This window comes from Polyodon spathula, chromosome 30 (genome assembly GCF_017654505.1).
Source record: "Polyodon spathula isolate WHYD16114869_AA chromosome 30, ASM1765450v1, whole genome shotgun sequence".
In the NCBI taxonomy this organism is placed as follows: Eukaryota; Metazoa; Chordata; class Actinopteri; order Acipenseriformes; family Polyodontidae; genus Polyodon; species Polyodon spathula.
The window spans coordinates 1,073,923-1,184,650 of NC_054563.1; the positions used below are offsets into that span (position 1 = coordinate 1,073,923).

The 110,728-nt window shown below is 42.9% G+C and overlaps 3 protein-coding genes across 7 annotated transcripts; 2 read left to right on the forward strand and 1 right to left on the reverse strand.

The window, feature by feature from the left end:
• The first annotated feature begins 2,172 nt into the window (after positions 1-2,172).
• cdk8 (cyclin-dependent kinase 8) lies at positions 2,173-51,362 on the forward strand. Its single transcript, XM_041232776.1, has 13 exons — positions 2,173-2,673; positions 19,815-19,890; positions 21,571-21,681; positions 22,374-22,514; positions 31,114-31,171; positions 33,417-33,548; positions 35,261-35,404; positions 39,650-39,719; positions 43,936-44,008; positions 46,151-46,248; positions 49,132-49,210; positions 49,759-49,917; positions 50,297-51,362. Exons 1-13 carry the CDS (start codon positions 2,546-2,548, stop codon positions 50,420-50,422), a joined length of 1,395 nt encoding a protein of 464 aa, XP_041088710.1. The 5' UTR covers positions 2,173-2,545; the 3' UTR covers positions 50,423-51,362.
• A 2,104-nt stretch (positions 51,363-53,466) lies between these two features.
• Positions 53,467-81,665, forward strand: wasf3b (WASP family member 3b). Of its 4 annotated transcripts, none has more exons than XM_041233231.1 (9): positions 53,467-53,730; positions 61,743-61,901; positions 68,230-68,364; positions 70,346-70,499; positions 70,672-70,789; positions 71,983-72,176; positions 76,579-76,911; positions 78,265-78,587; positions 79,499-81,665. In XM_041233231.1, the coding sequence occupies exons 2-9, from the start codon at positions 61,769-61,771 to the stop codon at positions 79,654-79,656; spliced, it is 1,548 nt and encodes a 515-aa protein (XP_041089165.1). In that variant the 5' UTR covers positions 53,467-53,730; positions 61,743-61,768; the 3' UTR covers positions 79,657-81,665. The 4 variants fall into 4 exon arrangements, with proteins under 4 accessions (XP_041089165.1, XP_041089168.1, XP_041089164.1 ...); XM_041233234.1 differs by lacking the exons at positions 53,467-53,730; positions 71,983-72,176 and adding exons at positions 54,870-55,006; positions 75,354-75,505; XM_041233230.1 differs by lacking the exon at positions 53,467-53,730 and adding an exon at positions 54,873-55,006.
• Positions 81,666-86,345: 4,680 nt separating this feature from the next.
• gpr12 (G protein-coupled receptor 12) lies at positions 86,346-90,853 on the reverse strand. 2 transcript variants are annotated; one of them, XM_041233237.1, is made up of 2 exons: positions 90,562-90,853; positions 86,346-89,793 (listed from the first exon to the last, which is right to left on the reverse strand). In XM_041233237.1, the coding sequence occupies exon 2, from the start codon at positions 89,779-89,781 to the stop codon at positions 88,792-88,794; it is 990 nt and encodes a 329-aa protein (XP_041089171.1). In that variant the 5' UTR covers positions 89,782-89,793; positions 90,562-90,853; the 3' UTR covers positions 86,346-88,791. The 2 variants fall into 2 exon arrangements, with proteins under 2 accessions (XP_041089171.1, XP_041089172.1); XM_041233238.1 differs by lacking the exon at positions 90,562-90,853 and adding an exon at positions 90,473-90,561.
• Between the last annotated feature and the right edge of the window lie 19,875 nt (positions 90,854-110,728).

Sequence of the window (110,728 nt, forward strand, 5' to 3'; positions counted from 1 at the left end):
GGGCATGTGGCTTTCTTCTTTCTGTTTGCACTTTGTTGAAGGAGTTTGGAATCCTGCACACATGTTAATTATATAACATGTTCTAATTTATTTACAGTGCTAGTGTACTCTTTTTTTATGACTGTTTCGAGATCCCCTATGTGAAACAATACCCATGACTGTCCAGCAGGGGGCAGCAGCACAGCAGAACAATGCATGGTATTTGGATGCACAAAGAACAAAGGGGTTTGTTGCATGTGGTGATCACATTGCTTTCTACCAATTCCTCCTCGCAACAACAACAACACATTGTAACATTTAAAGCAGGCTCGGTGAGAATCACCTGTGTGATTGAATTGGATTCTCTGTGGCCTCCCCTCTCAATCTGTGAGCACCTGTCTGTCACCCACACAAGAGCTGCAATAGAGAAGTGCCAAAGATCCTCTAATTGACCAAGAAGTGACCCTCCGTACTGTGTTACACACAGCTGGAGTTCGCAGGCCGTTTCACTGCAGAAGAACAAGCATGTTAATGTTGTACAGGTGATCGTATATTCAGAATGCTGAACTGCAGAGTAGATCACTTCCATATGCATTTCTGAGAGCTCATGCTTACCAATGCCTGGTGTGATTTCCACTGTTACATGGTTTTAATAGCCGCGCCTCCAATTGGAATCGCACACCTCAATGGAGCCCACAGGGTTTGTAACATTGCTGCACCCTATTGTGGATTGCACCGCGCCTCCAGCTCTGTCTAGCAAGCCCTGCTCTTTAACCCTAACTGAATGAGCTCACAATATTGCACTGTGCTGCTTGTATTGCAGACTGCCTTTCATACCGTAGAGGCCTTTCATACCGCAGCCCAATGTGCAAATGTGAAAATGTGACTGCGCGCCACTTCTTTTTTCAATCGCAACGTGGTATTTTAGATAATGTTTATATCCTTTAATACAATATGCTAATCCCTATTACCCCCCCCCCCCCCCCCCCCACACACACACACACACACACACTTGTCATTAAGAGTCCCAACAAGAATTGGAGATGCAATTTGAAAGCATTTCCACGAGTAATTCCCTCAGCCCTAGCTGCCGTGCACTTCCATTCACGATGTGCGGTTTAGCAAGAAGCATGCAAGCTATACAGAGCTGCACAAACCCATTGATCGACTGTGCACATTGAGCGCTCCACGGGTGAAGGATATTGCTGTTGACTGGATTAATTTACCACACCAAGTGATCCAAGTGAAGAAATAGCTGCTGGGAACTGTCTGCATTGCTTTTCTCCACAGTCTAAGAAAAGAAGCAGTCATCACAAATAGGCACTCGTTTTGCTTTGAATGGTAAATGAGCCCGATCAACACCAGTGACCCTGCTTTGACTGTCAGCACCTGATATCTGTGCAGAGCTCTCTCTCTCTCTCTCTCTCTCTCTCTCTATATATATATATATATATATATCTATATATATATATATATATATATATATATATATATATATATATATATATATATATATATATATATATAAATGCATCATGCATCATAATGGGTTAAATGACACCCTCTATTTGCATGCTTTCCAGCAGCTTATCTGCTGCTCTTTCCAAGTGCTTTTCACCTCAGCAATGTCTTGAGGACCTACACAGTAAGCAGCTGGCTGGTTAATGACATTACAAGAAGGACCAGCGGTGGATATCATTCCACTCTCCAGGAGAATCCATCAAGGGATAGCAATGTTCTATACACACCACAGGAAGTAAGACACGCAAACGCCTTGAAACCTAACAGGAACAACTGTCATTTCTTAAATAGAAAATAGGGGGAGTTGAATTCGATTCTCTCTATAGTACTGAATAGACAGGGAACTGTACCCATGTCAAGCCTTCCCCTACTGGTCCGGGTGAATGGGGTTTTTAAGCAGTTACACATACTGTAATTATTTTTGTTTGTGTGTGGAATTCACTCAACAACAACAACAACAATAATAATAATAATAATAATAATAATAATAATACTATATATAGTAGCCTTGAGCCAAACAATTCCTATAACGTGTGCAATGTGACCCAGGATGTGCGGGGTTAACATACAGGTGGAGCTACCCTGTCCACTTTGTGCAGCTTGTGTGTGTGCGTGTGCGTGTGCGTGTGCGTTTAAATGAAATCCCTGATCGCCGACGCTTTGCGACATTGCCGTTTGTGGATGCACAACTCTCGTGTGATGCCGGCAGCCAGACAGCCAGTGAAGTCGCAGGGACATTAGCATCAGAAGCAGTGACACCGATCGACAGACAGACAGACACAGAGAGAGAGATCCAGGAAAGCAGCAAGCAATATATTTCACGGATCGCGAGCAGCAGCCGAATAAAGACGGGGCGGTGGGATCCGAGTCTGACGCGCTCTGCCAATGCTGCTGTCTCTGCTCCTGCTCGGCATCTTGTGCTAGGCGCGCCGTTGCTAGCGGAGTTTACAACTAGATTTAATCTGTGTTCTGTTCTGTTGTGTTTTGTCTCTCGGCGGTGCCTGCTGCTTCTCAGGCGGTGAGGGTGGTCAAAGAATTGCAGAAAATGGACTATGACTTCAAAGTAAGGCTGACGAGTGAGAGGGAGAGAGTGGAGGACCTGTTTGAATACGAGGGCTGCAAAGTTGGAAGAGGCACGTATGGTCATGTCTACAAAGCCAAGAGGAAAGACGGGTGAGTTTTTCACGATCAGGCCCAGAAGAGGCGCGGCGATGCTGCTAGCATTCGGTGATCTTACCGATTTATGTTATTATATTACTATTTTTTTTGTTTTTTTTCTGCTGCGCGGGTGACGATTCCGATTTAATACGAAGAAGGCTTGCATTTGCAAGGTGCATCTCGCTATGCAACTGTGACAACCCGGCAGCAGCTACAACAAAACCACCCTCAAGTTGTCACAATCTAAAAATCTTTTGTAACACTCGCTTACACAACGTCAGGCATTGTTAGCTGCTGATCCGGGTCGGCACGTTGCTATGTACTAAGTTGCATGGCTGTGTTCCTCATTCTATCATCTCTTCCCTGTAACTATGTACTGCTGTAACAAAACTCATGCTGTTTACTGAAAACAATCCAGGGACGTGCTGGAAATGAAGAGGAAGTTTAAATGTATTGTAATAGTACAGGTAAGTGCCTGTGGTATGCAGAGCACAGGGAGCACAGGAACCCCAAAAAGCAGGTTCCTTCTTAGCTTTGGTGGTACAGCACAGAGGGCAGCGTTGTCAGAAGGTACTGCGCTGTAGATTTAGTGTCTTGGTAGTCTGTGTTGTATAATGTCTGACCCCCCCCCCTTTTTTCTTTTTTTAGTACTGCATCCCTTTAGTAAGCCATTAAGACTCCCGTTGCATAGCGGTGTGATCCGTTCCTGGTTTTACTATGAGTGAAATGAAGCACACCTGAGCTTGTATTAAATCAAAACCTGGAGTGGGAGAAACTGCAATGCAATGTGTCTTCTTTCCATCCCAGGACTAGCTTTCCAGCAGTTTGTGGAGTAGAGAAAGAGCAAGCCAGACATCAACACACACACACACACACACACACAGCAATAAACAATACATAACACGTGTAGTGACCATGACTGCTACAGAAACTACTGATTATAGAGAGTCAAGGTTGGCGTACTGGTTGCAGATCCATGCAGTAACAACAAGAAAATCCATAGTACTTTAACTACAGAGACATGCATAATGCATGGAATACAGTTTAAAAAAAAAAAAAAAAAAAAAAAAAAGAAAGCATTTTCCAGGGATGGAAATAAGACGCCCATTGCATAGCAGTTTGATCCATTCCTGGTTTTACACCGGAGCTTGTTGCAGTACCTCTATGCTGTGGCTGATCAAGCCTGTATTAAAACCCGGACTGGGTGAAAGTGCTATGCAGTAGTCTTATTTCCATCTGTGGCTCATCAAGTCTCTGTTCTGCACTGTTGCACTGTTAGGAGTAGATTTAAATACTTCCTACTTATGCATAACAGCTTAGGATTCAATGTTTTTGTAACATAGTTTAAGCTGAAGCATTTGAATTTAAATGCATTATCATACTTGCCTGGGCATGAAATAATGTAAATCCAGGAATGGCTTATGTCTTCCCTTCATGTCAAGGGAGCAGTAAGTCTTTAGAAAAAAAAAAAAAAAAAAAAATGGAAGGGCAAGAATTGATGTCCTGTCATTACTGCAGTCAGTTTAGAGGGGGGAGGAAGACTATATTTAACCGTTGGATATAGAGGGGTTTTCATCACTGTCTGAAGGCTAACCATGCAGGTAACAGCATGTCATTCGTACTGAAGTTGATTCATGTCATTTGAAGTCTGAAAACGGGGAAAGAGAAGTGATGTTACTTTGTGTTGCACACCATGCTGGGGCGGGTTCTCTTGTACAGCATTTCCACTGCCCTGCATTGATTTTCCTTTTAAAGGTGCACAGAAACATCGTCTTGAGCCCGGAATTAAAAAGAGTAAAACGTTTCCATCCAGTGGCACGCGGTGTCCTGCTTGGATCTTCTTTTGCAAATCAATACTGGAAACAAGGGGATTGTATTCCAGGTACTGTAGACATTGCAGGGTTCGAAACTCTGTTACTCTGCACCCAGTCCTGGGTTTCAGAACACCCCTTGATCTGTCTTGAATTGAGCTGGCAGCCAGCCCCTGCTTAATCAGCGGATTAATGCAGCCTAATGCAGCGGATGAATGATTTATTTTTGGCCCTCATTGTTCCTGGTTCCAGACCCAGGACTAGTGTGAGTTGGTAAGCCAGGATAGCGTTCACTAACCTCCCATGCCCTCTCCCCCTCTTTGGAGTCCTTTGCTTAATCGGCTTGTATTGAGCTAGTTCCCTTCGAGGATGGGACTAGCACTCCTATTTTTTGTTAAGCATCTTTGCAGTACCATATGCTTGTCCATGCTGATGACATCAGCCCTGTGCAGGGATGGAAATAAGACTCCCATTGCTTTGCAGTTTGAGCCATTCCTGGTTTTACTATGAGTTTAACAAGACACACCTGAGCTTGGTACTACCTGTACACTGTATCTAATCAAGCATGAATTAAAAACTGGAATGGGTGGATTCTTACTGTATTTCCATCCCTGATTACATAGAATACCCTTTCTAATGTTGAACTGATTTCAGAGGTCTACTGCTTGTGCCCTCCTCAGAAATGAAGCACCGCTAAGGAAGAACGTGTTTTAACCCTTTATTCTCTTGTAGAGAGTGCTTTGTGTTTTGCTGGGGTGAGTTCCAAACATGTGCAAAAGCGCTTACTAGTAAAACTGTCCAATAATACATACTACATTAGAAAATACTTTATATACATTGTATATTTAAAACACATATTTTATTTGTGCATTACATTATTCTAATGGGCCCGTAAACGTGGCAATATTAAAAGAAATGTGAAAATAGAGTTTCAGACAGACTCCCAGACATATTCTGATGCGCTCAATAATATGTGTTAATGAATGGCCAAGCATCATGGTTCAACAGAATTGGATAAGTAGTCTTTAAGATATATGTAGATGTATTTGAAATACAGACAGACCTCTTCCAAATACCCCCAGATTATTCTACAGTACAATCAATGAGTATTGCTGAAGGAGTTCTGTACTGTAGGAAGTTGCATCACAATGGACAGGAGGTAGATAAACAGTATGCAGAACTTGAAAGCGTCACTTCTGTACATGCAATACATGGAGTACTGGATCTCATTTCGGGGCCATGATTTGTAACCCGTGTGTTTGCCACACAGAAAGCGGTTTGTGAAGTGGTGCCATTCTTAAAGCAGGGAAGTAGAGAGGCGAGGCGCTCACAGGGTAAGATCACACAGGCTGCTGCTTGTAGAGTTCTCAAACAGACAAGCTGGATAGCAGACTGGAGCCTCTTTCCACCAGGAGGAAGTGACCTGCAGTAGTGTCTGAACCATAGATACTGCACTGTGGGGGGCATGTGAGCAGTGAGCTTTAGGGCCAAAGCTGCCTGGAAAGCAAACCTTGTGCTCCTCGATGCTTATGACAGCATAGGCTTTAAGGTTGTTCTTCTGTATAGCAGTTTTTGCAAACGTTGTTTAAAGTGCTGTTGGGAAACCTTTTCTAAAGCCACCGTGGGGATGCTGCATGGTGGTTTTCAGTTCCAGTTAATATGTAACTTCATTTCATTGGGTGCACTTGACTGTATTGAAGAAATGATCTCTTTTTAATAAGTCATGTTCCATGGCTTTTGAAGAGTGAAGGTATTGTCTGTGTTTTTAATTTAGTTTAATGAAATAACCTAATGCAATCGTTTCTGTTCCATGTCACTGGAATGAATGATTCAAGGCTTGTGAACGGTGGTAGTACAGGACAGAGTTTGATTAAGGTCCTCGTTCGGAATGTGGACCGCTCATAATCATGTCTGTTTCTATTTGGTTCAGTCTGTCTGTCCCCCTGTCCATCCATCAGTCTGTCTCTCACACTTACCTTTGCCTTTCATTTTTAAGTCCTGGCCTCTGACTGCACTTGCGGGATGACTAGTTAAAGTACTTTTTAACTGCATTTATGCAGAGAAAGCGTGTTTGTGAAGCTAGGATGAGATTCCTTGTCTCAGTAACATGCCTGTTCCAGCAGGGTCACTGTGAATAAATAGAGACTGTACTGAGCTCAACCACTACCCTGCTGACTAGATACCGCCTCCTGAGGGGGCAGAAAAGCGGGCAACTACAGTCCCGTCTCCTTCAGGTACTTCACACGCCTGGGTCTGGATTCTTATAGTAATGTTGCACCTGGAGATCAGCGAAGGCTGCAATGTTGGCAGTTCCTAGAAGTCTACAATCAGGATCAGCGAGGGACTTTAGTTGCTCTGCTCCCTGCCTTTGGAACTCCTTCCCAGCTCGGATCAGGAACGCTGGCACAGTCTGGTCTTTTAAATTAAGTTTTAAAAGCATATCTGTTTTGAGCCTGCTTATTCTTGAGCTGGATTGATTTGGCCAATAGTTTAAAAAAAAAAAAAATTATTATTGTAAAGCGTCCTGGGATGCTGTGCATGAAGAGCTCTTTATAAAAGCCAGCTGTGTTAGAGCTGTATAGTAAACGTTGAAATGAAAAGGTAATGTTGATAAACATGCACTCGCATACTGTTTAGTGCTTCATACCCATACAAAGCTGTCTGTAATTGGAGGAAATACTCAAGCTGTCCTGAAGTTGTGCTGGATCAGTGACAGGCAGTGTCAACAGAAGAGCAGTTTGATTCTCACTCGGTGCTTCTAGGAAATGTATAAAGGACAGTTGACACCTCGTGTTTACGAGAGAGGTAGGAACAGGCCCTTGCAAACCTGCGCATAAAGGTCACGTCCATGAAATGTCAGGACCTAGCAGCGATTACGGCTGTTTAAAAATACCAAAACACACTGTCATGTTTATTAGGTGCTCTGTGACTAACATAAAAGCCTAGGCAAAAGTCTACTCCCTCCCTTATTTAGTGCGGTTCATCTGTTTTGGGCTGAATTCAATGAAGTAATAATAATTAAAATATTCGTTGTGCAAAGACCAACAAAAGATAATAAAAACAGACTTGCTTTAGACACATGAACCTTTTTATATGCATTCAATTCAAATGTTGATGTGACTCATATTGTTGCCTTTGCATGCAAACCGAACTTCACTTAACCATTAAGCCCCATTGAGAAATGTATTTGTATCTCTAGAATACATGTCTACATCTCAGCTTCTCAGTTGAGTATTTTGATGATGGGCGTCATTATTTTGGCCGTCTTCCTTCATTAGTTTGTATGCCAATAGGGGTGAGGTCCACAGTGTGCAGACTGTGTAGCACTGAGCTGTGTACCTGCCAACAGAGCCCCCAATGTCGGCCCTCTGGCAGATCTCTTGAACATCGTGGCCAATGATGACTTGCAACTAAATATAGCGTGCCCAATCGTTTTGCCCACAATGTCTCTCCCCAATTTAGAATGTCCAATCCTTTTTTCCCCCCTCACTGTAGCAGCTCCCCACGCAGCTGCTCAGGAGTACTGAAGGTTCAGTGGCGTCCAACGACCCCACGACCGAGCCAGCTTGCTCTTCTACTCCCAGGAGAGCAGATGCCAGTGAGCTACCGGCCCCTGGAGGACGAAGGCCAGCTCTGTAGGTGTCCGCTCTGAGCTCACTGGGCACTTGACCGGTAGGGTCCACTGTAGCGCAATGAGGAGAAACGTTTCCTGTTGTTTTGTCTCCCTAACCTGCGGGGAGCGCCAGAACCAATGAGATGCTCCCTCTGGAATCCCCAGTGCTATGCAGTTTTAATATTACGAACCTAAGAACTTTAATCCACCAATCAGGAAGCTCCATTGCAGGGCACTGCCACACCTTACTTGACCATGGAATGGGCATGAAAACAAAACACTGAAATAGTAAATAGAGATTTTTGTGTTTTCTAACAACGCAAAAACCCTTGTTATGAGGCGTGGCCTTGCTAGTTGATCTTGGCTCTGGTTTTTTCATATCTGAGGTTGCTTTTAGCTGTAGGGTCGACTCATTGCTGACTGACATCTGTGCCTGCTAAGTTGCAGCTGAGTTTTGTTTTATGCTTTATGATTATGTGTGTGTGTGTTTGTTTATGTTAAATGTACTCCCTGTATTTATTGTGTTTTATGTTTGCTGTGGGGGTGCGAGCTTCTCGTCAAGTCATCATTGTAAATGAGTTTGTTCTTGATTGACTCCTCTGGATAAATAAAGGTTTTGATTGATTTTTCACTTTGTGCAAATTGGCCACTTCATAGGTTTGCAACAGAGCGGGCAATTTGCCTGCAAGCTGCCCTTAGTGGAAAATGCAGGCCCTTGTGTGTACAGAGGGCACTCCCCAGAAGCTCTTACCTTCTCATATGTGCTCTGCTACCAGCTAACAATGCCCAGCTCTGATCATTGGCTAACAATGCATGCATTGTGTATGAGCAGCTCAATGAGTCCAGTGAGGGACTGCCCTCCTGTGCTGGGTACGGCATGTGTTTTTGTCCAGTCGCTGTGATCTGTGCATGTTTGTGCAATCAGTACGCGTATTTGATGCCCCTGCTGCTTCTCTGAGCTCTCTTAAAGGGTTCAGTTGAGGTAGCTGTCGGGTGACTAATGAGATCTTTGATTTTTATTATGAATGAATATTCAGGACAGACATGTAATCACACAGAGAAACAAAGGGGATTGGAGTATAATCGCATCATTGAAACACCAGTCAGCCACTCTGTAAAATGAATGTGGTTCAGATTCCGGAGGCCATCAAAAAATGTAATTATATCTCATGCGTAGATCATTTCAGGATCTCAAGAACACAGAAGTCATTACTTCAGTTTTCCTGAGATCTTTTCTCTCAGGATTTCGACGGTACAAGTCGTTTTGTCGAGATCACAAGATAAGTTTTGTGTTTTTTCGAGATCCTGGGATAAACAAACTCGACATGGAGAAGAGTATTTTTTCCCCGATGGGTTGAAGGCGCTGCTGTAGAGCAGTGTCTCGCTGTTTGGTGTTTTGCACTACGGCGTGCACAATGTGTTGTGTTAATCCACATGTGCTACGGAAGCTCGTTTAGTCGTGGAAACGCTTTTGCCTCAAGGGAACAATGCAAACTCCTGTAGAGGAGCAGACCGTTAAACTGGCAGGACGGACGCTGCGCTCAGCTCCACTCTGTGTGTTTCTGTGTTCTGGAGTTCTTCACCAAGGCTAAAGGACGCTGTAGAGCTCATGGGTAACCCTTGAGCCTTTTTGAATTTCTTTGTGAAACTACACTTCTGTATTGTGGAACTCAGACACCCGTTAGAGCCAGTGGATTTCAAATGATTTTATTTTAACAGCTCGCAATTAAATGGATTAATTTGTCCAGCAGCTTTTATTTTATAATTGGGTTGAGTTTGTGCTTGAGTTGAGCTGCTTATGCCTTTTCCTGTCTCTTTTATATTTGTGTGTGAAGTCTGTCACGGTTCTGTACAGTGTAAATGCCTCCGCCGGCTCTACCACTGTTGATTGGGAGGTGGGAGGTGGGGGGGGGGGGTTGCTAAGTACAGTAAAAGGCTCATGAAGTGATTGGTAGGTTGATGGTTCCCTGTTTTTTGCTCCAGTGTAAAGTGTGCTGAAATAAGGACTGTTTAGATGAACAATGTTAAACAGTGCTTTGATACTGTTCACAAACTAATAAGCTCTCTCTAAAACAGATAAAAAGATTTCACGAACCCCAGACTTCATTTTAAATCTTCAAAATGGACTTTAATAAAAACAGTCCTTGGTTATTGTGAGTAGGGCCCAGCGTTTCAAAACCATTTACAGTGCAAACGACTCTGTAATACATTGGTACTTTATTGTTTCTTAATTTTGTAACTTCAGTCTTTTTGTTTTTTGTTGTCCCACTTTGAAGCAAAAAGAAGGACTCCTTGGTATGAATAGAACAAGTGTGTAGCAACGAATTCTAATAACCGTTGCGATGCCATTTGAATCTTCACTAGTCCTCCCCTGACAGGCTGCCCCAAAGGGTTTTCATGGGTCCAGCTCTTGCTGATGCCTGTGGCTGTTCTTTTGGATCTACTTACCAGGGTAGCGGAATGGACAAAATCTTCAGGGCACAGACTGCGGACCTCCCAGAACCAAGTCATTCTACATTTATAATTATCCAAAATTATAGGCTAGGGTTAGTATTTCTGTTTCATTTTAAATCGGATTGTGATTTTAGCTGTGTAACAAATAGCTAAGAAGGGGGTGTCCGGCTGAGGCTGATGCTGACATGAGTGTTCCTGTCGGCTTCCAAGAAAGTACAGCTAGAAGAATTTTTTTTTTGGTTTGTTTTTGTTTTAAGTCAGTTGTCCGAGCTAATCTATTCCTAATGTCAGTCTGCCGGAGCGGAGTACTTGACTTTACAATGGGCTCTGATCATGCCATGCTTTCAGGGTGCTGTTGTGATGAGATTCCTATTTGCGTGTAAACCATGCCTAGCCTAATTGACTGGAAGTAAATATCCTTGGATTTTACAATGGCTGAGGGGCTCAGGTCTTGACAGTAAATTGAGTCTTGGTAGCTGCCTATTGCATGTTTTCCAGCAGTAAAGTATTTATTAGCTCCATATAAAAATGCAAGTTATTTATATGCAGGCAAGGTTAATAATTAGGAGGAATGCCCAGTGTTCCATATAGCAGCAGGTATGGGGCAATGCAGTGTTTAAGAGTTGCTCTGTGGCACCGTGTTTCTAAAGAGGCTGCCAATAAGAGGTCTGGTATTGTACTCTATTGCAGTGTTACGCGTTTCGTTATTTTGTGTTACTGTCCAACAAAATATTTGTACATTTTAATGAATACAGTAATGAATGTAGTGAACTGGTGCATAGCAGTTTGATCCATCCCTGGTTTTACTAGGAGTTTAATAAGACACACCTGAGCTTTATTAGATATACACGCCATGGCTAATAAAGCTTGTAGAAAAACCTGGAGTGGATCAAACTGCTATGCAATAGGAGTCTTATTTCCATCCATGTGGAGATGAAGATTATGGTGGCACCATTATTTTTTATTTAATCCAGAACACAGTTATCCATTATTACAAAATGATTAGGCTCATACATCTATCAATACGCAGAGGGTATGTTTTTAGGGTTTGGGGTTGCTTGTGTTAAAACAATATGGAACTGTGCTTGTTTTATTCCCTCACCATTATGAAGGTGTGTACAGATGTTCAGATCAATCAAACAGGCTGTTCAAGTTCTAGGAAAAGCAAGCGTTTTGCTGATGGAAGAAGCCCTATAAAAACAGTCTGATCTGGGAGCCTGCGCTCGTAACTGGTTAAAATACTGTACATAACGGAGGTGATCCGGGATCTGTAGCTAACGCCGCTGACTTTCCTGATTGAGGAGCCGGATCAGGGAATATGAAAGGTCTTCTGTCTGCAGGCTTTGCTGGCATCGTGAAAGAATGTCAAGCACTCTACAGTTAAAGCCTTTCTATTAAAACAGGCTTTGTGAATGTTTAGTGTCTCCAGGAGGATACTGGAACGCCTCCTCTCTTGCTTGATGAGATGGATGTCACACGCGTGTTTTTGTATGGTGTATACAATCCATTGCATGCTTCTTGAGATGACATTTCATATTAGAGAAAGTAAGGAAATCGAGTGCTGTTTAATATTCTGTTAAATGCCCTCAATGGCCATGTTTTGCATGCACATGTTGTGAGTGCTCTCTGTTACTGGACAGTCTGGGTGCTGGGTGCTGTGTACTGTGTGTACTGGATACAAACTGCTGTGGAAGTCCTAAGGCCATACTTCCATTCCCAAATCATGACCAGTTTGATTGACCCCAGGAATCCCTAGCAGTGAAAAGCTCACTAGATAAACCATGGGTGGCATGGGTCTCCCATCATTGCCATGTTATTACAGTACTATTCTGAACTTCATTAATGTCTTTCTTCATCTGCTTACTTACTGAAGCTGTCACGCTTGAGACTTTATACTGGAGCTGTTCTTTAATCTTCTAATGAAGATACTGTTAGTCTTCTTCTCTTTAGTATTTATGACATATATTGCAGGGACAATGCAATATCTTTATTTATTTATTTTTTTTGATTTTGTGAAGTTGGATTTGTTTTTGATATAATCTTGTCAGATCTATGTATTTTCCCCCTTTTGTGCAATACATCTTCAGGGAGTTGGCCTATGCCTCATACTTTAGATTTTGCAGGAACTCATGATTTGGGTCTGGGGTCAGTGTGCCCTCATGCTGTACAGAGTGGGTGCCCTGTGTGCATAGTACTGGATTCTGAAATAAAGTGAGTAATTCAGCCTGGCATAGTACCAGCAGAAACCTTTTAAATAGAACGGTTTTGAAAGAAGGCTCTGTGAAATATATTCTTTGGATTCTGGTTATTGGTTAATGCAGGTAGTCCAGCAGGAAAGGGACCTTGCATCAGACAAATGACAATTTACATTTTAGTAACATAATCTCCTACAGCGCATTGCAAATAAACCCCCCCATTACTCCCTTCTAACCCCCCGGCTCCATGAGGAGTAAATCCGAGGGATCTTGTTTGCGGAGGTGCTTCAGCCAGCAAATACACTCATCCTGCACATGATGCCCACGCACACGCAAGGCCCCCCAGCGCTAGGGGTCTGTCTGTTAACAAAGGCATGCTTGAGATGATGTATGAATCGCATGCTCTTGTGAAACTCGGAATTTGACGTCCATCACCTCTTCCCTGGTTGAAACCCTAGAATTGAATCCTGCTCACCACAGGTCTATTAAAGACTGCTTGATAGGATGGAAGATTGAGAGGAGAGGAGTGGATGGCTGTTACATTAGCTTTACAGCAGCTGTCGAAGTACACCGCTTATGCAGCCATTACTGAGCTGTGTCGTTGCATCAAGCTGAGAAGTAAGGGAACACGTTTCATTTCTGCAGGCTTGTTTAGCAAACATCAGTGGGGCTGCCTGTGTTGCACGTGAATATATTCAATGATCGATCAATGATTTGAAGAATTGCAGATGCAGGGCGCAGGGTAGCTGGGCTTGTGTGTGAAATGATTGGTGTGATTATAGTCCTTGCTTCAGCACACTCTGCTGGTAATTCGAGGACATGATTGGGATGTCATTATGTTTTCAGTAGTCTGTTTATAACCATATGCAATGGGGTGTTTTACGCGCTGAAAGGAGTGGAGAGTTCTTGCTCACGATCACCGTGCAGCACTGCGCGAGCGTTTGTTTACCGTTCAGCAGGTGCCACTTTTAAAACAAACTAGAGGCTCCTGTAATTCCTGATACTTGAAACTGAAAACGCATCTGAATCCGGCAGATTGAGAGGCCTGGGTTCAGGGGCGAGTATCGCACGCAGGAAAGACAAGTGGAGTTTGCCACAGAGGGCCTCTTCACAAACCAAACTGATTTCAGTTCGTACACGGAAACCGCTGCCAGCTATTTATTTTCCTAGCTGTTCTCAGAATAATAATGATGATGATGATAATTCTTCAAAGAGACAGGCTGCTCTTACAGAGATACTGTACTCTTCTAAGCACTGAGGACTGGAGAAAAAGCTGTTTTAGTTTAGTTGTGATCCTTAGGGTACTACTGTAGTATGGTGCAGTGCGGTACTCTGAAATAAACAATGGAAAAAACCCAAACCGCAGGCGTTTTCCATCTGTAAAATAATGACATAAACTGTTGTAGTGGTTTTTTTTATTTTTTATTTCTGTTCATTTAGTTTTTTTTAACCATTTGATTTCCACATTTTCTCTCCTTTCGTCTGCTGGTTTGCATGCTTGTATATGAAGTAGTTTTTCCAAGAAGATAGAAATGCATACGGTACAATGCAAAGTAAGATGCTGGGGAGAGGACGTGGCACAGAGTTCCTAGAGAATTGACCCACACCCTCAAAGAACACTGCATTGCAGACTCGGGGATAGTCGCCTCTGTACCTTTGTATTTTGTTATAGTTGGATGTGTTGGTTGTCTGTTAATGTATTACAAAAAAAATGAAAATAAATAACCTGCTTTCTTCTGGATTTGCTTGACAAACATACAAGTGAAATCAGAGATGAAAATGAGACCATCCTGTTGCATTGCTGTTAAGAGCTGGATTAGAGCTTGATTAACACGCCCAGCTGTGTCTTACTAAACTTGTAGTAAATCCAGGAATGGAGTTTTCTTGCCATCTCTGGAAATGCAGGGGTGGAATAAGAACATCTGGTGTCTCAAGCAATACCAAGCTGTGTTCTGAGAAGTAGTCATCCTGTACTTGAGCTGTTGGCTAATTGAATTTCCTAATAACACTTGAGAGATCAACCAGTGTAGTGTGCGGTTCTGAAATGTGGCGTTTCTAAACCACCTCTGTCCATCTTCCTATCAGAAATCCTGCAGTTGGCACTGCAGAGCATCGTGCTGGTGACAGTGATATTCCTTGTATTAAAAGGCAGTGGATAAGTAGGTCTTTGTGATGCACGCTTTAGCTTGGAGCACTGCAACTGTAATCAATCACTAGTCAATGGATAATGAGAGCAGTATGTCTTGTGAAGTTGGCACAGATTGCTTCTTCACACCAGAACTGTGTGGGTTCTGTGCTAGTAGGCATCGGTGGAGCTCAAACCACTGTACTGTACCCATCCATAACTTCTTTGATTCAGAGGCGAGACTAGACGTTCTGCTGCCCTCTGTGTTCATGTGTCAAGTTTTATCTGAGGTCTGGTTGGAAGCAGGCGTGAGGGTTGTAGCTCCATAAAGGGGAAAAACAAAACAAGATACAGCTGCTTGCTTTTGTACAGTTTTGTGCAAAACTACTTTTACAAAAAAACATCAATAATAAAAGCTGAAAAAAGTTTTCATTTATTATATTCTTTCAAGTTGCTGCTTCACTTCTGCTTCAGAAAGAGGACTCGTTTAGAATTTTGGAAACTTTGCTTTTACCAGCTATGCAAATAAATAAATAATAACATAAAACTCATCCGAGGGAGGGAAGCCTGTGTTTGTCTGTGTTGATACCGTCCGAGTCCCAGTTCAAACCACATGCAGCAGAGCTTGATCTGCTGTCAATGGAAGTGATTAGGGTTACTTTCAGAGACTGGTGTCAGATGGAAACGCGTGTTTCCCAGTGTTCCCTCTCTAGTGCTGCGCGTGGCATGGCCCTAATGCTTCAGTGTGAGTGGTGCACAGGTGCTGCTGTGTGTGTGGTGTGTTTTTAAATCCATTTTTAAACCTTGCTGATAACAAACTGGAGGTCGTTGAAGAAAACAGGATGTGGGGAAAGCTGCAGACAACAAGGTTAACCTCCTCGCTTGTGTTTCAGTGCTGTTCTGTAGCAACCACATTGACATTGACTCTTAATCTGGCACAGGTGCAGAATCACGGGGCGCGCTTCTTACCTGCTGCAGAGAGACGGGCCCATGTAAAACTGGACTGCATTCTTTCAAACACTCAAAACGTTCTCTTTGAGCCCTTGCTTGTTCTCGAGACCATCGTACCACACCTCTTGCAGCCTATCCTGTGTGCTCAGCTTTTGTAATGGCCACCAATGCTGTGAATGCTTTGAAGGCGAGTGAGATTGCCACTGACACTCTAAAGGTGATATATTTTTTTTCAACAGTGTCGAGTGTTGAAAAATTAATTGCCCTACATGCGATTCTTCTATGGTCCTAACCCTAGTGTGTGTGTGTGTGTTGGAATTAAGAACTGATTGAAGCTCAATATTCTGGTTCTCTCAGCTGAAAAGCCTGGCCTGTCTTTCTACACCTGTTCCCTTACTCTTATTCATTGTGTTGGGTCTGTTTTTCACACATTTGTTTTTTTCACAAAGACAAACCCCTCGCTTTCTGTTCCATTTTTAACCTAGTTGTAGTTTCTATGCATAAAAGTACAGTAACAGCACTGAGACGTGAGCAGGGCCTGCGTTGATTCTGTACAGTAACAGCACTGAGACGTGAGCAGGGCCTGCGTTGATTCTGTACAGTAACAGCACTGAGACGTGAGCAGGGCCTGCGTTGATTCTGTATCCGATTCTGTACAGGTTCTTGACTGCATACAGAGTTACAAAACGGGAACTTCTTTATGCAGGCGGACATGGCGTGGGATGGAAGCAAGACCCCCATTGCATAACCGTTTAATCAAGCTCATGGTAAAGTCTGGGCTGGGTGAAACTGTTATGCAGTAGGAGTCTTATTTCCATCCCTGAAATGCAAGCAAAAGAACAGTCGGACAGATCAGCAAGGGGCTCAGTAACAGCACAAGCTTGAGCCTCATTTTCTGTGTTGAAAGAATAATACATTGAATGCAGTCTTGATGACTCATCTTCTTTATGGAGTGTGTTTAAATTTGATTGTAACGGTTCCCTTTGATCTTGCTTTTCACATGGCTGTGCTTATCGGATCCTGATGTTCTTTAGACCTGTTTGTCCTGTAGAAGTACATAGTCTTCTGTATACAGTGTATTTTGTTTTCCCTTCCTAAATCTGGCACTCATGTCAATATTTATTTTTTCTATTTTTCTGCATTAACGCTGTGATTTTGCCATTGGTACTGTAGGTGAAATCCACTTAAGCCCATGGTCCTCAAACGTTTGTACTATATTCAGGGATGGGAATAAGACTTCCATTGCATAGCTGTGTGATCCAGTCTTGGTTTTGCTATGAGTTTAATAAGACACACCTTAGCTTGTTGCTTAGGCAAGCTCGTAGTAAAGCCTGGAGTGGCTGAAACTTGCTATGCAATAGGAGTCTTCTTTCCATCCCTGTGTATTTCACAAACTGTCTGTCTAGAGCGTGATCCTTTTTTGTTCTCTCCCATAACATTAACTACTTATTCCAAAATGATAAACAAGGCGACATCATTAATTCCAAAATGGCACGATGGCTGAGACTGAGAGCGCAGAGCAGTAGGTTGAGCAGCTTGAGCTCCCCTCCCAGTACATCAGCGCTGCAGCATTCCAGATTGCCCGCTGGCATCGTTGGCACTGCCTTGAGGAACTCTGACTTAAGGGTTTTATTTTTTTGAGTGGAAATGTCAAACTTCAATTGGCTTGCATACTAGGGCAGGGGTCGTCCAATCACGGTCCTAGAGGGCCATTCCACTTCAGGTTATACAGTGATACAGTTAACTAGATCAGGTTCTGGATTGGAGGTTTAATTGGGTCAATTAAACAATGTAGAACAGGGTTGGAACAAAGACCAGGAGTGGAAGGGGTAGCACTGGACACCCCTGTACTGGGATGCAGAGTATTGGGCACTATAGCACTCCTGTAGGGTTAAGCTGTGAGCAGCAGGCTGTGCTCTGTAGTGATCGACGGGCACTCCTGTAGGGTTAAGCTGTGAGCAGCAGGCTGTGCTCTGTAGTGATCGACGGGCACGCCTGTAGGGTTAAGCTGTGAGCAGCAGGCTGTGCTCTGTAGTGATCGACGGGCACGCCTGTAGGGTTAAGCTGTGAGCAGCAGGCTGTGCTCTGTAGTGATCGACGGGCACGCCTGTAGGGTTAAGCTGTGAGCAGCAGGCTGTGCTCTGTAGTGATAGACGGGCACGCCTGTAGGGTTAACATGGTATGTTTGAAAGGGTATTCAAATCGAGACACCCATGTGCTTCAGTGTGGAGGCTCTGTTACGAGTGATCAGAATGGTGACATTGTTTCAGATTGTGACAATTCCTGCAGATTTGACATTAAAGGAAGAACTGCTTGAGGCTGGCAGGAGGGTTGACATTTTTATATGATTATCTGCTGAGCTTTGATTTGGGATCTTCTCCCTGGTTGAGGCTTTGATACAGCCTGGAGGATTACTGCAGCCCAGTGGAGCTCTGTGTGAGGAGGAGGAGGAGGTTTGATACAGCATGGAGGATTACTGCAGCTCAGTGGAGCTCTGAGGAGGAGGAGGTTTGATACAGCGTGGAGGATTACTGCAGCCCAGTGGAGCTCTGTGTGACGAGGAGGAGGAGGTTTGATACAGCGTGGAGGATTACTGCAGCTCAGTGGAGCTCTGTGGAGGAGGAGGTTTGATACAGCGTGGAGGATTACTGCAGCTCAGTGGAGCTCTGTGTGAGGAGGAGGAGGAGGTCTGATACAGCGTGGAGGATTACTGCAGCTCAGTGGAGCTCTGTGTGAGGAGGAGGAGGAGGTCTGATACAGCGTGGAGGATTACTGCAGCTCAGTGGAGCTCTGTGTGAGGAGGAGGAGGAGGTCTGATACAGCGTGGAGGATTACTGCAGCTCAGTGGAGCTCTGTGTGAGGAGGAGAGGCGCTCTGAGGAGGAGGAGGTCGGATACAGCGTGGAGGATTACTGCAGCTCAGTGGAGCTCTGTGTGAGGAGGAGGAGGAGGTCTGATACAGCGTGGAGGATTACTGCAGCTCAGTGGAGCTCTGTGTGAGGAGGAGGAGGAGGTCTGATACAGCGTGGAGGATTACTGCAGCTCAGTGGAGCTCTGTGTGAGGAGGAGGAGGAGGTCTGATACAGCGTGGAGGATTACTGCAGCTCAGTGGAGCTCTGTGTGAGGAGGAGGAGGAGGTCTGATACAGCGTGGAGGATTACTGCAGCTCAGTGGAGCTCTGTGTGAGGAGGAGGAGGAGGTTTGATACAGCGTGGAGGATTACTGCAGCTCAGTGGAGCTCTGTGTGAGGAGGAGAGGCGCTCTGAGGAGGTGCTGAACTGAGGAGTAGGAAGAGGTTTGATATGAGAACATCTTAAAGCTGGAGCCAGGGTCCCACAGTCATGATCAGTCGCATGTGATGCCACAATCCCTGGGTGAATTGCCTCCTTTCATCTTCTGAGCACTGTGCTTCACCAGAAACCAGACATGCTAGTTTGCAGTTTTAGCTACTAGCACACAAGCTCCAGCCATCCTCCCTCTTTGAAGCTTTCTGGAGCTATTTTGTTCTTTTTTGCTTACATTTCAGGGATGGAAGTAAGACTCCATTTAGCAGTTTCTCCCAATCCGGGGGGGGAGGGGGTGGGTTAAGGTTGTATCTGTCTATTGCCAGTAATGTTGCTTTATGCACAAACCATATTCTGCATTTAAGATTGTTGTTCGGTTAATTTAAACCCTAACTGAGTACAGTACTATTATATCTGGACCCATCATCCAGTTGTAACGCCTGGTGAGTCCGGACTGTCACATACTCCATCGCAGATTGTGATCTGCTCTTATTCTTTGGGTTGCTGAGCTCCTACAGTAAACCCCATGGCATTGTGACTGTGTTGTGCTTCCAGCTCTGTTTTGTGTGTTCATTACAGAACTATATTCCACTTTTCATTTGGGTGCTTCTTTTTTACCAGGTTAGTGACGACTCTCCTGCTCTGGGTTCAGGGGTTGCACTCTGCTGCTTTTCTGCACGGTCCTGTCATTGCTGACAATGTGTTTTCTTTTTTCTATTTGCAGGAAAGATGATAAAGACTACGCTTTAAAACAAATAGAGGGTACTGGAATATCAATGTCTGCTTGCAGGGAGATAGCGGTAAGTACATCTTTAAACTGCTTCACTTCATTGCTTTTGAGTCGTCTTTTCTCCTACCGCACGCCTGCCCCCCGATTCTCTCTTTTATTTAAAGCAAGAATGTCTTTGCAGGAAAGTTTGGTAGCAACTTTTCTGTGTCTGTCTGCTGTGCCTGGTAAAGTTTAGTTTGTATACATTTCATATTTAAAATACAAACTCCTCCAGTTTGCATATTCACGTAGGCTCAAAACATTTAATCCCCTTTTTGTGAAAATGCACACACTGTATCTGCTCCCCATGATTTGATTTGCATATTCTCATTAATTGCAACAGAAAAAAAAAAAAAACCTATTAGGCAAATGAGGTGAAGTATGGCATGCAATTACCAGAAATCTTCAGTGAAGCATTTTAAATGAAATGCACTGTGGGTGAGGGACAGGAGGCTTTGAATAATGGTTGATTTTGGTTTTGCGGTTCAGCTTGCGCTGTTTTAACAGTGATGTGTTTCCAGGGCGTGATGATGACCTAGGGGTCATGTTTTGTGCATGTGCGTCCCAGTCACCTGACCAAGGTGACCTGCCATAGAGGAGAATCTTATTCTGTCTGCACACATTCAAAGGATCGTCTGGGCTGTCTGTCAGCACCCAGCATTGATCCGAATGAATATTAGAGGTGACCTGTCTAGCTGGCAGAGACCTTGCCAATAGCATTACCCTTTTAAAGACTATGGGGTTCAGTCGATCCAGACAGCCGCTTATGTAATGGGGGCCCTTTTGTGGAGCACGCTTATTAAAATGTGCTGTTTATGAATTGACTAGACTCCTCGCTGCACAGAACTGTGGCTGTTCCAAAGGAAATAATAACATACTGGATCAGGCACGGGCAAATTGGAAGATTGAGGCGGTGAAAGAAAAGAAGCAATTCTGGCTGATTTGATTTGATGATGGAAGTGCTGTGGTCTGTGACAGAAGCACAATGGGGTGTGTTGAACCCGAACAACCGAAAGCTTGACCAGTGAAAAGCACTTCTTTTTTATTTTTTTATTTTTTCTCTACAGTAGTAATCAGCAGGGCTTGCTTTTGATGCACGTTACAATTAAATACAGTCGCTTCCGTTTCGGGACAGAGAACTGTGGATAATTTACCTGCCGAATCTGGATTTCAAATATGTAAATGGTGGTGGCGTCCCTCAAGGGTAGTTCCAGAAATTGGGCAACATCCCAGTCAAAATCCTGCTAATGCATACGGAGTATCATTTTTGAAAGGAATGATTTATAGAGTTAGAAATTCAGGAATAAGTCAATGGTTTGACACACACACACGAAACTGACATGTATCCAGGGATGGATTGGAAATCTCTTCTTGTGATTTTGAACTGCGTTGTGATTTAGTGAAATCTTTTCCTGTTTAGTAAGCACTTGTAAGGAATTCTGTTCAATTATGTGAATTCATTCTGTTCTATTTTAACATTTGTACCGAGGAGATTCAGAGCACATTCAACAGATAACTTCTGTCTGAGCTCCAGTCCTAACTGGCTGACGCACTGTGCCCAAGTAAAAAGCCACTTCCTGATTATACTAATGGTTACCCTCATCTTGAAAGTGTCTTCGTTGTGGAGCTACCCTCCAGTTGCCTGGCAGATCCTGGCACTTGCTGTATCTCTCAGGTGTAACGCGGGTTTGTTTGTTTGTTTGTTTTGCAGCTGTTACGAGAGCTCAAGCACCCGAATGTGATCTCTCTGCAGAAGGTGTTTCTGTCCCACGCTGACAGGAAAGTGTGGCTTCTCTTTGACTACGCAGAGCACGACCTCTGGGTAAGGAGCTGTAGACACAGGTAGACACACACGCACACAAACACACACACACACTGACACACACATACACACACTGACAGACACACACAGACTGGTTCCAGTAAGCAGATACTGTGAAACGGCAACCACAGCAAGCAGACCCACAGAATCATCTACCTGAAGCGCTGCTTTCGCGGTCGCCTGTCTCGTGACCTTTGTTTCAAGTGCCGAGGCAAGTGCACACAGCAGATTTGAGTGCTCTCTTATATTCAAAAGTTAATCAGATTTTTTTTTTTTTTTTTATCAGTTTTAATTGAATCTGTTTTTTTTCCCTGGTTGTTTGAATAAATCTCACCTTTCAGGAGACGCACACTGTCCTTTGTGTAAAGTATTCTTTCTTTAGAGTGGGGAGTGCAGAGAGCTGGCTGCAAGTCGTTTGTGTGTTCTAGTACTGTAGTTAACCAGAGTCTGAACTTTCATATTGAACATTTCTTCAGTGTTTTCCATATACAATGAAAAGCTTTGCAGACAGAGTCTTCACACAAATACATGTTGCAGTAACTTCTACAGTGGTAGAGTTTGCTTGTCTGATTTTTGCAGAAGCAAACGTTCCTAATGTTAAGTTTAAATGGAAATTGAACAATAAGGAAGACCTTCTACTGTACTTCTAAAAGTTTATTTTTTATTATTTTTTTTGTTTCTCTTTCTCTCAGCACATCATCAAATTTCACAGAGCTTCAAAAGCAAACAAGAAGCCAGTTCAGTTGCCTCGAGGGATGGTGAAGTCGCTGCTGTACCAGATCCTAGATGGCATTCACTACCTCCATGCTAACTGGGTATTGCACAGAGATCTGGTGAGTGCACTGAGAATGAACAGGATCACATAGATACAGTACTCTCTCCTGTGTGGTTTTTGGTTTTTATTTTGTTCTTCTGATTGTGTTGCTACAGTGGTTTCCTTGACAACAAGTCACTTTTTTTTCTTTTGTAATTAAATTGCAAGGCATCGACTTCACACGGGCGGCTCTGATCTGCAGATGCAACGTTTCTTTTTTTTTTTTTTTTTTATAAATGTTCCTGTCTGGATTAGGGAGGTTTTTTGATGGTTTTAAAATGAAACACAGATGTTTTTGCAGAGCCTGCATCGTGCTAATTGGGCTTCGCACAAATGGAAAGATAATGAGTTGGAGCCACTGTGCTAAAAGCCTTTGCTTTTGAAGTATGAATGTGCGAGGAGGTATTAAAGTGCCATACTGTATGTAGAGCAGTTCAACAGTCTGTAGTATTAACAAACATTCAATGTAGGACAGAATACCCAAAATAGCAGGATTTACCCCAGGTGCCAACTGGGGGCACCACCCCAAGGCATCTGGGTTCTGTGTGCTCTACTGAGAGAAGTGGAAGATTCATTCTCATGCAGTGCATCTTTAGCTCTCTCTTAAAGGGGCTCTAACCAAAGCCCTTGTATTGTGCTGCTATTCTTGTAGTTTTACATGCTTTGTGCTTTTGCTTGATTTACAAACAGAACCTGAAGTGATCAGGTTCCAGGAAAGCAGCTGCATCTTGATTTACTGTAAGAGTGTATGAAACTCAGACCTACTTGCAGATATATCAGCAGAGTTTCAGAGAAGATCCTTGCGTTGCTGAGAGCTGGTCTGTGGCTGGCAGTTCAGTAACCCTTCACAGGACAGGTTACTCCAGGATGTCCTTGGATAGCATTGTCTCTTGGTCAAGCCTCAATGCAATTCAGGTTTAAGTGACATAAAGCCTTTGCTTGAATGATGCTGATTTGTAAAGAAGCAGTGAAGGCAATGTTTTCATACTGTATGTGTGGCACCCAGGTTCAGCTGTGTCTGGGCTCCAGGTAATATGAACCTGAATTCCAGCTACGCTTCTTAGTGCAGTTCAGCCTGACTGATACTGACGTCCGAGCACCTGGAGGTGCTGCTTTACAGTTAGTTTCCAGTGGGTGGCGCTGTCAATACTAGAATTAACTTTTGGTTGTTAGCATTTTTGATTGGCTTTGGCTGGCAATTTGCTGACAAAAAAGCTACCAAATCTGTGTGGTGTTTTTGTTGGTCAGATTTATAGTACTTGAACAATAAGAGTTTTCTTCAAGCTGTTGCTCTTCTCCTTCATTTCTTCACTGCAATGGATCACTTGTGCTTGTGATTTGACCTGTGCGTTAACCCTCATATCCCATCTGATCCTGGATGCTGGTAAATCAGCTCAGTCCAGAATGCGTGTCTTTGTCAGATGTCACGTGCAGTCTGTCTTGTTTTAGGAAAACGGAAATCGTGGCTGTTGTAAATTGGACTGTGTTTCAAGTCAAGCCTGTGCCGTACAACATGTACTCTTCTCTGTGTTTCCTTTTGACCTCCATGCTTTCCCATCACTATGGGCATCACCAGTTGGCAAACCGAAGGAGAGGAGCAGGATGGGGGAGCTGAAAGCTGCAATTTGACTTGGTATTTTGCGTTCAGTTTGAGTTAAAGAAACCGGGTGGTAATTGCAGCAGTCTAAAGCCCGTTACACACTGGCATGCTCTACCCGGGCCAGAACCTGGTGTCATGCCAGTTGGGTGAGCGATTTCGCACTGCTTTTCATAAAGCAGGGTCGACCTTGGCGACACAAGTAAATACTCAACGAGCGTATCAGTGCCCCGGAAGCAGCTTGTTACGAACGCTTCCATCCAAGCTTCTCTGAATTGAACTGTCGGCCCAAATGTTTCTTCATCCCTGCTGCAATCTGGCTCATGGTGTGTCTCAAGCAAGAATAATGTATGACTAAACAGAAATGTTCCTTGCAGAAATGAAAACTTCACGCAGGCGGGGCTGTTTGTTATTTCATTGGCTTACAAACGGCCGTCATGCATTTTGTCTAACTCAGCCTGGGTCAAAACATGTTGACCCAAATCCTGAGGTGGGTCGCTGCGACCCGGGTCAACCCAGGTATGTGGTTTCACACTACATGGGATTGTGACCCGGGTAGCCAGAACCCAGGTCAGGACCCAGATAAGAGTGCCAGTGTGAAGGGGGATTAGGAGGGTCTTGTTAGGTTTGGTCATTAATGCTTGCTGCGTTGATGGGAGGGTGAGGTATTTTCATTAAAGGAAAAATGAAATGCTGCTTTTAAGATTGATGACAGAGAGTCAGTATTAATTTTATAGATCATTCCTTCATATTGGGGTTTCAACAGTAAAGGCCTCCTTTGTTTATATATTGAAAATAGGACCAAGCCTAGTGTTTTTAAGAGACCAATGAACGCTGTTGGCGATGTTGGTTTTTACAAAGGCCCCTTTTATTGTAATGATATAAACTGCGAACATCGGCTTGTTTTAAAGTGCAGTTTTTCTAGAACCGGCAGCACTGAGAGAGGAGGGGGGTGTCCCTGGACCAGCGGTGTGAAAGCCAGTCTCTCTGGTCTCTCAGAATCGTACATGTTTCTGTAGCCATTCGCCACGCTTCCTCTGTGAATTTAAGAAGAAAACAAAACAACTTGTCAACCACTGATGGTATGAAGAAAAAATCCCCCCGGTGCTCTAAAACTGCTGCTGACCGCTGAAAAAGAAGACTTTCACCTTCCAGCCCTGTGTCTGACCCGCCTGCAATTCAGAGAGGCTCCCCTGGGGGCTCTACTGCAGTGGTGGACCAAAAAGGAAGGTCACTGCTCCGTAAAGTGCCTCGTTATTCCAGGGCTTCAGCCTGTATTCTGTTCAGTGTGGGTTTTTTTTTTTTTGCTTCAATTACAGCGCTGTTTAAACAGCTGATCAGAGTACAGCAAGGACCACCTGGAGTTCTTGCATCCCAGTGATAAGCTCCTGAAGCTGTGCATGGCTGGTGTTGGTATAATAAAGACCCACCAGGTTTATTGACTATTCAAAGGTCAATCCGCACGGTGCCTGCGCTGGACACCACTAACCTGTTTGTGCACAAGCAGCTGCTTTTTGTACTGTGTACATACCTAGTTAATGCAAATGTGGGCTTCTAGGGGGCGGTTAGCTGGAAAATGAAGCCTCTTGTAATCTGTATCTGTTTGTTTAGCTGCTTATTTCATAGCTCAAGGCGTGAATGGCATTCGTGTTATTATTCGCTGGGCCAGTTGTTCTTGTCAGAGATCCTGCAGTTTGTTAGAACAGGGAGCGCTCAGAGCTGAATACAAGGACCGTATCAGATAGAGCACTTAACTGTAACCAGGATAGTGTGAATACAGTCCAGGGGTATTAGTGTAACTTTAATACAGGTCAAGAAGTAAGTGGTATTAAAGTACATGAAAATAAGTCCAGTCTTGGTGATACTTTTTAATTGTGGCTGGGCCGGGGGGTTGGTGATGAGGCAGCACAGTAGAACAAAGCTTACCAATGAATAAAGCTTACCAGAGCTTACCAATTCTTTTAGAACATTACATTGAGGAGGTTCTATACTGTTCCATCTAGTTTGCTTAATTTATTTACTGAAACTTTTTCAACACTGCAGCCCTTTATACAGGTCAGTGACAAAATCTTCCACTCCAAACAGCAAATCAATAAACAGATCTAATATACTAATGTCTGTATCTATTGCATTCAGCTATCCTAGACTGCTCTCTCTCTAAAGTGCCAAAAGCATGAGGCACTGTGCAATGCTGCTACTGTTGCTTGCTGTTTTTAACTTGCTGTTTTTAGTAGCTGTTTTACCCTGCATTTAATTAAGCATGAAAAGTCCTTTTTTAATGTGGTGTGTGTGTGTGTGTTTTTGCCAAACTTAATGATTTTATTATACACAAGTACATGTTTTTTATGTAAGTTTCGCAGTTCTTTTAAGGTAACATTTACCAAGCACTGAAACAGAAACAGGAATAGTTCCAAACAACGTGTTTCTTAAATGCCTTTTTTTTTAAACAGCAGTGTTTCATCATTCAAATTACACAGAATTTTATTGCGTAACAAAACTTTAGAAACCGTAATGCTTATGCACGGGTCGTGTCTTACTGGTTGCAGTACAGGGCGTGAGCCAGACTTCACAGATTGTTCCTTACATCTGGAAAACGACTTATCCCGTTGTCATGTGACTTGGTATTTACATTACTTAGCATAAGCTATTGATGATGTCAGGTTCTGGGGATATAGTGGGGTGTCTGTGTCTGGGTCAATAACTTTTTCCCAGTTTAACTCCTCAACTGGGATCACAGGGATGGGTATAAAACTCCTACTGCATTGCAGTTTCACCCATTCCAGGATTTACTACACGCTTGATTAGACACTGCATAGGTAACAAACTCAGATGTCTTATTAAATTTATAGCAAAACCGTGAATGGATCTAGCTGCTATGCATTGCTGGATCATCCATCATTTTCCTGCATGTTTGAAAATCACCAGGAAGTGCCAGTGGAGCTGCTCTGCACCCAAGCACTAGCATTGTAGTGCGATGAGGAGAAAGTGCCCTTGCCGGTTTTGCCTCCCTAAGCCACAGGAGCGCCAGAGCTCCCTCCGGATTCCCCAGCAAAGATCTGCAGCAAATATTGGCCAATAATTGCATGAAAGCAGCTGAAAGGCATCTTTTTGATGGACAGCATGTCCAGCCGTGTAGAGTCTCACTACAGTTTGATTTACACAGACAATACTTTGGTTCTAGAAATTTAAACACATGATCAGAAGCAGCAGCAAGTGTTCAGCTGTGACACTGCCTCATTTAATACCGTCATGGTAGAATCCACAGAGAGCACAGTACAAGTGAAAGTAGGGACTGTAAACCGAAATCCAGCCTGTGTTTGCTGTCTATTGGTAGGGCTTGCATTAACCTTGTTTTATTTTGACTTTGCACAAGGACTGCTGGTTAGCACTGTGCTCTTAAACGAATTAGAGCTGTTTTAAGTGTGTTAAATCTTCCTCAAACCTGTCAATTATTCTGTGTTAAAGACGCATCTGATCCAGCTCTCGTGGGTTATTGCATGGGATGTTTTCTAAGTGTTTTTGAGGACTAGACTTGTGTAACACAGTACTGTCTGACTGCTGTCCGATGCTCTGCTCCACAGCTGGCTTGTATGTTGAATAATGGGCTGGCTTTGCTTGAATTCTCCTTGTTATGAGCGGAGATCTGTTGCAGTGCTGCTTCCCTCCAGCCGGCCCTGGTTTCATTGCAGTGTCTGGGTGGATAATCAAGCACAGTGCCCTGCTTCTACTCCAGGCAGTCCTCCAGCGACTGTCTGATTGGGGTTACGATGGGGTAGGAATGCGTGCTGTCTGGTTGGAGATGAGATTGCGAGGATGTGGACAATGCTTCTACTGTGCGAGCTTTATCTTCTTTCTTTTTTTAAATGAGATTTTTAAAAAAAAAAATCAGATTTATGGAATACAGATAGACTAGGAGTGATGGTTCACTTATCATGGAAAAAGATCCTGTTATAATTTTGAGCATTCAGAAGCACAGCGTGTGATTTAGTGTCGTCCCATTCTATTTATAACACCCTTACCGGTTGCGTGTTTTTTTTTTTTTTTTTTTTTCTAAAATTCTTTTGGGTACCTCTGTGACATGGCACATGGAATATGCAGAATAAATACAGTTTCTCATCTTTGGCATTGGATCATGTAGGAAAATACGGAGAGGAGAGGAGAGGCATTGTCCTTTTGTACCTGTCCTTGAACATTTTGTTCCACCTACACTGCAGTTCACATTTCTGCTAACCCTTTTCCATCACGTGTTATAATAGCGATCTGGGGGTATAGTGGTGGCGCTGGAACGCAAATAGCAGCTTTTGTTTTCGCTGTATCTTGAACTGCCTCTGCCAGTTAATTTCACCTGGGTTAATGTCTCCCTGGAGTATTTTAAAGCGCATGTAAACAGGGGGCTTGGTTTACCATCTTATCCAATCGACGGCCCGCACCGCCTCCTAGTTCCGTTTTGAAGAGGCTTGGTGCTTGTCATACCGTCGAGCCACCATCCCCATTTCCTGTAGCCCCTGGCTACTTGTATAGGAAGTGCTGTCACTTGTTTCTGCAGATTCAGAATGGAATTCCCTGTTATAGGTCTTGCATTTAAATTGCTTTGTTTTGGTTCTTAAAATGTCTCGTTCAACACTGACCAAACCCTGCACCTTAAGGGTGCACCTTACTTCCCAGCTTTAAGTACAATATCAAGAACCCAGGCATAACTTTTGCAGCAGACTTGAGAGGCTTTATGAAATACGGATGTCTGCTTCGCTTGACGTCTCGTTAACAACGCGTGCTGTCATCACGGAAGTTACTTTGGACTCGATGTATCAAAACTTCTGGATCCCTTGCCAGACACCTTGGGTGTTGCACGTACGTTTTTTCCCCACAATGTTGAAGTCTCCTTGTGCAGTTTCTGTCTGGCAGTGATGGATTATTTCCTGTAAGGAAGCCAGCTATGCAGACTCATCCAGTGCAGCCTTCATCTCTATCACTTTCCCTCTGAAAGAGAAATCCAGCAGCTGATTGGAGTCCTGATTTTGTTAAAGGATATCCTCTCTTCTGGGAGTCATATTTCCATCCCTGCTGCGTGTTGTTCTCAGATTTTATCAGAACGTTCCTGACGTCAGTTTCAATGGTACAACGAGGAAAGCCTCCTGATTGGTGCATACAGTATACGGGCGAGTTCTGTGATATCTATACTGCAGCTGGCTCAAAGTTCCACAGCCCTCGTTCTAACCCTTATTAAATCAAATGCACACATTATCTGTTCTCTCTGTCTGAAGTCTCCGGGCAGCAACAGAACTTTTGCTTTCTGTCTGCCATACGCTTGATTTTCTTGCTTCAGAAGGTCATTTGTGAGCCAGATTCCTGGGAGGTATTTGGTGCAAACCAATGCTTTAAAATCTGTTCTCCAGCCCCCTTTTTCTTTTTGTTAATTCTTTGATTCAGGTGTCCGTATGCAGATATGTCAAAGGCAGTGCCATATAAATGATATGTTGCTATTGACACTCCCTGCCTGTGCTGTAGATTACACTCATTCCAATGGTCTGGCTGCATTCAGATCATGTGACCTATAGTGACCCCCACCCTGATTACAAACCCAGTGGGAAAACCAGTGCCCCACGACTGGGAAATGTTCTGTCCAAGGGAGACGGGAGGAAGGGAGCTTACTGTGGAAGTTGGTACACGCCATAGAATTTCCTTCCTGTTGCTTCATGAGGTTCTCAAGCTTATTTCCCAAGAATAAAATGAATGAGATCATAGCTCCTAATGTTCTCTGTACCACTGATGCTGTATGTAACATTGTGCCTGCTCTGTGCAGATAAAGAGAATGGAGTTTTCCCGGGACTGCGTCTCTTATTCTGAAGAGTGCAGTTTAAGGACAGGATGCTGTGTGTTATCATGCAGAACACAGGGTTAAAGTGCCACAGGCGTGTAGTGTTGTGAATCAGTAACAAGAAAGGCACAGCTAGAAGGGAAGAAGGACATTTGCCTGTAAAAAGAGCTCTTGAAAAACCCTGGCCGCTGTTAGTAGGGGACGTTCTCTGTGAACGCCATGGCTTTATTGATCAGGCACTAATTAAAACTAAACTTAAGTTTTAAAAAATACTTTTTCTTGAAACAGTGATGACAGTTGGGCTTCACACAGCAGAAGCAATTTTGGGTAATTGCTGTATTTCTTATTTTTTTATTCTTGTTTTTTTAAATACCAGGAAACACGTGGTGGGTTGGGAGGGCATTATTTCAGAGGGGGCTCTCCTTTCATAAAGATTCAAACCCAATCAGTCTCCTACACAGGGGTCATTTTTGCCAGTCTAGTTTCCTCCAGCATTACTTGTGTTCCTGTTCCTCAGTGTGCGCACACACCTCCTCTGCCTTCCAGAGTTGGTAGCGCACAGTAATGTAATGAAGTCCTTTCATCTGTTCTCCAGTGGCTTCTTCTCCGTTCACAGCTGCCCCTTGCCGCTGGCATGCAGTGTATCACCAGTCTTGATTGCTCCCATTGTCTTTAATTGCATTAGCTGTATTGCCTGTTTCCTTTGATTTATTACATTCCCTTAACTTGGAATTGCCTAAATCACAAACTTACTTTATTAGTTTAATACAGGAATGGATTACAAAAGCTGCAGCTACACCTAATGACTTGAAACACAGCTAATGATTTGACTCGACGTTTTGAGTTTAATCAGGATGATGCAAATAAACCAGGTGGACATTATAATTGCTTAATAATAATCGCACAGTACGAGAGGTTTGTATAAAACTGAGATTTTATCAAACACTGTAGCCAGATGCAATCAGAAAGTTCTATAGGAGACTAGGAGTGTGTGGACAAAGTGTTTGAGTGTGCCAGACGGACAGACACAAACCGCACATTTTTGAATAAAGACCCTAAAAATGGGCAACTCATCCAGTCTGAGAGGATGTTTCAGAGTCAGACGGAGGCCTTGTTAACACAGTATCACTTTATTAGGGTCATGACTTGCTGCAGGGACTAAGCCCCCAGTACATTTCAAATAGTTTGTATTGTTTGTTTTCACAGAAACCTGCTAACATTTTAGTAATGGGTGAAGGTCCAGAGAGAGGACGAGTCAAAATAGGTAAGCTATTTTTACATTTTGATTGTTTTCAAAGAAGTACTGGCCAAGTCTGTCGAGTTTTCACATGCATCAGTCTATTAGAAGTGGGGATTGTGTGTGTGTCTGTCTCTTTTGGAATGAATGCAGCATACAAAAATGATCTATCTATTTATTTATTTATTTATTTATTTATTTATTGGATGTACACAAGGTTAAAATGATTTTTCAGGACGTTTTGGAAGGAGACCTTCTTCAGCTGTTTAGTAAGAAAAGTAAACAAAGTAAAAAAGGCTTTTCTCTGAAACAGCCTGAAATACTTTTTTTAAACCTTTTGTGTACATCCCCACTTTTTATTACATTTTTTCATTTTTCTTCACTGCAGTTTAAAATCTATATGTATTTATATATCTGCAGATCCCCACCACGCTCCATTGTCTATACTGTAATATTCCAGGAATTCAGTTCCTCACAATGGAAAGCAGTGACCACAGTGTGAGAAAACAATGGGCTACTAAAGCCTTTATTGATGCGCAACCACTGGGTCTGTCGATGGAAACTCATCAGACCCCTGTCTGAGAGGATCCACTGGGGCTCGTTGTGTAGTGCTGGGAGAGTCATGTGATCAGGAGCTCTCTGGTTCCAATCCTGGCTGTGCTGCTGAGTTGTCGATCTTGGCTAATGACGTACAGTGTAGGGAGCGCTGTATTAGCTTTCCCACTCCTGTGGGTTAGGGAGGAAAATTGGTAGGGATCAAGTTTGCCTGCCTCGCAAAACGACAGTTATCTCGATTGGGTGTCCCAAATGCAGAGTGGGTAGCTATCCGAGCAGACTGAACTGTACTGGTTTTAAAACATTCACAACTGACATCATTTATAACTGTACAGCTAAAATGGGTCTTTGTTTACTTTAATAAGCAGAGCATGATTTAAATAACATTTACTGAGTTAAGTTTAAACATTTGTGGATTGGCTAAACTATTTCTAGTAGAAGTAATCAAACCTGAAACCTTGGGGCTGTTTAGAATACTGTGTTTACATTCTGATAGCATGTGCATTTTGCGCTGCGAGGACAATTCACTCACTTAAACATTTACCAAACCAGAACAGTCAAGGAGAAAAACTAACCTTCAGAGCTTGTGTGCTTTAACTACAGAGCTAGACTGCACTCCAGTGCATACGCAATGCATGGTGACAGAGTGCTCCACTAATGTGCACAGTAGCAACAAATTCACTGTCTGTCTCCTAGATTTCTTGTTTTAATTCCCTGGTCATGGTTAAACAGTTAGCAGTTGTTTTTAATGGAAGCTTGCACACATTTAAATGTGGCTCTTATTTACTCCTTCGTGTCCTTTTCAGTAGAGATGAGTGATCCAAACGTGACTGCGCCCTGCATGAGCATATCCAACAAACTTATGGTACAGGTGCGGAAGTCTCCAAAAAACCATTCATGCAAAAACATAAGTTATTTTAATTTTACGTCGAATGTTGAGGACAAAGTGCAAATGCAGTTAACTTGCAAATAAGTGCAGCCGTGACTCTCCTCAGTGCTAGGAGCCATTTAAAGGGTCTGACAGGCAGCAGAACGGATCTGCCTGCTCCTGTTACAGCTGCTTCACTGTGACATTGCCCTCCAGGGCTTGCCTTAAATGTCCCCACACTTCCAGTTCACCTCAATGCACACGTAGAAAGTTGCTGAACTGAAAAAGTGTTTTGGATTTAATAAAGAAAGTGTTTGACTTCACAAGCACGTCCGTCTCCTGAAAGGCTGAACACAAATATTCCTGATGTTCCTGCTGAGCGCTCAGTTAATATTCCTGCCTCTGGTTTGTGTCCGGGTGAGGGGAGGGGATTGCTCGGGAATGTTAGCCCTCCTGAGGTATTCAAAAATCCTGAGAAACATTTTGGGAAAGTGGTTGCATGTTTTATAGGGATTTCAATTTGCTTTTGACCGCAGGCTCTTTTTTAAATTTTTATTTATATAAATACTAACCTTTTACAGGAATCTTATTTCTAGCATGGGCTTATAAGGTAAAACATGTCCAAGCATAATGGTAATTTGAACTTTTTACTAACCGTCGTATGAAAGCACTTGATCAGCTTGATGTTGTTGAAATGTTACTGGGCAGTGTTAAACTCCTAATAAAATCAGGAATGGAGGCGCTCTGTTTTCTGCTGGTTTGGCGTGCCTCTAGCAGTAGGAATGTGTTGATGGTTTGTGGTAGAGTCTTCGGATCTTGACACGTTGTGTTTTCTCTTCTCTCACACAGCTGATATGGGCTTTGCTCGGTTGTTTAATTCACCGTTGAAGCCTCTAGCGGATTTGGACCCTGTTGTAGTAACATTCTGGTACCGGGCTCCAGAACTGCTGCTTGGAGCCAGGCATTATACCAAAGCAATTGGTAAGTACAGGGAAGGGGATTAGAGCACAGGGAGGCCTGCCACGGTCACATTAGACAGCACTGAGTGCTGTTGGTTTGTTAAACGAAAATGTAATTTATTCCAAATCAAATCAATAAGCTGTTCAAGATGAATAGCGTGTTCAAGATTGCACAGCATTGAAACAAACAACAAAACCACAAAAACAAACAAGCAGGATAGAAAGAAAAACAAGCATTGCTGTTGACTTCACGTGATGAAAGCTCACGTCCGTTACCCCCGCCCCCTATTGGTGTCTGTCTTCCGTGTCTTTTATTACCAGGGGGGTGGGCGGAGTCCACGAGCCCAGTTTAAAAATCAGATACTGTGGTTACAAGTTTCACATTACTGAATGTTCCTGGGCAAACACAAGTATATCCCAGCAGAGAGAGAGAGTGTTCGTTTTCTGTTGGGTCTTATTGGAAATGCAGTATTGCATTATTACCGTGTAATTGCTCTGCCTCTGTACCCAGGCGGCTTTTCTCCTTTATTTTTATTTGAAAAGTAATCCATCAGGGAAATCCATACTGCAGTGTTGGATGTCTTGTGTCAAGCCAGTCTCCTAGTAACACAAATTCCTTGTAACTAATATATATACATATATATACACACATGCACACACAAGGGGGTGCGTGTGGACATTGGCACAGGAGGAAAGCCATTTACTAGTATAAATAAGAATTGCATGTTTGAGTGCTTCTAAAGATTAATAAACAAATGAGAAGGCTAGTGTTAGTTGTAATAATACAGCAATAGTAAAGTACTGTGCTGAATTTCCATTACATTTAGCATGTGTGTTTCATTTGTATTATTTTTTTATATGTATATTTAAGGATATACAGTCGGACACTGCAACACTGAAAGGAAATAACAGATAGCACATTTTTCTGTCCTGCTACGAAGTATAACATATTTTTTACGAATGACCAGATGAAAGGGCCGGCAGACTGTAGTATTAATGTCGCGCTTTCATTAAATTCAGCCTCGTGAACCTCCTGTAGTATAGAGTCAAAGCAAAGGAATAAACCAGCCAGCCAGCAAGCAAATCTAGACAGATTTATTACGTTCCTCTCCCTGTCCTGGCGAGTGCAAAATGTTCTCATTTTTTATTCCTTATGAGTTTAGTTTTTTGTTTTATTTTTTATAAACATCCATTCCCAGGAGTATCTCAAGACAGCTTGTACAATGATTCTTGTGTATTTGACTGACAGGCCTAAGCCTGTGGGATTGTGGAGGATTTGCTGCAAGGCAGGGTGATGAGATGACTGTCTAAGATGGGGTCAGACGGGCTCACAGAGACCACACTGATGTAGGAACTCAAATCTAGAAATCCAGAACATTTTACACATTGTTTTTTAGTTTTTCTTTGGCAATAACTAACTACAATTTCTACAATAATAATAATAATAATAATAATAATAATAATAATAATAATCCTCCAGGTGAAATCCAGTATAAATGGTCTGATTTCAGTTTGAAGCACTTTTCCTTTTTCAATAGGATGTTTAGAACGCGCTGGACAGTCTGGTTAGAGACCCACTAGGAACCACAGCATAGTTCTGCAGCAGTGTGAATGAACGACTGTGACAGGACCAATAGGATTGGCTCGTGGGTCAGTTCTCGTGCTCGTAAAGCAATAAATAAGTGCATACTGTAACTTCCCATTAACTTTGAATCCCTCTTCCCTTTCCTGCAGATATTTGGGCTATAGGTTGCATATTTGCGGAGCTGCTGACGTCAGAGCCAATATTTCACTGTCGACAAGAGGACATCAAGACTAGTAACCCCTATCACCATGACCAGCTGGACAGGATATTCAATGTCATGGGCTTTCCTCCAGGTAAAAAACAACACAATTAATGTGATATAAGCACATTGATCAATAACCCTTCTCTAAAGGTATTAAGAGTTCATGAGCTGCTCACTTCAGTTAGTTAATCAATGTGCTTTAACCCTTTCATGCATGGAGACCTCTAGTTTCTATATGGGGGCGTATGGAAGATGCAAATGCCAGAGGATGCAATTTTATCCACATACAAGCAATGGGTAAAAAAAAAAAATGTAAACGAAAAACTACTATATAAATTGTTTCTCGGAACATTCCTTAAAACAAACGCAGTAATGAGGCACCGTCTGAAGCGGCTGTAACAATTACAAACGGGTTTCACAATTATCTAGCAGGGACTCCTGCTTAAACATATACTGATCACAGAACAATCTGCATAGCATTTAACAACAAACATGACAGTTACTGTAATGCAAAAAAAAAAAAAAAAAACTTTATTCCATTCAAAATATATCAAATAACATGGATCTGTGGTCCTTGTGCAGCAGTTTCAAAGGGATTGCACACGTCCTGCACAAACTGGCAAACCTAATGTTCAAACAAAACAGTAATCCCACAGCACAGGGCCTTGTGAAAGTGTCATATCTGGCATGACCTGTAGGGATGTGGAGAGGAAACAGGGCCTCTGTGGAAGCTGAAACAGGACATGTACTGAAAGAGCTGCTCTAACCTAGCCTTGTATTACAGCTTTAACAGTCTCAACCAAGCACGACTCCAGCCAAACCTGAACGACTGTCCCTGATTGAGGGCCGTCTAATCCATGAACTCTTAAATGGAACGCTCACATGCCCTGACCTGATTTGGAGGAGGGAGGGGGGGGGGGGGGACCCTCAACCTGCCAACATGTGCCCAGGGCTTTTTTCCTGGCTTGTGAGATTTTGCGATTTTGGCAACAATGATTTTTCAAAAAAGGAGGTACCAAACAAATGGCCTGAAGTTCCATAAAGAAGCTGGCATTCATGAGTGGCAGCTGGGTGCCAACAGTGCTGATGTGCTCCAGCGCGCCTCGATTTCACTGCAGTGCCGATGTGCTCCAGCGCGCCTCGATTTCACTGCAGTGCCGATGTGCTCCAGCGCGCCTCGATTTCACTGCAGTGCCGATGTGCTCCAGCGCGCCTCGATTTCACTGCAGCGCTGATGTGCAAATCATTTCTTTTTATTTTGTTCGGGTGGGGGGTTGGATTTGGGGGTTTCGTAGGGCTCCAAACCAAAGCGCAGTAAACGTTCATCCATAGCTTTTAATACACCCTGTAAAGGTAGAAGTGCTGTATTAGAAACCTGTTCACACTGAAGAAGGCATCGAACAGGCTTGAGCTCCGGCTTCACTGCCCAGTGTTGCTGTCTTCGGCAGCATGCTGAGATGCGTTCTTAACTGCTGTAGCTCTTGAGAGTAGAGGCTGTTTCCTTGGACTTGTGAATTACTTAGAACGGAACATTATGTTACACTGATAGGCCAAAAGTTTATTATTATTATTATTACTTAAGCATATAAGGAGCCCATAACATTTGAAATATGAACCTGCTTGCAGAGGGAGGGGAGGGCAGTCATTGGAACAGCACAGAATGGTTCAGTGGAAATGTAGCTTGGTCTGTGTTCCTAAGACATCCGCTCACCGGTACATGATTTGATGCTCTAGGCATTTACTGGCACGTTAATGCTTTCTCAATACAGCCCTTGGTTTCTTGAGCCTTTTGGAATCCTTTGTCACAAAGAAGATTGTGGCACGCTCACACAATAGTGCGGTTTAGAATGTAACAGCATGCACTGCTAACTCCAAATGGAGTACAGTGTTTCATTCAGCCTGATTTCCAATGCAAACCTGCAAACAAGAGCTTTCTAATGTGCTGAATGTATTTGGGACACAGTGTATAAAACCAATAAATGAAAGCAGGCTGTTGGCTGGAAGGTGCATCCCGGTCTTGTAATTTGTATTACGATGGCTTTGGGCTTGAGAGCTGTTTTCAATAATACTGCAGTTTGGAATGGCAGCTAGATTGATAAACAAGATGGCATGAAAATGCAATGTGCTTCAGCTGTTCTTGCTAACTGTACAGCATTGTGAGTCTGTAATTGACTTAACATAAACGGTTTTCTGTGTACTTCAAATATTAAGGATTATAAATATGCTAAAATGGCACCAAAAATATCCAGACAGCTTAAATACCCAGAGTGTGTGTATATTACGGGTTCAGTTGTGTTTAAAAACAAGATCAATCACTAGCCACAAACTTTGCTCATTATCAGAAATGACAAGTAAAATAAATTAGGAATTATACTGACCTTTTTGGTGCCAGTGTTTGGTGCCCATTTTTTTGTTTGCTGAAATCAACCAAATAATAAGGAAAGAACATTGTCCCATTCCCTGTCCTAAACAGTGCCACAAATAGAAAGCATTGTCCTGTTCTCTGTCCTAAACAGTGCTACAGATACAGTGGTTTGTAAAAGTATTGAGCCCCCTTGGCATTTTTCCTATTTGGTTGCCTTACAACCTGGAACTAAAATTAATTTTTATTTGGATTTCATGTAATGGACATACACAAAATAGTCCAAATTGGTGAAGTGAAATGAAAAAAATAACTTGTTTCAAAAAATTCTAAAAAAGTAAATAACGGAAAAGTGGTGCGTGCATATGTATTCACCCCCTTTGCTATTAAGCCTCTAAATAAGATCTGGTGCAACCAATTACCTTCAGAAGTCACATAATTAGTTAAATAAAGTCCACCTGTATGCATTCTAAGTGTCACCTGATCTGTCACATGATCTCAGTATATATACACCTGTTCTGAAAGGCCCCAGGGTCTGCAACACCACTAAGCAAGGGGCACCACCAAGCAAGTGGCACCATGAAGACCAAGGAGCTCTCCAAACAGGTCAGGGACAAAGTTGTGGAGAAGTACAGATCAGGGTTGGGTTATAAAAAAATATCAGAAACTTTGAACATCCCACGGAGCACCATTAAAGCCATTATTAAAAAACGGAAAGAATATGGCACCACAACAAACCTGGCAAAAGAGGGCCGCCCACCAAAACTCACGGACCAGGCAAGGAGGGCATTAATCAGAGATGCAACAAAGAGACCAAAGATAACCCTGAAGGAGCTGCAAAGCTCCACAGCGGAGATTGGAGTATCTGTCCATAGGACCACTTTAAGCCATACACTCCACAGAGCTGGGCTTTACGGAAGAGTGACCAGAAAAAAGCCATTGCTTAAAGAAAAAAATAAGCAAACACGTTTGGTGTTCGCCAAAAGGCATGTGGGAGACTCCCCAAACATATGGAAGAAGGTACTCTGGTCAGATGAGACTAAAATTGAGCTTTTTGGCCATCAAGGAAAATGCTGTCTGGCGCAAACCCAACACCTCTCATCACCCCGAGAACACCATCCCCACAGTGAAGCATGGTGGTGGCAGCATCATGCTGTGGGGATGTTTTTCATCGGCAGGGACTGGGAAACTGGTCAGAATTGAAGGAATGATGGATGGTGCTAAATACAGGGAAATTCTTGAGGGAAACCTGTTTCAGTCTTCCAGAGATTTGAGACTGGGACGGAGGTTCACCTTCCAGCAGGACAATGACCCTAAGCATACTGCTAAAGCAACACTCGAGTGGTTTAAGGGGAAACATTTAAATGTCTTGGAATGGCCTAGTCAAAGCCCAGACCTCAATCCAATTGAGAATCTGTGGTATGACTTAAAGATTGCTGTACACCAGCGGAACCCATCCAACTTGAAGGAGCTGGAGCAGTTTTGCTTTGAAGAATGGGCAAAAATCCCAGTGGCTAGAGGTGCCAAGCTTATAGATACATACCCCAAGAGACTTGCAGCTGTAATTGCTGCAAAAGGTGGCTCTACAAAGTATTGACTTTGGGGGGGTGAATACTTATGCACGCTCAAGTTTTCTGTTTTTTTGTCTTATTTCTTAATTGTTTCACAATAAAAAATATTTTGCATCTTCAAAGTGGTAGGCATGTTGTGTAAATCAAATGATACAAACCCCCAAAAAATCAATTTTAATTCCAGGTTGTAAGGCAACAAAATAGGATAAATGCCAAGGGGGGTCAATACTTTCGCAGGCCATTGTAGAGAGCATTGTCCTGTTCTCTGTCCTAAATGATGCTACAAATAGAGAACATTGTCCCGTTCTCTGTCCTAAACAATGCTACAAAGACACTGGCTCTGTCAGCCATGCCTACAGTTCTGTTTGGGGGCATACTGACTGGCTGTGTATTCATTCCACAGAGAAAGACTGGGAAGACATTAAGAAGATGCCTGAACATTCAACACTGATGAAAGACTTTCGAAGAAACACGTATGTTTAAGCCAGTCTCTTTAGTACTGTAATGTCTAAGAGTGATCAATCCCTGACATTAGTGCAGCATGGGGTAAAAAAAGACCACACTGTACACCTAAAGCTGAGGGAATGTGAAGCCTCTTTATGGCTTTATTTCAAGGGACTAGGTTTCAGGCCACTGCACGGCACACCAGGGGAGACTTGGGGTTTAATACAGCAAAGTTGCCTCAAACTAGGTCTCCTGGAACCAGATTTCAAGCCACTCTTCCTGAAAAAGTGGCTTTGTGTTCCCTCAGCTTAGTGATTCAGTAGCACAGGACAAAACCCCCCAACATACACATTTAATGGCATTTTTGATTGATGGTTATGCAAAGTACAGATGAACATTTCCCTCAAACTCATTTGGTTTGAGGGTCCACACCACCTGCCTGCTGGGTGAGTCAGTAGACACACCCATAACAGATGGTACCAAGGGGGAGTTACAGGGGTAGAGTTGGGGGAGGTGGTGGGATGAGTTGGACGCTAGGAAAGGTTAATTGACTGTTTCTTCAAGTTTTAACCTGAGATTGTAATGCGTGCCTCACAGCCCTGCTTTTCTGCAGGTATTGCAACATCTCCTTGCTCGTTCAGCATTCCTATGCCTAGTTTTGTATCATTAAAACAGACCCCGATGACCTATTCTTCTTCTTCTTTTTTTTCTTTAGCTGATACTGCAGAGGAGCCGGGTAGAAAATGTTTGAGCAAAGTGAAAGTAATGGTACAATAACACGACCATGGGCCCCAGACAGAGCTGAAATAGTGTTTAAGAAGTAACAGGACCTATGTAAAGAGATAGCGCTTTCAAGGGTCCTCAGTGGCTAACCCAGTGAAGCTACTACCATGCAGTAGTGTAGGGAGAGTCATGTAATGTGGAGCCCCCTGGTTTGAATCCTGATAGTGTTGAGGAGGGGAAGGGAGGTCCACAGTGTTGTGCATTGTTCTTTGCTTAAGAAACCAGTGCTGTGCAGTCCTGACTGCTTACAAATGAGTACATAAGAAGTGATAATGCAAGGAAGAGGACTTCTGAAGTGTGTTTCATGTAACTGGAGGGGTTACACTTGGGCTTTTGTAAAACCGAAATACATTTTAAAAAATACCTACAAAAAAATGTCCAGTGCAGTTGGGCAGTGTCCCTCTGTCCTGACTTCTGTCTCGCATGGATTCCTTCTGAATACTTTAACCCCACCCCAGCTACTGAGTGGCAGCCAATTCCTACAGTTCTATTGGAGGATTGTAACACACTTGCCAGATTTAAAATGAGATTACAGTTAGAAACGGAGAATTGTTCTTGTTCACAAGCTTTAAAGCTGTATTACAGAGGGAGTATTGACACGCTCGTGGAATTGAAAACAGAATTGCAAATTGTGGCGAAATGTACAAAAATGCCTAAACACACAAAAAACCAGAACAATGTGCCACGACAAGAAGGATTTAGTTGTGGAAGACAGCAAAGGAAAGAATGTACAGTTGAAGTGTGCAAGAACTGTCGAGTTTCTATAGATAATGTGACAGAAAATTACAAAGAATTTTGGAAAGTAACCAAAAACAATAATTTCATACAGTATATAAAAAGAAAATATATGTATTTTCATAAAATTCAAATAGCTTAAAATGAGCACCGAAAAATGTAATTAATAAAAACCGCCTGCTTGTGTGTTTTAAAGCATCTCTGTTAAACTTGATCTGCTTTGACTACACAGCATCAAAGCAGGGTGGTGTGCTTTTTTATTTTATATATTATAAAATGTTTTTTAGAACATACACTGGTGGTGAAATGTGCCAACATCTCTCCATGCGCTAAACATCTACTTACTTTTCCGTGATGCTGATGGCTCTAGTTTTGTATTTACAGCCAGGGTTATTTTATTATATGTATTTAAAACTTTTTTTTAAAAGAGTATGTTAATATTTTGCATTGTCACAGTGCTTCTGCTTTCTAAGCAGATCAAAGCGTTTTGTCGTGGTTCACTAGTCAAGTATATGTTTGCAAAAAAAAAAAAAGGGCATATTTCTGTGTTGAGTTGGGTCTCATGAAGCGCAGTGCCAGCTGCTTGCAGCTCTTTAGTATACCAAAGCAACAGAATCCATCTCAGATACCACTAATTGGCACTCAAGAGTATATTAGAGGTTTTTCTTTTACATGAAAGTGATACAGACTCGGTTACAGTAATAACTGCAATTCAAGAGTCTTAGGACACCAACAAAGGGATTGAATGGGGATGAGAGGCCCAGTGGATGGGCAGCAAGATGCAAAGGCTTTGATCTCCAGCTCACTGGTTTGTTTCTTGCCAGCGTCGGTGTAGAGGCTGAATTCTCGTGTGCTGTCTGTTTCGTTTAAGAAACTGTCTCTCTCTGCCATGTTTTCGTGTCGATAGGTGTCCATGTCTGTTGTGTACCCCACTGTGGGTGAAATCCCCTATGTAGTGGATGGAGTGGAGGTGGCCGTGTGTCTGTCATTTCTCCTTGTGTCATTCACTTGTCATTAAACTTGCTAGTAACATTATTAGCATACGTTTTTGATAATAACAGATTGAGGGTGTATGGTGGGGTTGGGGTTCTGTCTGTTTGTCCTGCTGTACTGTCTGTCACTCTTACTGTACACTGTTTCTTTCAATTCCATTTCCTTTGGAGGAATTGGAGTTGACGTTTTAGAGGCATAATAAGTGAGTGTTCAACTGTTTTCATTTCAAAGCTAATTTAATTGGCTAACCAACAGTGACTTCAATTTCAGTAGTTTATTGCCACTGAGAAGCTCACTGTAACAGAATACTGCTGTATTGCAATTTTGATCAGTGATGCGTTAGAATTGATTAAAAGGGAATTAGAATTAATTGGAAATGGGACTGGAATTGAAAAACAAAAATTGAACATTGCCCTCAGTGTTTGAGGGGATTCAATCATTTTTGAGAGGTTCTGGATTCTGTTGTTCCAATATTGTGTTATTATGTTTCTCTAAATGTTCCTTTGCAGACAAACTGAAAGACAGCTCAGAGACAGGTAATGGCAGATTCAGATTGAAAAATAACTCCCTATTGGAACAGCAGAACCCAGAGTTGTCTGTGATAGCAAGCAGAGTAATGGGGGGGGAAGGATGACGCTTGAAGAAGCAGTCCTTACTCTGCATGTTATTAATTCAGAGTGTCTCTATCAGCCACACAGCCGGAGAATAGGGCTGGGGATCGGTACTTCTGACTGCTGCAGGGAGCGCCCCGGAAATAAAAAGCAAGCATCAATTAAAAGAATAGTAAATAAAACCAGGAGTTGCATTCCCAAGCTGCAGTTACAAACGAACCATGGGGCTCAGGTGCAGTGCAAGGGCAGATTTCGGCTCAAGTGGTGTAGACGTGATCAGAAAGGGAAGGGTGTTGTGCTAATGAGACTTGAGCTGTTGGGGGCTTGCCTTTGTTTCCAAGGCATCTTTAGTTTGGTCTGGCCCCTCTGTTTCCATGATTACTGGGAAGATTATTGAGGAGTTTAGCTCCAAGATTAAAGAGCTGTGCTGGTGAATTTAATTGCGAAGTTGTTGAATGTGACCCCCGTTTTAAACTTTGGGCTTCAGTCCTAATTCTAGGACTTTGGTCGCCATGTGTGTTTTTTTTTTTATTGATTTTTATTTTTTTTATATAACACTTGGGTAGACAAGATTAATAGATACATAATTTTTTAATCGATCAGAGCCCACTGGTGTGATTAATCAATTAATCATGAATTGATTTATAACCCCTAATGAATATACATGTATGCAAAAAAACATTTAAAAAGAGTGAATTATTGCAGCCATGCAGGGCTGTTTCTTTAGCACAGTTTCATAGTGTGTGCCAGGGGTCATGAACTTTCAATCTGGATTTCAGGTTCCTAACAAAGATAGAAAGCAAGGATTTAAAATGTAGGAAGGATTTTGACAGACAAGGCAGCTTCTTTTTGATATGCACACAGTGCCTCTGAGCCTTTGAAAGACTGAGTGAAGAACATCCTGTTCCTCCTGCTACTTTTACAAAGTCTCTGTTTGATGAGAAGCTCATCCATCACAAGATTCATCTAATGGAACTGCTTTCCACGTAGCCCTGCACGAAATCCATGACACAACAGGGTGTGTTAGGCCTGTCCTTGGGTTTCTTACAGCACTGGTGAAAAGGGATAACTGAAAATGCAAACACTGAACTTTCCTTTCTGTGTGTATGTGTGTGTTTTTTAGGTATACAAACTGCAGCCTTATAAAGTATATGGAAAAACACAAGGTGAAACCCGACAGCAAAGCATTCCATTTGGTAAGTCATAATGAAGCCCTTTTCAAACATGGCTGTATTCTGCATTCAGTATTTTGTCAATTAAAGGACGCATTCCTGCTACAGCCTCCTGATTTAGTTTTTGTTCTTGTTGTAATGAATAGCCCAATGGAGCAAACGTGCTCCCTTATCCATTAGCAAAAAGGGTTAGGCAACTCATTCATGCAATGGCTGAGACCGGGTGTAAATCGAAGCATGTTTGTAATGGCTGTTGCTACTTGTTCCTCTAGTCATGCGATTCTAACCCTGACTCCAGATGTGCTGTCCGCAGTATAGCAATGCAGATTCAATTTGTTTTCGAAGTGCGTGGGGACTGAGGTGCAGCAACACGTAGAGTAACTCTTTGTGACTCCTCCGCTGGAACTGCAGTCCAGTAGCTCTGTTGCCTTGGTTCCATCTCCAAGCAGTGTTCACTGTTCACTCCCGCTAACGCAGCTGTGCAGCCCTGACTGCGGCACACTCCCGCTAACGCAGCTGTGCAGCCCTGACTGCGGCACACTCCTGCTAACGCAGCTGTGCAGCCCTGACTGCGGCACACTCCCGCTAACGCAGCTGTGCAGCCCTGACTGCGGCACACTCCCGCTAACGCAGCTGTGCAGCCCTGACTACGGCACACTCCCGCTAACGCAGCTGTGCAACCCTGACTGCAGCTATAGTCATTTGCAGTATTTTGTAGTAATACCACAGGACCGCATAGTAGTGCTGTATAGGGGTACTATATAAAAGCTAGTAATAGTATGACATTTCATAGTATTTTATAATAGTATTATAGAACAGCATGGCTCTGCAATGATACAGCAAAATGAAACCAAGGATACATACACAGCACAATAGTGCAGTACTATAGTATTATATTTATACTGGAGACCAGAACTACAGTGTCTGTAGTAATGCTACAGTACTTGTGTGTAAGTGGATTACTACTGTAGTCTGCTGTGCTGTGTTTTAGGGATCACTGTAGTTCTGAGCCCGTCCCGTGTTGGACAAGGCGATGCAGTTTAATATGAGCGATGGAAGGACCTGCTCAGTATCATGAGCACCGCTCCCTTCCTGCACTCGCATTCTGCCTCTTGCTGCCCTCACTGCTCTCTTTAAAATCCAGCGCTACTTAATTCACTCCTTTCCTCTGCCTCCAATTAGTTTTGAATAGACTGAGGACGTCTGTCTCAATATTCATGAACTGCTCGGCAAGAAACAGAGGGATATTTTTTCTAATCCATTTTGAATCCCTTAACAGTTTCATTTAAGAACTGGAATTTAATTCCCATTGCATAGCAGTTCAGTCCTTTCCTGGTTTTACTGTGAGTTTAATAAGACTCCCCTGAGCTTGTTACCTGCACACTGTGGCTAATCAAGCTCCTAGTAAAACCTGGAATGGGTGAGCTGCTATGCAGTAGGAGTCTTATTGCCATCCCTGTAAAAGCCATGAAGTGCTGGTTCCAGATATCCCAGCTGATTGTGATACCTCTGCACAGGCACAAGCACGGTCTGGATTAATTATTAAAATGCTGCACCCCATAGTGTTTGCACTGGTTTCTATTTGTCTCTGTGAGATGACAATGGGTGATTTCCTTCAGATTACTGCTTCAGGTCCCACCCGGCTCTATTAGTTTCTGCAGGTTTGCGGGTTCTGTGGTTTACCCTGGGCCTGTCTGTCTTTCCTGGCAGTATCTTTAAAGAAAGCCAGGGGTTCTGAAAGGTGATAGACTGACCCTGCCACTCCCAGTGGAGTTTGGCGTCTGCTCAAGGTCAGGGTAGGTCATGTTGTAGGCTGCAGCTCTGGCCCTCATAAGAGCATCACTGGGTGAAGGCCACGTAACGGCAGGTGACTTTCAGACCCTCTGGAGACCTTGTCTCTGGATGAACGCTTTTTAAAAATGATGAAACTTGGCTTAGTGTCATAATCTGGAGTTGTTCGATCCGAGTGGATGCTGACCTTGGCAATCTATTTATTTCATGTTCTTGTTTGCCCTTATGTTGTATTTAACGCTGTACCTATTTGCTAACGCGCCATTTAAAAAAAAAAACAGTATCCAGTTCGCTGACGGGATCTTGTTTGTTTTTTGTAATCGGTGCCTCATCTTTCTGCTCCTGTTTTCACTTCACTCTTCTCATGTTTTGCAGCTCCAGAAGCTGCTCACGATGGATCCAATCAAGAGAATGACCTCGGAGCAGGCTCTGCAGGACCTGTACTTCTTAGAGGATCCGCTCCCCACTTCAGAGTGAGTGTCCCGCAGCGCGGCCGCACTGGCATGCTGGGCTGGCCTGGAGTGCACTTCTGATACGAGCAGGACTGCCGACCAGCGTTGATGAGCTACAGTACTGTAACTTAACCTTGTTCTGTTAGTTCACAAATCAAACACATCTTTAGCGTGGCTTTTCAAAGATTAGTCGGCTGCCTCCACAGTTCAGTAGTTACTGATGTGCGCGTTCCACCGCTTCCTGCCTTTTTAACAAGACACACCTGAGCTTGTTTCCTATACACTGTGGCTAATCAAGCTCTTACTAAACCCTGGAATGGGTGAACCTGCTGTGCAGCAGGAGTCTTATTCTCATCCCTGCCAAACCGAGGCTCGTCTTGGGTCAGAAAATCGAACGCAGTGTCTGAAACGCCCTTGACGTTGCGATGGCTGGAATAATTAGCTGAGTTTGCATTCCGTTCCATTTCCAGTCCGTTCCGTTTCATCAAGGGAAATGCAGTTCGTTCATATCCCAGGGATCATTGGAACGACGTGGAAGAAATCTGCATGCAGATCCGGTTCCAGAGGACTTCTCTGATGCTGGCTGCTCAGTTCCTGCTTGTGGAATCAGGTCGTCCGCTTCCTGGCATGGATTTAATGTTAATTCTGCAAAACGGATTTGTGCGTTTCCAGTTTGCATTGAAACAGCACAGAAGGAATGTACGTACGACAGTGTGCAGAACTGAACAAGACAAGTGTTGCTTTTTTGTTGTTTCCATGACTACTTCCAATCCATAGCAGAGGAGTGCTCCTAATTCTGTGCCACCCCTCTACAGAGGTAAAGCTCCTGTCAACTGTTTCTGTACAGGAAGACCACAGTAACTACCTTGGAACCAGTATGTAACTTTTGAAGGGTGAATATGACTAGTCAAAGGAGTGACGATCTGCAAAATAGCTGAAACTGATTGATTTTAATGAAACTTCTTCGATACAAATGTACATCTGCCAGAGTACTCACTGTTCACCGGGCAGTCCCAATCTTAGACCTTGGGCTGTGTTTCATGGTTTTATTTTCAGAATATATTAATGCAGAAGTCCTGTGTAATAACGTGCATGACTAGCACACAACATACAACATACACCACTTGTATAGAACACCATAACCAATGTTCCAGAATACTACTATAACATACACCATAGCCAACGATCTAGACTACTACTGTAACTACACCACTTATTAGAACAGCATAGCCAGCGTTCTAGAATACTACTGTAACTACACCACTTATTAGAACAGCATAGCCAGCGTTCTAGAATACTACTGTAACTACACCACTTATTAGAACAGCATAGCCAGCATTCTAGAATACTACTGTAACTACACCACTTATTAGAACAGCATAGCCAGCATTCTAGAATACTACTGTAACTACACCACTTATTAGAACAGCATAGCTTATTAGAACAGCATAGCCAGCATTCTAGAATACTACTGTAACTACACCACTTATTAGAACAGCATAGCCAGCATTCTAGAATACTACTGTAACTACACCACTTGTTTGAACACCATAGCCAATGTTCTAGAATACAATTGTTCTAGAATATATTCTATAACCAGAGTGTACTGCAAACTAGTGCAGCACGAACTGATCCCTCCACAGAAATCGGTTGCTGACGAGAAGGTGAGGGTCACTGGTGTTGCTTGAGCTAATTTACCATTCAAAATGAAACAAGTGAAGTGACAGCTGCTTGGATTTGTGAGGATTGCTGCTTTTCTTACTCTGTGGAGAACAGCAATCCACACAAAACAAGCAGCTGTTTCTTCACTTGTTTCACCTGCAGTGGGAAATTAGCCCGATCAACAGCAGTGCCCCTCGCCTGTGGGGAGCTTGATTCATGCCGCTCTACTGCTTTACACGTATAACACAGTGAAATTCTCAAAGGTGTAAGAAGTGCCTGTTCTGCTCCTATGGGCTGTGGTGCAATACATAGAAATAAAGGCATTTTTTGTTTTAATTCTAGTCTAAACACTTGAAGTGAAATCAGTGTTCGTACAAAGTGGAGTTTTCATTGGAAGCACCGATAAGGGATCTGGCAGAAACGTTTGTCTGCTAAAATATCAATGATGATCATTTGGACAGGTTTAGGTGCTATCTGGAGTTGCAATGTCCAGCAGCAGTTTCACATTCCTTGGGTAACACTGCCCTCTGGAGGTCAATCGCACTACTGCCGATCTAGAAGGACAAAGCACTGCTGTAAAACACAGTGACTGCAGTATGAACTCTTTCAAGCACAGATGTGAATGGAGGGTGTCTGTTTTATGTAGAGATTTTCGTTTTGGTGGCTCGTGGATTTTGGTTTGGCTATCCAAATGAAGCCTGAATAAAAGGGACACAAACCACCGCCAGTGAAGGTGTGGTGGCTCCCAGCTCCAGCTCCCTGGCCCTCGGTGATGCATCAAACAGAGCGTTAGAATCACTCGGTGGCATGGGCTGCAGCGGGCTGAGTCTGTGCCAGTGAAGGAACGCTGATGCAATTACAAGGCGTCTGTCTGCCTTTCATGTAAAAGCTGTTGTGCTCAGTGTTGAGCCTGCAGAGGTGGGTTATGCCTTAGGTAGTAGAAAGCCTACAGTAATTGCATCAAGGGCTGACCCTGTTGTGATGCACCATTTCCATAGGGCCCCTGCAGTCAACTCAGTTCCCAAGCTACCTTCTAAACAGCATGGCTGTGTCATGAAAAGGCTATATATACAGTGTATGTGTATGCATGCATGTGAAATCCAGCGGGAGGATTGAGGCTGCTCTTTGTGACAGTCCTCCTCCAGCCCCTGGCTCTGCTTGTTCCGCACGGTCACTGGATCGTTAAAGGGGTAACAGTGCAGTGCCAGTCACAGTGAAATCTCGTCTTCTCTTTTGTTGCAGTGTTTTTGCTGGTTGTCAGATTCCTTATCCCAAACGGGAATTCCTAACAGAAGAGGAACCAGAGGACAAGGGAGACAAAGTACGTAAAGAAATAGAGAGAGAGAGGAAAGGGGAGGTAACCTTTTCATACACAAAATATTGAAAATAGATGAAACAAAAAACAAAAGTTTTGGACACACACATTTATTATTTCATTGAAAATGTTTTTTCCGTAACACACTGTCATCCACCCTCTCATGAGGCTGTCGTGCGTTTGCGTCTTCCTTGTGTCCCTGTATAAAGACTAGGGGAGGTTTTTATTGTTGTTTTATCCGTCCATATATGAGAGTGTGCCTTGCATGAAAGGGTTGAAGTGCTTCATAATTATGATTAACTGTTTTCAGTGAAATGTAGAAACATTGCAGTGTGAAAGTTGAGCTGAGTGTATTTATTTGTAGTCAGTGCAAGAGATTTAAATAAACAGGAGTGGAAGGAAGTCTCTCATTACACAGCACTTTGATTCAGTCCAGTTTTCACTACTGTATTTGGATCGACTCACACTGCTATGTAATGTCCTATTTCCAGCCTTGAAATGTGAGTGCCTCTCTGTACTGCAGTCACGCCCACTGTCTCTTCTACCATTTCCAGAAGAACCAACAGCAACAGCAGGGTAACAACCACACTAACGGAGCTGGCCACACAGGCAACCAAGACAACAGCCACGCACAAGGACCCCCCCTGAAGAAAGTCAGAGTGGTTCCTCCCACCAATACCTCAAGTGGACTCATCATGACCTCAGACTACCAGGTAATTGCAAGCCTGTTGGTAGTGCTTCCATTCTGAGCACATGGGCAGCACGCTTGGCACGGCTCCGGGCATTGTTGCAGCATTGTGTTATTGCTTCAGACGTAGTGTTGATCTGTCCTGTGGGTTTCACCTTGTTTATGGGCTCACAGTGAGACTGGTGGAGACTCGTCTGGACACTTCCAAACACAGCGACTTCAGTTGCTGCCACTGTGAGAAGCTCGTTTTAATAGAATGCTGCGGAATAGAATTTTGCTCAGTGATGTGTCAGAATTGATTACAAAGGGAATGGGGAATTGATTAAAAAAATGTTTTGGAACTGGGGTTAAAAAAAGGAACTGACCCCCTCCCTTTTTTTTTTTTCCTTCTTTCTGCTCCGAAGCGCTCCAATCCACACGCTGCCTATCAGAACCCTGGACCAAGCGCATCGCTACCCCAGAGCAGCATGGGATACTCCTCTACCTCCCAGCAGCCTCCACAGTACTCCCACCAGACACTCCGGTACTGAGCGGTGTTCCAGTGCGCAGCGATCGCTGGGGTAGCAGGACTGAACACGAAGCTGCCAGACTGGAGGAGAATGTACTGTACAAGCACACCCCCGCGGCCTGCGCCTGCATCCCCCCCCCCCCCCCCCCCCCCCGCGCGCTCTTCATTCACTGTCACCGGGGGGGGGGCTTCGGGTTACACTTGAAAACTATCAGTCCAATGCATATTAAAAGAAATGGTAATTTAAAAAAAAAAAAAGGAAAGCAAGCACTAGCACAGTCTGTGTCGTTGATATGCTGCTGCTTCATGGTTTACTTGCCCTCGTGCATCACACCAACTTTACTGTCACATTCCAGCAGCTTTAAAAAAAAAAAAAAAGCTGTGAATGTGTACTACAACAAAAAGGGTTTGATTTTATTTTATTGTCAATAAAAAAAATAAAAAAAAAAGTTCATGTTACAAGATGTGACCAGTCAAACACATGCAGTCCACTCAACAACCGCAACAAAATGACAGGAATAACAACCCAATCCGATACCTGCTGCTTGAAGCCTAATGTCTCTCTCTCATCTTGAATCAGGAACTCTGCTGCCTGAAATAATAATAGGAATCGTCCTCATCATCATGAGTAGGGTTTTTGGTCCACGTCTTTGGTGTTTTTTGTGGAAGGTGAGCTGTTCCCATTCCTCAGTGTTCATGCTGCGTGTGATGAGGACTCTGTGTAAGTGGTGACCTCCGCAGCTTTTCCTTTTTCTTTTTATTTCAATTCCACTGACACTACAGCTGCTGTATCACCAAGTAAATAAGCAGAACGCGTCTGTGAGTCTGCCCATCCCTTCTGCAGACAGGTGCACATGTGCTGGTCTGGGAGCATGCTTTGGGCTCAGAAGCATGGCTAAGAAGTTGGTTTTTTCAGCTAATGTTAATCATCAATCTAAATGTTTCTCATCACATCACCATATATATATATATATATATATATATATATATATATATATATATATATATATATATATATATATATATATATAATATATGACCTGTTTTTTTTTTTTTTTTTTTTTGTGGATTTTATTAAAGAATTTGTATTTAGATTTTTTTTTTTCTGTCTGGAGATGTTTGCACACTGTTTTAGGGAGGCCCTTATTACAGCGACTGTGAGCTGTAGGCAAGCCTTACAAATTTGTGAAAGAAATGTGACATACATTGTACTGTACTGTATTGAAATATACAGGAATCAAGCAAGTATTGTGACAATAAAAGTGAACCATTATAAACTTCTATCTGAGCACCCTGAATGCCTGCTCTGGTTTGTCTTGCGTCAGACAGTCCTCCTTGTTAAGCTAATTGGCCAATCTGATGTCCTTTATGACGTCACACAGGTGCTTCAGGTAGTGGGTGAAATGTATGGTAAGGTAAGCCTTGGTTTATTAAAACACATGATCCATTTCTTGTTTTCCTATGAGTTTAATAAGACACACCTGAGCTTGCTACCTGTACACTGGGGCTAATCAAGCTCATGGTAAAACCTGGACTGGGTGCAACTGCTATGCAGGAGTCTTATTTCCATCCCTGTATGATTAAATCTTTTCAAGTGTTTATATTTTTACAAATCATTCACGCATTTGCTAATTTTAAAGCGTCCTGAAACCTTGTAATAAGCACTTTCAGTTTATTTTTATATCTCTGTTAAAATATGTAAAATGACCCAGTTTTTCTGAAACTGGCAAAGCAGGCACTGGGTTCTCTGCTGCCCTCTCAAGGTGATTGTGTGCACTGCAGCAACAGCTGGGAATGATGTGGAGCACAGTGAGCTGCAGCTCTGGTCATAAGGCTAACGGCTCGAGTTAAGTAAAAACTCGATTCACTGCTATTTTATTTACCTTCGTTTTATGCGGCCAGTAGCTGGGTGATCCTCTCAGATACAGAACAGCATGAACCTGACTAGTCAAGAGACTGGTGGGTGAGTCTGCTGAGTGAATTGATACACCTCCTCTAATGCACTGACTTGCACAACCTTTGCTGTACTATAAATAACTAATCTATAAAGGACTGGAAGGGGCAGAAATGAAACCTCTTCAGCAAACCCCGGCTACATGAAAACGTGGACAAAACCAGCACTGAATCGGCAGTGCTAGAGGTTTCTTCCCCACATTAGTGTCCTAACATGGGCAATTGCTCATAGTAAATAATGGCTAGTTTGGTTTGATGAAGGCAAAGAGCCATGCACAAGGGTTAGATACTGACCAGCTCCCATCCACAATCCTAGGGCATCCCTGTGAGCGAGATAGCCATGCACAAGGGTTAGATACTGACCAGCTCCCATCCACAATCCTAGGGCATCCCTGTGAGCGAGATAGCCGTGCACAAGGGTTAGTTACTGGCTCTGAAGAGGAGTGCTTACTGCACGTAAAAACCATGCATATGTAGAAACATTAAGAGTGCCAATCAAAGCTTTACAATCAATTGTATTTCCTTATATTCGCATTAGCAACCTTAATACTGGACCCCCTTTATTTGCTTGTAAACCATTTCAAACAAAAGCTTTGAAAACTAAACAAAATGTCAACAGAAATGATAAGGCATGCATTTTTATTTTGAGAAGAAGTTATTCCTGAGGTAGAAGGTCATTCTTAACACATGCTTTTGAATTCTCCCAACCCGGCTTTGTGTTCTCACACATCGGCAGCGGGACAGATCGCTGGCCTCTGAACTGCTTCAACTTGAATACTTTGATATTTTTCCCCATGTTCAATGGTCTGGCCAATTTCAAGGCTCTTTTCATGTAAATGACCTGCGCTGACACTGAATGCATAAACTGTTGAGTAACCCCCCCCCCCCCGACAATCACACGCCCCTCCCAGTGTACTCTATCAGAACAGCAGTGAAGAAAGTGAACACAGTATCACAATACTGAGTTCAACCAAATAAGAAAGGGCGTCTCTACAAATGGAGTGCTGAGAAAGAAAAGCAGTGCGTGGAGGCTGCTCAGGATCCCTGTTCTGTCAGCAGAAGCACATCAGAAGTGACGGAGATATCTCTGAACTCAACAGTCCATAGCTGAGAAAGTGTCCACTCAGCTGCTCTGTGTAACTGAATGGATCTGGGATGATACCAGTGACAGCAATGCACAGCCCTGGCAAAGAGATTCATTTGAGATATGTAGAGCGCTATTTTATTTTGTTGTACCTGTGCTTGGTGGGAAGCAGCGGTTGAGGGATTGCTCAGTTTGAACTCATCACTCGTAAGGCACTGTAGAAACATCACTGCAAATGCAAGCCTGGGTCTGGATAACCTCTGATTGTCTGCTGATAATATCAAATCATTCCAGTAAGTTCTGCTGTAATGAAGGGGTTTGTTTCATCTATAGCAGGGATGGGAATACGACTCCTATTGCATTGCAGTTTTGCTCATTCCAGGTTTTACTACCAGCTTGATTAGCCATAGTGTGTATAGGTAACCAGCTCAGGTGTGTCTTATTAAACTCCTAGTTAAACCAGGAATAGATTAAACTGTTAATGGGAGTCTTATTTCCATCCTTGTAAATGACTGTTGTGTGACCCTTAGACAAGTTCACCACAGTAAATCTGCCCAGTATTTTCAGAGCTTTATCCATAGCGTTTCTATACATAGTTTTGACATAGTTTACCGTGGCTTGCCATGTTTTTATTTGTATATGCTTTACCATACCTTATCTCTCTGGACTGTACAATGCTGCCTGTGTTTTGCTATACTTTAACTACGCTTCATTCCACTTTGCTATGCATTTGCTATGGTAACCCAGTATAGACGACTCTTGTTATGTTAATGAGAGATGCTGAAGACTGATTGCATGGATACACAATGCAGGCGTTCAATCCATCATGCCTTTTCAGTACCTTCACTCTGATCAGATTCCTGCAAATGCTCGCGTTGAGACTGGAACGCAGGAGGACGTCTTGCTGAGCAGCACGCAAGTGTTTTCAAAGTCTGCTAGGGAGACCTCTAGAATCGCTGCGGTTCACATAACAATTTTCAAATCGTCTAAAATTAATTTAAAAATCCTGACCAAAGGGGTGTAATAAAATCTATACAGCTGCGCAACAATACGCGGCCCTAAAGTTAAAGACGCCTCCCCCGAACAGAACACAAAACAAAACTTTCCTCGACAGAAAAGCAATTGAACAAAGTTACGTGATTCATTTCAAAGAGGGTGTAATATGGGCACGTATATAGATTTTTGTATTTGAAAATAAATGTATAGGGTTATTTCCATTCTGCTCACAGACACACTCAACAAATCCATCGCGAAATGTGCGCCATCCAATAACCTTTCCGTGTCTGGGATTAAATAATAATAAAACAAAAAGGACAAAAGAGCCAAGAAAGAACCCTGTCAACCTCGCCTTTGGTCTCAGCCTCTTGGCTCACTATTGGAAAGCCGGACTCGCCTCCACTGTTTAAATGCCTCATTCCTGGCTTGCGATTGGCCGGTGTCGGTGTCCCTCAGAGAGCGCGCCCCGCCCGCACGCCGGGTCGTTGTGTGTTGGAGTCTGCTGGTGATGGAGGCGGTGCGGTAATGCAAAGCGGCGAGCGCAGGCGGATTATCTCCAAGCATTCATTGACGGTAAGGTTATTTCAGATGGGTTTGCATTCTGCAGATACTTTGCATGTATATTTGTGTACCATTCTTCAGAATACCGTGTACACGTTGACTTGCAGCAAGTCACGTGGTTCTTACCAGGCTTCAATACATTCCCTATATAATTAACTTCAGTCAGATCCGCTATTTATTAAGCACGTCAGTAGGGTTTTTTCTGTCTTTTATTTTTTTTTAAACGAGGTCCCACAAACGCACAGACACACTGTTTTGGATTTTGTTTTGTTTTTAGCACTGGGGGAAACGTTTTGTGCGTTAACCCTTATTTTATGATTCCGTGCAGCGGTCGATCCCCCGTGTGTTCGTGTTATTGACCGCATCCCATGCGCTCACTGCATTGTCTAGCGCAGAATTCAGCAAGGAAAAAAAGTTGAGTAGGCGACAAAATGTTTTACTGTGCGGAAAGAGGCAAACAGTTCACTCCGATATATGGATAAAATACTACCTGTTTAATTTAAGATGGGTTGCTACCGAGCTGCTGGTTTTGGATTGCGTATTAATAATCAATAGCCTAATACATTCTGTCTATTGCAATGCACGTACAGTATAAACTCGTCTACTGGCTCCTCCGACTTGTGCAGCCAATATGGTCTCCAGTCCATTTTCAATTGGACACGTTGAAACAGCTCCGCTCCAGCAGGCAGTGGTGCTGGACAGCGTGAGCATGGGGGAAGGTTCAGCACCTCGGGGTGCCTTTAATGTTTGTGTCGGACCGAAACACCTGCTGAATTAGGGTTTTTTTAAGAAGCGATCTCCCTGGAGATTGAATTCTGGTGATGTTTAGCATTCCCTTTGAATTCTGAAAGGGTTTCTTCACATGCAGTCCCTGTACACTGAGGCTGCTTTTCCGCTCCTGATTCTTTGCATGTGTATTGAGGTCCTTCACTGCCTCCCTGGTCTCACTGACTGCCTTTACTTCGGAACCTTTTGAGATTTTATTTTTCTTTTTATCTTTAGCCCTTTTTTTTTGTTCTTGATTGTTTTATTTATTTATTTTTTCAAATCTCGGAGACAGTCCGATTGAAAGACTCCATCGGAACCTACTCTGGGGGAAACTGGCGGCAAATTGATAAGGCCACGGAGAGACTATTTGTTTTTCTAACCGCTAATCAAACCGCAGTTTCCTGTATTCGACTTCTTTGCTACATTTGGCACAATGAACAAGGTCAACACCCTGAGACCTCAAGTCAGTCTTTCCCAAGACGTCTGGGAAAGTTCTTCTTATCGTTTGAGAGCCCATCCTACTACCCTCAAGGTCATGTCTGTAATCTTTAAAAAGTCTAAACTTCCTAAACTCAAAAAGCAAAATCCAGTTTAACAGTCTATTCTGACATACTCATGACATCATCCACAGAGTTCTTCAACAATAACAAGTTGACTGCACTGAGTTTACCTACAAAGATGAAGAAGGGCTTTTGTCCAAAACCTTGTGAAATAAATTAGTTTGCAATCATTTAACCTTGTGTACATAAAAACAAACAAACAAAAAACCGTTTTCAGTACAAATCTATGGTGCACCTAGGCGATATGTGGTAAGGACATCTTTTCAGCGTTTTATGTTTGAAGTCCTTTTTTGACAGCATTCCACGCTAATGGTACAGTAGTGAAGGCTTGTTTAACTGTGATGAGCGGCCTCATGGGAATCCTGCATTGAGTTACTGCAGCTTCTTTCAATGCAGATGATGCTGTAATTTGTAGTATGACTCAACACTGTACTTTTGTAAAAGGAAAATGCCATTTGAAGTAAATACAAAAGTAAACAATGGTTTATATGATCAACTGTTCACACAAATGGCATAAAATAGCTCTGTAGCCTACTTCCTAACATTGTTATAACTTCCTAACCTAGGGGAACCGGTCTGTCAGCTGGTTTGTCTGCATGTGTCTGCATTGTTAACATCCTGACAACTTTTTGCACTTATAACTTTTAAAGTCTGTTTCAAAGCTCTTTTCAAAATGTCTGCTCAAGTGCTTCACTGCAGGAAGAGTGATAAAATAAATAAATAATAAATAACGAAAACTCTGGCTTTTTGGTTGTGCACCACATTATGATTTGTTATTGCTGTGTTACCTGTTTGACAATCCTTACACTATCAGTGCTCTAGACCGGACATTTTGAAAAAAAGCAATATTGAATTAGACTATATAGCAATACATAAATACAGCTTGTGTTCGGATTTTTTCAAAGACAAAATAATTTGGTACTTAAAGGGTAAATGATCAGCCTTCTCGTGTTACAGTAACATTTAACCAGTGGTGCTGGTCCTGGAGGAAGGGATGTGTGGGAGCTGTGACAAGAATGGATCCATTGAGAATCCTGGCTCCTGTCCACCTCATTCTGACTAAGAGACGCACATTGAACTGTACACTGTATGATTCTGCTGAGCGTAATAAAAAAACAAAACTCTGATCTGTCCCCTAGCGCTGGCCACAGCCGTGGGTTGCCACGGGGATGCTGAAGGAATGCAAGGCTTTCCCGGTCCAATAGCTGCTTGTTGATTGTGTGGCTCTGGTTTGCTGCACTCCTGTTTGCCAGCGATTGTGCAGTGCTCCTCTGATGCTGACCAAGCAGAGCTGATTGACAATCCCAGCTCTGCACCCTGCTCTCTGTACTGGGTAGCAGCTGGCCGGCACGGTTACTGTGTGGCTGTCTGAAGTTTGCATGGCAATCCTCCAGTGCTTTTACAGAGTTTGCAGACTGATTCAATTTATTCTACAGGTAGGAAGTCTTTTTAGTTATCTGAAAGATTCCACGACCAGCAGGGTAAAGCTAATCAAAACCAGATCATCTGCTGCCAGCTGATTACCATTCAGGAGCAGGTGTGATTATTAAATAATCACTAAATGTGATGGAGTCTTTGTGTCAGAACTTAACCAAGGCACAGAAGATTCACGGTCACAGGGGTACCTGCAAGAACACTTTCCTTAGCAAGATAGATAGAGGGTGCGGAAGGATCGGTGGCGGGATACGGTTTTCATTGCTCCTAAAGTGAATACAAGTCGTATACCATAAATGATCATACAGTATTCTGTTTGTACAATAAGTATATTTTTAGATTTTTTTTTTTTATATTGAATTAATTAGTGAAGGAATTGTTTTATCTGAAGGCTCTTTACTTTCATTTTCAGCGTGCTTTGGTGCAGATTATATTTGGGACCTGTTTGTGGCCTCTTCGCAATTGTCTTTCTGGCTAGATCCTTGAGCTTGAGCGTTCGAAACTAGTTCTGGTAAGCATGTTCTTCCACTTCTGTGGAATAACGAAAAGTGTATCAGTGTAGGTTCTGTTAAAAAAATAAAAATAAAAAAAAAGGAAAAAAGTACATTTGTAAGATTAGTGCTGTGCAGTAGGTGATCAATTTTAGACTACTGTAGTGGCACTACTGAAATGTTTCCCATGGTCTTGCTGTACAGACGGTACAGCAGATAGAGAGTGGTGTGTCTGCATAGCACCCCCGTTCAGCACTGTGTTTATCCCACTGACCCGAGCCCCACCTCACCCAGGCCAGGGTTTCACAACTACCCACAATCCCCTGTGTTACAGACGTGCCGTTCACACTGTTTTCCCGACAGAGAATAAATATGCTCTTTGATGTTTCAAAAGAAGAAAGAAACAGCTTGTGTTTCAATACACATTTCAAGTTTTATAACTTCAATGGGGATATTTCTTCTTTTAAGAAAAAAAAGTGACAATGCTAATGACACCTTTGAGTTAGTGGCTTAGTGAATTTTACCCAGTGTTTTAACCTCTGTGCATGCTTAGTGGGAAAGAACTGTTAGGAAAGTCTCCTAGCACTGTTTGATGATTTCACCAGAGCTGCAACATGAATCACAGTACCTTCTGTAATACAATATGGAGCATCTCTGCAACAGGGAATACTAAATATTTTGATTTTGAAAAGGAAATACAAAAAAGCCAGAGCTAATGATTTTACAAACAAAAAAAGACCAAACCACTGATCTCCTTTTTGTGTTGTGGATTATGTGACAGGGCTGTGTTCAGGGCTTGTTCTTTGTCAGGCCAATTGGAGGAGCTGGACGAAAACAGAACAACGAAGGTATTCCACTGCAAAGCTTGGCCATGTGTTTTTTCCCTGGCTTTAAATTAAAGTGGCTAGTTGAGTGAAATATACCTTGATGTTCACCCACAAAAGTCACATGACTCACCTGTCCCACACACCTGTCTGCTTCAGTTAGCAGTGCTCTTAACGCAAGGAAAAGAGCATTGGGAGCTTCTATTACAAACTGCTTCTTTATGATGGATGAAAATGCTGACGAAGACGACATCAACAGCGGAATCCTCTGGACTAAAACTGAAAGTAAAGCATTCTGCCAAGATGGAGAAAGACACTAGAAATGAGATGAAGGCATTGCCTGTAATATGTGGTACTAGAAGTTTAGTATACAAATTAAATGCAAATTTGAATCATTCTTGCTTAAGAAAATCAGTATATTAGTGGCGTTCCGGTCCCTTCGGATGAAGCGCTACACCACAGCTACTGATAGGGGCTATTGACCGATGCAGACACGGAGATTCGAATGAGATTCCACATTGCTGAGTCTGTTAGAAAGTCTGTCTGGAGACCCTCCCCTGAGCGGTGCTGTGTCCCTCTCTTACGCACTTGTGTGCAGCAGCGTTGGGTTGGAATTGCAGGGATTTAAAGCAGGTTGTGAGAAGTATTAATGTGATTTAAACAGGGGCGTTACAAGGTGATCAGGGACCTGGTACTGTAACCCAGTATTGCATCAGGGTCATATCCTCCACAGTCTGTAACCCAGTATTGCATCAGGGTCATATCCTCCCCAGTCTGTAACCCTGCACAACAGAAATACAAGTAGGCCAAAGCGTGTTATTGGAAATGCAATCTCATAAATCCATATCCTAATTGTGTAAAGAGTGCTTGTATCCCATCCTGTTAGCAGTGGGGTCCTGTGACCTGAAACCACAGACTGTACAATAAAACAATAATGCTGTGCTTGAAAGCGTCGGGGGGAAAAACAGCGTTGATTTTAGAGGTGCTTGTCATTCATCCTCCTCCTCCTTTCTGTTTCTTCTGTTTCAGAAGAGCTTCTTTCACTCGGAGTGCACATCAGCACAGAGTTGCTTCTTCCCAGAGTTGCAGTCTACAGTTGGACTTGCTAGCTTCTCTGTTGTAGCAATGCTTTATTATAAATAGTCCTTTATACATAGCTAGGCTGATCCATGCTTGCAGTGGGATAAGATACTGGGTTAGATTTTCCCTTTGTTCACAATTGAAGATTTGGATTTTGGTGGCTTTAACTTAGCTTGCAAAATCCGAGGCACACTGACCTGGCCCCTTTCGTTACCAGGTTTCACAGAACGGACCCTGGCACACCTGCATTCTAGGAAGGAGCAGGACAATGAAATTGCAGGTGGAATGTTGCCTGTGACATTGTAATTCCACACGGTTCAAAATAACTCTGAAGCAGATTCCATGAGCATGACCCCAGTTCATGGTATTTTATGGGCTGACTCTGGAGGGGAACATTTCAAGTTGGCCTCCTGAGCAGGAAGGCACCCCTCTCCTCCTCCTCCTCCTCCTCATGTGCTGGGTGTGTGTGTGTGTGTGTGTGTGTGTTTGTCTATCACTGGAAGGGAGGGCTGTTGCAGTGCGGTCATGCCCCCTGTTTACAGCAATGCCACTCAGTGCAATAAGGATAGGATTAGCAGGTCAGCATCTTCTTTTGTTAATACCATAATCTACTGGCTGTTGGGTTTGGAAAGACAGCCCCCCCCCCCCCACACACACACACACACACTCAAATGCACGCACTCACGCACACACACACACACTGAATGATGCATATGCACACAGACACACACACACACACACTGAATGACGCATGTGCACGCACGCACACACACACACACACACACTGAATGACGCATGTGCACGCACACACACACACACACACACACACACACACACACACACACTGAATGACGCATGTGCACACACACACACACACACTGAATGACGCATGTGCACGCACGCACACACACACTGAATGACGCATGTGCACGCACACACACACACACTGAATGACGCATGTGCACGCACGCACACACACACACACTGAATGACGCATGTGCACGCACACACACACACACTGAATGACGCATGTGCACGCACACACACACACACTGAATGACGCATGTGCACACACACACACACACACTGAATGACGCATGTGCACGCACGCACACATGGAAGCACACTGACACACCCACACACTCACACTGACACACACTGGTTTGTTTTCTCTTGTTTATGTGCTTCTAATTCAGTCAGATTATTAGGTAAAGCAATGCTGTGTCGGTGTGGTGTGGAGATAAATCAACAAGCTAGCGCTTGTGAACAGGATTAGAGGTCCTGCCCCCAGTCCTGTACCTCGTCTCCATGAGCATGGATTGACCGCCGGTCCGAGCTGATCCTGGTTCTCCCTCATTCCTCCTGAACCCTCATTGATAGTCTGCTTGAGTTCAGTGAAAAGACAGAATGGATTCTGGTACATTTTAACTGTCTCGGGTATCTTTCACAGCAGGACTACACTTACCAGAATGCACTGGGGTGTGAGTTGAAAAGCCCAAACTGACTGTCCTAGTGTAAAATGGAGTCATAGTGGTAAGTCTGAATCAGGATTGCCCTGTCCATTAACCCATCTGCCTTTCTGTGCCTGCAGGGGGTGTGATGCTTTAAGAAGAAACCATGCCACTTGTTAAGAGGAACATCGAACCCAGGCACCTGTGCCGCGGCGCCCTGCCGGAGGGCATCACCAGCGAGCTTGAGTGCGTCACCAACAACACGCTGTCTGCCATCATCCGACAGCTCAGCATCCTGAGTAAGTGAGCGTGCTTTCCACAGATTGCACCTGATCTCCACGATTCCACTATTACCTTCATGTGCTTATTGCACCCCCCCGCCCCCTCTGGGAATGTCCCTGCTGAAGTCCATCTGTACGTCACAGGAATTGCTTGTCCAGTTGCAGTGAGGCTAAGGACATATCTCGTGTCTTTACCCCCATCGGCTACACAAGGAATCGAGCACTCGCTGTTCAAACGGTGTCTTGTCTTCTTAAAATGCATTTGAGAGCGACTCAAGTATCGCGAGGAGGAAACTGACCAGATCCAACCTGTTAGTACATTTTCAACCCTGTTTCGTGCACCTCATTGCAACAATAATACAGTTAGCATCCTTTTTTTGTTTTGTTTTGTCTGACACGTATATCCCTTGTGCTTTAAAGGGTTAAAACTACTGATTGAGGGTGTTGGAATATGAGGGGTTAATGGACTTTGTCTTTCTGTCTGTCTCACGCTTTACAGATTTTTTTGTCGCATTTTTATATATGTCTAGCGAACCACATATCTAGTGAATTAGTAAATTATTATTATTATTATTATTAATATATGTAGTTGTGATGTAACTTGCTAAGGATATTATTTAGCTCAAGTTATGGAGTGTATCAGTGTCTGGGGTATATGGAGTTTGTCTTTCTATCTGTGTCCTGCTCTCCAGTTCTACTCACATCTAGAGAACACTGTATTCAAGTGTGATGAAACACTCATCAGCAATATAATATAGCGCCTTTCATAGTGGACCACCATCACAAAGCGCTTCACAAGATATGAGACTAGGGTGTGTGAACTATGCATTACATCCTAGTCTCATTGTGTGACTTACTCAGGGTCACACAGGGAGTTAGTGGCTGAGCTGGAATTTGAACCGGGTACCTCCTGGTTATAAACCTGTTTCTTTAACCACTGGACCACACAGCCTTTGCATCACACACACACACACTGACACACACTGACACACACTGACACTCGCACACATACACAAACACACACGCACACACACACACACACACACACACACACACACACACACACACACACACACACACACACACACACACACACACACACACACACACACTGACACACAACGCACACACACACACACACACACACACACACACACACACACACACACACACACACACACACACACACACACACACACACACACACACACACACACACACACACACACTGCAGCAATGTTTGGTTCAGGAATCCAGGGCTCTGTGTTGAAATGTCAGATTGAAATATCTAACTTTGTGATGGAAATTCTTTCCTGTGGGATGAAAACAGGAGTCTGCGTTTCCCTTCCTGGCTGCTTTTCACAAGGTTCTTGTTCAGCGTAAACAGGCCTCAGACAGATGCTTCAAGAACAGCTTTCCCTGCCTGCTGCTTGTGGGTCGTGCCATGCACAATCCAACAAGCTGTGCCTCTCATCTCTCCCATTCGCTGCAGTTGTGCTCTTGAGTTTGCTTCCTGGGGTCATTTGTGAATACAGTACGGGGTCGATAACCGGGTCATAGCAGAGGAAGGGCAGTAGGGTCGCACACGCTCAGTAGACATGCGTTCTCTGTTTTAATTCAGAAGACAATTCAGGAGCTATATTAATTCAGTCTGCAGAAACGCGTTTTACTTATTTAGGGCTGTGGTACTGTAGTACAAGACTGGGAGAATGTATACTGCTGATCACAAATGGAAACAAGTGTTCTTAACAGTCTTTTCACAAACCGAAAAGATTATTATCATTTTAGTGCTAAACTGGATTTATAGTGTTTTTCTCTATGCATAAAAAAATGTATTGGAAAACCCCATTACTTCTGTAGTGCATATAAAATCAAACCACAGTAACTGAAAATCTGGGAAAAATTGTCACTGGGCAAATTAGTAATTGTCTAATTTAATTGATTACTTTTATTTCCAAATACAAAAATGAATTCTGAGAGTGAAGTGTTGGGGGGGAGTGGAGGAATGGTGATGACTCCAGTGACCTCAGAACCTTCATTCCATAGTATCCCAGGAGACCGGAACAGCAGATTCTCCATGACGACCAGATCCCAGATTAGAATGCAAGAATCAATGAACAAAATTAATTCCTGCCATTTCAATCTAAGTCTAGTTAACCTGTATAATATAAACAGCTAGCATTGTGAAGGTGTATTTTGTCTACACTACACTGTAAGGTGTGTCTAGTCACCTAGTGTAAGATTGTCTGCCCGATAGGTGAAGATCATTGTGTTCCTAACCCTGTCTGGAATATGCACCTATTGATTTTGAATGTTTTGAAACTCAGACAGAACAAGAGCATTCGATAATTAGGCAGTGCTGTTTGGCAAAATTGACCAAAATACTGTATAATGAGAATTCAAAAGTGCTTTTATATATGTATGTGTAGTTGTTCCTGTTATTGATGCATCTTTCATATAATCTACAATTTTTGGATTGAGAAATAATTTAATAAAAGAAAACTATATGAACATAATCTTTTATATAACATCATGTAATCAAAGAAACTACAAAATGATATCGCAAAACTCTACCGGAAGCCATAATAGTAGCACAGCGTTTCATGTTAGATTTTGAAATGTCACAATTTTCAGTTTTTGTCAGTTTTTCGTTAAGTATATGGAAAAATACAAAGTGGTGTGTAATTCAATATATTAACATCACATTATTCAGCAGCTTTCATTCCACCTTACGAAGCAAAATGAGTTCATTCTATAGGGTGACGCAAAACTTTTGTCCGGAGCTGTATGTAATATTATGTACCAGATTATGCTGATTTTACTCTGTATGATATAGAAAACCCTGTGTAGGATGCTGTATAAGATACAAGCAGATATCCATTCCAGTGGAGATGAGAGCTGTGAATGAGGGAGGTGAGCAAGGCAGATATAAGCTTGTATCACACAACACCTTCACACGTATATACATATATATATATATATATATATATATATATATATAGGAAGACAGAACTCAGAGCCTGCAGTCCATTGATGAAGTGTCCAGGTGGCGCCTCTCTGTTGATTTCCCTGCTGGCAGGGGGGATTCCAGCATTGGATCAGTCATTATACCCGGGAGCAGGGAGCAGATGTCTGAGTGTTTAATTGCTCTTCCGATTCCCTGGTATGCTGTAGAAACGCTGTCTGTTGACCCCTCTCCACCCCGGCTCGTTTCCCCTGGTGTGACGGACCGTGTGGTTTTGTACACCGCTCTCCCGTTTCGGTAATAGTCTTAACGCCTTCTCCCTAAGCCTAGGCTGATCATGCAGATTCAGTCAGGGTCACTGACCGGCGTGCGTGCTTACTCGGCGATCTCCATGATAATCATGCAGCGTCTGGAAGGAAGGTTTTGCCATGGCAGCAGCATCCCCCTTGAAATATTGTCACCACTGACACCCCGTCCCGTCGTGGGAGATTAGGAGCTATGGAAGATTAGATGAGATAATGAAGTATTCATGATGCACATGGTCTGTGTCATCTGGGGCTTGACTGAAGTCTAAAATCTTAAAAGGAGTTTGTTTAAGCGTAGCACAGAAACCAGGACCAGAGGACACAGCTGGAAATTAAACAGAAAGAAACTTAGTTCAGTGGCGATCTCATGGAGTGGGTTAGCTAGCCCTGTTGTTAATGTTGAGTCACTGGATTAAGACCTGACTTGACAAAGTGTTGGGATCAGTCAGCTAATAGGAACCGCACGAGCACCGGTGTGCCGAATGGCCTCCTCTCATTCGTTAATTGTCTTGTATTTCTCATGTCGATGAAATGATGATAGTCATTTACATGGTGAGCTCTTCCACCTTTTCCTTCTTTTGGGGAAGGTAGAGAGGATAGGCTTCTATAAACTAACATGACCCTATATAAGAGTATGCAGGTGTCTTCTTGCAAGGATGTTAATTCTGTTATCTGTGCCTTCATCAGCCTTCAGCCTTAGCCATCGCTACTGAGAACACCAAACCCAGCTGAGAGTTACCCATTGCAAGCACAGAGCTGCCTTGAGAGGGTGAAGATTCTCTTGTGGTTGTCGAAGGGGAGATCAATCATATTGATTACCCTCAGTTGGGAGGGGGGGAGGGGGCACTGTGCATGATCTTTTGCTTTAGAGGCAGCTGATTTGTGTAGATCTTTAATCAGTTCACTCTGCTGTTGCCTTGACACTAAGAGGTCTGAGCCCATCTTCCACCCTTCAGCAATAACACCCTCTGTTACTTAAAAACCATGTGGAGTCTTTTTTATTGTTTATGGGATTGTAGCCTTTTAGGCTAATACTGTGCAGACCTTATCTGGTAAGTCATTCCAATCCGTGCTGCAGGCTGCTGTCTGCTACCAGAATAGCCCTTGTTCTTTAACAGTGTGGATTAACACAGATCACCATCAAATAGGAAAGGAGCCACACAGGTAAATAAACCAAACCCAGCACTGACACAGCTACCAAGCCCAGCACTGACACAGTTACCAGCACCCAGCACTGACACAGTTACCAGCACCCAGCACTGACACAGTTACCAGCACCCAGCACTGACACAGTTACCAGCACCCAGCACTGACACAGTTACCAGCACCCAGCACTGACACAGTTACCAGCACCCAGCACTGACACAGTTACCAGCACCCAGCACTGACACAGTTACCAGCACCCAGCACTGACACAGTTACCAGCACCCAGCACTGACACAGTTACCAGCACCCAGCACTGACACAGTTACCAGCACCCAGACACAGACCACACCCAGCACCCAGACAACAGTTACCAGCACCCAGCACTGACACAGTTACCAGCACCCAGCACTGACACAGTTACCAGCACCCAGCACAGACACAGTTACCAGCACCCAGCGCTGACAACAGTTACCAGCACCCAGCGCTGACAACAGTTACCAGCACCCAGCGCTGACAACAGTTACCAGCACCCAGCGCTGACAACAGTTACCAGCACCCAGCGCTGACAACAGTTACCAGCACCCAGCGCTGACAACAGTTACCAGCACCCAGCGCTGACAACAGTTACCAGCACCCAGCGCTGACAACAGTTACCAGCACCCAGCGCTGACAACAGTTACCAGCACCCAGCGCTGACAACAGTTACCAGCACCCAGCGCTGACAACAGTTACCAGCACCCAGCGCTGACAACAGTTACCAGCACCCAGCGCTGACAACAGTTACCAGCACCCAGCGCTGACAACAGTTACCAGCACCCAGCGCTGACAACAGTTACCAGCACCCAGCACTGACAACAGTTACCAGCACCCAGCACCCACTGACAACAGTTACCAGCACCCAGCACTGACAACAGTTACCAGCACCCAGACAACAGTTACCAGCACCCAGCGCTGACAACAGTTACCAGCACCCAGCACTGACACAGTTACCAGCACCCAGGACTCTTACATCTCAGACACTCTGCATGTAATTAAATCAGACAAGCTTGGATTACTATATTAATGCTTGTGACAGGGTAGCCGTCTGGTTGTGTGTTCGCTGCTTGCTGACAGGCAGGAATGGAGACTCAGGTTGTAGTTGATCAGGTACTTCATTTAATTATTTACAATACATGTACACAAGTTTTACACAACACTGTTTACAGCATTTACACACAGAACCCACTCTCCATGTGCAGGGCTCCTGTCTGCCACAATGATATGATAATGACTGAATACCGGGGGTGGTGGTACAGGGAGAAATGAATGCATGTAAAACCTGTGCTGTTTTGAGGTGCCAAGGGCTAGCAGGGAATTTATGTCTCTGGCAAGGTGGGGGGGGAACAGTCTAGCAGGGATGTGCAGAATACTCATTATTAACACTAGTTGTTGTGTTTTTAAGTAGTATTTATCAGCAGGTATTTGATTAAATGTGTTTGATTTCAAAACAAAAAAGACACCCTCCCCTCAGCTTTACAATTGAGTGCCAATCAAAGGACAGAATTGATTGGACCACAATATTACTTTGGTAAGGTATTACAGTTTGAGGTGGTAAAATAAAAATACATTGAGGGGCTACACTATGTGCAGTATCGCTTTAGTATAAAAAAAAGAGGATAATAATTTTGTAACAAAACGAGAAATATATATCTGAAATCAGAGTGACAGCCTTCAGGTGTCAGTGGAGTGATTGGGATGTGGGACCCACTTAAAGAAAGCAGGTTTGAAAGGAGCTATAACTGCAGTGTACAATAAAAGTGTGTGTGTATAATGTATTTTAAAGTTTTTTATATGTTATATAAAAGCTGAAGCAGAACAACACATTCTAAACCACTCTATCAGGAATCCTTAACCATCTTTAGCTGCAATATATCGATCTCTTTTCTCCCAGGCAAGCATGCCGAAGATATATTCGGGGAGCTGTTCAATGAGGCCAATACCTTCTACCTGCGAGCCAGCTCTCTCCAGGACCGCGTGGACCGGCTGGCTGTGAAAGTGACCCAGCTGGACTCCACCGTGGAGGAAGGTGAGTCACATTGAGGAGGCATCCATTCAGGACCTGAGATTATCAACTGCTGTGTGTCAGTCATTGTCCCTGTGATGTGACTGCAGGGCACGGCTCCGCCAGTCATTACTGGCAGACGGGGTTGACAGAGCAATAGGAGGGGGGCCGGACTACACAGCCCACCACATTCTGAATGGGCATCTCGGATCTGGATAGGACAAAAAGGGGGTGGAATTCATTCAAGATTGATCTAAAATAAATGAAATGTTATTGTATGTGCTGATAAAATCGGGAACCATCATATGTATCATCAAGCAGGGTCCAGATAACGGGTAATGCCGAGGAACAGACTGGCCTTTCATTTTCAATGGCCAATCAAGACAAGTGAGCACTTTGTTTAATAGCCTTGTATGAAATACATACACAGGCTTTCCATATGGGAAATTCCTCTTCACTCCTAGCATGAGGAAGAGACATTAGTTGTATCCAAAGCTAGTGCATATATTTAATACGTATTTTAACTGATCCAATTATATAAAATAGTTCTTACATCTAGTGTGTGGATCAGCACGGCTATTCACACATCACAGAAAGAATATTCGGTTTAGGGAAGCGAGGGCTCCTTGAAGTTCAGTCAGCCCCCTCTGGGGACGGCCGCTGCAGACTACACAGCTGAGTGAACGATCGCATTGTACTGAACACAGCTTAATAAACATGTGAGCCATGCTGTGAGACTGTTTAAACAGGGAGGTCTGTAAGCATGCAGACACCGTTACTCGCAGGCAACACTAGAACTGCTCTGGAAACTACTGTAGTCCACTGGAGAGAGTAATGAGGTTCGGCTTTTTGTTTGCCCTTTGTTGTTGAGCACTTTCTAGGGAAGAATGAGGATCTAAGGCATGTTTAATAGATTTTAATAGAAGTTAAGTGTGCAGAAGTGATTTGGTGGAACTCATCACTGGCCATCGACAGGTGTAATGTGCATAATAGCATCCACTCCTCCAAAATGCACTCCTCGGTGGTGAGATGTGTAGAAATGAATGCTTTATGAATACCATCAGAATGTTTCTGTTCAGAGCTTCCAAGCACCTGCTATAATGAAAGTAAGAAGTATTGCAGCTGATGGCTTTATGAAACGATAAGCTCACTAACCCTTCATCGCGTTTCGCAAGCAGAAAGCCACCAGACCTGGAAATTAATTCTTCTGGGGTGCAGTTTAATGCTTGGTGCTGTTTTGCTTCTCCGGTCTGAGCCAGTCAGGCAAAAGATTGCTTTTCCATTTGACCTTTTAGAATAGAAACCAGCACCAATGCATTCTACAGGAGCCCCTCCCAGTCTATCTGATTCTTCAGCAGAATGCTTTCAGAGGGACAGGGCAGAGTTTGTGCTGCAGTTCAAAAGGAAAAAACCACCCTGGAGGAGGTGTGACCCCTCTGTGGTGTTTGTTTGTTTAACTGTGCATGGCAGACACTGTTATTTCAAGAGGGTGCATTATTAGTGTTCCGCTCAGACACCATTAACTAGTGTATGAAGCTGAAGCATGAGCTGGCCATGCGCGTCTTGCTTTCTATCAAGCCCTCTGAAATAGTAATAGTGTCTGAGACGTTCTATTTTAATGATCTAAACTGTTGAGAATCTTAATACCACCGTTCTTTAACTCCAGCAGGGTTTTTCCTCCTGGGGTGATTCATTGACCTCCTTTTGACAAACAGTACATGTAAAATACGGTACTTTTTATTTTAGGACTTCTGCATTATTCCCTTTGTATACGATGCATTTACAAAGAATGTTACGTGGGGGAGATATACATTTTGGTTATGATTAGGTTGAAAAAAAAGAAAAGTTTTTATTTTATTTATAAACTTCAGTTCCTGTCTGTGGACAGTCAGTATGTCTTTGCCTACCCCTCCTAACCCAAAGCTGTTGTTTGATAGTTTGACTGCGCTGTGCTGACTTTCTTGTCCAGACTCACATCTGTATGTTTTTGTTGTTTGTTTCTCAGTCTCCCTCCAGGACATCAACATGCGGAAAGCCTTCAAGAGCTCCAGGACCCAGGACCAGCAGGCTGTGTCAAAGAACAGCATTCCCAACCCTGTGGTGGAGATCTACAACCAGAGTGACAAGCCCCCGCCCCTCAACATCCTGTCTCCTTACAGGTGTGTGTGTGTGTGTGTGTGTGTGTGTGTGTGTGTGTGCGCTCAGTCAGCGTGGCTCAGCACGAGCCCAGCAACAGCAGGGTGACGGAATCCGATGCTCGGAGCGACAGCATGGCATCGTGAACTTTCAATTTGTAGCACACTGCTAATAGCATGCCCTTTTCTATTTCAGAGACGACAAGAAAGATGGCCTCAAGTTCTACACAGATCCATCGTATTTCTTTGACCTCTGGAAGGAGAAGATGCTGCAAGACACTGAGGACAAGAGGAAGGAGAAGAGGAGGCAGAAGGTAAAGGAAAGAAACGAGCGCTCTGCTCCTCTTCGGCACTGCTTCTCCGTGCTCTGCCCCTGCACTGCTCTGCCCCTGTACTGCTCTGCCCCTGTTCTGCTCTGCCCCTGTACTGCTCTCCTCTTTTACGAAAGTTCTGATCACCACTTGGTCTTTAACTTCTCACAGTAAACTAATTCCATGGGCTCCTGCAAATTTGCACCTCCTGCATGCAATATACATTTGCCAATATATATATATATATATAAAACACAGGTAATATGATTGAACAGAGCTACAGAACAGGAAAATAACAACATGGGTCATAAAGCAGGGCGGGCATTTCTTCATTAAATCTAACCCTTAGTATTAACCCTTTACGGTCCTATGTTGGACCAGGTGCCGCATTACAATTTTCCCTTTCCAGTCCGATGTTGGACCCTGTCCAACATCATCAAAAAGATGTAAAGCGCAGGTCTCTAGTCATTTTTTCTCCGGAAAAAAACGAGAAAACCTTTCAATGGCCAAGTGAGACCGATAGGATCTGATAGCCCCATGCACCACAGAGATAACATGGACATAAACAAAGGAGGTAGCTGCTCCTGCATCCAGCATTCAAAGAATATCACAGACATTTGCAGAGCTTTTTGAGATGTTGTAGTAATAAAATAATGACTTGGATCACATTACTGAGGAGTTTGGTGATAAAACAAGTGATCAGGAGAGGATTTATCAGTATGCACGTCTATAAAGAGGTATGTAAAAAATACAGCGAACAAGAGGTGTGGCTTGGCTGGAGATACAGTACTGAGTGTCCTTTTGCGATTCAGTGCCTTTTAAACCTGTTTTACTCTGAAAAAAATTTTTTTAATGGAGTTTGTAAAATAAACAGCGCGTGTGAAAATAATTTGGACCTGACGCGCCTGACAAGTGCTGAATAAATGGACCACAAAGGGTTAATACAAGCTTTCATATATAGATCGATAGATACAATAGATCGATAGATATATGTATGTATAGACAGACAGATATATGTCCACTCCGCCCCCAAAAAAAGAAACTGGTTGTTATCAGTCAGATTTCAAACCAAAATTTGAGCCCCTTTTTGCATGTATTTCTCTACACTAACAGCAGTTTTGACCACTTGCTTTTTTTTCATCTCGGCATGCTCCTCTCCCTCTCTCCCTCTCCTCTCCTTCTCCTTCTCCGCTCAGGAGCAGAAGCGTGTAGACGGCTCCAGTACTGGCACTGGCACCTCCCGGGAGGTGAAGAATGTTCGGAAAGCCCGGAACAGGCGGCAGGAGTGGAATATGATGGCGTACGACAAAGAGCTCAGACCTGACAACAGGCTGTCTCAGAACATCTACCATGGCGCGTCTTCAGAGGGATCTATGTCCCCAGATAATAGGTCTGTGTGTGTGTGTGTCTGCCACGCCAGTCTGCACTGGGGCCCCTCCACACAGCCAGCCTCCACAGAGAGCTGGGGCAAAGGCTGCTCCCTGAGCCTGCAGTTACAATTAGTAGCACACTCTCACTCACACACACACACACACTCACTCGCACATACACACACACTCACACACACACACACACACACACACACACACACACACACACACACACACACACACACACACACACACACACACACACACACACACACACACTCACACACACACACACACACACACACACACACACACACACACACTCACACACACACACACACACACACACTCACACACACACACACACACACACACACACACACACACACATCACACACACACACACGCTTTTCTTCACACACACACACACTGGTCTCACACACATGTACACATACACACTGCACACACACACACACACACTCACTCACTCACTCACACACACACACACACACACACTCACTCACTCACACACATGCACACTCACTCACACACACACACACTCACTCACACACATGCACACTCACTCACACTGAGAGACACACACTCATTCACATACATACATGCACACACACACAGCGCTTTTCTTAATACTATAAAGCAGTGGTCTGTCACACATGTACACATACAACACTGCATAAAACCTTTCAATTTTTACATATAAAAAATAATTATAGCAGATATAATTGTGAAGGAAATCATGTTTAAATTATGTACGGTGTCTTATACTTTGGCAGCCCACTGTTGATTCTCACAGTTTTTTTAACATTGCGATCCTTATTCTAGACACACATCAATACATAGTGTCTTTCAAATGGAGAGGAAATGCGGCTTTTTAAAGAACGGGCAGCAATAGTGTGGACAGTTGTGAACTTGAAGGTTGTTTTTGCTCTGCAGTGTTTCAGTATGTCCCTGACCTTGATTCTGGAATGTAAGGCAGAGCCAAGGAAAGGAATGGGAATCAAGGGCAGCAAAACACTCTGTCATGAGATCTCCTCCTATAATACAGTTCATCCAAAACACCAGGCTGAGACTGAACACACCCAGTGCAGACCTGCAGTACAAGCACAGCGATACCAGGCTGAGACTGAACACACCCAGTGCAGACCTGCAGTACAAGCACAGCGATACCAGGCTGAGACTGAACACACCCAGTGCAGACCTGCAGTACAAGCACAGCGATACCAGGCTGAGACTGAACACACCCAGTGCAGACCTGCAGTACAAGCACAGCGATACCAGGCTGAGACTGAACACACCCAGTGCAGACCTGCAGTACAAGCACAGCGATACCAGGCTGAGACTGAACACACCCAGTGCAGACCTGCAGTACAAGCACAGCGATACCAGGCTGAGACTGAACACACCCAGTGCAGACCTGCAATACAAGCACAGTGATACCAGGCAGCGCTTGCGTGTCTTAGTTGCAGCGTGTGCTGCAACGTTGTCGGGTTGGGGTTCGCAAAATCGTTACAACTTGAACGTTACAAAAGTCGCGGGTGCAAGCGTTGGGTGAAACTACTTTTATTCTAAGTTTTGGAAGTTGTTCCAAAGGAACAGTACTTGAGAACAATCGAGAGTGCAGTGCTCAAGTGGGACAGTGCAAAGTGTTTTCCACTTTAAAAAAAAAAAAAAAAAAAAAAAAAAAAAATTAAAAAATGCACGACTGGGCATTAAAAACACCCAGCGCTGTTTCTAACGAGTTCTGAAATCTCCAAAGTAATTTTCCCCATTCCAGGTCAGGTGAGATGAGGTGGTGTGTGTCTCGTTAGCAGCTTGAGTCTAGCTGGCAACCAGACAGGCTGACTCACACCGTGACTCGTTCCCTCGGGGTCACACCTCATGAGTCTTGCCAAGCTTTTATATGGAAAATGGATATTTTGGCTGCTTGTCTTTACCCCTAACTGCAAACTTACCATAAGGGGAGCCCTGTGTGGTGGCAGGGAATTAACACAAAATATGTACCTTGTAAGAGGGTCGTATGAAACCTTTCACCCACTCAGTAAAAGTTTAAGAATGCACTGGTAGAGGCTGCAGTGAATAAGAGTCTTCCGGTCCTGAGGACACGACATCTTAAAACCTGGTAGCATTAAACTCTTTGACACTGAAACCTTGTGTACAGGACGGAGAAAGAGAACTCCACTCTCACACTGCAGAGCGCTCTAGCAGTATAGGAAAGAGAACTCCGCTCTCCACACTGCAGAGCGCTCTAGCAGTATAGGAAAGAGAACTCCGCTCTCCACACTGCAGAGCGCTCTAGCAGTATAGGAAAGAGAACTCCGCTCTCCACACTGCAGAGCGCTCTAGCAGTATAGGAAAGAGAACTCCGCTCTCCACACTGCAGAGCGCTCTAGCAGTATAGGAAAGAGAACTCCACTCTCCACACTGCAGAGCGCTCTAGCAGTATAGGAAAGAGAACTCCGCTCTCCACACTGCAGAGCGCTCTAGCAGTATAGGAAAGAGAACTCCACTCTCACACAGAGCGCTCTGCAGAGCGCTCTAGCAGAGAACTCCGCTCTCAACACTGCAGAGCGCTCTAGCAGTAGAAAGAGAACTCCTGCAGAGCGCTCTAGCAGTATAGGAAAGAGAACTCCGCTCTCCACACTGCAGAGCGCTCTAGCAGTATAGGAAAGAGAACTCCGCTCTCCACACTGCATACCAGTAAATTAATCTAATATTCTGATGTGAATATGTATCAGTGCCCATTTGTATTTATTTTTCAGTAGAATTAGTTACCGTAGGTTAGTCTTTGCTGAATTTACTTGGAGCTGACAAAGTGTCAGGGTTACACAGTTGCAATTCTGTGCAATTCTTTTTATTTGAAATATTTAAACAACATGAATAATGCGTAATGCAATTTTTTTTTCAAGTATATATTTTTGTAGGAATTGACCGGAGGTGATAACAGTAAAGGAAACTTAACAATCGCAGATCAATACTAAGCGAGATTAAAGCCCCACACAGCAGATTGTAGGACGCACGTGTGTTAAAACTCCTTGCGCTGGCTGTCATTTTCACACTTCTTGCTCTTTGAGCTCTGTTTCTTGCAGCCTGTCTGCCTGCTTGCTTTAAAGCGTTGCTGATATTCACACACATACACATGCTTTATCGTTTCCTAAATGTCAGCCCTTTTACCCCAGAGAGAGAGGCACAAGTTGAACCTGACCCGCAATCTGCAAGTAAGCGTGCGCAGAGTGCGCACCAGGAAAGACGAGTGGGAGAGAATGAAAATGGGCAGAGAGTTCATGAGTGAGACCAAGAAACGGGAGCTCCAGGGGAGCGCCACAGACGGGTTTGCGTTCTGATTTATTCTTACTGCTCCTCCTCCGTTCCTGGCACCAGCCTTGCATCTCTGTCTCAACAATGATAACAGTAATAATAATACACGTGCGCTTCCACACTCTCTGTCCGCACGGCGCTCTGTTTCTTTGTGTGGGCTGTTCTCCAGTTTCTCTGCATGTTGTGTTTGCATGTCACTACATCATACTCATGAACCAGCCTTTTTATTACAGCCGGGGCACCCCCCTGCTGTGCTTTGTTGGCATTGCAAAGGAGCTTGGCTTTTGCATGAACTCTCTGTTAGACTGAATTCAAATACGCAAACAAACAAACAATAAAACACACTCTATGTACTTTGATTGACCCTCCGCACTGTGGGCCTTGGCTCATTAACCCTTTCAATCTTACAGAAGGGCACAGGGCTAACAAAACCGCTCCAGTTAGGTTCATTTTCAACTCACAGTGGGTTCAGCATAGCACCCAAAACAGATCTGAAATCAATTTGATTTGACAGCAACCCATTGGAGCTCCTTCTTAAGCCCCAGCCTCTACGAGACTGAACATAGAGATGCAACCTTTTAAACACACTGGCATCCGTTAAACCACAATAAAGAACTGATTGGTGCGCCAATCAAAACCCATGTTTCCAGATTCTCACATGGAAATGGAAACATTTTAAACGAAAGCCCCTTTGCTGGGTCCAGGTCATATCCACACACTTAACAACTAATACAAACAAACACATTTAAATCTGGAAATAAAGAGAATACTGTTGATGGAATTGTTGTGCACATTTATACTGTAGAATATGGAAGTGAATGAAAACAACACGAAATAAACCCCCAAAGCAAGCCCTGTTTCCAGAGGGGTTTGCACCCTGTCACAGGGACTGCATGCTGAATGAGCTCCTGTCCTCTTTGGCAGGAGCACCGGTCGCTCTACTAAGCAAAGGCTGTCCTGGTCTTGCCATTATGATTTTTCCAATGGTTTATAATGCGTCTGTGTCTTTTCAGTCACTGTTTACTGTGACTCGAGCCTTATCTGTACTGGTCTGTTTCTCTCTCTCCTGCCCCACTCCTCCTGCAGGTCTCATGGGTCGGATATCACTGATTTTTCCTACCCTGCCACTCCGAGCCACTCTGCCCACCTCAACCATCTTCAGCAGCAGCAGCAGCAGCAGCAGCAGCAGCAGCAGCAGCAGCAGGCGGCTATAGCAGCCCTAGCAGCCTCCTACCTGACCGGGGAGAGTCAGCAGCACCTGATGAATGCCAGCCAGGCCCTGGAGCATGACTACCGGCCCTCGGCTCCAGGGTACAAGCAGGGGACCCTGAGCCGGCCCCAGCAGCCCCCTCCTCCCCCCCCTCCCAACCCCGACGGGACCCTCCATGCAGCTCTGCAGCCCCCACCTGCTGACTACAGGTAGGCAGTTCATTTAGAACGAAGAAGGGAAGGGAGGGACTGGGGATTTAACATCTTGCAAGGAGTTGACAAGGTTCTGAAACCTGGGTAGAAATAAAGAGGAGGCTCAGGAGACAGAGGGAAGGAGACATGTCTTCACACAGAGAGTGGTGAGGGGATGGAATGGGTTGCCAAGGGTTACCGAGCCATGTTGGTGATCCTTCAGACCTGACTTGATGAAGTTTTCAATGAGCTCCTGGGAACTGGGCAAGCAGTGATGGGTTGAATGGCCTCTCCTTCATGAATTGTATTATATTCTAAAGTTTATTTATTTATTTACTTCCACTGTTTTATATAATAATTACATTAACACCTGAAGGTAGTTTTGTTTTTGGCAGCGGCCCCTGTCTGTACATCGAATTGAATAGAACAACCACAACACATTTCAAGGAGCTCCACAGCGTGGTCACTGTTGATAATACAGTCTGTGCTTTAGAGAGCACAGCACGGCCCCTCCGAGGAGCTCAGTTGGATCTTAGTTATGTAACAACCAGGAGTGTAGCAGCGTTCCCAGTACAAAACTAAAATAGCTTCATTTCACTGCATTTGAAGTATAAATTGCATGAATAAATTGAGGGTGTTTATTGGGCTAAGGGCAGATTCATTTTTGATCTCAGTTTCAATGTGAGCTGTGATCTAATTAGCACTTCTCATTGAAGTTTGCAGTTCTCTGCTTATGTAATGGTTTCTTCAGTGAATTAGCGTATCCTCAGGTCTTGGCTATTTTGCATTAATTATCATCAAAACTGAGAGATTAGCATCTTTCAGTGGATAATAACATTTTTTTATTTACATTTTCAGTCCTTTGAACAACTTCATGGAATAAATTTCGAAGTTGAAACGAACATGAAGTTTAGCCCAGTTTTCTTAGACGTCCCTCTTTTGTGTGAATGATCTTGTATCGCCAGCGTTCCTCTGAATTTAGACAGTAGACTGCTTGGTTTGTGCACTCATGCATATGAAGTGGACGGTGCGGTATATAAGACCTTGAGAAGTCAGCTGGTAGAGCCTCTGCATTCCAGAATCCCACTTCTTTAAGGCAGGGCAGACACCCTACAGAATAAGAGATGGTTAGAAGAAGACCACTTTGATCATTACGCCACGCTTTAACCAAACCGTTACCTTAAGATACGACTCAGTTGTTTGTCACATGTAGGCTTGCATTGTGCTGAGCAGGGCAGCTCCTTTGTCTCCTCTTGAAACTTAAATGCCGTAGCAGTAAAAGGCTATCGGAAAGCGTTCGTAGGAAGATGTTTATTGCTCTGTGTATCTTTTAATGCAGCTCCTAACCCGCTGCTCTCCTGTGTCCTCCAGCATGTCCACGGCTCAGATGATGGAATACTATGGCATTGCCGGGCCGCCCCCTCCCCCTCCTGCCCCTCTCATCCCGTCCGCTCAGACAGCCTTCGTCAGCCCCATGCAAGTGCCATCTCCTCCCCCCGGCGGGTATGCCCCGCCTCCTCCCCCGCCTCCTGGACCCATGGTGGTGGCTCCACCCCCTCCTGGACCACCCCCTCTCCCCCCGCCCAGCTTTACCCAGACTCCCTCCCCCCTGCACGAGGGGAAGAGGCATGAGGCAAGCAGCCAGCAACCCGCCAGCGACGCACGGAGCGACCTGCTCGCAGCCATCCGCATGGGTGAGTCGACTCAGCACTGTCAGCAACCAGGCAGTGCTTGGGTACATGGCCAGACGTGTACAAATCAAAGGAGGTTATGATGAGGTTGTATAACACAACGAAGAGTAAACAGACTCATTCTAGGGCTTCAAGGAATGAGCTACAAAGACAGGTTGAAGGTACTGTCTTCAGCTTAGAACAAAGAAGAATTAGGAGAGGTGTTGTGGGGAGGCTTGATTGAAGCGCATCAGAAACCAGGCATGGTTGGTTTACCAGTTTGTTTATCTTTAACTGTGCTTCTTTGAATTAAGCAGCCACCCGCCGCCTGTGTCTGTGCAGCTGAAACTGATCTGCAGCTTGCCCAGTAACTAAAATAGCTTCATTATGCTGCATTTGGAGTCATGTAGCACAGTTAAATGGCATGATAATGACACCATAACAGCCTAACAGCCACCAGGGGGCAGTGCTGTTTCACAAATTAAATTGAGCGTGTGAAATAGGAATCTAGACAAATCTGAAAGGAAGTCCTGCTTGTTATCATCATGAACAAGGATTCTAGTTACCGTGCCCTCTTGGGGTTGTTCATGTTAAACTCCCTCTGTTGTAAACACTGTAGACTACTGCAGTAAAATGCCCTGCTCAGACTAAGTTGCATTTCTTATAGTTTTATTTATATATATATATATATATATATATATATAATATATATATATATATATATATATATAATCTCTGAAATGGCTCCTATTGCAGTTTCACCCATTCCAGGTTTTACTGTGAGCTTTATCAGCCACATTGTTCAGGTAACAAGCTCAGGTGTGTCTTATTAAACTCCCAGTGGAACCAGTCATGCACCAATCTGCCCTGCAGTGGGAGTCGTGTTTCCGTCCCTGTAAGGCTAGCAGCTACTCTGACCCGGTCTCTCCTCTCAGGAATCCAGTTGAAGAAGGGGCAAGAGCAGCGGGAGCAGGAGGCTAAGAGGGAGCCGGTGGGGAACGACGTGGCCACTATCCTGTCCAGACGCATCGCCGTGGAGTACAGCGACTCTGACGACGACTCCGAGTTCGAGGAGAACGAGTGGTCGGACTGAGAGCGGAGCAGGAAGGAGCCCCTGGGAGACCTGCGCTCCACACTCCTGACAAACCCGGAGGCACCGCCGGGATTACTGCTCTAAACAGCGGTCAGATCAATACAGCTGAATAGAACAGCAGTGTATGCAAATAGAAAACCCCATTTACTAACCAAGCACAAGATGAACAAGATGATAGTGTTAAAGGGTTATTCATTTAAGCAGGTCTCCCCTCCCACACTAGCTCCATACATCTCAGATGGCAGGTCAGGTCACCAGAAAGTAGTTTTTTTTTTTTTTTTTTTTACTAGTGCCAACAGTCACCCAAGCCATCGCCAGCTAAGTATTGGGCAGTCAAGTGTAGTGACAGACAGGTATTTGGATATCAGTATTCCTGGTTTTGTTTTATGATCTAAAAGTCCATCTGTCCGTCCGTCCATCCCCAACCCAGCTACTGTAGATTGCATATGGTTGTTGAAAATACCCAGGCATGCATGTATCTGTGTAAGGACGCCCTTCTGCAACAATTGAACAAAGTTTCAGTACAGCGACGAAACAGTGCAAGGCTTCAGTTTTACAGGGTTTCATATAAATGTGTTTTACAAGGTTTGAGATAAATGTGACCGTTTTCTTAGCTTTTCTTACTGTAGTTTCACTGTCCGCTTCTGTAAAAGCGCTTGCCCTGATGATACAAAAGCGTGCAAGAAATGAGTTCACTGAGTTAAATTTGATTATCATGGTGATTTATTATGTATTTAATACAGTAGAATTATAACTGATAAATCGAAAAATACCATGTTAAAAAGCATATTGAAACAACCCCTGGCTTCTGCCAGCATCAGGTAGCACCCTTCTATCAGTGCTGTAATATTAATTCAGTGTAATGTTGGCAGGCTATTAATGATTAGTGACAGAGTGCTTGAAATGTTAAGAAAGCCAATACTCACACTTTATAGTACAATCTCTTTTTTCTGTTTTACAGCTAATCAAAATCAGCAGTGAAGTGGTGCGTATGTAGCATTATATAGCCACAGATGTGTCTAAATCTTACAAGGGCATTTCAATATTTCAGACGCTGGCTGTTTGTAAGAAACAGACCTCCACTAAAACTCGCTGAGGGAGAATTTCCTTTAGGAAAGTTAGTTTTTCTTTCAGTATTATTTAATTTGAGATCATGCTGGTAATAACCTGAAGTAAGGTTTGTATTCTGAGTATGTACAGCTACAAGGATTGCAGTTTGCATGGATTTAGTTTCACTAAATGATCACTAAAGTGCAGAAAGTAAACAGCTGTAGTTTGACACAAATAATACAGTGCCTGCTGTATGGTGCTCTACCCTGTTCAGAGTATGTGCTGTAATGGACCAGGGCTCTGGGAGAGCGTCACCCTGCAATGCTTGCACTGTATGTGAAGCCCCAAAGGCAGTTTCAAATGCACAGCTTTGAGCCTTCTTACTGTAAGGATTGTACTAACGTAAATGCAAGTGTATTCTCACAAACTTCTTCTGTATTCAGTGTTTGTTTTTAAATCAATGTATCTTAAAAAAAAAAAAAAAAAATCAGTTCTTAAAAGCTTTTAACAAAGTCTGATCAGCGGTTACCTTTAAAATGCATTTTGTTTCCTCTCATTAGATCAAACGGAAGGCTTTACAGCTCACGGCCTTGTCGCAGCGGCTGTTTTTATTTGATTGTTTTTCTGTTGGATGTATAGTTGATTATTTAAAATGTTATGGTAGAGTTAACGTTTGGGGAATCTTAAAAAAAAAAACGTAAGAATGGGCCGCAGTGAAATGTTAGTCCTTTGACTGGCTTTTTTTAATTGTATTTTTTATTTAGACACATTACAGTGAGTTGCATTGTAAGCAGTATGTTTTATTTGTGCTTCGAGGCTGTATTACACATTTCAAGTGATCCTTTGTGCAGTATGAGCTATCGTCAGCAGCGTTCTTGTCTTCAGGTCAGTGTTTGATTGTAAAACTGACTCTGAATCTGTAGAGGTGACTAACATGAATAAATCCCAATGTAACTTTTCATGTTGAGTTTTATTTCTCTTTGCCTGCCTGGCCTGTCAGGCCACATTCCCTGTACAGGTCAGCCTTATCATCCATATGCATGAGTTTGCATTATAAAACCCAATTTAAAAATAACTATTATTATTATTATTATTATTATTATTATTATTATTATTATTATTAGGGTGTAAATCTTTGCTTCATTACCCAATTCTAATAATGTAATATGTATTAGAATCAGAAACAGAGAGTGCATTGCTTAATTAACAATAACCATTTAAAAACCATGGTAATTGTGTGATAATGAATGGAGCAACACATCTGTGTTATATGCGTCTCTTTACAAACCAAATCTTCCCAGCAATTCACTGAGGAAGAAAAGGATTTCCATTTCAAATGCCGATATTGTAATAGATTAAAGATACAGGCTTTTATACTGGTAATGGGGAGCAGTGTGTTTGGAAGGACGCTTGTATAAACGATATCTACATATATGACTATATCGTACAGCTCCTAAAACCACAGACATGTTGGCTGTACAGTATACCGGATTATACAACAAATAAGTAATTGATTGTATTTCTTTCAGGTATGTATGCAGGGAATAGCACACACTTATGATATAGGCGCTACTGCTTTCATCCCTTTAAGTGACTTCACTGTGTGTCTATTGCAGTGTGTAGGAGACGTTCCTGTGCACGTACCTACCAATGGAACGATACGCAGCGTAAAAGAATATCCGCTACAAAGTGTCCTGAGGGCTTCCAGATACTGGCACCTCTAACCCAACACCAGTCCTAAAACCTAACCTCAAACCCAATACCCAACCCTAACCCTAACCCTTTCTTCAAACCCAGTACCCAACCCTAACCCTAAGCCTAACCCTTTCTTCAAACCCAATACCCAACCCTAACCCTAACCCTTTCTTCAAACGCAGTACCCAACCCTAACCCTAACCCTTTCTTCAAACCCAGTACCCAACCCTAACCCTAAGCCTAACCCTTTCTTCAAACCCAATACCCAACCCTAACCCTAACCCTTTCTTCAAACCCAGTACCCAACCCTAACCCTTTCGTCAAACCCAATTCCCAACCATTAAGAATCCTCTGATTCTCTCAGGACACTTTCTAGGGGATAGTCCTGTGTGGTGCCGTTTTTGCACAGATTAACTTGTTTTGCCACATTCTTATTTCCCAGGGGTATTGAATCTTATGCCGGCACACTTGTGGTGTTTTAAAATAGGAAGATGATTAGATCACAAAGTAATTATTTTATTAACATAAAAATACACATTAGGTAATAACCATATATATATATATATATATATATATGTACACGTTGCAAGAAATGTAAGACAAGAGTAGTACTGCTACCTTCTATAAAAAGAACTTTATTTTTTAAGACACAGTACATCATGTAATACAAAATTAACAATATTTCTGAAGTTATTTGTACGAACTGAAGCCATAAAAATTACAATGAATATCCTGAAAAAATAAACCCCACTGTTACACACATGTAATAACGTCTTAGTGCAGCTTGATATTATTATTATTATTATTATTTCGTTTCATTTTGCAGATGCGTAACCGGTTGTGCCATTTCTGTTTCGAATAAAGTGCATTTTCCCAGTTAGCTGCTAACACTTTTACACAAGGTGCTCCGCGGCGAGATCTGAACAATGTAACCCTTGCGCACACGCCACACTTCCGGCAGCTTCTATTTCAAAACATCCAGCAGTATGTAAAGTATGCGTGTACCATGCTGTTTATCCCTGACTCGATACAGAGAGCTCTTACAGAATTGAGAACAGATCCTCCTCGCCTCTTTGTACAGCTACACACTCAACGGTAACATTTACAGTAGGTTGCGTTTTATAAAAGCGACACTGACGACAGTGTGGAGTTTTGGCAAGCTACAGCCTTTCGACCTTGCTCTGCATCCTCAATTTACAAGCGAGTTTTATAATGCCCTTTATAGTAAGGTAGGAGACGTGGAATTTAGCAAGAAGCAGGCACTGACAAACAGTGGCTGGGATAGAAGCTGCAGTACTGCAGACGCCCAGCAAGTGTCACTATAAGGCAGTAAACTCTAGAATGGGTGTTTATAGAACGAGTGGTTAAATGAAAGAGGGAATAATAAAAATGGGGGTTGCAATTATTATTTTGTTTTTAATTTCCTGCTTTTAGCCAAAGATTATACCTGGAAGTTTGAAGTTGGAAGCCATGCATTCAATGACAAACACTTCATGGAACTCCTCAGTGTGAACCAGCTGTGGTCACCTATCTAGCACTGCAAGATGAAGAAGAAACGGTAACACTGTGACCATGCATAGTGGCTACATTGTAACCATGCATACTAGCATTGTAATGATGTGGAAGTACACATGCATTTACTAAGAAACTACGATGTAAATGCACAGTAATTAGAGACACTTCATGTACAGTGTTACCGAAGAAACAACAGCAACGTAATATCTTTACAGAAACACAATTTAAATTCCCAGCACCTCGCTAAGCTGCGTGGTTTTATTGGTCAGTCAAAGCTCCAGGAATCCAAGGCTAGCCACACTTGTAATGACTTTGGAGGTAACGCTTCATTGTGAGTGTCATAGTAAAAGTATTGAATTAATATGCAATTAATAGGGTTGCCACCAAAAGACACAGGCAGTGCAAGGAGGGGGGGTTAAAAGTGTAAACTTTTCTTTAGAAATATTCATGCACTAGGAAGCACTGATAATATTACTGCTGTAGTATTGACAACCCATTCAACTTTAAACTCTCTTTAGAAATCCTATATTCATGCACTAGGAAGCACTGATAATATTACTACTGTAGTATTGACAACCCATTCATATTGTGCGTCTATTACAGTAATATTGTATCCTGGTTTATCTAACTTGTGCTCAGTTTATGGTGCTGGTATTTAGTGTCCTGGGAAGGCATATTGAATTCCTGGGACACCGTCCTCAATTCCGGGATGATCCAGGGATAACAGGGACTGCTGGCAGCTCTAGCAATTTGCCATTTGCTGCAGTTGAGTTCCATGTTAATAGACAGTGAATAGATCTGCCATGCATGCGTCTATCTATCATTACACAGCCATTGGAGCTCCTGTTTCATGTGTATGTTTGGTGTGTTCCTGCTCCAGTAAAGATCACATACAAAGACTGTTGTGTAAAGCTGCTAATACCCTATTCACACGATCATCAGTCTGAATACATGACTGTGAATGACAGTCATGTGGTTTAAATGCACATCATTTAGACAGTGTGGATATCTTATAGAATAATATCAGTAACGCTACATGAGTAGTCTTTGTAAGTCTCAAAAAACCTGCTCAACGTGCACATGAAATATGAGCTCCAGTGACAGTCTAATGACAGATACACACATGCATAGCATGTCTATTGACTGTTTATTAACATGGAACTCAACTGCAGCAAATGGTTCACTGGGTATTAATGAAATGGTTCTTTATGACTCTCACAATGATGCGCTGCCTGGTTTTGTTCAGGTAACTAATCCAAGAGTCTAATACCATGTGTTTACCATTCGTATGCTGTGACTAAACTTGCTTTAACTTTCAATTCAATTCAAAGGGTAAATGTCAATGCACGAAATGAAGCCCTTTCCCTTCCAGAAGTTTGCAGAAGGGAAGCCTTCACTTTATTGAGGTGGAATTTCCATTCCCAAATGAGCTCTTTTGAAGTTTTCACAAGGTGAAAGCACATTGACAGCTGTTCTGGAGGAGCTGGCTGGTTGTGTGTGTTAAGCATCTCGGTTAGACGACCGCATCAGCAGGTCGGCTTGTGGCATCCTTCAGATTGAACTGTACAGAATCTCCCTTATCAGTGACGGCCTTCCCTTTGAGCATTATGCCTTTAACAAGGGTCATTGCAATCTAGGAGGAGGGGTTACTGTCCAGCTCTCTCGTGACATCACAGGGAGAGGGGATTTTCCCTTTGAGCATCATGCCTTTAACGAGGGTCGTTGTAATCTAGGAGGCAGGGTTACTGCAGGAGAGCCCCTTCACTCAGATTCACGTTGAATACATCAGTCATGTGCCCTGAAGCAACCTGGAAAGAACCAGCAAGCCACTGACAACCTTTATGTTTTTCAGGCAACTGACAGAGCAGCGGAGAAGGGTTCTGTGCTTCAATATGTTTTTTCCATCAACGTACGCCTTTGTTTGTCCCGGCTTCTGTCCCAGTGGAAAAGAAAGCCTTCCATTACGAAACATTTCCAGTGAACTTCTCCAAAGCAATGAGGGAGCTTCGAGTGTGTAAAGCAGTTAGAAATTCATGTCTAGTACGTAGAAACCGGTTTGTAGTGTAAATACCCCCCTGGAATGACAGCTGACATCATCCTTTGATCATTTCTGCAGCCCTCTGGGACCGGGTTCAAACAAGGGAACTGACAGCTGGAGTTTGTGTGAGCGACACTGATATACAGCAGTGTGAAAATGTATTAGAGCACCTCAACATGTGTCACTGATATCCTTTATATACCCACCTGCACGAAAACCTCTGGGGGGGGATTTCCATCTTCACTCAGTAATCTGTGATATAGAAGCAATAGGCACTCACATGCTTTAATTGGCATCTAAAACAACTTCTAAAATGTTGTTTGTGGCTGAGTGTTCCTTTTCTCTTAATCATTTTAATTAATTGCATGTGTGGCCTATTAAAGTAATCAATTCAATTAGACAATAGCTAATTTGCCTATTTTGACAATTTTCTAAGAATTTCAGTTCCAGTGGTTTGATTTCATATGCGCAACAAATCAAAACGACAGAAGCAACGGGGTGTTCTAATAAATACCCTGCTGTACACAAAGCCTTGTGCACAAGGCCTTTGCAGAATGCACTCTATCCTGGAATCACATGGTAAAGTGCATGGAAGTGCTTTCTGATATCAGCTGGTGCTTGATGACACCCTCAGGTGTTTGGGTGGCTGTGTAAAGGTCTAAGCAAGAAAACAGGGATCTCTGTACAGCACAGGAGAACATGCATTGAAGAGCAAGCTGCACTGTGACTGTACAGAGTCTAATTCATGATAGCACTCAACATTCTGATATAGTATAGCTGCCTTTGATATGATCTGAGCTCAGAGTCATTGGATTACCACAATGTTAAATATATGTGCTTTGTGTAAATAAAAATAGTACTGTCTCTGATTCTAATGCCACACAGTATATTTCTAGTGCTCACAACGAAGGTCTAATTCATGCAGGCCCTTCATCTGTTTCGCTCAAGAGGGGAGCTTGTATTGATTCCCTTTGGTTTGGCTGAGTGGGAGTACTGTATTACTATTTCAATATTGCTGCAGTCCTTCAGTCACATTTCAAGTTTTTATCCAATACACTCAGAACATAACTGAACGCCTGACTGGGAGACTGAAATTGGAAAAACAATAAATATATTTTATTCACAAGAGAAGAAAGCAACCAGTAGAAGAGATCAATTGTGCTCTCGATTCAGTAACTTGTTAAACAGGACTGCAGTGTAAAGTGATGCTGCACTATAGTCTTGTTAAGACGTGAGGCGTATGTTTGCAATTCATATAAAATGCTATATCTTTAAAGAACATACATAGTTAATGGCTCAAAATCGACTTGTTAAAAGACCACTGGATTGAGCATTGGACTCCTACCTAACCCTCTAGTCAATAATTCAAATGGGAGAAGTGTGCTTACATTGTATCTGTGTGGCATATTTTGATTTATAAATCCCTACTGGCTTTAAACCAGGCTGACAGGCTGCTCTTCACAGCTTCTTGCATCAGTGCAAAATTCAACATTTTACAAAGTGGAATAAAGCAGCTTCCCATCTTCCATAGTGTACTCAAGCTGTCATTTACAGCCCTGGTTAGCTGGGCCCTGTTTATACAGTGTGCTGTAAGCTAATGTTCTTAGCAAAATGTATCAGTATGTTATTTGAATGCTAACGCATATTCTGATAGGAAACAGTGTTAGCCAGTATCGAGGGTAGTTGAAAGGCTACACATCTTACAGAACAGTTATAATCGCCTGCAGCATTAAAGAGATGCTTGTCAATTGTACATGAGCTATGATACAAAATATAAACCAAAATTTATACGATTTGCAAAACAGAATACCTCGACGTTCTAATATATATTTCTATACGTTGCTAAACAGGACACTGTGCTGCAATATGTTTGGCCTTCCAATAACTCTCTCTCTCTCTCTCTCTCTCTCTCTCTCTCTCTCTCTCTCTCTCTCTCTCTCTCTCTCTCTCTCTCTAGATTGTACACCACAAATATTAGTTTACAAGCATGTAGGACGAGCAATCTTTGTGAAAGTCTCCTAAGCTGTAGTGTGATGAAGGCGCTCGTCTAGTTTTAGCTGTCCTGCTCTCCTTGCTTTGTGGTTCCACATCGCTCCCCGCTCGCTGCACAAACCCTTGTGTGGATATGCTAATATGTTGCCTTACCGGTTTCTAAAATATATCTGTAATGCATGCTAAGCCCCCCTGTGAGACAGAAGCTGCCACCCCTCCTCGTGTGAATAATAACATGGATGCTTAAACTGCAGTGGCACAAGTGATGCCAGGGTATTGCAACACCTAACCTAACATTGCCATACACAGGAGTGACCAATCACATTCCTAGAGGGCTAGTCCACTCCAGGGTTTTTTTTTTTTTTTTTTACGAGCCAATCGGTGTCTTTTTACACGGATGTCTGCAGGCTACCGGCTTCTGGAGGAAGAAGACCAGCTCAGCAAATCTCGGCCCCCAAGCTTATTCGGCGCCTGGCCCATAGGGGTCGCCGCAGAGCAGTGAGGAGAAATCCACTCCAGATTTAACAGGCAAAATTAGATTATTAACTACTTCAGGGTTTGAATGGAGATTGTATTGGTTCAAACAATTTCTAACAAACACCAGGAGTGGAGTGGCCCTCCAGGACCGTGATTAGCCACCTAATGCAATGGGAAAGCTTTTACAATCCAAACCTTAAGCCCTTAATTTGTTTCCTACCTGGATTGAATTTGTAAATCATATAAAGCATCCTTTCATCAAAAAAATAACACACGTCATGGTCAGGTATTGCCCCAGAAACATAAAGCAGTGGCTTGCTGGTTTAGCTTCCGGTATTTGTGTTGCTGTCATGACTTGTTTTGTTACATTACACATCGCTCGGCGACCTTGCCCTTTGAGACACGCTAGCGGGGATGCACCCACAGCAGATGAGCCACAGGGCTTTCTGGATCTCCTGGTTTCGGAAAGCATAAATGACGGGGTTTATGATGGAGTTGTACGAGGCTGGCAACAGGGTAGCGTATGTGTAGATGGAAGGGTAGGTGTAATCGGCGATGAGGGAGTAGAGCGTGAAAGGCATCCAGCAAGCCGCGAATGTCCCCAGGATAATGGCCAGTGTGGAGACCCCTTTCCGGGTAGTCACGTAATGCGACGTGGCGAGGAAGTGGTGCTGGAGGGCGATCTGGTGGGCGTGGCGCATCACGATCTTGCAGATCTGCACGTAGAGCTGGAGCATGAGCCCGAACATGAGCAGGAAGGAGACGGACAGTGAGGCCACGTTGTTCTTGGTGAGGGGCCGGATGATGCTGCAAGTAGACTCATCCTGCAGGCAGTTCCACCCCATTACAGGGAGCAGACCCAGGCAGATGGAGGTCCCCCACAGCACGACGAGCATGACGTAGGTGAAAGTAACGGTCCTTTCTGAGTTGTAGGTCAGCGCGTAGTACAGGGAGAGGTAGCGGTCTATAGTGATGGCCAACAGGCTGCACACTGAAGCGGAGAACGAGGCCACCACCAGCCCCAGGGTGACCAGCTTGGCCGAGTCGGACTGCAGCAGGTAGGTGAAGATGAAGTTGATGACCAGCCCCAGACCGGCAAGCAGGTCAGCCAGTGCCAGGCTGCCGATGAGGAGGAACATGGGCGCCCGCAGGCTGGGGTTGTGGAATATTATCAGCACGACAATGGCGTTTTCGCAGGAGATGACGGTCCCGGAAGTGCAGAGAACAATGTCCCAGGGGTTGACGATGGGTTGGGGGTCTGCATTGAGGATGGGGTCCAGTGAAGACACCGCGGTGGAGACATTCTCAGAGGCACGGTCTAGACGCCAGCTTACATTAGCCTGCAACCCTTCATTCATTGTATTCAAAATCTAAAAGAAAATAAGAATAAGAATAAACTACAACAGCATTGCTTAGTTTTCTAAGATGCAACAAAACAATGTAAATACAACAACATCCATGTCATATGTATGAACACAAAGCAATACAAACAATTGCATTATTGATCTTTTATCAATAGTAAATGCATTAGTATTGACAGGCAAAGACAAGATAACTGGAAAACTGCAGCTATATAACAACGCTGCTTGCATAATGCAAAACCCTGCGGTATTATCATTAAATACATATATAACAGTGACACACAGACTGAAAACGAAATGCAGGCTATCGACACACCATACAAATATGAATATAAAACAACGATCAAAAGCAAATGGAATTCTCTTGAGGATTTCAACACATTTGATTGATTAGAAAAAAAGACACCTAGAATATAGGCTTGTAATAGTAATATAAACGAGCTCACTGTGCCCTGTCTTTTTACCATACTGTACACTATAGGGTATCTGTACATGAAGAACATGGACCGCTACACTACACCACAGCTGTAAATTAACCAGTCTTCAGCAAAACAAGCACACACAGCGTATTACCGACTGAAATGCATTCTCACTAATATTTAGTCTTCTCGGTAGAAGCGCACTCTCTCTCTGTAAATGCAACATCAGCCATGGCCGTTTGATATATTACTGCGAAAATAATACACACCGTGCCATTACAAATATTAAAATCAGTAACAGACGACAGCGATCGCCGCAAGAACAAAACAACCCACGAATTTCACAGTAGTTTGGCACCTTGACACTTCCAGACAGAGACCACGCCAAAGCTTGTTTCTTCTAGGTATCGCTTCTACCTTCCCGCATCCTCTTTTTCGTGTTCTATAAATAACAAGAAAGGGACAGGTATCCTTCCGAGCTCCGGCGCGGTGCAAGGGCGGAGTTGAAATCCTTTGTGTGGCTGGCGATCAGCGGCTAGAGACCCGGTGGTATGTGCAGCATCGCTGAATGGGGATGTGAGGTGTAGTGCGCCGGAGTGCGGCTGGGAAGGGAGGGGGGGAACAGAAGGAGGATAACAGCAGGATCATCACACTACCTGCTTGCACACAGCACAGAAAGAAACGTCACGACGAGTTGATATAGCACAGTCTCCCTGGAGAATTCCTCTCCGGCTCCTTACAAGAAGGGGATTTCAATAACAATGTGAGTTTTAGCTTGTGTGAATACAATGTGAGATGTATAGAGAGAGCTGTAATTAACAAGCAGCTTATCGGCAAGTAATTGTATCGGATATTTTCATCTTTTTCTTATTTAATGTTTACTAATAAAGGTATATTCAAAAAGTGATACACACACACACACACACACACACACACACACACCCCAAAAGAACAGTGATTAATGTGATGCATTGTGCATACACATATGTAGCATTGCAACGGGTGCATACTGTTGTAAACAATATATTATACAGTGAATTAAGCAAACATGGAATATACTGTATATCTCACCTTTTATTTTGATTCAGCAGCAACAGCATGACTAGGTAACCCATTCCATACCCTCATCTGTGTGTCAAGAAGTGTCTCCTAGCATCTGTTCTGTAAGTCTGCCTCCACTCCATTTAAAACTGTGTCTTCTAGTCCTGGTTTCTGTGCTGAGCTTAAAGTATTTGTTAATGTTAACAACTCCTTTTAAGATTTTCAAGACTTCAGTCACATCTTTAATATTGTTTGTCTTTGTTCTATGCTAAATAGATTTCATTGCCTTCACAGCTCCAGCCCTGGGGTTAGTCTGGGTGCTCTTCACTGGACTCTGTCATGGTTACAATCCCTTGTGTGTATTGTAGGGAGCAGAATTGCTTTGATGTGTTACTGAAAACAGGCACCCACCCTTTTCTTTCGTCAGAGATGTGGTGCATCTCCAGAAAGCCAGTGCTACATCATACAGGACTGTCTGGAGAGCGTCCACATCACTGCTAATGAAAACAGAACTGATTATTCACAGCAGTTGATTGTTTAAGGTTATCCTGTTGGTTTACTGTAACTTGATTAAGAGGCTCTGCTGACACAAGCACTCTGTATATGAAGTCCTGCTAGGCATTCAGCTTCGTCTTTTGCATGTCAAGATCTGATCCCTGTGCATGCCGCTAATGCAGCAACAGAATCTGACAGTGTTCAAAGCAGATGAAACCTTTTTTGATCCAACACCAAGGTAAAAGCATGAGCTTGTATTAGCTGCTTGGTATTCTCTGGGTTTCCATGCATACATTTAGTGTGTGGTTGCCTCTCCAGCCCTTTAAGAACAGGGTCTCCTGATGGTTGTCTTGTAGGCAGGGACTCACATACTGGAGAGTCATCTCTTCTGGAGGGTCTATCAGAGAACAAGAATGACCTTGAAAGGTTGAATAGGGCCCCTTGTGGCCTCAGTGTGCTGGGTACCATGCCTGCAGTGCTCTCAAGGCGCTGTACTGCAGTTAGTCAGGCCCCCCAGTGCGCTGTCCAGGGTTCTGAAACTCTCTTCTCAGGATTCTGCTCAAGTCAAATGTTATTCAATTGCTCTCACTTATTTTGTGCTGTGGGAAATTATTTTTAAAAGCTTGCCCTGATATTTCACCACTGGATGTGAGACATAATTGAGCCTGATTCCAGATGTAAATGACGTGTGCACTGCATTAAACTAGAACTCAAACAGGAGCCTGATTCCAGATGTGAACGATGTGTGCAATGCATTAAACTAGAAATCAAACAGGAGCCTGATTCCAGATGTGAACGATGTGTGCAATGCATTAAACTAGAAAACAAACAGGAGCCTGATTCCAGATGTGAACGATGTGTGCACTGCATTAAACTAGAAATCAAACAGGAGCCTAATTCCAGATGTGAATGACATGTGCAATGCATTAAACTAGAAATCAAACAGGAGCCTGATTCCAGATGTGAACGACATGTGCACTGCATTAAACTAGACCTCAAACAGGAGCCTGATTCCAGATGTGAACGATGTGTGCACTGCATTAAACTAGAATTCAAACAGGAGCCTGATTGCAGATGTGAACGATGTGTGCACTGCATTAAACTAGAAATCAAACAGGAGCCTAATTCCAGATGTGAACGACATGTGCAAAGCATTAAACTAGAAATCAAACAGGAGCCTGATTCCAGATGTGAATGACATGTGCACTGCTTTAAACTTGAACTCAAACAGGAGCCTGATTCCAGATGTGAAGGACGTGTGCACTGCTTTAAACTAGAACTCTAACAGGAGCCTGATTCCAGATGTGAAGGACGTGTGCACTGCTTTAAACTAGAACTCAAACAGGGTTGTTCAAGATCAACAAAACAGTTAGGATATTAATCAATCACTCTGCTTTATGGGGCTTGACATTTTCTTTAATGATCTTGTTAAAAGTTTCAGTTTTTCATTTTGAATTCAACCTCTTGTTTGCCCCCATCATGCTGGCACTCTTTCTGCATTGTGTTGAAAGAGCTCTCTGATACATGCAAGCACAGGAATAAGAAATCACATGCACCACACCGTGCACCACACTTCCACTCAAACTGTACTCCCTCATCTCCCCTTCCTGCATCACCTTCCCTTTCCCTGGCAATTACACTGTGTCACTCCCAGGCAGCCACACAGGCACACTGAATAATAAACTCGTTGAAAGAAATGCTCTAGTAAAACATTTAGGACAATTTCATTTACATGTATGCATTTGGAATGGAAGGAGTGTTAACTAACGATTAATCTTTCTCAGCTCATGAGTCCAGCATGTCTAGTTTACTTAATCTTACTTTAAAAGCACTCACTGTTGAATTTAGGGAATACTTCAGACCTACATGGCCTGATCTCCATGGTGTTAAATCTGCAGATTGCACACAAGAATGTGAGGTGCAGGAGGAATTACCTGGAAAGAATGGCAGAACAATTTGTGAGCTGAGGACAATATAGCAAGAGGTTGCAATTGCATTACAGTAGCTGTTGGGGTCACTTAGACATTTACGGAGCATCAAGTAGCAGATTTGTTTTCATCTGGTGCCCTGATCCCTCCACTGGGAATGACTGGCTCTAATCCCAAAAAGAGCTATCAATAAAGAGAGTGCCAGGGGGAGCCAGGAGATTGCTTCAGGAGCAGCTTCTTATGGAGATCCTGTATCCATGTGGCATGTCGCCAACTTAATATAACAAACGAGGATTCAAACTAACAGCATGATATATTTAGATAGAGGAGCAGGTAAACATTTTTTAAAAAGTCGCAGCCATGTTTTGTAGGCTAATAGGATTTTACAGGGTGCTTAGAAAGGCAGTAGATTCTTCTCACTGATGCTGTCGAAAACGCTTGACGTCGGAGGCACCAAACAGTGGGCAAATATCACAGGTGGAGTAGCCTCCAGAGCGGGTAGAATGGGCTGCCAAGTCAAGTTGTGTCATTGGGGTTCTGTAACCAAGAAATACGACAAGAGAATCAATAGTGTGCTGTCACAGCCGTTCAATCCCAGCATCCGCAGAGTCATAGATTTTAACAAGATGAAGCTGTGCAAGCTCAGCCCGACATTACAAGACCCAGAGCTGTTATACTGTCACTGGATCTGCTGTGTGCCATATCGTTTGTGTCAGGGTGTAAACGTTTCATTGCCACATTGGTAGCACTTTAAAGTCATGGGTGCAAATTCATCATGAATTCAGGCTGAATCCCACAGGAATAACACCGGAATATCTGCTGCACTTCCTCGGAGTTCTGAACTCATTCATTTTGAATTCAGCCCTTTTAATTCATGTGGATTAAATTATCCATATTCATTGCATGTTCCTTTGTAACAAATTATGTTGATGACATGTATAGGGAATGCATTCTCTTGCCCACCAGGCGATTGTGGGAAGCGTTAATCCAGGCATGAATGCATGCCTTATACGTGGGATCAGCAAACTTTACCCCTAAGTATATAGTTTATTTGTCAATGAAACCACACTAATGAAAACACCTCAATGAAGTTTAATATAAAAAGTATGTTCTGAGCAGTTTTAAGATGCAGCCTTGTTAGGCAAACGGGGAACAGAAGTAAAAGAACATCAGGTATATGTTCAGAAAAGAGCTTAGATATATAGGGTTTAATTTAAACTAGGGTTTGAATTATACATGTAATGTATGAAAATAAAAAAATGGATCTCTATGGTCTTGGTAGTTAATGCTAAAGAACTGAAAGAGTCAGACCCCACCATGTAAATAGAAACTACAATAGCACACTACGAAAAAGCCATTTATCACAACAGCACTAATATGCCACTGTGTTATAAGAAAAGGGACCCATTCCCAGAACATATCAGTGGAGTAATTCCACTCTGATGACAGCAGTGTTTGTGTGTCTATGTGGGCATGCATGCATGTATATATTTAGAAAATATTGATAAAAAATACTTAAAAAAAATAAAAAATAAACAGTTATGTGAAAGTACAGTGAACAGGTGTCTGTGCATGTGACCTGCTGAATTGTGTGTGTCATGGGAATTGTTGTACTAAAATAAAAAGAAGAGCAGTGAAGTCCTGGGCAGTGCTGAGCAGCAGCTTTCCTTGTGGAGTGTGTGTCCTCTGTGCACAGTCACGCTGCTGCAGCAGGTGCTACAGAGACAGGAGGCAGGAAGGCTGCCTGCACCATATGGACTCCCTCACGCTGCCCATGTTTACAACTTAGAGAGCTTCCATCAGTCATTGCTGAGAAGGGCTGAAGCAGCACTCAGGTGGAAGACAGTTGTGTGCAAGATTATCCATGAAGCAAGGTGGTGGTTCAGGCAGGGAACTCCCTTTTAACCTTAGATCAAATCACACCAACATCAGCATATTTAGAATTCCAATACTAGAATAAATTGTTTCAGTCGAATAGCTTGTATCTTATTTGTCTTTCGATAAACAATACGTCCGGTATCTTGTCTCAATCCATTTCGTCCCTGCTGTGTGTCAGAGTTCACCTCTTTCTGCTTTCTGGCTTCGTCTAACGAGGGAGGGCAGCTTTCTTGCCCCCCTGCCTATGGCTTCCCTATGATCAGCCCCTACACTTATTAAATCATGTGACAGTGTGAGCTTGCAACCCCTACTGGGCACACCTACGCAGTCTTTCTTCAATATAAATGTTGAGTAGGTGGGGCTAGCAGAGTTTAGGGTCACGTTGTCACATGATCTGAATGGAAAGCTGTTCGTTGTCTGCAGTTAGGATTCTCCAGACAAGCCAGGTAAAGACAAATTTCGAGACAACTCAACAGCAGCAACAGAGCCCAGAGCCACTCAGAAAGGAGTCACACACCATCCAATAGTAAAGGGAGTGTGAAAAAGCAATTCAAATGAGAATTGAAGCTGCATGCTCTTTAAGCTCCTTCGACAAAGGTAAACCTAATAATTTACTGCTTCAGTTCATCCTCGGCACATTAACAGGAGTACCTAGGGCAAAGGGAAAGTGTCACAAAAAGTTCAGAAGCCTCTTTGCATGAGAGCTGCCCTTCATATGTTTGGTGAGTGTGAGTGGACTGATGTTTCAGTTTTACATGTAGGTGAACAGCCAGTGCAGGATTACTGTCTTCACACTACCCGGGCAAAATGAGACAACATGAGGCTAATGACACCCCTGGAGAAAAATACAGGATTGGTTATAACACTGCTCAACTGCTGACTCCCACAGGAAATCAGTGGCAGGCAATAGGCTTGTTTGCTTTTGTAATGTATCCAAGGAGAGAAAGAGAGAGAGAGCTAACCAATGCTTTCAAATCCATGTCTTATATCTTATGAGAACAGAAATACGAGTTGAATACGAGTATTACTGCTCCCGCTTTTTGTTTATTCTTATTTTTTTTAACATTGATTCGTTATACGCAGATCTTTCAATCCCAGTGCTATTGATAACCTGCGGGATCCCGGACCCGTGCTGTAGGACCGCAGCTCGACCGTTAGAGTGACTTTGAACATAAACACGTGACATTTTGAGCCGAGGAAGGAGCAGGAAACTTGCGGCTTTAGAGTTATCTTTTAGAAAGTTGAAAAATAACAGATTGAAATTTAAAATACAAGACAAGACAGGTGCTACTAGTCCCAAGAAGAGGCAAGAAAACGAATTTTAAAACATGGCTTGCACTTCTTTAAATGGGGCTCCGCGATGATGTTGCTGGTGGTAACGAGAGGTAAGAAGACACCCTCAGTTAGCCCTGCTCTGATACTGCCGCAAATCAGCCGGCACTAACTGCAACAGCACCTGGCAACCAGGTCTCCTGCTCCTGCCGCCGCAGTTAAACACGCACACCTGCACACCTGCACACCTGCACACCTGCACACCTGCGCGCTGATCAGCGCTCTGAGACGCTGCTGGACTCTGTTCGCAATCCCTCCATTTATTATAGGCGCTTGTGTGGACCTGAAGCCACAGCTCGCATTTCAGTGCAGTCTGAGCGCAGTGCTGGCGGCGTCAGATTGAAGGTCGCGGCAGATCTTGCGAGACAGAAGAAAACGAATGTGCTTTCCCTCGGGCGGGAAGACGGAGCTATTTTTACATCCCCGTGTGCATTGTCATGCTTCGTTTGACACTCTTTGAATAGGGGAAGGTTTTATTTTCCTGCTGAATTGCTCCCTGAAGGCTTTCTTTGTTAAAAGAACTCTAAAGTGCTTTGGAGGTCTCATGTCAGTATTTGTATTTATTTGTGTATTTATTTATTTTAATACATTTTTGTATTTTTTATTAGGTGTTGAGTTATTTAACAAGCTCTCCCTGGTGTATTATACAAAAGTGACGTTATATAAATAAGCTACTGGTTGATTAGTTTTGTTTTTTTTTAAATACCTTCTCTCACGCTACCTGTGAAGCCATTGAAATCCTTGTGCTTTACCATTAGGGTTGCTGGATAACAACTCTCACTCAGCTTGGATAGTTCTGGTGGCTTTATCATTCTTATCTTTAGTCTGTCTGTTTAATATATATATATATATATATATATATATATATATATATATATATATATATATATATATATATATATATATATATATATATATGGGTATTTGTGACAATACAAAGGTGATCATTACATAGAGCATTGATTTGGCTTCTTACAATCCACTCCGAACAGCACACCAGTTCCGAGAAACTGAAGCTGCAGTGTGTCCTCAGGCACAAAATAGGTTATTGATCAAGAATATTTGCCCAAGAGCAGCTTGCCTTTATTTGCAGAAGCAGTTAGAGATGGAGACCCAACTCACTTACATCCAAGACTCATACAGATCAACTTGTGCACCACAAGAGATGATTAATATTAATCATAAAACTGAAACCTGTCACATGTATCGTAGCTTTTATTAGAGTGCCATTAGCTTGATCTATTTTTAGCTGTGCTCATTAAATAGCTGAAAATCATGCAATGCACTGCAACCCACAATACAATAGTTTCATTGTTCATTCTTCAGTGCAGATATTTGCCTCGTCTACTGTGGGATTTCTTGAGAATGGCTTTAAAAACAGCACAGACAATGTGAGTCTGTGAATAGTACGTAGCTGCCAGCCAGTGTATACTGTCTCCATGTGTGTCATGTGGCTTAGAACTCAGACACATGCTCTGGGCATCTTCTGAGACTGAAAAATCTATTGAGGGCTTTGAAAATAAATACTTATTTTCTTTAATTAGCAAACAGGGAACACGGGCCAGATGGGGAACTCTAAGCCAAGGTGATGGTCATGTCATCCAGTTTTGTAATTCCACATTTCCATCTGCACCATACAACTCAATAAAGACTCAATCTAATATCTAACTGGGGCTGCCTAACATTAACATCATCTGCAGCATACAATCCAATCTGCAACTGCGCATTACACAAACACCAGAGACCTGTGCATCACTCATCTGAATGATTGGCATTTATGAGTGAATCACCTACAGTATAATCCAATCACAGTCCTCCATTCTTCCCATATGTATTTTTATTTCTCCAGGTTTAATGCATGTCTCCAGCCTCCTCACTGGACACTCATTAAGCAACTCCCTCCATTACAGTGAGTTAATAGCCCACAATCCTAACTGGGGCTGACAGAGCCCCAATTCAAACAAGTTTGATATCGCTCTGCCACCAATGAAAACAGACGGGACTGATTTCAAACCACTTTCAACTCCAGCGGCAGATGGAAACTCAGAACAATTGGGATGTTATGTGTGATGTCTTGTGGGAGAGTTTAGTATTATATGATTGTGTGGGATTCCTCGTAGTGTGTTATTATACTGTACAACCAGCAGGGGGCTTGCAGCAGATCTCTTCCGAGCAGCTGATGAGTTAATAACACTGTCATCAGCATAAGACCTGTGCTTACCTCCCCATTGCACAGCTTGCTCTTTCGTTGAATGGTAAGGCGTTGATCTTTGAACCATGTGGTTTGTGGTTCACGTCCAGCCCTTGCCTTCCCATTCAGTTCAATGGGCTGAGATGCCAATTCTTTACAGGGTACAGGCTATTGACTATTGATTGCTCCACTGAGAAAACTGTAGTCAATCGATAAATACAGCAGAGTTTTATATGCATGTTGTAGGGCTCAACAACCCCACTACATATAAATACATATCATACAAAATAACCTGAGCTATACCCTGGTCTATTAATGTTTACGGAGCCCCATAGCCATGACGTTATCTTAGATCAGTACAGTTCTACAATGCATTGCCTTCTGCTGGGAGTGAGTGCTGTGGTCATGAGGGCTGTCTGCAGCACAGGGACTGGTTGCAGTGATGTGGTAATATTAGTCGGGTTAGCTAGTGGGCCAGTATGGAGAGCAGTCTTTAAAAGACGTCCTTCAGCATTTAAACTCTATTCCCACAGAGAGCTCCTGCCCTAAACTGGAATAGGAAATAAATCTCCTTGAAGAGACCTTGGCTAGGAAAACAGTGCCAGACCTGTCATGCTTTACCATTTATAGCGTGAGGATATTAATGTGCTGGGGTCTATCTATCACATATCTATCCACCCAGTTGGAATTTAAAGACTTTTAGAGGCAATAGCAAACTGAAGGTTTTTTTTCTCAGTTAATCCAGGTAGGGAGACATTTGAATTAATTGGCCAAACCAAACCTTATATATTGTAACTATGTTTGATAGTGATGTATAACATGTAATAGACACTGGTATTAATGTGCTACAGTGAGACGACATTTCTTTGTATCAGATGGGTTGTACTAGGAAACAAAAGCTGTTTCATCAGGATGAGCTACTATAGTGTTTATTAATAATGTAACAATATAAAAGATACAATAAACAGCTCTGTAAGGATGCAAGCTGCTTTTCGCTAAGGTGGGCAGTTTAATCTACATGGGTCAGTAAAATGTTATTGTAATAAACTATAATAATTAATTATAGTCAATAACTTGTTTGTAGAGATTATTTATAAATAGCTCCTAAACTGATGTGTGACCAAAAAAAATGTATTTTAAATAAGAACATGAGACAATTACGAGTGAGAGGAGGCATTCGGCCCATCAGAGCTCATTCAGTTCTGAGCAGCTGATTGATCTCAGAACTTTGTCAAGTAGGGTCTTAAAGGATCCCAGCGATTCAGCATCAATATTAAGACTAGGTAACCCATTCCATCCCCTCACCACTCTCTGTGTGAAGAAGAGTCTCCTTCAACAACATGACTAGGTAACCCATTCCATCCCCTCACCACTCTCTGTGTGAAGAAGAGTCTCCTTCAACAACATGACTAGGTAACCCATTCCATCCCCTCACCACTCTCTGTGTGAAGAAGTGTCTCCTTCAACAACATGACTAGGTAACCCATTCCATCCTTTCACCACTCTCTCTATGAAGAAGAGTCTCCTTCAACAACATGACTAGGTAACCCATTCCATCCCCTCACCACTCTTTGTGTGAAGAAGTGTCTCCTTCCCTCTGTCATAAGTCTATCTCCACTTAATTTCCACGCTGTGTCCTCTGGTCCTGGTTTCTGTGCTGCACCTAAAGTATAGGTAGGCTCTTTTTATAGATTTTAATGACTTCAATCCTGTCCCTCCTAAAGACATGTCTAACATTCTAGATTACATCATACTTTCATATTACAACTCCTCAAATTAGCATATTTAATTAACATTTATTTCACAGATAGATAGCCAGATGGATAGATAGATAGATAGATAGATAGATAGATAGATAGATAGATAGATAGATAGATAGATAGATAGATAGATAGATAATGTATTCTTTCAGATGTGCAAACCTCTTCTTTGATGGGTATTAATTGAATATGATAATTTCCATTTCAAGGGTTATTGTCTGCGAGACGGCAGCACATTGTTCATGGGTTCTCTTTATTAATAATTAGCAACTGATCCCTTGCCTCAAGTCCTAAGCAGTACATTCACATGTAAAGTACTGTATTCCAAGAGCAGCACAATACAAAACGTCCTCATTGTATCTGGCAAACAAAGCAGTGCTATAATTCATTGAAGAGATATTCAGAATACAAACACGCGAAGACCCTGTGCTCAGCATCAGTCCACGAAAACACAGACTGGCCATTAATTCTTTACGAATCGGGCTGAAAAAGGTGTATGTTAGAGTAGACTTGATGTAAAACTCAGCAGAGATATTGTAATGCTACCGAACTGCTGTTCTCTTTCTTTTTTTTCCAGGATTGTTCCTGAACTTGCTCCCTCTTCCTTACTTCTGTTTTCGTCAAGCGGTAATGTGTTTTTCAAAATGACTATGGTTCTGAACTGACCTCTCTCAAAATCCCAATTATCCAGCAGTAACACTACCCTCCCTGGGGCGAGCGCAGTTAATCATTCATCACGTACTGACAGGCTTGCTTTGTGTTGCCGGGCAACTGAGCAACAGACCAACGGCTGCAGAAAAAGGGGGTGCTTGTGGATGAGGGTAAGCGGTATGGATGCAGTAAGACTTGTAGATAAAACTAGAACAGTGTTTCAAACACACGAAACGTTCTCTTTGAGCCATTGCTTGTTCTCCAGACCACTGTACCACACCTCTTACAACTTATCCCGTGTGCTCGGTTTTTGTAATGGCCACCGATGCAGTGCAACTGGTCTGTCACTAAAATAAAGCCTGGCCCGTCTTTCTACACCTATGCGGGTAAGCAATGTAACTTGATGGATGAGTTGGGTTCAATGGAAGACCACAGTAGTGTAATTCAATTTGACCAGATGCAGACGATTTTCAGAAGGAAGGGAGCAAACATAGATAACTGTTAGCTGAACAGAGGGAGTTTAAAACACAACATAATTTGACAGGGCTGGTTGCAGTCTCAGGGTTTGTAAGGTTTACCAGAGCCTGTGTCCATATTTATTATGCATGTGTTTATTAAGACATGGCAGGGGTTTTTAAAAAGTGAATTCATTTTAGTATTAAGACATTAATTATGTGAGATTCCCCTCTGGGTTGGACTCTTGTGTAAATATTTGAAATAAATCGAGGCACCATATGGATTCTGAATAATTTATGCCAAGTGCTGGACTATTGTGAACTCAATTTACAAAAATACAAAGAGCAACAACAATAACAACAACAACAACAACAATAACAACAACAATAACGTTACAATTTATTGAGCACTGACCTTTGTAACGTCCCATCTAAAATGAATAGAGCCTAGTGTTGGAAACGAAACCCACCATTGCAAGAACCCCAGCTGGTATTGTAGCCCTATCAGCTCTGATCAGCTGAGCTGGGGCTGTGCTCTGACAGGAGGGGACCCCCAGGGAAGGGCCTCTGCAGGCGCTGGGTTTTGATGAACGATGTGGGGATGATGAGTTAAACACACGACACGCCATGCGGCTTCTCTCTCTCTCTCTCTCTCTCTCTCTCTCTCTCTCTCTCTCTCTCTCTCTCTCTCTCTCTCTCTCTCTCTCTCTTCTCTCTCTCCTCCCTCTCTCTCTCTCTCTCTCTTTAATTGCAGATCCAGTGTTTGTACAGGGACCCCGTTTGAGCACACGTGGGTCCATCAGTCTGAGGGCAGCTCTGCTCAGTGAGTCCAGATCATTCCAGAAGGAAGCTCCTGACAATGAGAACACGTTGACAGATGGTGTGTGTCACAGCTAGCCTTGAAAATGCATTGTTTTACTCTCTCAGTGTTACAATTAGAAGGTAAGTTACTCCCAGACCCAAAACATCATCTAGAGCGCTGCATATAATCAAAAACACACACTCACACACACACACACACACACACACACACACACACACACACACACACACACAAACACACACACACAAACACACACACACACTCACTCATTAATACTTACTGTGCACCAAAAGAAGGCACATTCTTAAGAGGCCTAGTTTAGTTAGTGGCCTGATATCTTATTACTTCATTTCACCAGCAGAGGGCACCAAGGTAACATGTTGGACCAGAACCAGCTGCATGGTTATACAATGCATTTACCATAGTTTACCATGGTTTGCCATGTATTTTTTAATATGCTTTACCAACCACTTTACAGTACTTACCTATGCTTTGCCATGCTTTCACTGTGCTTTAATACACCTTGCTATGCTTTTACTGTGGGAAAATTTTATAAGGGTAACAGCACTTGTATATCAAATTACATCAACTTACCAGCAGGGGTCAGCGTTATAGGCAGTGCATCACATCACATGGAAGTAGCTATGAAACAGTACCCGGGCTTGGACTGGGCTCAGACCAGCACCTTTATAAAAAACAGTATTGGGTATTTAAAGCAGCAGTTATGTAACTTCTATATTATTGGTGTTATCTCAGCAGTGTCTGGGAAGCCCAATCTCCGTGGAACACCCACTGCATGGTATTATTGTCCCTTTGCAAAAGATAACACAGAAATGAATCAGCGATACAGCGTTGACAGGTTATGCTTGAGACTGAGCTGGGGCATCACGTTGGCAGGTTATGCTTGAGACTGAGCTGGGAGTCAGCATCACGCTCACACCCGTGAATGCAGTCACATTGTGCTGTTATAAATAAGCGAGGGTGTCTGCAACATGTCAGCAGTCCATGGGGGTTTGTACCACCACGCTTCAGCTCTTTATATAATACTGCTGCTCGGGTGAGAAGAGGCAGGGATCTTAGACCAAGAGACACTTCATAAAAGACATCCACTTTCTAAAATCATCAAATCAGCTGCAACATTTAAAACAGCAATGCTGATTCATGAGGACTGAATGGTGGCTTATTTGTAAAAAGCAGGATGCAGGTTAAATATGAAGTAATAACTACCAGCAGGTAATCTTGAAACTCTGGGGTAATTCCAGCAGCGTTAGGCACAGGGATCACTAGTAAAGACAACTCACACGCCATTAGTACTAATGTTAATAGATAGATAGCTAGCACTGAATATGACGCATTAAAAGCATTAATCAAGCCAAGTACAGTCGTTAAAAGCGCCGTTAAAATGACATTTGCACGCATATTAGACACTCCATCAACACTGGCGATGTTTTCATCCAGACAGTCGCAGTTTTCTTGATTGCCATCCTCACTGAAGAGCCGGGAAGCAGTAAGGATGGCACAGCGGCTGTTTCACCACCTGTAACAGCTGTTAATGCAGTCGCTGCAGAGACTGAAGACAGTACCGCGCATGCGAATGTTTCACAGCAGTGACACCCCTGTCCGAGGTCCTGAAATCAGCTCCTGCCGCGTCACTGAAGTTACACCTGCGCGGATCACTGAACAGGAGGGAAGACGGTTCGGCTTGGAGGATAGTGCGGTAACACTATGTTACACAATTTTTGTTCCTGGGTAGTACGTGTTATTTCCTAATTGCTTATCCCTCAAAAGTATAGAAAATGGCTATTATTCCCCACAAACTTTGCTTTTGTGACCAGGACAGTGATATTTTGAAATTTACCAATTTCCAATGGGAAAACGGGCGAATGTGTGTCTTTTCGTTCACATAAAGTCAGAACAAAACAACATATGAATCCAAATTAACATGTATTTATATTAAAGTAATACAAAAGTGACTACAAAAGATTTAGAAGTGAGTAGTTTTTCGAGATTTACGATTATACTGTAAATACAGTACAATCGTAAATCTCGAGAAAACTACTCACTTCTAAATATTTTGTAGTCAGGAACAAAAAAATAAAAAATTGTTACACGGTGTAATCAGCGCTTACTCGATTTCTGTATTTAGCAGCGTTACACCCAAGCGACACACGAGGTTATTTTATTGACCTACAATTAGGCTGCTATTGGTGAAATAGCATATTGTTAAACAGAATTAATGAATTACAGAACCGAATAACGTTATTAGCCGTTTTCACAATGCTACAAACTGTGTGTAGTGTATTCATATGAAAAAGCATAAAACACGCAGATACACGCGATGTGGCGTCTAATTGACTCTATCTCGGCGTTGTTTTGAAATGCTGTTTCCGTCTGGTTCATGTTTCTGTGTCCTGGCGTGTTATTGGTATTTAATTGCAGCTCCTCTTGAACCCGTCTTTACAGCGTGCTGAACTCAGCGGCCACCTGCTCTTAAACACTACCGCTATGCCAAAGCTTTGCATCACCCCACAGAATCCAATAATTCGAATGCAACCTGCTGAACAATGTTGCGTTAACATATTGAATTACACACCGCCTTCTAGTTTTCCATATACTTAACGAAAATCTTCCATGAAATACTACTGCACAACTTTTGTTTTGCAATATAATTGTGTACTTGTACACGTTTTTTTTATATATAATTTTGTACTTTCTTAAATTATGCTCATATAGTTTTTTTTTTTAACTATGTCTCAATCTTAAAATACTAGGTGATGCAAAACTTTTGGCCATAGCTGTACATTCATTAGGAAAATGAGTAGCGCTTGATTTTTTACCGTGACGATCTAGGCCGATTTTTGCAACAATATTGTTTTACCACAAGAGGGCGCTACAAGCTCATTGATCAGCATTGACTGAGAACAAAATGAGCCAAGTTCATTCCCCTGACCAAAGGCCAAAGAGTTACTAAACTTTTAAAGGATCTCTTCTCTCGAAAAGAATCATTCCAGTATAACAACGTCAAGGTTATCAATGGCTTGTTCAGAGATAACCCGTTCAAGGGAAATACAGAAAATAATTAATCACTGAATTTCAAATCAATACTATTTTTTATAGAGAAATCAGCTAGGCCAATGAAAAGCTGTTTCCAGTGTTGTGTGGAGCAGTGGGTTATTGTTGTATTGTCTAGTTTCTGTAAGGCTCTTTATCTATCTGCTTACGTATTCACTTACTTAATAAAATGTTGTGACTCCTGCTGCAACAGAAATCCCTTTTATAGCAGAGGCAGTGTGCCTGGCTAATTGGGGGAATATCAATTCATTGTTTTACTGCAACACATGGCATAAAAGAATACATTAATAATACAATAAACACTAATGATGCTGTAAATAGAGTAGATGAATAATACAGTAAACACTAATGATGCTGTAGAGTAGATTAATAATACAGTAAACACTAATGATGCTGTAAATAGAGTAGATGAATAATACAGTAAACACTAATGATGCTATAAATAGAGTAGATGAATAATACAGTAAACACTCATGATGCTGTAGAGTAGATTAATAATACAATAAACACTAATGATGCTGTAAATAGAGTAGATGAATAATGCAGTAAACACTCATGATGCTGTAGAGTAGATTAATAATACAGTAAACACTAATGATGCTGTAGAGTAGATTAATAATACAGTAAACACTAATGATGCTGTAAATAGAGTAGATGAATAATACAGTAAACACTCATGATGCTGTAGAGTAGATTAATAATACAGTAAACACTAATGATGCTGTAAATAGAGTAGATGAATAATACAGTAAACACTAATGATGCTGTAGAGTAGATTAATAATACAGTAAACACTAATGATGCTGTAAATAGAGTAGATGAATAATACAGTAAACACTCATGATGCTGTAAATAGAGTAGATGAATAATACAGTAAACACTAATGATGCTGTAGAGTAGATTAATAATACAGTAAACACTAATGATGCTGTAAATAGAGTAGATGAATAATACAGTAAACACTCATGATGCTGTAAATAGAGTAGATGAATAATACAGTAAACACTAATGATGCTGTAGAGTAGATTAATAATACAGTAAACACGCATGATGCTGTAGAGTAGATTAATAATACAGTAAACACTAATGATGCTGATGAATAATACAGTAAACATAGAGTAGATGAATAATACAGTAAACACTAATGATGCTGTAGAGTAGATTAATAATACAGTAAACACTAATGATGCTGTAAATAGAGTAGATGAATAATACAGTAAACACTCATGATGTAGAGTAGATGAATAATACAGTAAACACTAATGATGTGGTAAATAGAGTAGATGAATAATACAGTAAACACTAATAATGCTGTAAGTTCAGAAGACATGGTCGTGGAGTGCATGATAAAGGGAAAACTTTACAGCCACATCAGCCAGTGTAATCCTCATCGTAGTGGGGATATTGTGGGCTGTAACACTCATCTGCATGGCTCCATCCAGCTCCCTGTCTTGTATCAGAGCAGACAGGGAAACTGTGGCAATGAATGATGATACAAGTGTGAGGGTTAAGTGACAGGCCACACAATTGCAGGTCCCCAGCCCATTCTTTACAGCACTGTGAAAGTCAATTACTCCCAAATTAAAAAGCAGAGTCCATGCAGACAGCTCTTGGAGTGATAGTGTTTAGCAGCGCTTCAGTTCTTTGCATAAATATACTGCACTGTGTGTACCTTTCTTTCCACACAGCTGAAGTATGGCTTTTAACTGAAGCGTCCTGAAATAAAAGATTTCTTAATTATTTCAGATTTTCTACTGTGTCCTATTATAATTCCATATTATCACAGACTCAGGGTACCAAGATATCCATAACTAGAAATCACTCATGCACAAGACATGTAGAAATACTATAAGAAACCAGCCATTGTTTTTACATTACCAATAATGTCAAATAGATTGAAGAAAACTTATTTGGAAGCTACAGAAGATTTATTTGGTTCCCATTCATCTTGCATGAAGCCCAAATGAGATCCACTTTCTGAAATATTGTGGAAACAGTGGGCAGCCATTTCTTTGGAGTAAAGAGATATGACACCCATATATGTTGTAGGGCTCTACTATCACTATACCCACTGAACACCAGTTACTACAGCTCTCCCATGCAGCTTGTCTATCCAAATGCATTTTGGATGGATGTTGAGCTCACAGTGGTTGGAAAAACTAATGTGTGTTAACGGGAAGATTGTGTGCATGAAGCTCCAATAACACAGAATACTTCTTTTACTACTAACAGATACAATTATGTGTTTGAAGTATTACTCCCTTTAACAAAGACGCGAGTAAATCTTTGTATACAGCATGCAGTGTAATGCACATAGTAAACACATAACAACACTATGGTACAGTCACAAGCTTCCTTATCATTGGAATCTTATCAGGGAAAGAAATCTGTCCTTTGATCCTTTGTCAACATGGCAAGCTGTTTGGAGACTCCCCCTCCCCTGCCCCAGAAGAACCCTCTGCCCTAACCATTACACCATAAACATTTATTGCTGCTTTAACCACCATTACTGATAAGAATAAACCCTGGAGATTGCTGGAGTCAGCAGCTCCCAAGATCAGAAGCACGCTCTATCTCCAAGGTTTCCTAATTTAAATAACAAATACATTCCCCGCAGGTGATCCTGCCTCACATGTCGCGCAGTACCTGGAATTTCATTCTGGGTTTTTGTGTTTTTTTTGCTGATGTTTGTGCCGGGTTTAGCAATAACCGATCTTATTTTCTTGACAGTGTGATTTGATTTGAATTACACTCCATCACATTTTATATATTACGTGCATTAGAACACTCCAGTGCTGGTGCAGTTCAGCAGTGTGCTCATGCATTATAACACTCCAGTGCTGGTGCAGTTCAGCAGTGTGCACATGCATTATAACACTCCAGTGCTGGTTCAGTTCAGCAGTGTGCTCATGCATTATAACACTCCAGTGCTGGTGCAGTTCAGCAGTGTGCTCATGCATTATAACACTCCAGTGCTGGTGCAGTTCAGCAGTGTGCTCATGCATTATAACACTCCAGTGCTGGTTGCAGTTCAGCATTATAACACTCCAGTGCTGGTTCAGTTCAGCAGTGTGCACATGCATTATAACACTCCAGTGTGCACATGCATTATAACACTCCAGTGCTGGTGTGCTGGTTCAGTTCAGCAGCTGGTGCAGCATGCATTATAACACTCCAGTGCTGGTGCAGTTCAGCAGTGTGCACATGCATTATAACACTCCAGTGCTGGTGCAGTTCAGCAGTGTGCACATGCATTATAACACTCCAGTGCTGGTGCAGTTCAGCAGTGTGCACATGCACTATAACACTGCTGACCTGCTGGTGTAGTTTTGATTTCTTGTGGATAAAATCAAACCACTGGAACTGAAAATCTGGGAAAATTGTCAAAATATGCAAAACCGTGATTATCTGATTTAATTGACAAATTGAATAGACCACACATGCAATTCATTAAAAATAGTAAGAGAAAAGGAACACATAGCTACATAATGACAAAATGCATAAGACTTTTTAGAAGTTGTTTAAGATGTCTAATTAAAGCACATAGTGGTTTTCCCCACATGAGTGCTTATTGTCTCTATATCACTGATTACTGATGGGAAATTGAAATCCCCCCCCCCCCCCAGAGGTTTTCATGCAGATATGTATATAAATGATATATTTGACAACTCTTGATGTGTTCCAATAAATGTTCCCCCTACTGTACATACAGAAAATGAGCAGAACATTGGCAGTCTAATAACAGGCCCACCCTAAAGCAGCCCCTTATTCCACATCACAGGAACTATTTATGAGCTTGCATGTCAGCTAATAATAGCACTCATGCCATGCAAAGCACACACGTTACCAGAACAACATGCTAGCTTGGCATATTGCTCATATTTTAAAATGCTTCATGATTGATTGATGTTTCCCAGTGAATATAATTGAAGGCAGATGTTGTTCAGAGAGTGTTTAAAGAAGGCTCTTCCAGTGCTTGCTATGGGCTTCCAGTCCAATGCATCCTTGAGGGGTGATAGCGTGCTGTTGGGGTAGATGACAAGATGTCTTCTTATCAGCATTACACAACAGCCTGTAAATGGTTTTGAAGGCAGATGAAGGTTTCTCTTTCATGTCTGAGCAATGAAGATAATAGTGGTTTCATGAGATGTTTGTGAAAGTGACTGCAATGCAGATGACACTGATATGACAGGAGTGAAAGCTGTCTTGAAATAATACTCTCTAGTTTTATACCATTTACATTGTTTTATTCAACCCAATTGTACTCGAATCGGAATAGAGCATCTAAAGCAAGGAGCCAGACTCAAAGAATGTTCGAAGGGCTAGTTTTTTTTTTTTTTTTTTTTTGTTAAAGCTCATGTTGAATAATGAAATCAAGTTTGTAGTTCATAAAACAAATGCCCATCTGCTTTGGAGAGGGTTAGAAGTTAATTCTCGTTTAACCTACAAGAATGTTTCGAAACACAAGATTTAAAAAAACATTCCTTATTAAAACAGTCCTTAATTTCTGTAGCTAGGGCCTGTGAGTTGATTCCTGTGAGATACAATGCGAGGCCACTGAATGCTTGAGGGGGAAACCATCTAACTCTAATGGACTACATTATGTTTGCAGGCACTGCAAGCAGAGGGATGGCTGTGCAAATTCAACAGAGGGTAAGCTCCCTGCACTCTTGTTTTAATGAGGATCATTGCGAGACTGAGAGGAAACACACGGATAAATCCCATCCTGCCGTACATTTACAACATTAAGTGACTACAGTACAGAGTGTCCTCTCCAATTGAGACATGCATTAATCCTGACACATGCTTACTGCAGCGCGCCATGGTAAAAGCATAGTGAAGTCATAGTGAAAGCATGCTCATCACAGATACTCATGGTAGTAAAAAGCATTGTGGTTC

Bases quoted from the DNA above. Each gene is read 5' to 3' on its own strand.
- cdk8 (XM_041232776.1), top strand. From the start codon at position 2,546: ATGGACTATGACTTCAAAGTAAGGCTGACGAGTGAGAGGGAGAGAGTG. The intron at 2,674-19,814 runs GTGAGTTTTTCA...TTCTATTTGCAG, and splicing joins AAAGCCAAGAGGAAAGACGG to GAAAGATGATAAAGACTACG. The intron at 49,211-49,758 runs GTACGTAAAGAA...TACCATTTCCAG, and splicing joins CAGAGGACAAGGGAGACAAA to AAGAACCAACAGCAACAGCA.
- wasf3b (XM_041233231.1), top strand. From the start codon at position 61,769: ATGCCACTTGTTAAGAGGAACATCGAACCCAGGCACCTGTGCCGCGGC. The intron at 76,912-78,264 runs GTAGGCAGTTCA...TGTGTCCTCCAG, and splicing joins CCCCCACCTGCTGACTACAG to CATGTCCACGGCTCAGATGA. The intron at 78,588-79,498 runs GTGAGTCGACTC...CTCTCCTCTCAG, and splicing joins GCTCGCAGCCATCCGCATGG to GAATCCAGTTGAAGAAGGGG.
- gpr12 (XM_041233237.1), bottom strand. From the start codon at position 89,781: ATGAATGAAGGGTTGCAGGCTAATGTAAGCTGGCGTCTAGACCGTGCC.